The 144,179-nt window shown below is 43.7% G+C and overlaps 1 protein-coding gene across 1 annotated transcript; it reads right to left on the reverse strand.

The window, feature by feature from the left end:
* Positions 1–26,782: 26,782 nt before the first annotated feature.
* LOC115117271 (GDNF family receptor alpha-2-like) lies at positions 26,783–98,981 on the reverse strand. Its single transcript, XM_065018091.1, has 10 exons — positions 98,942–98,981; positions 95,961–96,260; positions 86,121–86,198; positions 63,902–64,095; positions 63,606–63,793; positions 33,795–33,904; positions 32,320–32,460; positions 31,903–32,087; positions 31,077–31,124; positions 26,783–30,253 (listed from the first exon to the last, which is right to left on the reverse strand). Exons 1-10 carry the CDS (start codon positions 98,979–98,981, stop codon positions 30,119–30,121), a joined length of 1,419 nt encoding a protein of 472 aa, XP_064874163.1. The 3' UTR covers positions 26,783–30,118.
* Between the last annotated feature and the right edge of the window lie 45,198 nt (positions 98,982–144,179).

Genomic DNA, 144,179 nt, shown 5'->3' on the forward strand with positions numbered 1-144,179 from the left:
CCCAAAACTTTTGGGAGTTAGAGCTACAGGATGCACATTTCTGTTTGAAAAGCTTGACTTTGCTTTCCTGACTGACTGCGTGTATTGGTTCCTGACTTCCCTGAAAAGTTGCATACCGCGGGGACTATTCGATGCTAGTGCAGTCCGCCACAGGATGTTTTTGTGCTGGTCGAGGGCAGTCAGGTCTGGAGTGAACCAAGGGCTATATCTGTTCTTAGTTCTGCATTTTTTGAAAGGGGCATGCTTATTTAAGATGGTGAGGAAGGCACTTTTAAAGAACAACCAGGCATCCTCGACTGATGGGATGAGGTCAATATCCTTCCAGGATTCCCGGGCCAGGTCGATTAGAAAGGTCTGCTCGCAGAAGTGTTTTAGGGAGCGTTTGACAGTGATGAGGGGTGGTCGTTTGACCGTGGACCCTTAGCGGATGCAATCAATGAGGCAGTGTTCGCTGAGATCCTGATTGAAGACAGCAGATATGTATTTGGAGGGCAAGTTGGTCAGGATAATATCTATGAGGTGTTTACGGATTTAGGGTTGTACCTGGTGGGGTCATTGATAATTTGTGCGAGATTGAGGGCATCTAGCTTAGATTGTAGGACTGCCGGGGTGTTAAACATATCCCAGTTTAGGTCACCTAACAGAACGAACTCTGATGGGGGGCAATCAATTCACATATGGTGTCCAGGGAACTGCTGGGAGCTGAAGGGGGTCTATAACAGGTGGCAACAGTGAGAGACTTATTTCTAGTGAGAGACTTATTTCTGGAGAGATTCATTGATAAAATTAGAATCTCGAACTGTTTGTGCATAGACCTGGAAAGTATGACAGAACTTTGCATTTACATTTACATTTAAGTCATTTAGCAGACGCTCTTATCCAGAGCGACTTACAAATTGGTGCATTCACCTTATGACATCCAGTGGAGCAGCCACTTTACAATAGTGCATCTAAATCTTTTAAGGGGGGGGGTGAGAAGGATTACTTTATCCTATCCTAGGTATCCCTTAACCTCTTAAGTCGACCCTCTACTTTTTTGAACATTCTGTTAAAAATCGCGCAACATTTCAGCGCCCTGCTACTCATGCCAGGAATATAGTATATGCATTTGCTTAGTCTGTGTGGATAGAAAACACTCAGACGTTTAAAAAACTGGTTAAATCACTGCTGTGGCTTTACCAGAACGGCATTTACATCGAAAAGCACAGGAAAAACTGATCACTGAAAATGGGAAAATATATCCATGCGCTACTTGAACCCATTGATAAACGTGAACCACAATTAATTGACTGAGGTTGCAGTACCTACAGCTTCCACACGGTGTCTAGAGTCTTGTCATTTCCCTTCGAGTTTTTTCTTGGTCAAACACATACAGGACACCGTATCTCCTCCGGTCTAGGACCGGATATTTTCGTTGAGTTTCTAGCCGGACATTTTTCCAGACGGACAGCTAATGATCTTTACATCGCCTCCTGATGAATTTTATCGCTTATTAACGTTTACTAATACCTAAAGTTGCATTACAAACGTATTTCGAAGTGTTTTGTGAAAGTTTATCGTCGACTTTTTGAATTTAAAAAAATGACGTTACGTTTTGAAACAATGTTTTTTTTCGTTTATCACACAGTCTACATATAACGATATCTAGGCTTTATATGGACCGATTTAATCGAAATAAAGACCCAAATAGTGTTTATGGGACATCTAGGAGTGCCAACAAAGAAGATGGTGAAAGGTATTCTATTTTATTGTGCGGTTTGTGTAACGCCGAAATGCTAATTATTTTGTTTACGTCCCCTGTGGGTCTTTTGGGGTGTTGCATGCTATCAGATAATAGCTTCTCATGCTTTCGCCGAAAAGCATTTTAAAAATCTGACTTGTTGCCTGGATTCACAACGAGTGTAGCTTTAATTCGATACCCTGCATGTGTATTTTAATGAACTTTTGAATTTTAACTAATACTATTAGCATTTAGCGTAGCGCATTTGCATTTCCAGAGCTCTAGTTGGGACGCAAGCGTCCCGAGTAGAAGCAACAGGTTAAAGAGGTGGGGTTTCAGGTGTCTCCGGAAGGTGGTGATTGACTCCGCTGTCCTGGCGTCGTGAGGGAGTTTGTTCCACCATTGGGGGGCCAGAGCAGCGAACAGTTTTGACTGGGCTGAGAGGGAACTGTACTTCCTCAGTGGTAGGGAGGCGAGCAGGCCAGAGGTGGATGAACGCAGTGCCCTTGTTTGGGTGTAGGGCCTGATCAGAGCCTGGAGGTACTGAGGTGCCGTTCCCCTCACAGCTCCGTAGGCAAGCACCATGGTCTTGTAGCGGATGCGAGCTTCAACTGGAAGCCAGTGGAGAGAGCGGAGGAGCGGGGTGACGTGAGAGAACTTGGGAAGGTTGAACACCAGACGGGCTGCGGCGTTCTGGATGAGTTGTAGGGGTTTAATGGCACAGGCAGGGAGCCCAGCCAACAGCGAGTTGCAGTAATCCAGACGGGAGATGACAAGTGCCTGGATTAGGACCTGCGCCGCTTCCTGTGTGAGGCAGGGTCGTACTCTGCGGATGTTGTAGAGCATGAACCTACAGGAACGGGCCACCGCCTTGATATTAGTTGAGAACGACAGGGTGTTGTCCAGGATCACGCCAAGGTTCTTAGCGCTCTGGGAGGAGGACACAATGGAGTTGTCAACCGTGATGGCGAGATCATGGAACGGGCAGTCCTTCCCCGGGAGGAAGAGCAGCTCCGTCTTGCCGAGGTTCAGCTTGAGGTGGTGATCCGTCATCCACACTGATATGTCTGCCAGACATGCAGAGATGCGATTCGCCACCTGGTCATCAGAAGGGGGAAAGGAGAAGATTAATTGTGTGTCGTCTGCATAGCAATGATAGGAGAGACCATGTGAGGTTATGACAGAGCCAAGTGACTTGGTGTATAGCGAGAATAGGAGAGGGCCTAGAACAGAGCCCTGGGGGACACCAGTGGTGAGAGCACGTGGTGAGGAGACGGATTCTCGCCACGCCACCTGGTAGGAGCGACCTGTCAGGTAGGACGCAATCCAAGCGTGGGCCGCGCCGGAGATGCCCAACTCGGAGAGGGTGGAGAGGAGGATCTGATGGTTCACAGTATCAATAGGTCTAGAAGGATGAGAGCAGAGGAGAGAGAGGTAGCTTTAGCAGTGCTGAGCGCCTCCGTGATACAGAGAAGAGCAGTCTCAGTTGAATGACTAGTCTTGAAACCTGACTGATTTGGATCAAGAAGGTCATTCTGAGAGAGATAGCGGGAGAGCTGGCCAAGGACGGCACGTTCAAGGGTTTTGGAGAGAAAAGAAAGAAGGGATACTGGTCTGTAGTTGTTGACATCGGAGGGATCGAGTGTAGGTTTTTTCAGAAGGGGTGCAACTCTCGCTCTCTTGAAGACGGAAGGGACGTAGCCAGCGGTCAGGGATGAGTTGATGAGCGAGGTGAGGTAAGGGAGAAGGTCTCCGGAAATGGTCTGGAGAAGAGAGGAGGGGATAGGGTCAAGCGGGCAGGTTGTTGGGCGGCCGGCCGTCACAAGACGCGAGATTTCATCTGGAGAGAGAGGGGAGAAAGAGGTCAGAGCACAGGGTAGGGCAGTGTGAGCAGAACCAGCGGTGTCGTTTGACTTAGCAAACGAGGATCGGATGTCGTCGACCTTCTTTTCAAAATGGTTGACGAAGTCATCTGCAGAGAGGGAGGGGGGGAGGGGGATTCAGGAGGGAGGAGAAGGTGGCAAAGAGCTTCCTAGGGTTAGAGGCAGATGCTTGGAATTTAGAGTGGTAGAGAGTGGCTTTAGCAGCAGCGACAGAAGAGGAAAATGTAGAGAGGAGGGAGTGAAAGGATGCCAGGTCCACAGGGAGGCGAGTTTTCCTCCATTTCCGCTCGGCTGCCCGGAGCCCTGTTCTGTGAGCTCGCAATGAGTCGTCGAGCCACGGAGCGGGAGGGGAGAACCGAGCCGGCCTGGAGGATAGGGGACATAGAGAGTCAAAGGATGCAGAAAGGGAGGAGAGGAGGGTTGAGGAGGCAGAATCAGGAGATAGGTTGGAGAAGGTTTGAGCAGAGGGAAGAGATGATAGGATGGAAGAGGAGAGAGTAGCGGGGGAGAGAGAGCGAAGGTTGGGACGGCGCGATACCATCCGAGTAGGGGCAGTGTGGGAAGTGTTGGATGAGAGCGAGAGGGAAAAGGATACAAGGTAGTGGTCGGAGACTTGGAGGGGAGTTGCAATGAGGTTAGTGGAAGAACAGCATCTAGTAAAGATGAGGTCGAGCGTATTGCCTGCCTTGTGAGTAGGGGGGGAAGGTGAGAGGGAGAGGTCAAAAGAGGAGAGGAGTGGAAAGAAGGAGGCAGAGAGGAAAGAGTCAAAGGTAGACGTGGGGAGGTTAAAGTCGCCCAGAACTGTGAAGGGTGAGCCGTCCTCAGGAAAGGAGCTTATCAAGGCATCAAGCTCATTGATGAACTCTCCGAGGGAACCTGGAGGGCGATAAATGATAAGGATGTTAAGCTTGAAAGGGCTGGTAACTGTGACAGCATGGAATTCAAAGGAGGCGATAGACAGATGGGTAAGGGGAGAAAGAGAGAATGACCACTTGGGAGAGATGAGGATCCCGGTGCCACCACCCCGCTGACCAGAAGCTCTCGGGGTGTGCGAGAACACGTGGGCGGACGAAGAGAGAGCAGTAGGAGTAGCAGTGTTATCTGTGGTGATCCATGTTTCCGTCAGTGCCAAGAAGTCGAGGGACTGGAGGGAGGCATAGGCTGAGATGAACTCTGCCTTGTTGGCCGCAGATCGGCAGTTCCAGAGGCTACCGGAGACCTGGAACTCCACGTGGGTCGTGCGCGCTGGGACCACCAGATTAGGGTGGCCGCGGCCACGCGGTGTGGAGCGTTTGTATGGTCTGTGCAGAGAGGAGAGAACAGGGATAGACAGACACATAGTTGACAGGCTACAGAAGAGGCTACGCTAATGCAAAGGAGATTGGAATGACAAGTGGACTACACGTCTCGAATGTTCAGAAAGTTGAGCTTACGTAGCAAGAATCTTATTGACTAAAATGATTAAAAATGATACAGTACTGCTGAAGTAGGCTAGCTGGCAGTGGCTGCGTTGTTGACTTTGTAGGCTAGCTGGCAGTGGCTGCGTTGTTGATTCGGGGGCTAGCTGGCTAGCTAGCAGTGTTGATTACGTTACGTTGCGTTAAAAGAATGACAATAGCTGGCTAGGTAACCTAGAAAATCGCTCTAGACTACACAATTATCTTTGATACAGAGACGGCTATGTAGCTAGCTATGTAGCTAGCTACGATCAAACAAATCAAACCGTTGTACTGTAATGAAATTAAATGAAAATGTGATACTACCTGTGGAGCGAGGCGGAATGCGACCGGGTTGTTGAGTTCTAATCGGTAGACGTTGGCTAGCTGTTGGCTGTTGGCTAGCTGTTGGCTAGCTAGCAGTGTCTCCTACGTTAAGGACGACAAATAGCTGGCTGCGTTGTTGATTCAGGGGCTAGCTGGCTAGCTAGCTAGCAGTGTTGATTACGTTACGTTGCGTTAAAAGAACGACAATAGCTGGCTAGGTAACCTAGAAAATCGCTCTAGACTACACAATTATCTGCACAATTATCTTTGATACAGAGACGGCTATGTAGCTAGCTATGTAGACGGTGGGCGTTAGCTAGCTGGCTAGCTGCTGGGCAGATACGTTAGGACGACGAAATACGATAATTACGCAATTATCTTTGATACAAAGACGGCTATGTAGCTAGCTAAGAAGAAATTGCTAAGATTAGACAAATCAAACCGTTGTACTATAATGAAATGTAATGAAATGTAATGAAAAGTTATACTACCTGCAGACCGAAGTGCGGATGCGACTGCTCGCTCCAACCCGGAAGTCAGACTTAGGCAATCTCTGCAGTAGATTGCAACTCCTCCCCCTTTGGCAGTTCTATCTTGATGGAAAATATTGCATTTGGGGATGGAAAACTCCACATTTTTGGTGGCCTCCCTAAGCCAGGATTCAGACATGGCAAGGACATCAGGGTTGGCGGAGTGTGCAAAAGCAGTGAGTAAAACAAACTTAGGGAGGGGGCTTCTGATGTTAACATGCATGAAACCAAGACTTTTCCGGTTACAGAAGTCAACAAATGAGAGTGCCTGGGGACACACAGGGCCTGGGTTAACCTCCACATCCCCCGGGGAACAGAGGAAGAGTAGGATGAGGGTATGGCTAAAAGCTATCAAAATTGGTCGTCTAGTGCGTTGGGGACAGAGAATAAAAGGAGCAGATTTCTGGGCGTGGTAGAATAGATTCAGTGCATCATTTACAGACAGGGGTATGGTGGGGTGCGGGTACAGTGGAGGTAAACCCAGGCATTGAGTGATGATAAGAGAGGTTGTATCTCTGAGGCATGTTGAGTGGGTTTAGGGGCTCTGCAGTAAATTAAAACAATGATAACTATCCTAAACAACAGTATACAAGGCATATTGACTTTTGAGAGTGGCATAATGTGAGGCATAAAGCAATCACAGGTGTTGATTGAGAGAGATAGCTAAGACAACAATGGGTAACAGCTAACCAGCAAAGATAACAACAACAGGTAAAATGGCGATGAATGAGTAGAGAGGGTCGGTTAACCATGTCCTGAGTTCGAGGCTTGGGCCGACAGATAAAAAATATATAAATAAAATAAACAAAATGGAATACTGTGATTAATGAACAGTCCAGCAGGCATCAGCTATGTAGCCAAGTGATCATAGGGTCCAGTGAACAGCAATAGATGAAACAGGGAAGCCGCGGGGTAGTCGTTACTACGCTAGCAAGCGGGAGACACAGCGTTTAAAGTTAGCAGGCCGGGACTAGTAAAAGCGTCTGCCCCGTCGTGGTATCCAATTGGCCAATGTGTCGGAGGAAACACTGTGCACCTGGCAAACTTGGTTGGCGCGCACTGCGCCCGGCCCGCCACAGGAGTTGCTGGTGCGCGATGAGACAAGGATATCCCCACCGGCCAAGCCCTCCCTAACCCGGACAATGCTAGGCCAATTTTGCGTCGCCCCACGGACCTCCCGGTCGCGGCCGGTTACGACAGAGCCTGGGCGCGATGCAGTGAAAGTTAACATTATGTTTTTGAATGACATCCCCAAGAGGTAAAATATATAGTGAAAACAATAGTGGTCCTAAAACGGAACCTTGAGGAACACCGAAATTTACAGTTGATTTGTCAGAGGACAAACCACTCACAGAGACAAACTGATATCTTTCCGACAGATAAGATCTAAACCAGGCCAGAACTTGTCCGTGTAGACCAATTTGGGGTTCCAATCTCTCCAAAAGAATGTGGTGATCGATGGTATCAAAAGCGGCTCTAAGGACAGATGCAGAGCCTCGGTCTGATGCCATTAAAAGGTAATTTACCACCTTCACAAGTGCAGTCTCAGTGCTATGATGGGGTCTAAAACCAGACTGAAGCATTCCGTATACATTGTTTGTCTTCAGGAAGGAAATGAGTTGCCAACAGCCTTTTCTAAAAATGTTGAGAGGAATGGAAGATAGTTTTAAACATATTTTCTGGGTCAAGGTTTGGCTTTTTCAAGAGAGGCTTTATTACTGCCACTTTTAGTGAGTTTGGTACACATCCGGTGGATAGAGAGCCATTTATTATGTTCAACATAGGAGGGCCAAGCACAAGAAGCAGCTCTTTCAGTAGTTATAGTTGGAATAGGGTCCAGTATGCAGCTTGAAGGTTTAGAGGCCATGATTATTTTCATCATTGTGTCAAGAGATATAGTACTAAAACACATGAGTGTCTCTCTTGATCCTAGGCCCTGGCAGACTCAGGACAACTAAGCTTTGAAGGAATATGCAAATTTAAAGAGGAGTCTTTAATTTGCTTTCTAATAATCATGATCTTTTCCTCAAAGAAGCTCATTAATTTATTACTGCTGAAGTGAAAGCCATCCTCACTTGGGGAATGCTGCTTTTTAGTTAGCTTTGCGACAGTATCAAAAATACATTTCGGATTGTTCTTATTTTCCTCAATTAAGTTGGGAAAATAGGATGATTGAGCAGCAGTGAGGGCTCTTCGGTACTGCACGGTACTGTCTTTTCAAGCTAGTCGGAAGACTTCCAGTTTGGTGTGGCGCCATTTCCGTTCCAATTTTCTGGAAGCTTGCTTCAGAACTCGGATATTTTCTGTATACCAGGGAGCTAGTTTCTTATGAGAAATGTTTTTAGTTTTTAGGGGTGTAGCTATAAAAAGTGATTGAGTAGGCTGCATACATTTCATGACTAGAAGCTCAAAAGACGAAAACATTTTTCTTTTTTGTACATTTAAATTTGTATTGGTAAATGTTAGCAACACCACCACCTTTGCGGGATGCACGGGGGGATATGGTCACTTGTGTAACCAGGAGGTGAGGCCTCATTTAACACAGTAAATTCATCAGGCTTAAGCCATGTTTCAGTCAGGCCAATCACATCAAGATTATGATCAGTGATTAGTTAATTGACTATAATTGCCTTTGAAGTAAGGGATCTAACATTAACTAGCCCTATTTTGAGATGTGAGGTATCACGATCTCTTTCAATAATGGCAGGAATGGAGGAGGTCTTTATCCTAGTGTGATTGCTACGGCGAACACTGCCATGTTTACTTTTGCCCAACCTAAGTCGAGGCACAGACACGGTCTAAATTGGGATAGCTGAACTGACTACACTGACTGTGCTAGTGGCAGACTCCACTAAGCTAGCTAACAGCCTGCTGCCTGGCCTGCACCCTATTTCATTGTGGAGCTTATTGTATATTAAGAAATGTTGTGACCAAACTAAACAAATATACAAAATATCGGTGGAGAACTCTGAATGACATAATGGGTAGGAAATCAAACATGTCTCCCTCTTTTGTTGAAACAGAAGGTCTATTTATTATGAAACCACGTGACATTGCTAATTACTTTAATAACTACTTTGCAGACCAGGTAGACACATTGAGAAATGCCATGAGTCCAACTGATGGCTCACTGTCATATACCCTTATAAAAGATTGCATCATGAAGGAGAGGCAATGCATGTTTAATTTTCACCAAGTAGAAAAATAAGAGGTTGAAACGAAGCTGTTGTCCCTGATGACAAAACACAGAGTACAGATAATCTTGATGGCAAATTGCTTAAAATTACAGCCAACCATATATCCACCCCAATTTGTCCTATTTGTAACAAATGCATGATGTGTGGGGTGTGCTCAGATATTTGAAAATAGTCAAAGGTCATTCCTCTACCTAAAGAGAAAAAAAATCTGCCTTTAGTGGTCCTAACAGCCGCTCTATAAGCTTGCTCCCTGTGTTGAGTAAATTAATAAAATTGTATTTGTGCAAATCAAGGATCATTTTTTATTTACCGGTCTGATAAGGGGTTACCAGCATGCATACAGAGAAGGTCATTCTAAATGTACGGCCTTAGCACAAATAGATGATTATCTAAAGGATATGGATGACAGGAAGTTTGTGGGTGCAGTGTTGTTAGACTTCAGTGCTTCTTTCGATGCAATTGATCATGATGTGCTATCCTGGATGGAAAGCTGCCTATCCAGGAGAAGGAAAATCGTTTCTAAGACAGTATACATCTAAGCTGTGGGATTCTGCAAGAAAGTTGCTCAGGCCCCATCCTCTGCTCAATTTTTACTAATGATTTTACCATCTGCAATTTAAAAAGCAAGTGTGGTTATGTATGCTGATGACCCTACAATGCATTGTGCTGCATAAGCACATAATGAGTTAACTGAACAATAAATCAAGAACTGTGTCTGAGTGGTTTGCTAAGAACAAATTGATGAACATTTCCAAGACCTAAAGTATTCTTAGCCAGGTGATTCAATCTTTGGTCCTGTCACAGCTAGATTACGATCCAGTCATATGGTCATTTAAAACAAAAATCCAACTAGCTCTTCACTGCTCTGCTATACAAATAGTAACTGAACGCACCATAACCTCTCATGGTTTTCTGTTGAAAGTAAACTCTCCAGTCTTTAGATTTTTCACAAATATGCAATCCTGTTCAAGAAAACCCATTTCTTTTCAAACCAATTAGTGTATACCGGCACTAGACATAATAACCAAACCAGGCAGGTGAGCTTGGGGCATCTGATAGTACAAATCACCTTAAATAACAGTTATATACAGAGACATCATTGAATGGAACTCCCTACCAACTCATATTTCCCAAGCGAGAAATAATTTCACATTCAAGAAAACATTAAAAGTACATCTACTAAGATTGATCAAATGACTTGACAGATTCTGTCACGACTTCTACCGAAGGTGGCTCCTCTCCCTGTTCGGGCGGCACTCGGCGGTCGGCGTCGCCGGGCTACTAGCCATCACCGATCCCTTTTTCCTTTTCTGTTTGTTTTGTCTTTGGTTCTTTTTCACACCTGGTTTCATTTGCGTTAATCTCTGTGTGTATAATTGTAACCTGCTGCCTGCCTAAGTTTGTGCGGGATGAGTTTTTTATTGTGATGTGCTCGGTTGGATTTACCGTTATTTGTTTTCATGGTTACGTAAAGTGTATGAGTGTCGGAACTTTGTTTGTTCCTCCGTGCGTTTGCACAGGTTCTCTGTTAACGAGGGCGTTGTCCTCTTCGGTTGTGCCATTCCTGTGTTGATGGACTTTCTTATTAAAACACTCTTCTCAGACATCCCTGCTGTCCTGCGCCTGACTCCTACACCTACCACCTAGACGCACCTTATCACAGATTCTGATCCCTGAAAATAGCTATTGACTGTTAAATGTTACCTTTCAGGTAATTTAAATATCTTTAATGTCTACTTGTTCATCTTTTTTAAATGTATGGAAATTGTAAGGTATTTTTGTCTGTAATGTAGTTTTCATTATGTGTCGGACCCAGGAAAACCAGCGATCCAAATAAAATGGAATAAAATCTAAAAATCTAAACACGCGAACACACGCACACACACGCGCACACACACACACACACACACACACACACACACACACACACACACACACACACACACACACACACACACACACACACACACACACACACACACACACACACACACACACATGGTTGCTACTGTGGCACAACATAGAACAGCATATTTCTGGCAATCACATTAAGATGTTCTGGATAGGGTGATAGTGAACTGTAACATGGGGGGATGGAGACTGCAGGTGGCATTGCAGGTCCTCTGCTTGTTCCTCTGGTTAGAACAATCAATACAACAACAATGTAGATTTAGATTCATAATCAATAGAATGAATGTTGTGTTGCCTGTGAAGCAGAAGGAAATCAACTCTAACACATTGAACAGGACAGAGAGGCCTTGAAGATCAATTGTGTATGTGGGGGTGGGGGCCTAGGTGTATGTGTATGTGAGGGCCTAGGTGTGTATGTGTATGTGGGGACCTAGGTGTGTATGTGTGCGTGTGCGTGTGTACGTGCACGCGCGTGTGTGTGGTTAGGGTATTAGCCCATGGAGACTCCAGGTCAGTGGGAACATTCCTTTCTCAGCCCTTTTTCTGCTGAACACACAAGCCTTTCCCTGGAATAGAGCTGCCTAACACACACAAACACACACACACACACACACACACACACACACACACACACACACACACACACACACACACACACACACACACACACACACACACACACACACACACACACACACACACAAACACACACACACACAGGTAAATGTGTTAATGATCAGGAACAGCTGAGCATATTGAACAGTTTAGTGCTGACCATCTGCCCATCAGCATCCTGGGAAATTAACTAAACAAACTCAGCTAATCAGATATTTCGAGAGAAAGAGAGCGAGATAGAGGGGGAGACGGGGAGAGACCAGTGAGAGAGGGAGAGAGAGATTATGCCCTTACTCTACTCTCTTTCTCTCTTTTCACTCTCTACTTTCTATCATTTCATTCTTTAAAAAAAGAAAGTGATGGATAGTGAGAGAGGTAAAGAAACGTCTGATTCCCCTCCACCTGTTCTCTCTATGTCCTCTCAGGCAGATCAGTTGTGATTGAGGAGAGAGTGGGAGTTTGTTTATCTGACTTTTTCAAAGTAAACAGTGGCAGTGAAAACTTTATGAGAGAATATTTACCAGAGCCACAGAAACCCATTGACATTCTGATCAGAAAAAGAACATTGCTGCTTATCACCGTTGCTCTCACTCTGTCTGTTCTTAATAAAAACCTGGAGATGCAAGAACCCATTTATTACGTTCTTTTACGTTCCATCACTCTTATCAGATCAGTGGAGGGCTGTTTGTTGTTTGATTTCTCTGTCTGTTCTGTTTTTAAATGTCAACACTCTCCTTTCTATTTTATTTATCTTGCTACTTTCTTAATTTTTTTTTTCTCTCTCTCTCTCTCTCTCTCTCTCTCTCTCTCTCTCTCTTTGTGCTTTCTCCCCCCTCTCTCTCTCTTCCTCTTCTCTCTCCCTCTTCAATCAGTGACGCTGTAGATAGCAGGCCAGAACTCTAATTACCCAATCAATGCTTATTCAGATCTTCATCTGAGTTTCAACCTTCATCTGACCCTCATACAACATCACACGTAGAACATTCAACCTAGAGCAGACCTCTAAAACAATCACACATTTGTTAACCAGAGATGTCATGCCGTGTGCGTGTGTGTGTGTGTGTGTGAGTGTGTGCTTGCGTCTGTGACCCCTCGTTAGTGCAGTCTGATTGAACTGATTAACACCATGTGAGTTTTCACACATTGCAAGCAGACACATCAGCATACAGCCAGTAGGCGCACCTCCTTCACAGACCTTGGAGCACTGCTTCATATGATTAAATATACCACACATTCATAGATTAAATCCACTCAAATTATAGCTAATCAACTAAACTAATACAGATACAGCTATGAAGGGAGTTATCCATTGTTCAAAGGGGGAAAATGTTTTTCAATTGAGGATGTGTGGAAATATGCAATTGTATTGCAGAGACATGTACAGCACATGAACACAGAGTCAGTCATACAGTACAGTACCACTCACTATTAACAATGTTACTCACTCTGTGTGAGTTGTAACAGAGGCATCAGTTAAGTGAGCCCCATCACATCACTGCAGAGCGAGATTGGTATCCTGCTGCGCTGGTGTCCTCTACAAAGCTGTGCCCTATAAAAAGTTGTGTCCTGCTGTATCTAAAGCTTCAGGTCTCCAATAAAGTGATGTAACATGATGATGGGTCTCCAGAAACCGAGGCGAGACAACAGGGTCAGAGACACGATAGTGCTGGCCCAAGGAAAGGAGGGGGAGGGTGAGGATAGAAGCGATAGAGGAGAGTGGAAGGAAAGAGGGACTAGGTAGTAGAGGTGTAGGAGCGACAAGTTCTCACAGTCTCACTTAATCTCACATCCATGTTTCTCAAACGTCAAATTTCAGAGTTCTCCAAACGTCAAACTTTGGTTTCTTCTCTGTATCATTCCAAGGTAAAGTTTAGGCATTAACCCTGAGTTCCTAAGGTTAGGCATTAACTCTGAATGGCTAAGGTAAGGGTTAAGGTTAAGGATAGGCTTAAACAAAAATCTCAAAAACAACTTTTTTTCGCTGGATTCGAACATTCAACCTTTGGAATCAACCTTGCTGTTGCCCCTAGTGGCCGGTTCGTACTTCATCTCCCGATGTCCTCAAGACATTGGGGCGGCAGGTAGCCTCGTGGTTAGAGCGTTGGACTAGTAACCGAAAGGTTGCAAGATTGAATCCCCGAGCTTACAAGGTAAAAATCTGTCGTTCTGCCCCTGAACAAGGCAGTTTACCCATTGTTCCTAGGCCGTCATTGAAAATAAGACTTTGTTCTTAACTGACGTGCCTAGTTTAAATAAAGGTAAAATCAAGGACGTGGATGTTGAATACTGACTTGTGTAACGGGTGACCTGCCTGGGTGGAGAGAAGACAGATATGGATGGACACGTGAATATATTTAGTATAGTTTTATCTAAAAATGATAACTTTCTAATGTTTTATTATTTCAATATTTTCTGAAATTCGCTGAGTGGAATGGTCCTCCCCTTCCTCCTCTGAGGAGCCTCCACTGATGGACACTACAGAAAAAGAGAGAGGAATAAGGATAGGGAGTAGAAAGAGAGGGGGATGACAGGTAAAGGGAGGACAGGCAGGAGCATGGGAGGATGGAGGGAGCAGAGGATAGGGAGAAGAGCAAAGGTAAGACAGAATGAGAGATCATGCAAGTCAAATCATATCAAATGTTGTGTCACATGCACCGAATGCAACAGGTGCAGACCTTACCATGAAATACTTACTTACAAGCCCTTCAACAACAATGCAGTTCAAGAAATAAGCACAATAAAATAACAATAACGAGGCTATATACAAGGGGTGCCGAGTTAATATGCGGGGGTACAGGTTAGTCGAGGTAATTTGTACATGTAGGTAGGGGTAAAGTGACAATGCATAGATAAGAAACAGCAGCGTAAAAACAAAGGGGGGGCAGGGGTCAATGTATATAGTCCAGTTGGCCATTTGATTAATCGTTCAGTAGTCTTATGACTTGGGGGTAGAAGCTTTTAAGGAGCCTTTGGGACCTAGACTCGATGCTGCAGTACCGCTTGCCGTGCGGTAGCAGAGAGAACAGTCAATGACTTGGGTGACTAGAGTCTTTGACAATTTTTTGGGCTACGGAGAGAGTGATCACACAGTCATCCGGAACAGCTGGTGCTCTCATGCATGGTTCAGCGTTGCTTGCCTTGAAGCAAGCGTAAAAAGGCATTTAGCTCATCTGATAGGCTCGCGTCACCGGGCAGCTTGCGGCCGGCTTTCCCTTTGTACATCATAGCAGCATAGTTGTTGTAGTAGTAGTGGTAGTAGTAGTAGTACTAGTAGTAGCAGTAGCAGTAGTAGCAGTAGTAGTAGTAGAAGCAGTAGTTGAAACAGCAGTAGTAGTAGTAGTAGCAACAGTAGCAGTAGTAGGAACAACAGCAGCAATTGTAGTAGTAGCGGTAGCAGTAGTTGTAGTAAAAGCTGAGGTAGTAGTAACAGCAGCAGCAGCAGTAGCCTTGAACAGCACAGAGAGAAACAGACTTTTATTCTAATGAGAGTCTCAGCTAACAATAACAGATGGAGACAACATAGCTGATATTTTTATGTTGGCCTGCTGTACAATAACACGACCGTCTGTATGTGTGTGTGTGTGTGTGTGTGTGTGTGTGTGTGTGTGTGTGTTCCGAGGCCGTGCTGTTCACTCGTGTTTCATGTGCCTGAAAACCTGTAATGATTAATGCTGATTACCTTAAAGCCAGCAATAACAACTCATTTACATAATATACCATTTACTACATGAGCTTAATAAATACATACGCACAATTATTTACACCCCCCCTACAGACACGCACACATGCATGATGCGCACACACACACACACACACACACACACACACACACACACACACACACACACACACACACACACACACACACACACACACACAAAACCTAAGACTGTAAAAGATGCCTTTATCTTCAGTGTGACTTGTGACTGTGTGTGCTTTTAGCGTCATACCCAAGAAGACTTGAGGCTGTAATCGTTGCCAAAGGTGCTTCAACAAAGTACTGAATAAAGTGTCTGAAAAAGTATGTAAATGTCATATTTCTAACAACCTGTTTTTGCTTTTTCATTATCGGGTATTGCGTATAAATTTATGGGGGGAAAAAAACAATGTAATCAATTTTAGAATTAGGCTGTAACGCAACAAAATGTAGAAAAAGTCAAAGGGTCTGAATACTTTCTGAATGTGCAGTATGTGGCTTTGTTAATCGCTTCCTTTTAGGTGTTTGTAGAATATAAATGCTCTTTTCAGAATGTTGATAATTAGTGTGCCTACAGTCAAGCATGGTGGTGGGAGTGTCATGGTCTTGGGCTGCATGAGTGCTTAGTGTGTATCGGCCTAATTCTGCTCTGCATGCATTATTTGGTGTTTTACGTTGTACACGGAGGATGTTTTTGCTGAATTCTGCATGCAGTCTCAATTTGGTGTTTGTCCCATTTTGTGAATTCTTGGTTGGTGAGAGGGATCCAGACCTCAAAACCATGAAGGGCACTGGGTTCTATAACTGATTCAAGTATTTTCTAACAGATCCTATTTGGGATGTCCAATTTTATGTTCCTGTTGATGGCGCAGAAGGCCCTTGTCTCTCAGATTGTTCACAGCTTAGTTTTTTATTTATTTAACCTTTATTTAACTAGGCAAGTCAGTTAAGAACTAATTATTTGTTACAAAGACGGCCTACCCCGGAAAACTCTCCCCTAATCCGGACGATTCTGTGCCAATTGTGTGCCGTCCTATGGGATACCCGATCACGGCCGGTTGTGATACAGCCCAGGATCGAACCAGGGTCTGTAGTGACGCCTCTAGCACTGAGATGCAATGCCATAGACCGCTGTGCCATTTGTTGATGGTCCCTGTGGTGCTGATGTTTAGGCTGAGGTAGGAATAGTTTTTTGTGTGCTCTAGGGCAACAGTGTCTAGGTGGAATTATTTTTGTCTTACTGAGATTTACTGTCAGGGCCCAGGTCTGACAGAATCTGTGTAGGAGATCTGGATGCTGCTGTAGGCCCTCCTTGGTTGGGGACAGAACCACCAGATCATCAGCAGTAGACATTTGACTTCAGATACTAATAGGGTGAGGACGGGTGCTGCAGACTGTTCTAGTGCCCTCGCCAATTCGCTGATATACAGTTGAAGTCGGAAGTTTACATAGCCAAATACATTTGAACTCAGTTTTTCTCAATTCCTGACATTTAATCCTAGTAAGAATTCCCTGTCTTAAGTCAGTTAGGATCAAAATTCTAGATCACCTGTACTCCACACACAGAGACATGTACAAAGCTCTCCCTCGCCCTCCATTTGGTAAATCCGAACACAACTCTATCCTCCTGATTCCTGCAAAAATTAAAGCAGGAAGCACAAGTGACTCGGTCTATAAAAAAGTGGTCAGATGAAGCAGATGCTAAACTACAGGACTGTTTTGCTATCACAGACTGGAACATGTTCTGGGATTCTTCCGATGGCATTGAGGAATACACCACATCAGTCACGGGCTTTATCAATAAGTGCATCGACACTGTCTTCCCCACAGTGACTGTACGTACAGTATATCACACAAGTGAGTACACCCCTCACATTTTTGTAAATATTTGAGTATATCTTTTCATGTGACAACACTGAAGAAATGACACTTTGCTACAATGTAAAGTAGTGAGTGTACAGCTTGTATAACAGTGTAAATTTGCTGTCCCCTCAAAATAACTCAACACACAGCCATTCATGTCTAAACCGCTGGCAAGTGAAAATGTCCAAATTGCCCCCAAATTGTCAATATTTTGTGTGGCCACCATCATGTTCCAGCACTGCCTTAACCCTCTTGGGCATGGAATTCACCATTGCTTCACAGGTTGCCACTGGAGTCCTCTTCCACTCCTCCATGACAACATCATGGAGCTGGTGGATGTTAGAGACCTTGCGCTCCTCCACCTTCCGTTTGAGGATTTCCCACAGATGCTCAATAGTGTTTAGGTCTGGAGACATGCTAGGCCAGTCCATCACCTTTACCCTCAGCTTCTTTAGCAAGGCAGTGGTCGTCTTGGAGGTGTGTTTGGGGTCGTTATCATGTTGGAACACTGCCCTGCGGCCCAGTCTCCGAAGGGAGGGGATCATGCTCTGCTTCAGTATGTCACAGTACATTTTGGCATTCATGGTTCCCTCAATGAACTGTAGCTCCCCAGTGCCGGCAGCACTCATGCAGCCCCAGACCATGACACTCCCACCACCATGCTTTTGGGACGACAGCCATGCAGACCAATTTGATGCAGTGTACGGCGTATGGTCTGAGCACTGACAGGCTGACCCCCCCCACCTAGTCCATGCTAGATAAAGCTCCGCCTTATCTCAGTTCACTGGTCACGATGGCAACACCCATCCGTAGCACGCGCTCCAGCAGGTGTATCTCACTGATCATCCCTAAAGCCAACACCTCATTTGGCCGCCTTTCGTTCCAGTACTCTGCTGCCTGTGACTGGAACGAACTGCAAAAATCGCTGAAGTTGGAGACTTTTATCTCCCTCACCAACTTCAAACATCAGCTATCCGAGCAGCTAACCGATCGCTGCAGCTGTACATAGTCTATTGGTAAATAGCCCACCCATTTTCACCTACCTTATTCCCATACTGTTTTTATACTGTTTTTTTTTTTTTTTTATTTACTTTTCTGCTCTTTTGCACACCAATATCTCTACCTGTACATGACCATCTGATCATTTATCACCCCAGTGTTAATCTGCAAAATTGTATTATTCGCCTACCTCCTCATGCCTTTTGCACACATTGTATATAGACTGCCCATTTTTTTTCTACTGTGTTATTGACTTGTTAATTGTTTACTCCATGTGTATCTCTGTGTTGTCTGTTCACACTGCTATGCTTTATCTTGGCCAGGTCGCAGTTGCAAATGAGAACTTGTTCTCAACTAGCCTACCTGGTTAAATAAAGGTGAAATAAAAAAAAATAAAAAAAAACCTCTGCAGCAATGCTGGCAGCACTCATACAGCTATTTCCCAAAGACAACCTCTGGATATGACACTGAGCACGTGCACTCAACTTCTTTGGTCGACCATGGCGAGGCCTGTTCTGAGTGGAACCTGTCCAGTTAAACAGCTGTATGGTCTTGGCCACCGTGCTGCAGCTCAGTTTCAGGGTCTTGGCAATCTTCTTATAGCCCAGGCCATCTTTATGTAGAGCAACAATTCTTTTTTCAGATCCTCAGAGAGTTCTTTGCCATGAGATGCCATGTTGAACTTCCAGTGACCAATCAGTATGAGGGAGTGTGAGAGCGATGACACCAAATTTAACACACCTGCTCCCCATTCACACCTGAGACCTTGTAACACTAACGAGTCACATGACACCGGGGAGGGAAAATGGCTAATTAGGCCCAATTTGGACATTTTCACTTAGGGGTGTACTCACTTTTGTTGCCAGCGGTTTAGACATTAATGGCTGTTATTTTGTTATTTTGAGGGGACAGCAAATTTACACTGTTATACAAGCTGTACACTCACTACTTTACATTGCAGCAAAGTGTCATTTCTTCAGTGTTGTCACATGAAAAGACACACTCAAATATTTACAAAAATGTGAGAGGTGTACTCAAGTTTGTGATATACTGTACATACCCCAACCAGAAGCCATGGATTACAGGCAACATTCGCACTGAGCTAAAGGGTAGAGCTGCCACTTTCAAAGTGCGGGACTCTAACCCGGAAGCTTATAAGAAATCCTGCTATGCCTTCCGACGAACCATCAAACAGGCAAAGCGTCAATACAGGGCTAAGATTGAATCACATTACACCGGCTCCAACGCTCGTCTTATGTGGCAGGGCTTGCAAACTATTACAGACTACAAAGGGAAGCACAGCCGCGAGCTGCTCAGTGACACAAGCCTACCAGACGAGCTAAATCACTTCTATGCTCGCTTGGAGGTAAGCAACACTGAGGCATGCATGAGAGCATCAGGTGTTCCGGACGACTGTGTGATCACGCTCTCCATAGCCGACGTGAGTAAGACCTTTAAACAGGTCAACAAACACAAGGCTGCGCGGCCAGACGGATTACCAGGACGTGTGCTCCGGGCATGTGCTGACCAGCTGGCAAGTGTCTTCACTGACATTTTCAACATGTGCCTGATTGAGTCTGTAACACCACCATGTTTCAAGTTGACCATCATTGTCCCTGTGCCCAAGAACACAAAGGCAACCTGCCTAAATGACTACAGACCCGTAGCACTCACGTTCGTAGCCATGAAGTTCTTTGAAAGGTGGATAATGGCTCACATCAACACCAATATCCCAGAAACCCTAGACCCACTCCAATTTGCATACCGCCCAAACTGATCCACAGATGATGCAATCTCTATTGCACTCCACACTGCCCTTTCCCACCTGGACAAAAGGAACTCCTATGTGAGAATGCTATTCATTGACTACAGCTCAGCGCTCAAAGCTCATCACTAAGCTAAGGATCCTGTGACTAAACACCTCCCTTTTTTTCAACTGGATCCTGGACATCCTAACGGGCCGCCCCCAGGTGGTGAGGGTAGGTAGCAACACATTTGCCATGCTGATCCTCAACACTGGAGCTCCCCGGGGGTGCGTCCCCTCCTGTACTCCCTGTTCACCCACGACTGCATGGCCAGGCACGACTCCAACACCATCGTTAAGTTTGCAGACGACACAGTGGTAGGCCTGATCACCGACAACAACAAGACAGCCTATAGGGAGGAGGTCAGAGACCTGGCCGGGTGGTGCCAGAATAACCACCTATCCCATAACGTAACCAAGACTAAGGAGATGATTGTGGACTACAGGAAAAGGAGCAAAAAAAGATTTGGCATGGGTCCTGAGATCCTCAAGCTGAGCTGCAACATCGAGAGCATCCTGACTGGTTGCATCAAATCCTGGTATGGCAATTGCTCGGCCTCTGACCGCAAGGCACTACAGAGGGTAGTGCGTACGGCGGTGTCAGAGGAAGGCCCTAAAAATGGTCAAAGACCCCAGCCACCCCGGGCATAGACTGTTCACTCTACTACCGCATATCAAGTGGTACAGGAGTGCCAAATTTTGGACATAAAGGCTTCTCAACTATTTTTACCACCAAGCCATAAGACAACTGAACAGGTAATCAAATGGCTACCCGGACTATTTGCATTGTGTGCCCCCCCAAACCCTCTTTTATGCTGCTGCTACTCTCTGTTTATCATATACAGTATGCATAGTCAATTTAACCATATCTATATGTACATACTACCTCAATCAGCCTGACTAACCGATATCTGCATATAGCCTCGCCACTTCTATAGCCTCGCTACTGTATGTAGCCTGTCTTTTTACTGACACTTTATTTCTTTACTTCCCTACTGTTCACCTAATACCTTTTTGCACTATTGGTTAGATCCTGTAAGTAAGCATTTCACTGTTGTATTCAGCGCACGTGACAACTAAACTTTGGTTTGATTTGATTTTATCACCACCAGTTAGGATCATCAATTAGGATTTTAAAATGTGAAATATCAGAATAATAGTAGAGTGAATGATTTATTTCAGCTATAATTTCTTTCATCACATTCCCAGTGGGTCAGAAGTTTACACACACTAAATTTGAATTTGATACCATTCATACCTTTAAATTGTTTAACTTGGGTCAAACGTGTCGGGTAGCCTTCCACAAGCTTCCCACAATAAGTTATGTGAATTTTGGCCCATTCCTCCCGACAGAGCTGGTGTAACTCAATCAGGTTTGTAGGCCTCCTTGCTCGCACATGCTTTTTCAGTTCTGCCCACAAATCTTTTATGGGATTGAGGTCAGGGCTTAGTGATGGCCTCTCCAATACCTTAGCTTTGTTGTTCTTAAGGCATTTTGCCACAACTTTGGAAGTATGCTTGGGGTCATTGTCAATTTGCAAGATCCATTTGCGACCAAGATTTAACTTCCCGACTGCTGTCTTGAGATGTTACTTCAATATATCTATATCATTTTATTTTCTAATGATGCCATCTATTTTGTGAAGTTCACCAGTCCCTCCTGCAGCAAAGCACCCCCACATGATGCTGCCATCCCCGTGCTTCACGGTTGGGATGGTGTTCTTCGGCTTGCAAGCCTACCTGGTTAAATAAAGGTGCAATAAAAAAAAGCGTCCCCCTTTTTCCTCCAAAAATAACGATGGCCAACAAGTTCTATTTTTGTTTCATCAGACCAGAGTACATTTCTCCAAATAGTACGATCTTTGTCCCATCTACAGTTACAAACCGTAGTCTGGTTTTTGTGGCGGTTTTGGAGCAGTGGCTTCTCCCTTGCTGAGTGGCCTTTCAGGTTATGTCAATATGGACTCGTTTTACTGCGGATATAGATACTTTTGTACCTGTTTCCTCCAGCATCTTCACAAGGTCCTTTGCTGTTGTTCTGGGATTGCTTTGCACTTTGCACTCTGTCTGTAAACAATTGTTGGAAAAATGACTTGTGTCATGCACAAAGTAGATGTCCTAACCAACTTGCCAAAACTATAGTTTGTTAATTAACAAGACATTTTTGGAGTGGTTGAAAAACAAGTTTTAATGACTCCAACCTAAGTTATGCAAACTTCCGAATTCAACTGGATTCAAGCTGCATCCCTGTCTCACCCTAATGTCATGTAGAAAGAAATGTGTGTTTTTTGCCTATTTTAACTGCACACTTGTTTGTGTTGATGGATTTTATAATGTTGTATGTTTTTCTGCCAACACCGCTTTCCTTCCATTTGTCTAGTATACCCTTATGCCAAATTCAGCCAAAAGATCTTTTGAAATCAACAAATCATGAGAAGATTTTGCCTTTGTTTTGGTTTATTTGTTTGTTAATTAGAGTTGGCAGGGTGAATATGTGGTTTGTCAAATGGTAAAAAGGCAATTTGACATTTGCTCAGTACATTGTTTTCGCTGAGGAAATGTGCGAGTCTGCTGTTAATTATAATGCAGAGGATTTTCCCAAGGTTGCTGTTGGTGCATATCCCATGGTAGTTATTGGGGTCAGATTTGTCTCCACTTCTGTGTTTAGGGATGATCAGTCTTTGGTTCCAAATATTGGGGAAGATGCCAGAGCTGAGGAGGGTGTTAAAGAGTTTAAGTATAGCCAATTGGAATTTGTGGTCAGTATATTTTATCATTTAATTTAGAATACCATCAACACCACAGTCTTTTTGGGGTTGGAGTGTTTGTATGTTGTCCTGTAGCTCATTCAATGTCAGTGATAAAGTAATATACAGTACTACTGCCAAGGGATGAGCTGTAGGTGTACATACCTCTCTCTCTCTCTCTCTCTCTCTCTATCAGGATCTCCATCTCTCACTTTGTGTTATCTCTCTTTCTCCTTCTCTGTCTTTCAGTCTTGCTCTCTGCACCAGCTAGGCCTGCCTATATGTATTTTTCCTGGTGTAAGAGTGTTATAGTCTACTGGTGACATGGTGTTATACTTTTTCTCTCTCACTCTCTCACTCTCTCCCCTTTCTTGGCTATGTTGCAATGTCTCCTGGTGCTAGGGTGTTATAGCCTTGCTCTCTCCCCCAACTCTCCCATATTTCTCCTCTCTCACCCACTATTCCCTCCTCTCTCTCTCTCTCTCTCTCTCTCTCTCTCTCTCTCTCTCTCTCTCTCCCCTCTCCTGCTATCGCTCTCCTGCTCTCTCTCCTCGCTCTCTCTCTCGCTCTCTCTCTCAAGTTGCAGTATCTCCTGGTGCTAGGGTGTTATAGTAAGAGAAGTCAACCTCACAGGGCCCGACAGAACAAGACACACTGATCTCAGCTGACACATTCATCAACACAGGACACGGGTGGTGTGTGTGCACACTGTGCTGATTGCTACTGTCATTCTTGGAGGCCTTTCTGCCACCAGCAGAGAGCTTTCACAGTCCTGTCAGCACAGACAGGGCTGTGTGTGCATGCCTGTTCCTGTACCTGTGTGTGTATGTGGTATGTCATGTGGTTATCTGCTTGTGATTCCTCCTGATGTTTACCATGATTGCTTTATCAGAGATAGAGACATGGAGGGAGAGAAACAAAATAGAAAGAGGGAGTGAGAGGGGAAGAGAGAGAAAGTGAGAGGAAGATTGAAAGAGAGAGAGGCAGAGACGGCTCTTCCTTTTCCTGCATTCCTTAAACCTTTATTGCAGTGGGTTAAATCAGGGCCACACAGAGTGATTCCTGGTAGTCTTAAACAAATCTACTTTGAAGCAAAAGTATACACCTCACAAACATGGTTATGGGCAAAAAAAATGAAAAGACCTGTCCCATGTCATATATACAGTTGAAATGTAAAAACTGTTGCCACAAAGTTGGAAGCATAGAATTATCTAGAATGTCATTGTATGCTGTAGCTTTAAGATTTCCCTTCACTGGAACTAAGGGGCATAGCCGAATCATGAAAAACATCCCCATACCATTATTCCTCTTCCACCAAACTTTACTGTTGGAATTTTGCATTGGGAAAGGTAGCATTCTCCTGGCGTCCGCCAAACCCAGATTCGTCTATCGGATTGCCAGATAGTGAAGTGTGATTCATCACTCCAGAGAATGCGTTTCCACTGCTCCAGATTCCAATGGCTTTGAGCTTTACACCATTCCAGCTGATGCTTGGCATTGTTCTTAGACTTGTGTGCGGCTGCTTGGCCATGGAAACTCATTTCATGAAGCTCCCGACAAACAGTTACTGTGCTGACGTGGCTTCCAGACGCAGTTTGGAACTCGGTAGTGAGTGTTGCAAACGAGGACAGACGATTTTCAAGCGCTACGCGCTTCAACACTCCCTTTCTGTGAGCTTGTATGGCCTACCACTTTGCGGGTGAGCCGTTGTTGCTCCTATAAGTTTCCACTTCACAATAACAGCACTTACAGTTGACTGCGGTAGGTCTTGCAGGGCAGAGATTTGACAAACTGACTTTTTGCAAAGATGGCCTCCTATGACGGTGCCAAGTTGAAAGTCACTGAGCACTTCAGTAAGGCAATTCTACTGCTAATGTTTGTTTATGGAGATTGCATGGCTGTGTGTGTCCGGAGGTATGATCACTGTCTCCCGACCCCTCCTGTCTCTTTATGCTGCAGTAGTTTGTGTCGAGGGGCTAGGGTCAGCCTGTTATATCTGGAGTATTTATCCTGTCTTATCCGGTGTCCTGTGTCAATTTAAGTATGCTCTCTATAATTCTCTCTTTCTCTCTTTCTTTCTTTCTTGATTTGAAATGACTCGCCTGGTTAAATAAAAAAATAAAAAATTGAGTTTGCATCCCAATATTACACTTTATATGCATCACAGAAAACTGAAATATAGCAAAACCATTTGACATAGAAACATTTTAACAGCAGTTAAAAAAATATATTTATTTCTTATAAAAAATATGAATAACATTCCACCGTTGAGACCAAAGAGGGAGCTTTTGGTCATTGACTGCATGAAAGGGCTACAAACCTCTCTATCAACTCTCCTCCCTTCCTCAGCCCCCCTCCTTCTTTCTTGGTTTGCAATTAGCCTTTTCCCAACGCACTTCACACTTGTTGCTATAGCAATATGCAGGAGGGCTGAATGCCCCTTTGTCTTTGCTGCTGCATATCCACACACACACATACACACACGCACGCACGCACGCACGCCACACACACACACACACACACACACACACACACACTGCAGATAAATCCTCATATTATGAGCTTATGTTTTAAACACAGTTACAGCAGGAGGAGAGAATTAAGACTGTGATTAACTCCTCTCACTGCCAGTGTGTCTGTCTGTCTGTCTGTCTGTCTGTCTGTCTGTCTGTCTGTCTGTCTGTCTGTCTGTCTGCCTGCCTGCCTGCCTGCCTGCCTGCCTGCCTGCCTGCCTGTCTGTCTGCCTGCCTGCCTGCCTGTCTGTCTGTCTGTCTGTGCTCGTACATTGTGAACGAAAAGTAGATTGAAGATATGACGTGACCAAACTTTCTCTGAAATGGAGAGCTAAGCAGAATGTACTTGGTGTCCCGGGTTTGAATCAGTCCTTGTGATTAGAGGAGAATAATGAAAATTAGCACCGACCTTGAGATTCAGGTTTCATAAAAGTTGATCAAATGAAACTGCTTTATTGTCACACACCAGATAGGTGCAGTGAAATGTGTTGTTTTACATAGTAGTACGGAGCCCCTGGAGCAAATTAGGGTTAAATACCTTGTTGGGCTCATCGACAGATTGGTCACCTTGGGCACTCAAACCAGCATCCTTTCAGTTACTGGCTCAATGCTCTAACCACTAGGCTACCTGAAACCTTAAAAGTGACATTATATATACAAAAGTATTTGGACACACCTTCAAATGAGTGGATTCGGCTATTTCAGCCACACCTGTTACTGACAGCGTATAAAATGTAGCACACAGCCATACAATCTCAATAGACAAACATCGGCATTAGAATGGCCTTACTGAAGAACTCAGTGACATTAAACGTGGCACCGTCATAGGATGCCACCTTTCCCACAATCAGTTTGTCAAATTTCTGCCCTGCTGGAGCTGCCCGAGTCAACTGTAAGTGCTGTTATTGTGAAGTGGAATAGTCTAGGAGCAACAACGGCTCAGCCGTGAAGTGGTAGGCCACACAAGCTCACAGAACGGGACCGCCGAGTGCTGAAGCGTGTAAGCGCATAAAAATCATCTGTCCTCGGTTGCAACACTCACTATGAGTTCTAAACTGCTTCTGGAAGCAACGTTAGCACAATAACTGTTAATTGGGAGCTTCATAAAATGGGTTTCCATGGCCGAGCAGCCGCACACAATCTTAAGATTACCATGTGCAATGCCAAGAGTCAGCTGGAGTGGTGTAAAGCTCACGGCCATTGGACTGCAGCAGTGGAAACGCGTTCTCTGGAGTAATGAATCACGCTTCACCATCTGGCAGTGAGACGGACAAATCTGGGTTTGGCGGATGCCAGTACAGCGCTACCTGCCCCAATGCAAAATGCCAACTGTAAAGTTTGGTGGAGGAGGAATAATGGTCTGGAGCTATTAACTCTACAGCATACAATGACATTGTCCACATACTTTGGTCATGTAGTGTACTTCATAGTAGTAGCTGATGTCTTTGTACTAGATGAAACCACTTGCTGAAACAAAGTAGGAAAAACATAGACACACATCAATACAGATCTCATGATGTTTGTATTAGTCAATTACACAGAAAACTCAGGTATTGTTACAGATGTTTTTATTCAGGTCTTTAGACACATATTTCATTTACGCTGCTGTAGCTCAGTAAAAGCGTACATAGAAACCTGCACCTTATAATCCTCCCCTCCTCTCCCTTCTCTTCTTGCTTTTCTCTCATTTTCTCTCTCCCCCTCTTCTTCTCTCACTCTCTCTATTTTTCTCTCTCTCACAGCAGGAAAAGAAAAGATGACAAGTACAGTAAGACCTGACAGAGATGAGTGTTGGCACCACCAGTATCCATGGCAACAGATGATTTACACACATTCCCTGGAGAACAAGTGTGTGTCACGCCTCTGTCCGTGTTCTGGATCTCCACTAGCCTCACACTCCAACATATAAAAATACTCCACAGAGTTTCAGAGGTATAATGCACACATTTATAATACACACACACACACACACACACACACACACACACACACACACACACACACAAATATATAATACAAATGTATACACTCAAACTGCTGCGCACAGCTGTGTAGTGAGATTTACTTTTTTAATCATATTTTTACATGACTCTATTTTCTTTTTACAGTTTTAACAACACAACTGAGATAGAAAACCACTTCAACTTACAATAGTGTCTGCAGAAGTCTGCAGTGTCCTTGACGTGTTTCTGTAAGTTTGTGTGTGTTTGTGTTTGCACGTGAGGGTGGAATATGTGTGTGTGTGCGCACGTGTGTGTATTAACCATCTGCCAGGCAGTGAGGACTAAAGAGGTTGAGGGAGAATGTCTGCAAGGTGTCTTTAAGGAGTTGTTTGTGTGTGTGTGTGTGTGTGTGTGTGTGTGTGTGTGTGTGTGTGTGTGTGTGTGTGTGTGTGTGTGTGTGTGTGTCTGTGTGTGTGTCTGTGTGTCTGTGTGTGTGTCTGTCTGTCTGTCTGTCTGTCTGAGATGTGAAGGTTACTGAGGTCAGAGACAGAGGAACAGTCCCTCCTATCTGGACTTTTTGCTCCAATCACATTAGAGTCTGTGCAGTCTAGTCCAATTCCAGTAGTGTCCATCTAATGAAAGTAGAGTCAGAGGCCCTAGCAGATTAGTCCTCTCCTCGATTGTTGCCCTGTCCAATTCTTCACACTTGAGGTGTAAAGTCAGAGTGCGAATTACCCCATGACATTCAGGGTGGGTCTCTATTGAAAAAAATATATGGGCCTAATAATGAAGATGTCATTTAAACGGTAGAAATGAATTACCTTTTAATGTGGCATGAACACAACCAGTCATGATATTTTCATCTGATTGCCAAACAAATCACTTCAAAAAGTAGGCTACCTGTGCATGTTGGTATACTCCAAAATAATTCCAGAATTCCAGCTGCATGTATACTCACGTCATTTCATGAATGGAAATAGACATTTGTTACAAAACACCAAACAGTGTGTCTAATGACATTCAGAGGTTGCCATTGATTAGGCATTAATTGATGCGTCTCACTGACAAATGGACATTTTTTGTAGCCTGAAAAGTCGGGACACCTGCAATGCGTCTGTATCTGTCCTAGGAAAACGGGATGGTTACCCTAACACACAGTGTCAACTTACTAGGCCACAATGTGTTTTACCATGAACTTCTAATAGGCCTACCAGTAGCCTATTGCCGGTCGCTGTGAAAACGCTCCCTATAGACTACTTTCAATGCATTTTTCAGAAAAAGGTGGGTAAACAGCGTTTGCTTGCGTTTACCCACTGCTAGGCCTACACCACTGCCGGTAGCCTACCCTCTCAGCCGAGGCAATTTTACACACATGAACACACACGCAGAACAGGTAGCCTACATTCAATATAATACATGAGTTGAATCCAAACATGTTTTTACACCCTAGTTCATGAGCTGTCCATAACTCATGAGTTAATGCTTGGAGTCTTCACAGATCAGTGACATAAAACAGTAACTTTAGTTCCTTACATGAATTACATTATTGACGGGGTTATTTGTCATAAATAAGTATTTAACAATTGAATTAGAACATTGAACTTAAACCTTGTACGAATCCTGGATCTTGGAGATTTCTGTAGATGTACTGTAAGTGTAAACTATGCCAACATGACATTTTATGATGTCCAAAATGATGTAGACCTTTGCCATAATCAGATGCTTCTAACCAAACAAGTTACCTTAAAGGCCTACTTTCATTAATGTATACTTGATGGATGGACTGGATGCACATTGGTGTCCAGCTATAGGCTAGTTGGTTAGTGATACTGTTGACCATCATCAGCTGATCTAGGAAAGAAAACAAATATTGATAGAAAATAATAAAGCTAAATAAACGGTCTGGTACTTCTGGCCACGGGTGGCACGGAGAACACCAGTACCCACACGCACCTGAAAAACAAAGCAATGAGCCTCTAAACAGCTGACCGACAAAAGCAAACAATGATAAACCAACAAATAAATCTAATGCATTGGAATAAAGGCTATTTTTTATCAAGGACTTCCTCAAATGAGGAAGTACAAAGGAAAATCTATGCGTAAAGGAGCTCAGCTGAGGCCAAAATTCAGCGGTACTAAGTGGACAGCGCCTCTACATAGAAATAAATGGTTTAAACCATGACAGAGAGATAGGGGTGTTTGTTTCATTTGTAAGCTTTTATTCTCATATTTACCACTGCATTTTAAACAAATAGGAGAATAGTTAAATTAGCATTATTTAGCGACCCCCCAAAGTTTGACTTTAGTTGAATTTAAGGGAGCTAACGTCTCATTCAGGTGAGCTGAGCCCCCGCCCCCTCCCCCGTAATTCGCACCCTGTTTACAGTTTATTTTAAAATGCATATGAGGATGAATTTCTGGAGGTGCAGTGTCCCATCAGATTTTTAGGAAGTGCGTCTTTTGGCAGCACACTTCGCCAACTCATTCTGCACTCTATCAGTTAGACATCAGAACTACCATCTCAGCCAAAGTGTCTATACACTCAGAAACACCAAGACAAAGGGTGGTAATGCAGACCTGAGAGTCCACAGTGTTCAGGGTGGGAGGATAGAACAGGGCATGTGTAGAATCATCCATCCAGTGTCTGTCTCCTTCTCTCTCTCCCTCTCTTTGTCTCTCTGTAGAATGAGTGCCAGTCTCTTCTCTGTCCTCTCTCTCTTCTCCTCCTCATCTCATCACTTCTCCTCTCCAATACCTTTCCTCCTTTCTTCGACTCTGCTTTAATCTTCGCTCAGCTTTTCTGTCGATGTTGTTGTTTTGACATGGTAGTGGAGGATGTGATGTCACAGAACTTCCTGCGGGTGGCGTTTGGGCTTCCTGTCTGACCCCGAGGACAGGGTTTCGAGGTCAGCAGTCAGGAGTGTACATGTGTACTACAGAGCCTGGAGCAAAAGCCCCAACATGGACATGCACACACTCACACACTCTCTCACAATCAGGGTTCCAGGGGCTGCTGCAGAGTGCTGGGCTCGACCCTCTTCTCCCTTAGAACCCTGTGCCAATAACGCCTGAGAGAGAGAGGGGGAGGGAGAGAGAGAGAGAGAGAAATAAAGTGAAAGAGGGGGAGAAAGAATTAAACATAAGATGTAAATGTGTTTTGAGGAGAGAGAGAGAAGATGAGAGAAAGAGGGGAAAGACAGGATTGAGTTATGAGTGAATAGATGGATGGATGAACAGAGTGATGAAGATAGTTGATGAACAGAGTAAATGGAGATGCAGAGAATAGTAAACTATATATGACAAATGGACAGAATGTGGAGGAATGTTACAAAGCAGGAGGAGTGATTTCAGCCAGGTTGCTCAAGATTCACTTTGAAATTGAACATCCATCCATTTCCAGAGGATGTTGGGAGATGCCTTTTAAATAAAATGCCACTAGGGGCAACGTTAAGCGCTAATACCATCAAGTAGGCTTGGGTTTTGCTAAAGCATTGTGAACAGGGATGATGGATGGGTATAAGCCACAAGCTCTGGCTCCTAGGGTTGTGTGTTCAATCGCAGTGTTAGACTTAATTGTTTTTGTTTTAACCCTATCCCAAACCTTAACCCTTAACGTAACCATTAAGGAATTAATGAAGAGGAGTCGCAGCAGGAGGAGCAACATAGTGTCTCAAAAACACCTACAACAGACACTGATGTCAAATTTGTTGCTTTCATACAACCTTCTATTCAGAGACAGACATGCAAACACACACACACACACGCACGCACGCACGCACGCACGCACGCACGCACGCACACACACACACACACACACACACACACTCACACTCACACACAAATTCACAGACACTAATGCACAGACACTAATGCACAGACACTCACACTCACCTCTTCACACTCAAAGTCATTGGAGGGAATGCACTTTTGTTCTCCATCCTGTAAAAAAAACATACACCATCAGTATTGACTTACACACAGCATGAGCAACAACAACACACTCACCAGACTCATGTAATGTATCCTATACTTTCTCTCTCTCACTCTCTCACTCTCTTGTGCACACGCCAGTATCTCCAGTTATCTCCCTCTCCCATCAGCCCCTCTCTGGGTCTCATTAGCATATCTACGCCCGTCACTTGGCTGGAAGAGCCAATCAGATCTTTATCTCTTCTCAGAACAAGAAGAGCTGTTTTCATGGCCAGGAAATGAAGAGAATAATAGAGAGAAGAAAACTGAGAGAGAAATAACTAGTTAACGTTATTAAACACACACACCCCCACCCCCTCACCCTGCCCTCTACGTGATCAGTCTGAATGTCAGGAGTTCTGTGCAGGAGGCAGCAGTCCTGGGATTAGACTCCCAGCTGCAGGGATCTGACAGTTTAAACATACACTACAGTATACACACGCACACGCAAAATCATGCACGAACGCACACATGTACACACGCATGTATGTATACATATACAAATAGCATGAATAATTCCATTCTATTTCACACTGTTACCTTTGTGTATTATTTCTGTGTGTGCATTCCCCCCTCCAGGCTCCATTCCAGTTAGACTTATATATAGAGCGGCAGGACCAGATATTTCAAATAATTAAATAATGAATAGATTATGCCCAATATCCGCTATGAAAGTAGATACACTACTTCACCTGAACCAATGTCACTACACACACACACACACACACACACACACACACACACACACCTTAAGGTTGGCACAGGTTGAGAAGACACAAGTGCTGTCCTGAGGCTTGATTTCATTGGCATGGAGCGAGGGGGCAGGCTTAGAGTTGAGTGGTGGCTGTATGGGAGGAAAGGGCGTGGCCAAAGACTCTATAACAGGAAGTACACTCCCCTCTGGACCATAGCCAAACGCCTGGATGGCATTCTCTACAAAAACAGGCAGGAGAAAAGGAGAGAAGATACAGGTTGTGACTTTAAGAGAGGCAAGATGGAGTGCAGGTATTGTAGCTAGGTCACTGTTATTTTAAAAAAAACACCTAGGGACCTCTCTCTCTCACACACACACACCAACGTACCAACATCACCACACACACACACACACACACACACACACACACACACACACACACACACACACACACACACACACTCCACTCACTGAGGCAGGTGTTGTGTGTGAAGTCTCTGAGGAAGGCGTCACACTCATTTTCCTGGTTGCCAGTCCCTCTGCAGGAGCACCAGGGAGAGATGGTGCTGTTACTGGGACTGCTGTCCATGTAGTTAGGAGTCACATCAGACCCTGGAGAGAGAGGGAGGGGGGATGATAGTAAGGACCAAGAGTATGTTTGAAGAACACTTCTGCTGGGATAGAAACCTCTCCATCAAATTGCTGTAATATGGAGAAAGTGTATGTAAAAAACATTCTGATGTTTTGGGTAAATCCATTTAAATTCAATCACTTTTTTGACAGCACCCCTTTTGATTTGAATAAAACGTTCCATACATATTAGCCCATTGTAGAAGTGCTCTGAATGTGACTTTCTGGACCTGAATGTCAAAACATTCAAGAGATAAAGTTGACCTATTTTCCATACCCCACCGTACCATGTGATATCCATGTCTCATCACTGAAAAAGATAACCGTTTGAGATTTATAGAATTTAAAAGTTTACAAACAGGGTTGTCAAACTATTAAAAAAGAAGAAGAATTAAAAAAAATATATATACGTCATTTTTTTTTACCTAAATGTCAATTATCTGAACACGCCTAAACTCAGATTTGTTCATATTCCCATATGTTGTAACTTATTTTACATCATCAACACACAAGGTTTTTGTGTTGTGCCCGACATCGGTCGGGCACAACATGCTCTTGAATACATGGTGGGTGTCATGTTTTGGCTGATAAAATGGGAAAAAATTATACATTTTGACTTTCAAAAAAGGTACCACAAAGACGGTTGGAGATTCACACATCAGAGAATGTTGACTTGAATGGGAATATCTGTTGTTTTTAAATTATACTGTCAAACTTCCATAGGAAACCTTTTGAAATCATAGAAATACAGATAATTGAACAGACATGACCATTTAAGTTGACATTCGACGGTGAGTGGACCGGCGGCCATCTTTGTGGTAGACGTTTCAATTTCAAGGGCGTACCAGCAGTGGTCTGAAGGAATCCATTTTATGAATTCTATTTCTATGATTGAAATGACACACACCTTGTATTCAAGAGCATGCTGTGTCTCAACCGATAGCGTCCACAACACAAAAACCTTTGATGATGCAAAATAGGTCAACTTTGAGTACATTCTCCAGAATGTTTTGGCATTCACGTCCAAAACGTCCCTTGAAATCAAACAGGATGTTTGAAAAAAAGTGATTGAATTCAAATGACTTTACCCTTTTATCATCACACAGGTGCAGTGAAATGTGTTGTTTTACAGGGTCAGCCATAGTACTACGGTGCACCTCGAGCAAATTTGTGTTATTTGCCTTTCTCAAGGGCACATCAACAGATTTTCGGCTAGGTGTGTGTGTGTGTGTGTGTGTGTGTGTGTGTGTGTGTGTGTGTGTGTGTGTGTGTGTGTGTGTGTGTGTGTGTGTGTGTGTGTGTGTGTGTGTACTCACCAATAAGGCCTACGTAGGCCATGAGGCAGCCATGGTAGTTATCATGGGGACAGCTGGTGATGGAGTGACCAGTCATCTGACAGTTCGTATGGAAATCAGCCAGTCTTGATCTACATGCACACACACAGGCACATTTTACATTTTCATTATAACATAATGTATGCAGTTCTGTCCTTGAGCTGTTCTTGAGCTGTCTATTGATGTTCTGTATTATGTAATTCTGTATTATATTTCATATTTTGTGTGGACCCCAGGAAGAGTAGCTGCTGCTTTTGCAACAACTAATAGGGATTCTTATAAAATACCAAATACATGGTCATTTTACCATTTTACTTGCAGTACGGTCTATGATCATACTGTAGGGTTATTTTATGGGATATATTATTTTCTAAGTGACTGTTGTATAGTTCTAAAATATTGTGAATCAGTTGTTCTGAATTGTAATGTTAATGAATGATCTACCTAGAAACTACTTTGCACTTTTCTGATTAGTTGTATGTTAGTTAATTGTTGGAATAAAATAGAAAATGGTTGAGTTGATGCATGGCTGTAACTGGGTTTTGAATAGACTAGATGGTATACCGTTGTATGGTATGGTTTTGAATAGACTAGATGGTATACCGTGTCAGAATTTAATTTTCGTAGCAGGTTAGGAGAACTTATGCAGCAGGTTAGGACAATTAACATAGCAAGTTAGGAGAATTAGGTTCGAGTTAGTTAAAGGGTTAGCTAAAATGCAACTAAAAAAAAATATAATTTTGACATAAACGCTATCCCATCTAAACATGACCTTGTAACTGTGGTCGGTTCATCCAAAGATTATGGATATACTGACAAGATTACATGTCCATGTGCTGTCATAACTCCCCTGTGACGATCTGAAGGATCAGGTTACAGTGGGTCCACTCTACAGCGTGCTCTCTCTTGTAGAGGGGGAGAGCGGGAAGTCGGCTGTTTTATGGCAGTCGTAAAATATACTGCCTCTATGCTCTGTAGTGTTCGAGATTGGAATGTAAACAGTGGAACACAGAGAGACCCTTGGACATCAAAAATGTGAATCATTAAACAATATTTAGATTTTGGACAATGTGGGAGTGGTACGTGGACACTTAAGGGATAGTCATGACGAGTTTGTTTCATTTGGTGATCTCATGAAGGACAAGAAACACTCATTACTGTGTCTTTGGTTGTGTATACTTCTTAATTATGGGTTTACATCTAAATATTGTGAAACATATGTGATTAAACATGAAACTATTTGTGAAAAGATGTAATGTGATGTTGACCTTCTAAATGAGAAAATATGGGTTTTCATATCAAGTTAACCAAATCAGTGGCCACGCCCATGTGAGCATAGACATTACGTTGCCGTCATGGACCACCCTTTTCTCCATAAAATCAACTCCTGAAAAAATTTACATTAGACCAGAAAATATGGCGCTGACGCTACATGATGAAATGGTTAATAACTACAACTCTATAGGCCCAGGAGACCAGACAGCGTGTAGTGTTGGCCACACGGCTGGAAATGGTTGAACTCTGAGACTATCGATCACTACAGAATAAGAGCAAATCCTAGACATAGAATTACTAGTCTGCCGCTGGAAACTACGTAAGTCTAGTACGAGAATACTGACAACCGCCGAAGCATCTATTCTATGCAACGACCATCTGTACGCCTGAAGTAACCATTATAACAGACACTATCCAGAGCCACTGAAAAAGCAACAACTACGAAAGACATAGTGACTTCTGGGGAAGTTAACCAGAGACTATCTGATGAACTGACTCTCCAGCAGACGGGACCGGCGATTCCAACAGAGAAGACAACAACGACATACAGGCGTAAATATATACATTGCAATTATTTTCGAACGAGCGGCCGTTCATGTGCAATGGATTAGCATTTCAATTAATATAATTATCAACTGTGTGTAGTGAATTCATTTTGTCTTTCCCACTTTTATCTGTCCCCACTCCTTTCCATTGTCTACCAAGCCGTCATAACGGTTTAGCCCACTAGGGACATATCAATGCATTGTGTTAGTAGCCAATAACGATATTGTTTGTTTGTGTATTTCTGTGATTTGTCTAGTTAGTTAGTAAATAAATAATTAAGCCAATTTGTATATCGCTGGGTCATTTTGGAGACTAGGGTACATGCAAATATCCAAGTGTTTGCGACATAATAAGTAATGAGAACTGATGAGGAAATATTGACACATTAAGAGAAGACTAATCGATAAGATATCTGAAGAGTCGATTCGGGAAATAGAGACTGTATAAACATTTTCCCTTGGTGCCTAGACTTCCTAGTTGATAAGTTTACATGACTAGTTTAATAATAATTACACACCGAGAATTGGTTTGAGAAAATAACAGTCTTCACATTTAACCTCTTACCTCTACCTGGGACGCTTGCGTCCCAACTAGAGCTCTGGAAATCCAAATGCGCTACGCTAAATGCTAATAGTATTAGTTAAAACTCAAAAGTTCATTAAAATACACATGCAGGGTATCAAATTAAAGCTACACTCGTTGTGAATCCAGGCAACAAGTCAGATTTTTAAAATGCTTTTCGGCGACAGCATGAGAAGCTATTATCTGATAGCATGCACCAATACACTACAACAGAAAAGCACAGCAGGGGACGTAAACAAAATAATTAGCATTTCGGCGTTACACAAACCGCACAATAAAATAGAAAACAGTCATTACCTTTCACCATCTTCTTTGTTGGCACTCCTAGATGTCCCATAAACACTATTGGGTCTTTATTTAGATTAAATCGGGCCATATAAAGCCAAGATATCGTTATATGTAGACTGTGTGATAAACGAAAAAAACAGCGATTTCACAACGTAACGTCATTTTTTAAATTCAAAAAGTAGACGATAAACTTTCACAAAACACTTCGAAATACGTTTGTAATGCTACTTTAGGTATTAGTAAACGTTAATAAGCGATAAAAATCATCCGTAGGCGATGTACATATCATTAGCTGTCGTCTTGGAAAAAATTTCAGGAGAGAGCTCTTCCGGAATGATCTGGGCGGAGACCGGAGGTACGTCGTGCCCCTCTTTCGGTTCAACCAAGAATCAAAGAGGATTAAATTCACAAGATACTCGACTACATGGGGATGCTGTGGGAGTTGAATGCTCGGTCTTATCTAATTCGGCTCACTGTTAACAATTGCTGGAAGTGGCGCAAGGATATTTATTTCCATTTTCTGTGATCAGGTTTTCCTGCGCTTTCCGATGTAACGCACGTTATGTAATAGCCACAGTCGTGATTTAACCAGTTTTAAAAACGTCCGAGGGTTTCCTATACACACATTCTAACCATATGAACGTACTATATTCCTGGCATGAGTAGCAGGGCGCTGAAATGTTGCGCGATTTTTAACAAAATGTTCAAAAAAGTAGAGGGTAGGAGCAACTAGAATTGGTTTGAGAAAATAACAGTCTTCACATTTAATGATAGTCACAGATACGACACTGCCATAACAAAGGGAGTAGTTGTCCACCAACGGCACAGCGAGCTGTCTAGCTCCCGCCTATCCTTTCTTTGGATTGGTGGATATATCAAATTATTGTAAACCTTTTTTGAATATTCAAAACTTTGCTTATAAGCCATTCGCACTCTCTCATTGACCTCCATACAAAAACTCCTTGCTTGGTGGGCGAAACTACATAAAAACACCACCTGCTGGAGGAGACAGATTTTCCTCTATGTTGGGCCTCTTCCTCTCTGGTTCATCATTAAATCAGCAAAACTGTAATCAGTATTCATTCAGTGTTTGTCTACAAAGTGAGTCATCCATCCACCATCTAAGGAACCCTTAAACTACAATACTATCTTTGCACATTTTAAAAACATGTCATGTTATTATCTTTTACGGTTCCATGTTAATCTGAGTCCTTCTCTCGTTTTGTACAGATGACTGTTGAAGAGTCTCAACCCCATGAAAAGTCAACTCTCTACTCCTACACCATCCATTCTCACTAGTCATGGGAAACTGAGGCTTTCTGAAGCCTTTTGGGCTTTCACCAAATTGTGCTGAAAAAAGGTTCATTACTCTGAGCTTTTAACACAATGCACATTAGTGACATCTTCTGGTCAGCAATGAAAAGCAGCGATGTTAATATATGTTTTTCCACAATATCCATCAAATGGCCATGGCACAGCAGTTAGTTATGAGTCTTAGTAGCCTCAAATCCGTTACCATTACAGGGTTGCACCTTCCATCATGCTTCCCTTTTTTTTGTTTTGAATTCCTTTTTTACTGTCAAAAGCTGAATCAGTGGCATTATATAGGATGCTTAAGACAGAAGCTTATACTTTTCTCAATAAAACTAACTGTTTAAACAACAATGTGCAGAAAGTGTGGCGTCACATGAAACAATTTTCAAAATATTGTAACGATTCAACCCCATTCCCTGTAGTCTGAGTGTTCTGATCCCCTGGACTCCAAATCTACCTGCTACCATTCAGGTGAAGCTACATGAAAAAATGTAAATGTGTAAGTACGGTGACCAGTAGAGGTCAGTGTTTGAAAGCAGCTTGGAATCGAAGATAGAACCGGAACGACATTGAAATCAGTGGGATCTTGCAGTTTGCAACACGATTTGAAAAACCACATGATCAAACAAAGCTTCGGACGTCATTGGTCATGTGATAATGTTTACTTTGCAACAAGCATTAGTACGTGGTAGTTCAGAAGTACTTTGAAAACTGCATTGGAGCACAGGTATCAATCGTCCCATCACTCATTCTCACAGTCCACTCCGCCATTTCCTGGTTGCAACATTTCTAATGGTTTCAGTTTATGTGACAAAACAAGCAGTCATTGTGTAGATACTCATTGTACCATCTAAACTGCTGTGAAATATTTTCAATAACAAAAAATATTGTATTTTCAGCTTTTTGAAGCTGGTGTTCAAAACCAAAAGTAAAAGACAAAAAAACTAAACCCAAGAACGGGAAACATTGAAATAGTGCACATAGAACAGATCTACTGCTTCTTACAACTTGTTTTCAATAAAATTGACAGATCTATAACTCACATTTCTATGTGAATTTGGTCAGGCCGCCAAAAGAGTTACATTTCTCAGCTTTAACAGCTTTTTGAGGAGGAGAGGAAATGAACCCTAGAACCCCAAAGAACTTCCGGGGTGTTTGTAAATAACTAGCTAGCTAGCTTATTCTAGTTGTTTTCTCTAAGCCAAAATTTGCATTTTGACCACATTATTCATGGGTGGGTTGGTCCTTGAGACCTGGGCAAATCTATTTTAGAAAATGTAAGTTTATAGATTTCCCAAAGAATCATCTCATCGGGCAGCATTGCCTGCATGGATAGTAACATTAGCAGCAGGAGGTGGTGGTGCAAAGATGTGCTACACATCATGGGTAAGTTGTTTATCATGTTAACCATGATAACATCAGCTAGCGAGCAACATATACTGTAAATAGGATAGACAGCCATCCAATATTAGTTTAATTTGCTACAAACAATGATGTTAGCTACCTAGCTAGGAGCTATTTAACAGGTTTCCAGTCCCAGAGAGAGAACTATGACAATTTAAAAACACAATTGCAACAAAATATAAAATGTTATTATATCACTTGAGAATAATGAAGCAAGTCCTGGTCTGATTTCTATGTTTCCTAACCTCAGATACAGAGACTTGTGAACGCTGCTAAACCCTGTCTGCGGATGAAGGTCCCAGGGAAAGTCCTGAAGAGACTGAAGGGTATATCTCCAATGGATTACATATGTAATTGCTTTACTGCTAGAATCGGTTGTAGGACTACAAAACAACTGTTAAAAGTAACAATGCATAGACCTAGAATATGCATGGCCAACCTTGCTGCTAGAGATCTAGCTACTGGGTGTGCAGTGTCGTGACTTGACTTTAACATAAATCTGAAGAGTGTTATTTATCTAATAAACTAACTGTGTTTAATTGTTACCTGATTCAATTATTCATGTAACAATTGACTCAATAGGATCTGGGGCACCATGAGAGTGGTTCTTTATGAATAAATAGTTACCATCTCCCTAATTAAACTCTAAAAGGTCTACCTATCACATCTATATACAGTCAACTTATGAATCATATCCTCGTATAATATCACCATTCTGAACATAACCTCCTTGCATCTCCTTGCATCTCCTTGCAGAAATTGGTTTAATTGTTTATTTACTATCTAATTAAATGGGAACACAGGATAAACACACACACTCTGCACTGGTTATTGACTGGAGACATAATACGCTGAAAACAGGTCCCTAACGGAATGACAACAACATCAAATCAAATGTTATTAAATTCCCAGGGTCCCAGGGTCCTTAGCTTTGTGATAAGCTTTGAGGGCACTATGGTGTTGAACGCTGAGCTGTCGTCAATGAATAGCATTCTCACATAGGTGTTCCTTTTGTGTAGGTGGGAAAGGGCAGTGTGGAGTGCAATGGAGATTGCATCATCTGTGGATCTGTTGGGGCGGTATGCAAATTGAGTGGGTCTAGGGTTTCTGGGATGATGGTGTTGATGTGAGCCATGACCAGCCTTTCAAAGCACTTCATGGCTACAGACGTGAGTACTACGGGCTGGTAGTCATTTAGGCAGGTTACCTTAGTATTCTTGGGCGCAGAACTATTGTGGTTTGCTTAAAACATGTTAGTATTACAGACTCGGACAGGGAGAGGTTGAAAATATCAGCGAAGACACTTGCCAGTTGGTCAGCGCATGCTCGCAGTACACATCCTGGTAATCCGTTTGGCCCTGTGGCCTTGTGAATGTTTACCCATTTAAAGGTCTTACTCACTTCGGCTGCGGAGAGAGTGATCACACAGTCTTCCGAAACAGCTGGTGCTCTCATGTGTGTTTTAGTGTTATTTTCCTCAAAGCAAGCATAGAAGTAGCTCATCTGGTAGGTTCATGTCATTGGGCAGCTCTCGGCTGTGCTTCACTTTGTAGTCTGTAATGGTTTGCAAGCCCTGCCACATCAGGCGAGCATCAGAGCCGGTGTAGTACGATTTGATCTTAGTCCTGTATTGACGCTTTGCCTGTTTGATGGTTCATCGGAGTGCATAGTGGGATTTCTTATAAGCTTCCCAGTTAGAGTACCGCTCCTTGAAAGCGGCAGCTCTAGCCTTTAGCTCAGTGCGGATGCTGCCTGTAATCCATCGCTTCTGGTTGGGGTATGTACGTACGGTCACTGTGGGGACGACGTCATCGATGCACTTATTTTCTTGTTTGCTTATGGTGGAATATAGCTCATTCAATGATGTCTTCGTGACAGCCTCTGACTGTGGTGTTATGTAAACGGCTACAAAGAATACAGATGAAAACTCTCTCGGTAGGTAGTGTGGTCTACAGCTTATGGATACTTATTAAAGAACAGATGAAGAGGGAAAGAGGGACAGAGACATTTAACATTGCCACATTCAGAAACTACTCTCACCTACAATAACCAAATATTTTGCACACAAACCACCACCCACTTTGAGCAAGAAGTCATGAATGTATTTACATGAAATGCCTGGGTTCACCTGGGATCTCTCGGTGAACGGGGCAGCCTTGGAAAGGGGGTTGGGCCTTTTCGCGGGACACTTGTAAGGCTCTGATTGTCCGAAATGGTTCCAACTACTCTTCTGCTGTTGTCCGGTATCCGGTGACTTGTCATGTAGTCCTGAACAGAACTACAGAGTTGATTTTCCTTCCATTCGCTCTTGAAGATACTTATTTGAAGATAGGCTAGCCAGACATATTGATGGTTCCCCAGTGGTGTGATGAGAGTAGCATAATACGATGGTTTGAGCACAGTAACGGGATGGTCATACTTAAATTCACTTCCGAATATACCTTCCTTAGGACAGCTAATCAGCCGTACCAGTGATTGTCCGGGAGAGGATTTTATCGCCTCCACCTCGTATTGAGATTCAAAGTTCAAACCATTTTAAACGTGTAGCTGCCACTTCACACTTTTTTCTGGTTCAATGTGTTAATTTGTTAAAACGTCATTTATACCTTTTGCTCGATAGGGGTGGTTCTGGCAAGCTGGCATGCTCCCTGACTTCACTCCGGGGCAGTGATTACACACTGTGCAAAGGAAAACAATTATCTCTCATAACTTCTCAAATCACATCCCTCTCTTAACAAAAACACTTTCATAATTTTTAAATGACTTGCACAACCCATAGTATGGAAGCTTCATCCATGTAGTGGGTATACTTTACAAGTTACAGTATTTCCTTTATAACACTTTTAAGGACAGCATAAATAACAAACAAAATCACAATAGTGTTCTATTGATCGAACGTTCTACGTTCAAAATATTGTTCTAGTATTTGCATTTGAACGTGTTAGAGTTTCAGAGGGAAAAGTTCTGTTGAGACATAGCACATTCCTCTGGTGAATTTTGAGAGCACAGACCTGGATCTTCTCCCTTGATTTACAACAGGGCGTGAGGGTCAATCCCCACTATCCTCCCCTCTCTACGGGTGAAATGGGGTCTGATTGAAGTTATTCATTTCAAATCTGATCTGACCTATTTGGTTTCTCGTGGTCAGTCATGACAGGAGGTTTCTGTTCCAGCCCAGCCCTGACATTTTGCTTATTATTTGTATTAGACACTATTCATTTAACTATTCATCTCATGTTTTGGAGATGGATGTCTAAACCTACTAACCATTTACATAGGCGTTCTTTGTATAATATTAAATAAAGTGTTGATTCTTTGAATTTAGTATCGTGTATTTTTTGGTCATTGAAAATTAATTTTTTGCCTGTTTTATTTGGTTGTCACTCTAATGATGTCTGATGGTATTGCACATATTTGCAGCAGAAGCTGATGTCCTTGATCATTGGTGTGGGTATAACAATCCCTATATGGCTGACCTAGGATGCAACCCCTGTCCACAACTGCACTTCATACCCACGAAGCAGAGTCCATTATTCTACAAAAAACATTATCTTGGTTGGGCTAGGATAACAATACTTTAGGTCTCAGGTCACGTGACATCACCACATGATGGCTACTAGGGCTTTGTCTCACTTTGTCTTTCTTTAATTACTCGCATCCTATCTCTTCACCTGTATTGTATCGCAACTGTATTGGAAGAGAAGGTACAGGGTCCCTCCACTCTGACCTTCTTCTCCAACCGGATTTGAGAAGAAGGTGATGAGAGAAGAGGTGATAATCGAGGAAGGATGAATTGATAAAAAGCCTGGCACTCACCTGTCAAATCAAATCATATCAAACTGAATTTGTCACATGCGCTAAATACCGTGAAATTCTTACTTACAAGCCGTTACCCAACAATGCAGTTCAAGAAAGAGTTCAGAAAATATTTACCAAATAAACTAAAGTAAAAAAGTTATAAAAAGTAACACAATAAAATAACAATAACGAGGCTATGTACAGGGTGTACCGATACCAAGTCAATGTGCGGGGGAACAGGTTAGTCGAGGTCATTTGTACATGTAGGTTGGGATAAAGTGACTATACATAGATAATACACAGTGAGTGACAGCAGTGTAAAAACAAATGGGGGGGTGTCAATGTAAATGGTGTGGGTGGCCATTTGATTAATTGTTCACCAGTCTTATGGCTTGGGGGTAGAAGCTGTTGAGGAGCCTTTTGGTCCTAGACTTGGCGCTCCGGTACCTCTTGCCGTGCGGTAGCAGAGAGAGCCGACTATGACTTGGGTGACTGGAGTCTTTGACAATTATTTGGACTTTCTTGGTGTGTTTGGACCTTGATAGTTCATTGGTGATGTGGACACCAAGGAATTTGAAACTCTCGACCCACTCCACTACAGCCACGTAGGGGCCTGTTTGGCCAACCTTTTCCTGTAGCCCACGATCCGCTCCTTTGTCTTGCTCACATTGAGGGAGAAGTTGTTGTCCTGGCACCACACTGCCAGGTCTCTGACCTCCTCCCTATAGGCTGTCTCATCGTTGTCGGTAATCAGGCCTACTACTTTTGTGTCATCAGAAAACTTAATGATGGTGTTGGAGTCATGTTTGGCCACACAGTCATGGGTGAACAGGGAGTGCAAAAGGGGACTAAGCACGCATCCCTGAGGGGCCCAGTGTTAAGGATCAGCGTGGCAGATGTGTTGTTGCCTACCCTTACCACCTGGGGGTGACCGGTCAGGAAGTCCAGGATCCAGTTGCAGAGGGAGGTGTTTAATCCCAGGGTCCTTAGTTTAGTGATGAGCTTTGTGGACACTATGGTGTTAAAGCTGAGCTGTAGTCAATGAACAGCATTCTCACGTAGATATTCCTTTTGTCCAGGTGGGAAAGAGCAGTGTGGCATGCGATTGAGATTGCATCATCTGTAGATCTGTTGGGGTGGTATGCGAATTGGAGTGGGTTTTGGGTATCCGGGATGACCAGCCTTTCAAAGCACTTTATGGCTACCAACATGAGTGCTACAGGGCTGTAATAATTTAGGCAGGTTACCTTCGCTTCCTTGGGCACAGGGACTATGGTCGTCTGCTTGAAACTAGCTCATGTGCTACTACACACACCCCTCTGCTACACTCAATGACGTACTCCTTCTCTTCATCATCCTCAGCACACTCACCCCTCTGCTACATTAACTGACCACCTCCTTTTCCTCATCAATCTCAGCAGCCAGCAGAGTGTACTGTGTGAACTGAGTCAATCTAGCGCACACAGAATTCATTTTGTGGGTATTTCATTCTGCTACATTGACTCTGATTTATACTGTCAGTGTAGTGGGAGGTGAAAGAGGTGTGACTAGTAGAGGTGAGTTCTAGTAGCAACTGTGATGTGATGTCATCCCCCTTATACTTGAATTAGTGTCTCCTTTCTATTATAAATGTACCTATACTTGAATACCGTAAGCATCTCAGCTGCAGGAGGATCCCCTCCGGAAATATTGTGCTGATTTGCTTCATTATGCTACACTCACTGTCCTCCTTCTCCAGTAGTTGACAAGCTAGCTACAAGTATCATTTGATTAGGGTTTGCACCCTGGCCCGATCAGCCATACAGAAACGGAACTCATACATTACATGGAGACTTTGCAGCCCACCCTTCACAATGGTCACTCTCCAGGGGATTTTTCTCTGGCCTCCACTATCCGTGCTCTACCCTTTTGGTTCCATTGCTTACAACTGATGTGAGATTATTTATGGCATGAATGCCCAATGCAGACATAATGTATGATGGGATTAGTATTGGCCTTGTCGGGATGTCCAATGCACTTGTACATATGGATTGTAATTTCTATACTAAAACAGGATTAGCAAATTGTTTACATTTTGTTGAGATGTTTTCTGCATTTGAAATAATACTATTAGAAATAGGAAAACCATTCACACATCTGAGAACATACGTGTGTGGGAATCATTTGCTAATAACGTGAAAGAAAATAAAAGGCTGATACTGGCAAGAGCAGTGTGTGGGTTTTCTTTTTGATTAGACAATTAACGAGGCTCACCATGTTGAAGGATACCAGATCTGACTTCTACAGCTACATCCCTTCATTAAAATGGATGAGTGCAAGCCTTACCCTTGTAATGAAGGTAGGCCTTAAAGTGGAACTGACAGCATTTGAACTACTTTGCAGATATGAAACAAACAGACAATCATAATATCAGTCAAAAATATCACATTTTCAGTTTATGCTACAAAACCAACTTTATAAGACGTTTAAAAAATAGTTTCTATTTGACTCAACATTCCATAACGTACACTAAGGCACTGTTGGTAGAATAGTTGGATGTAGTTCAATGCATGATTAATATAATTCACCAATAGTTCTTGGTAGTCCAAAAAATATTGCTATCAGATTATAAATCACAGTGGGCTTGATACATTGTTTGCTGCCTCCGTTCGGGATGCACTGTTTCAGTTTCATGACTCAATATTTTGGACAAAAACAGATGACTGTAACTAAGGCTGGGAATCTCAATACAATCAAACTAACAAGATCAATGATCACAAGTCAGTCATAGCATGGCTAATAGGCTAGCATATCTATTTATGTAGCAAGCTAAAAATACGGAGCCGGACGTTAGCTAGCCAGCTGCTAGATAACATGTAAACAGCCTAGCTAACCAGCTCTGTTAGGGTGAGTAAAATGGTCAGAGTGAGTTCAGTTCTCTTATTTTTGTCTGGAAGTAGCTAGCTAGCCAGTTAGCTTGGGTGCTTGATTGCATGCAAGCTGCAGAAGGACGAGTAGGCTACAATTTTATTAGTGCAATTTTGACGGCCAACTAGCTGAAAAAGTTAGACAGGGTTTATCTAATGTTCCTAGGTTAGATTTGACCTCATCTTACTCTTGCTAGCATTAGTTGTTGATCTTGTTGTTGTTGATGTGCATAACTGAGGAAGAGCCTACATTTTCATGGTTGTTTGATCAATAGGACTGTAGTAAAGTTCCCAAATGTAAGAAGATTGACATTCTGTATCCAGTTCAAAATGAATGATGGAAGGCCTGTGTAACAAAGAGCTCGTTTGCATAAAGGCCTACTGTAGCTCTGGTTGGCTATGGTGCACCGATCTGCATAGACTCCGGTCCTGGACGAGACAGATGGTTTTTTGTTGTTAGGTTTTATTTACTGCAGTGTCTATTAATTGTCCAAACACATAGCCACGTTCCCACTCTATATTGCTATCGACTTTTCATAAATGCCTCAGTATACATAATTCCCAAACATTCTAAGAATGTATGAAACCGTGAAAATGACTATATATATACAGTAAGTGCTCACTTGTCAGATAAAAAAAAAAAGTGTTTTATTAAGATTTCATTTTGCTAAATTATGTAATTTCCATTTTAAGGATGACTTGCACAGGAGAGAGACATTATTAGCAAATATCATGAGGGTGTGCAGAAAGGAATATTTTAAGGTTAATTTAATTTAATTTCAAAATACATGTTGCTTGAAACAAAGTTGCAATTTGTTTGCTTCATGTTATGTATCATCCTGTTGTAATTATATGCAGTTCAACATTATCACCACAAGGTGTCAGTGCTAGAATTGGTATTATAGTCTAGCTTTACTGTAAACAAACCACTTCCACGGTCTCGTATGTGGTATCGATAATACATGCCTAGCACAAACAAGCTGTTCATTAAAACTACAATATGTTTCTTAGTTGAAAGTTAAAGGGCAATACACCTGGATAAAATATATTTGCGTTTTGAGGAAACAGATGAAGAGCAAGGGGAGACAGATCATCTCATCTTGAAAAGCAGAGTCAGAACTAAACATTTCGGATTACTCCATGCAAAATAATTGCGCACATTTAGCTCGCTATCATCAGAGTTTAACAGCAAGTAGCTGCATGCTTTTCATGATCAGTAAACATCAATTGGTCATGTAATTTCCAATCTTCTGTGGGCTCTGCCTGTCAAGCAGCAGAATGGCGCATTTGCCGATATACTGTTAGCTAATAATGTTAACTACCATTAGAAAATGTCAAATCAAATCAACCTTGTTTAGTTGGTTAAACATGTTGGTAAGTAGACTTAATGTACTTGTTCCTCCAACAACGTAGGCCTACCTAGCAAAGTTAGCAAACATGATCACCTTTTCAACATTGTTTTTAAGAGTGTTTAATCATGATTGCTGCTGACAGACATGATAGGTTACATTGATTGATGGACCACGTCAATTTAACTAGCTAGCTAATAACAGATCACGTCAATATGGCTAGTTAACAAGCAAATCTTCATCTTCAGTGGATAAAGTAGATGGATAGCAATATCCAAATATTGTTTGATTTGCATGCCATCTTTAGAGGTGATGACAGTAAAGTTAGTCGGACTGACAACTTTACAAGGACAATGTCTAGCTCTTTCCAAAAGCCTTAACTCTGATGAAGCAAGCTAAATGACACATATAATCTAGTAAATTGCCAATTTAGGCTCTTTTAAACCTATATGCCTCCTTTGAGGCAGAGAGAGGGTGAGAGAGAGAGAGAGAGAGAGAGAGAGAGTATACTCTCTCTCTCTCTATTCTCTCTCTCTCTCACTCTCTCTGCCTCAAAGGAGGCATATAGGTTTAAAAGAGCCTAAATTGGCAATTTACATCATGATTTTCTCCACATAATTTAAAAAGAAATGTAAAAAGCATGTCAAACATCCTTCCTCCAAATGAAGCCTGTTTGTGAGAATGTGAGAATTACCAGAACAATCGAAGATACCAAAAACATTTCGGGCTACCCTGGCGTGGAACCGCTATCTCTCTATGTATCCTATCACACTCTTTTGCTCTCTTTCATTGTCCTGTTGAGTGTAATTGCAGTGAAAGTGTGTTTGCGTGCATGTTTATGTCTCCTGTAGGGAGTAATTGCGTGTGTGTTTGTGTGTGTGTGTGGTATGTCATGTGGTTATCAGCAGTACCAGAGTAGTGTGTGAGCACAAGCCTCCTAAGGAAAATGTGTGACAAGAATATTATTACAGTGTGTGTTTGTGTGTGTGTGCGCGTACATACAATTGTATTCGGAAAGTATTCAGACCCTTTTACATCTGCATCGAGCTAAAGGCTAGAGCTGCCTCTTTCAAGGAGCGGGAGACTTATCCAGATGCTTATAAGAAATCCCGCTATGCCCTCAGACGAACCATCAAACAACCAAAGCGTCAATACAGGATTAAGATTGAATCCTACTACACCGGCTCTGACGCTTGTCAGATGTGGCAGGGCTTGAAAACTATTACGGACAACAAAGGGAAACCCAGGTACCACGTCCATCTGTACAAACAATAGTACGCAAGTATAAACACCATGGGACCACGCAACCGTCATACCACTCAGAAAGGAGGCGCGTTCTGTCTCCGAGAGAAGAACGTACTTTGGTGCGAAAAGTGCAAAGCAATCCCAGAACAACAGCAAAGGACCATGTGAATATGCTGGAGGAAACAGGTACAAAAGTATCTATATCCACAGTAAAACGAGTCGTATATCGACATAACCTGAAAGGCTGCTCAGCAAGGAAGAAGCCACTGCTCCAAAACCGCCATAAAAAAGCCAGACTACAGTTTGCACTGCACATGTGGACAAAGATCATACTTTATGGAGAAATGTCCTCTGGTCTGATGAAACAAAAATAGAACTGTTTGGCCATAATGATGCTTGCAAGCCAAAGAACACCATCCCAACCGTGAAGCACGGGGGTGGCAGCATCATGTTGTGGTGTGGAGGGACTGGTGCATTTCACAAAATAGATGGTATCACGAGTAAGATTAAATTATATGTATATATTGAAGCAATATCTCAAGACATCAGTCAGGAAGTTAAAGCTTGGTCGCAAATGGGTCTTCCGAATTGACAATGACCCCAAGCATACTTCCAAAGTTGTGGCAACATGGCTTAAGAACAACAAAATCAAGGTATTGGAGTGGCCATCACAAAGCCCTGACCTCAATCCTATAGCACATTTTTGGTCAGAACTGAAAAAGTGTGTGGGAGCAAGGAGGCCTACAAACCTGATTCAGTTACACCAACTCTGTCAGGAGGAATGGGCCAAAATTCACCCAACTTATTGTGGGAAGCTTGTGGAAGGCTACCCGAAACATTTGACCCAAGTTAAACAATTTAAAGGCAATGCTACCAAATACTAATTGAGTGTACGCAAACTTCCGACTTCAACTGTATGTGAGAATGCTGTTCATTGACTACAGCTCAGCGTTTAACACCATAGTGCCCACGAAGCTCATCCCTAAGCTAAGGACCCCGGGACTAAACACCTCCCTCTGCAACTGGATCCTGGACTTCCTGACGGCTTCCCCCAGGTGGTGAAAGTAGGCAACAACACATCTGCCACGCTGATCCTTAACACTGGGGCCCCTCAGGGGTGTGTGCTTAGTCCCCTCCTGTATTCCCTGTTCACCCATGACTGCGTGGTCAAACATGACTCCAACACCATCATTAAGTTTGCTGACGACACAACAGTGGTAGGCCTGATCACCGACAACGATGAGACAGCCTATAGGGAAGAGGTCAAAGAACTGGCAGTGTGATGCCAGGACAACAACATCTCCCTCAATGTTAGCAAGACAAAGGAGCTGATCGTGGACTACAAGAAAAGGCAGGCCGATGTCACGACTTCCAGCGAAGGTGGCTCCTCTTCCTGTTCAGGCGGCGCTCGGCGCTCGTCGTCACCGGTCTACTAGCTGCCACCGCTTCCCTTTTCTTTTTCTGTTGGTTATGTCTGTATTGGTTTCACCTGTTTCTTGTTTGGGGATTGTTTCAGGGCTATTTAAGCCTTCTATGCCCGTTTGCTTTTGTGCAGGTTTGTTCTCTGTTCTGTTTGTGGATGGTTGTGTTTTGTTATTTTTCAGACTGTTTGGTGTCCTGTTTGGGTCGGTCATTATTTCGCTTGTTGTTTTTGGCGTGACCATACTTATCGGAATAAATGCAGTTTTTCCCTAAACCTCTGCTCTTTGCGCCTGACTCCGCTCCCACCACTCCTAGCTACGTGACAGCCGAACAGGCCCCCATTAACATCGACGGGGTTGTAGTGGAGCGGGTCGAGAGTTTCAAGTTCCTTGGTGTCCACATCACCAACAAACTATCGTAGTCCAAACATACCAAGTCAGTTGTGAAGTGGGCACGACAAAACCTTTTCTCCCTCAGGACACTGAAAAGATTTGGCATTTGTTCCCAGATCCGCAAAATGTTATACAGCTGCACCATCGATATAATCCTGACCGGTTGCATCACTGCCTGGTATGGCAACTGCTAAGCATCTGACCTTAAGATGCTACAGAGGGTGGTGCGAACGGCACAGTACATCACTGGGGCCAAGCTTCCAGTTATCCAGGATCTGCATAATAGGAGGAAAGCCCATCAAATTGGATCTGCATAATAGGAGGAAAGCCCATCAAATTGTCGGAGACTCCAGTCACCCAATTTATAGACTTTTTTCTCTGCTACCGCATGGCAAGTGGTACCAGAGTGCCAAGTCTAGGACCAAAAGGCTCTTCAACAGCTTCTACCCCCAAGACATAAGACTGCTGAACAAGTCATAAAATCGCCACCGGACAATTTATGTTGACTGACCACCCCCTCCCTTGTGTATATGCTGCTACTCGCTGTTTGTTTGTTACCAATGCATAGTCACTTCACCCCCCCCTACATGTACAGATTACCTCAACAAGCCTGTATCCCCGCACACTGACTCGGTACCGGTGCCCCCTGTATATATCCTCATTATTCATATTCTTATTGTGTCACTTTTTATTATTACTTTTTATTTTAGTCTACTTGGTACATTTTTTCTTCTTCTTGAACTGCACTGTTGGTTAAGGGCTTGTAAGTAAGCATTTTGCGGTAAAGTCTACACTTGTTGTATTCGCCGCATGTGAAAAATAAAGTTTTTCCACATTTTGTTACGTTACAGCTTTATTCTAAAATGGATGAAATTATTTGTTTTCTTCTCATCTCACCCCATAACGACAAAGCAAAAACACGTTTTTTTTTTGCAAAGGTATAAAAAAATTAAAACTGAAATATTATATTTACATGAGTATTCGCACCCTTTATCAGTACTTTGTTGAAGCACCTTTAGCAGCAATTACAGCCTCTAGTCTTCTTGGGTATGACGCTACAAGCTTGGCTCAAGCATCTCTGCAGCACTCCAACAATCAGGCCATTATGGAAGATTGACCAGACGGAAGCCACTCCTCAGTAAAAGACACATGAAAGCCCTCTTGGAATTGGCCAAAAGGCACCTAAGACTCTCAGACCATGAGGAACAAGATTCTAAAGTGTAATGAAACCAAGATTGAACTCTTTCGCCTGAATCAGGTGTCACGTCTGGAGAAAACCTGGGACCATCCCTACGGTGAAGCATGGTGTAGGCAGCATCATACTGTGGGTTGTTTTTCAGCGGCAGGGACTGGGAGACTAGTCAGGATTGTGGCAAAGTTGAAAAGAGAAATCCTTGATAAAACCCTGCTCCAGAACACTCAGGACCTCAGACTGGGGTGAAGGTTGACCTTCTAACAGGACAATGACCCTAAGCACACAGCCAAGTCAACGCAGGAGTGGCTTCAGGACAAGTCTATAAATGTCCTTGAGGACCCAGCCAGAGCCCGGACTTGAACCCATCGAACATCTCTGGAGAGACGCTCCCCGTCCAACCTGACAGAAATTGAGAGGATCTACAGAGAAGATTGGGAGAAAATCCCCAAATCAAATCAAATTGTATTTGTCACACGCCGAATACAGCAGGTGTAGACCTTACAGTTGAAATGCTTCCTTAACCAACAATGCAGTTTTAAGAAAAATAGATAATTAAAAAAAATCTAAATAAAGAGCAGCAGTAAAAAGGTGCGCCGAGCTTGTAGTGTCAAACTCAAGAATACTGCAATTGCTGCCAAAGGTTCTTCAACAAAGTACTGAGTAAAGGGTCTGAATACCTGTTTTTGTTTTTTCATTGATAAAGGAGAAAAAAAAATAGTCAATCCATTTTAGAATAAGGCATTAACATAACAAAATATGGAAAAAGTCAAGGGGTCTGAATACTTTATACTAGCTTTATAGTAACTGTATACTAGCTGTTTAGTTGGTGTTTTAATGTGCAATAACCATATAACAATGATATAATGAATTGGCAACTTGTTCTAATTCTGAGAAATAAGGTAGGCCACTTGATTTCAACATGTGAACAAAGTGGACAGGCTAGCATGCTGTTCAAACAGTTGGAGACGAACAGAATGTTGTGTTCATAACAATTCAACTTTTCTACCTTGTTAGCTGAATTCAACGCTTGTGAAATTATACCTTGATCCAAGTTGGCTAAACCTGAAATATAAATATAAGCTGGCTACTCACTAGCATGTGGGCTTGTACTAGAGAGATTGTTTATGAGACGGGTGATCATTTTTTTTCATGCCTGCTACATTATCAGTGAATGTGCATTATGCATGGTCCTGGTTAAATTTGTTAACAAAAGGGCATTTTTATAGAAGACCTGAAAGCTAGATCAGTCATTATTGCCAAAAAGCAGGTAGAACTATTTGGATCAAATAATGAATAGTGGGTCTCATGGTTGTGGAAGGCTTATATATTCAGATATAATTACACAAGCTCTGACTTCATTACATTATAGTTGACTGTTGATGCTAAATGCTGTGGATTTGACCTTTAATTGTACAACAAATCTTATTTAGAGAAAGCATTGAAAGCATTGAAAGCATTGAAAAAAATCAAGATATGTATTGTGAATCGCTCATAAGTAAAAAAAAAATTTTTTTTTTAAATGTAGATATGAGCTTCAGGCCATATCGGCCAGCCCTAGTCTGAATGCTGTGCTGTTGACATTCTCATAGAGGTAAGTCACTCCATGGGAGTGTGTGTGCGCATGCCTGTGTGTTTTTGGGTGTGTACATGGGTATCGGTTTATGTGTGTGAGGATGGATGAGAATTGCTTTACAGGAACCTTTAAAATGGGCACATACACACACTGACCTCTGTGCAATTGGTTTGGAGGAGCTGTGATGGTGCATGTGGTGTCTGATTTATAGTCCACAATCAAAGGGTGGAGTGTGTGTGTAAGTACGTGTGTGTGTGTGTGTGTGTGTGTGTGTGTGTGTGTGTGTGTGTGTGTTGTGTGTGTGTGTGTGTGTGTGTGTGTGTGTGTGAGTTCATATTATAAAAGAGAACTGTGTTGAAATACAAGACAGACAGGAAAGGTTTGGTGGTTCCGGTTCTGGTGGCATGCATTGAAACACATGGATTTCTCGTGGCTTTGCAAAACAACTATGAATTAACTGACTTGTTTTCAAATAAATGTCAACATATAACATCACATTAAGGTGTGGGCCGTTCACTGTATTACAAGGAACAAAAGTAAGTCTCTTTGCTCCAGCAGCTGGCATATTCTGTCCGTTCACATTTCAACTGTAGGAAGATGGCAGCTCTCTACACCCGACAACAGAAAGAGTTGGCCGCTACCATCCGAAACATTGTTCGTGAGGAAATTACCTCTGCTCTCGACTTGCAATTAAAACCGATAAATAAATGTCTTGCACAGTTCACTTCTAAAGCGGATACCTACTCAACTAATGTGAACATTTTGGAGACAGCAGCCAATGTGACAGAAGGGTGACTCCATGACCTGGAGACACCGCAAACTAAGCTAGAAGGGGAAATATCTTTTAAAAAATTAAACAAAATCACTCAAAAATCATTCCCTTAAATTCAATGTGCGGGTCACAGGACTTGAAACTGGTGTGGAAGTATGGAACCCAACTTCCTTCATGAGCAATCTTTTCTATGAACTGTTTTGGCAGGAAAAACTTGATCCCTGCTGATAAAAATCCGCACCGCACAGGTCCTCTCCGGAACGGATCTTGGTACAGAATTGTAGGAATCCACAGTTTTGACGTCAAACTGCAATTTATTCTCCTTGTAGCGTAATCTAATCAAATCAAATCAGGGGCTTTGACCTATGCGGAGAAGAGGATCAGCATCTACCCAGACCTGAGTGCCGAACTGCTGAACCAGAGGGTGACCTACAATGAGGTGAGATCCCACTTACGCAAGCTAAACCTGAGATGTGGCTTCATCCACCTGGCAAAACAAATCTTGACCTTCAAGAATACAGCACACAAGTTGTACACTGCCTAGGAGGCTCAAGACTTATTCGAGAAGCACATCAAGCCGAACACACAAGGTGTCACAGCCTGATCTGTTTCACCTGTAGTTGTGATTGTCTCCACCCCCCTCCAGGTGTAGCCCATCTTCCCCATTATTCCCTGTGTATTTATACCTGTGTTCTCTGTTTGTCTGTTGCCAGTTTGTCTTGTTTGTTCGAGTCAACCAGGGTTTTGTGTCTCAGCTCCTGCTTTTTCCAGTCTCTCTTTTCTCACCCTCCTGGTTTTGACCACTCTGCCTGCCCCTGACCCTGAGCCTGCCTGCCAACCTGTACCTTTTCTCCCCTCTGGATTACTAACCTCTGGTTTACCCTGACCCTGAGCCTGCCTGCCATCCGGTAGCATTGCCCCACCTCTGGTTTACTGACCCCTGCCTGCCTTGACCTGTCTATCACCTGCCCCTGTTGAAATAGTAAACTATTGTTTCTTCAACATGGTCTGCATCTGGGTCTTACCTTCATACCTGATACAAGGGGATGTCCCGACAGATTTAGGCTAACCTCAGTTTGACTGGCATAATAGTCAGGTATGCTATCATACAGCCTAGCCTATGGCTGTGATGCTGCCCTCTGCATAAGACAAGACTCAGTAGGGGTCTCAAGTTACTATTGAATGTTATAATAGTAGAAAACACAAGGTGCAAGTTCAAAATTTGTTTGTACATCAGCAGTTTTTCTCTTGTGTTGTCAGTCACTGACAGTCACTACATTAGTCATGTCAGCTAACAATTTTTAGATTGGTAAATTAGTTTAGTAAGTTATCTAGACTTGTAGTAATCAGTGTTTTCCATTAGCGTCGGCTTATTTTCAGCGGGCTACATTTTGCACTTCATATTAACTATGCTACAGTGCCTTGCGAAAGTATTCGGCCCCCTTGAACCTTGCGACCTTTTGCCACATTTCAGGCTTCAAACATAAAGATATAAAACTGTATTTTTTTGTGAAGAATCAACAACAAGTGGGACACAATCATGAAGTGGAACGACATTTATTGGATATTTCAAACTTTTTTAACAAATCAGAAACTGAAAAATTGGGCGTGCAAAATTATTATTATTGATTACGCACCAATTTCGACGGAGGACACCAGGCGGACACCTGGTAAATGTAGTCTCTTATGGTCTTATGGTCAATCTTCCAATGATATGCCTACAAATACGTCACAATGCTGCAGACACCTTGGGGAAACGACAGAAAGTGTAGGCTCGTTCCTGGCGCATTCACAGCCATATAAGGAGACATTGGAACACAGCGCCTCAAAAATCTGGCTCACTTCCTGTTTGAAGTTTCATCTTGGTTTCGCCTGTAGCATTAGTTCTGTGGCACTCACAGACAATATCTTTGCAGTTTTGGAAACGTCAGAGTGTTTTCTTTCCAAAGCTGTCAATTATATGCATAGTCGAGCATCTTTTCGTGACAAAATATCTTGTTTAAAACGGGAACGTTTTTCATCCAAAAATGAAATACTGCCCCCAGAGGTTCAAGAGGTTAAAACACTGTCTCAAGTACTGCTGTGTCTGCCTCATCTTCTGGGTTCTGCCGACTATTAGTGGCTCAGTTTGCTAATTGACTGTTTCTCACACTGGAGACCGTTCGTAACCGGGTCCTGTCAATGACATAGAAACACAGCAGAGAGGAAGAGGAGAGAATCTGTCGAAATATGCCCAATGCGTTTCTATGGGTGTATATTGGACCTAAGCTTGTGCCTCTGCCTTCCTGCCTTTGGGTGGGCGGCCCCCCAAACAAGTCTCGCTGAGGGCCCCCAAAAGGCTAGAGCCGGCCCTGATTATTATTATTATTATGATTGCTGAACATTGTACTTCGTTATTATTACTGTATTTGTATTTATTATGGATCCCCATTAGCTGCTGGCAAGGCCTCAGCTACTCCTCCTGGAGTCCAGCAAATTTAGGCAGTTTAAACAATTTGAAAACAATACATTCACAGATTTCACAACACACTGTGTGTCCTCGGGCTCCTACTCCACCAATACCACATATCTACAGTACAGAATCCATGTTTAAGTGTGTGTATAGTGTGTATGTTATCGTGTGTGTGAGTGTGCATGTGTCTGTGCCTATGTTTGTGTTGGTTCACAGTCCCTGCTTTTCCATAAGGTGTATTTTTATCTTTTTTTCTCATCTAATTTTACTGCTTACATCAGTTACTTGATGTGGAATAGAGTTCCATGTAGTCCTGGCTCCATGTAGTACTGTGTGCCTCCCATAGTCTCTTCTGGACTTGGGGACTGTGAAGAGACCTCTTCAAATCAAATCAAACGTTATTTGCCACATGCGCCGAATACAACAAGTGTAGACTTTACCGTGAAATGCTTTACAAGCCCTTGTGGCATGTCTTGTGTGGTATGCATGGGTGTCCGAGCTCTGCGCCAGTAGTCCGAACAGAGAGCTCGGTGCACTCAACATGTCAACACCTCTCATAAATACAAGTAGTGATGAAGTCAATCTCTCCTCCACTTTGAGCCAGGTGAGATTGACATGCATATTATTAATATTAGCTCTCTGTGTACATCTAAGAGCCAGCCGTGCTGCCCTGTTCTGAGCCAATTGCATTTTTTTGTGATTTTCAGAGGTCCCTTTTGTGGCACCTGACCACACGACTGAAAATTAGTCCAGGTGCGACAAATCTAGGGCCTGTAGGACCTGCCATGTTGATAGTGCTGTTAAGAAGGTAGAGCAGCGCTTTATTATAGACATACTTCTCCCCATCTTAGCTATTGTTGTATCAATATGTTTTGACCATGACAGTTTACAATCCAAGGTTACTCCAAGCAGTTTAAACACCTCAACTTGCTCAATTTCCACATTATTTATTATAAGATTTAGCTGAGGTTTAGGGTTTAGTGAATGATTTGTCCAAAATACAATGCTTTTAGTTTTGGAAATATTTAGGACTAACTTATTCCTTGCCACCCACTCTGAAACTAACTGCAACTCTTTGTTAAGGACTGCCTGGTGCAGACCTTGGAAAGATGGAGAACCCTTTAAGGACTGCCTGGTGCAGGCCTTGGAAAGATGGAGAACCCTTTAAGGACTGCCTGGTGCAGGCATTGGAAAGATGGAGAACTCTTTAAGGACTGCCTGGTGCAGGCCTTGGAAAGATGGAGAAGCCTTTAAGGACTGCCTGGTGCAGGCATTGGAAAGATGGAGAACTCTTTAAGGACTGCCTGGTGCAGGCCTTGGAAAGATGGAGAAGCCTTTAAGGACTGCCTGGTGCAGGCCTTGGAAAGATGGAGAAGCCCCCCTCGATCCAGAGCAGTGACGGGTTGCCGATGTCCACTTCGACATCATAGTAGTAGGCACTGCGGCAGCATACACAGGCACCCCCAGCCTGATTCGAAATGATTAATACAGCCGTTCACAAAGGTTAAATTGGGAGAGATTTGAATACATCATTAACTTCGCTTTTATTAAAAATAGTGAAGGATGCCACCCAGTGTTCTCACTATCGCCCCCTATCTTGATAAATACCGATATTCAACTATTTTACAAAATGTTGTCATCCCGTTTCTAGAATTACGTACCCTAATAGTTCCACACGGACAAAGGCGGGCTTGTTAAAAAGTGTTTATCCTCGGATAACCTCGTTCGACTATTACAAAGTGTACGGTATCTTAGATGCTTCATCAGAAAGAACAGGTCCTTGGACTGTATTAGCTCTCGATGCAGGAAAAGCTTTTGATCGACTAGAATGGTCATATCTCTGGTCTGTGTTGGAACATATTTGGCGTGGCAGGGTAGCCTAGTGGTTAGAACATTGGACTAGTAATTGTAAAGGTTGCAAGATCGAATCCCCAAGCTGACAAGGTAAAAATCAGTCGTTCTTCCCCTGAACTAGGGCGTCATTGAAAATAAGAATTTGTTCTTAACTGACTTGCCAAGGTAAAATAAAAAGAAATATGGGAATTGGTTCCAATTTCATTCATATGATTAAAATACCATATTCTAATCCCTCAGTCATAGTTATAGCCGGCAATATATGTTTTGCGCCGTTCAGAATCACAGGGAAGCAGCAGACAAGGCAATACAATTTCGTCTTTGCTATTCTTATTATCCATGAAACCCCTGACCCAGGCAATTCATCAATCGAAGGAAATAACACACATTTTCTTTATCACTTCCTGTCATTAAACACAGACCAAATTTTACTATACTGTATCTGGACAATGTATCTCAATCGCTCCCAAACGCATTGAAGATCATAGATTAATTCATCTTAATTTCTGCCTCAATGCCTCTCAAGACCCCATTGGAGTACTCCATCTCTACCCTGCTGTTTCCCATTTTAAATATTTAGGAGTAGATGTATTTCCTTCCTTAGATAAAACCATTGACAGAAACTTTAATAACAGAATGCTGAAAACAATTAAATTGGACCTCAGTAGATGGAATAATATCCCAGTTGCTTTAATTAGCAGAATATCTATTGTCAAAATGAAAAACTCCCACGGATGAATTTCTGTATAATGCTTCCCATGGCTCCCCCTTCTGGCAATTGGGATACAATTCATAGTGTGGTATCAACATTTGTGTGGTGAGGTAAACGATCCTGGATAATATTAACACATTTACAAAGAGGGAAAGAGATAGGAGGACTATCCGTACCAAACGATAAAATGTATTTCCAGGATTTCCAGGTACTAGCATTTCACCCCATCCTAAATTGGTTTAGACATAATTATTGAGCCCCTTGGCTGAGTATAGAGAGAAATATAGTGTCTCCTCTTGCCCTCGATGAGGTGGTCTTCACTGATATATCTCTTAAAATGTTTTAACTATGCTTCGGTCCTATTATTGCTCACACAATTTCCATTTTGCACAACATAAAAAAAAAAAAATGTAACTGGGAATCAAAATGGCATGCCCGTAACCCAATATTTTACAATAATGCCTTGTAATCCGGAGGGTAGCCTTTTGCATCCCCCCAATGGTCCAAATGTGGAATCCATACCCTTACCGATATCATGGACACTAATGGTATGAGAACATTCCACATTTTTTCCCTATGGAGTCCCTTGGGAAACCCAACTACCAAACCATCCTATGATGGGTTTTATAAATAAATGATCTGTGCTCCCAATCTCTATAATATATAAACAGCTTTGGGAAGGCTCATATTCATAGCCATTAAAAAAGTATGGTCCACAGATCTAATTGAATCTGAACAATTAGCTATTAAAAAAAGTATGGTCTGCAGATCTAATTGAATCTTAACAACCCTTTAACTGGAATAGAATATGGAAAAATATGACCTTGGTATCCCGTAATCCAAACCATTAATTTATACCTTTTATGTTTGTTCACAGGCTGTATTTAACACCAAGGAAACGTATTATGGTGAAATTGTCCCCAACTCCCAACTGTTCACTGTGTCCCCTAAATCAGGTAAATGATGTGGCAGTGCCCTGAAATTGAATGCTTCTGTGGCAAAGTTACAAAATACATTTTGAAGTGCATGAATATTTAAATATTCAATGCTTTTCTTCTATTACAGTATGTTACTTAACAATGATAGCCCTTTGAATCTCTCAATCAATCAGATAAGATTACTGCTCACAGACAGCACTGCACACTCTCTCCCATTTAATTAGTGGATAGAGTTACTATTAGAAGTTATAACATTAGCATTATCAACCACAATAATGAAAAGCGCTAATCAAGGATCATTTGAGGCCTGGACGAATATACTTGACTCAGCTAAAGCCCCACACATACAAACCAATTATGATAAAAGATTGTGGGGGCTGTTATGTTAGACTTCAGTGCGGCTTTAGACATTATTGATCAAAGTCTGCTGCTGGAAAAATGTATGTGTTATGGCTTTCACTCCCTGCTATATTGTGGATAAAGAGTTATCTGTCTAACAGAATGCAGAAGATGTTCTTTAATTGAAGCCTATCCAACACAATAGAATCAGGAATTCCCCAGGGCAGCTGTCTATGCCCCTTACTTTTTCAATCTTTACTAATGAAATGCATAATGCATAAATGCATTGAATAAAGCCAGTGTTGCTATTTATGCGGATGACTCAACACTATACATCAAATCAAACATTATTGTCACGTGCCAAGTGTAGACTTTACCGTGAAATGCTTACTTACAAGCCCTTAACCAACAGTGCATTTCAAGAAGAAGAAAATATTTACCAAGTAGGCTAAAATAAAAAGTAATGATAAAAATGTAAAATTAAATGTGTGAGCTACTACATCGAATTAAATGACTGCAACACTTAACAAAGAGCTGCACTTAGTTTCGGAATTGGTAGCAAGGAAAAACAACTAAAAGCATTGAATTTGGGACAAATCATTCACTAAACCCTAAACCTCAACTATATCTTGTCATGAATAATGTGAAAATTTAGCAAGTTGAGATGACTAAACTGCTTGGACTAACCAAGGATGTTATGGTATCAACTGTCATGGTCAACTGTCATGTTCAAAACATATTGATACAACAGTAGCTAAGACGGGGAGAAGTATGTCCATAATAAAACACTGCTCTACCTTCTTAACAGCACTATCAACAAGGCAGGTCCTACAGGCCCTAGTTTTGTAGCACCTGGACTACTATTCAGTCGTGTGGTCAGGTGCCACAAAGAGGGAATTAGGAAAATTGCAATTGGCTCAGAACAGGGCAGCATGGCTGGCCTTTAGATGCACACAGAGAGGTAACATTAATAACATGCACTTCATCATCACTAATTGTATTTGTGAGAGGTATTGACATGTTGAATGCACTGAGCTGTCTGTTTGAAGTACTGGCACATAGCTCGGACACCAATGCATACCCCACAAGACATACCACCAGAGGTTTCTTCACAGTCCACAAGTCTTGAACAGACCATGGGAGGCACACAGTACTACATAGAGCCATGACTATATGGAACTCTATTCCACATCAAGTAACGCATGCAAGCAATAAGATTTGATAAAAAAACGGATAAAAATAAACCATATGGAACAGCGGGGACTGTGAAGCAACACAAACATAGGCACAGACACATGCATACAAACACACAATAATATATGCACTATACACACACGTACAGTACACATGGATTTTATGTTGTAGATATGTAGTAGTAGAGTGAGAGGACACACTTAATGTGTTGTCAAATCTGGTATGAATGTATTGTTATTTTTTTTTAAATTGTATAACTGCCTTCATTTTGCTGGACTCCATGGAAAGTAGCTGCTGCCTTGGCAGGATATTATGGGGATCCATAATAAATACAAACTATGTGCCTTCAGAAAGTATTCACACCCCTTGACTTGTTCTACATTTTGTTGTGTTACAGCCTGAATTTAAAATTGATCAAATTAAGATTTTTTTTTGTCACTGGCCAACACACAATACCAGATAATGTCAAAGTGGCTGTGATTGGAGACAACTGAGGATGACAACATTGTAATTACTCCACAATTGTAGGTTAATTGACAGAGTGAAAAGAAGGAAGCCTGTAAAGAATATCTGACACATCTCCCTTGCAAAACAGCAGTAAAATAATACTGCAAAAATGTGGCAAGCAATTACATTTTTGTCCTGAATACAAAGTGTTTTGTTTGGGGCAAATCCAATACAACACATTACTGAGTACCACTCCATATTTTCAAGCATAATGGTGGCTGCATTATGTTATGGGTATTTTTTCAGGAGTTTTTCAGGATGAAAATAAATGGAATGAAGGTAAGCACAGGCAAAATCCTAGTGGACAACATGGTTCAGTCTGCTTTCCACCAGACACTGGGAGATTAATTCACCTTTCAGGGGGACAATAACCTCAGATACAAGGCCAAATCTACACTGGAGTTGCTTATCAAGTAGACAGTGAATGTTTGCTGATGGGTTGGGATTATCGTTGTATGCTTTGTTTTTTGTACCTGTAACACTGAATAAAAAGTTGGGCACATAAAGAAATACAAGTTGGACTTACAGTGTGACAGTTAGCTGCTACATGCTGTTTTCTGGTGTCCAAGCTAATAACCTTGGCTGGCTAAAGGGGTGTGCATGCATATCTAATGAGGACTCTCTCCCCCCCTCTCTCTACACTCTCTCTCCACTCTCCTTCTATCCTATTTTTTTTCACCCTCCCAAGCTCTCGTTCCTCTCGCTCTTTTCCCCTCTCTCTCTCTGACCCTGACTTGTCAGTCACAGTAAAGTAGACTCACAGTAATCCCATGGGAGACACCTTATTATAATATCTACATTAGCAGAGGCAGAAAAAAATGCACATACACACACACACACACACACACACACACACACACACACAATACACCATGTAATTATAATAACATATAAACACATAACTGACAATGCTGACCTTGAAAACATAATGTAGTCAGAAATAGCCTAAACTCCCATTTAAACAACTTGTACCTATATTTACATGAGGAGAGGAGTGTAGAAGAGAGGAAGGGAGAGGAGATAGGAGTGTGTAGGTGGGTTGTTGTCTAGTGTGTAGTTGTGCGTGGGTATGTTTGTGTCTGTTTGTGGTTATAATTAGATTGTTTTGTCTAAACGTTCTCTTTAATTAGTCGTCCCTCATTGGGACTGCTCATTTACATATTTACCATATTTGCATAGCTAATGAGTTCCTGGCTGCCTGTTGCAATTAGCATCCAACTCAGAGGTTGCCCCAAGTTACACCCGTTACCATTATCTAACTATCCTCTTAATCTCTCTGCCGCTCTCTCTTTCTTTCTCTCTGTTTCTCTGCTCTCTCTCTTTTTTTACACCTCTCTCTCTTTTCTTTCTCTGTCCATCTTTGGCCACTCTCTTTCGCGCTCTCATTAAAAAAAAAATCACCCTTAAAGTCTGTCAGTACACACACACACACACACACACACACACACACACACACACACACACACACACACAAAACCACCCAAACAAAACCACCCAAACAGATCCACACACCACTGGGGTCTTTTCAACATTATGCATGAGGCAGCCAAAAGATTGGGATCCCAGTGCTCGGGTGTGTATGTGTTTGTTTGTGTGTTCATGCATAAATGAGTGTGCACACTTGAGTGTGTTTGGAATTATGTTCTTGCATGCGTGTGCAAATCCATGTGTACACTTGAGTGTACGTTTTGTCGAGGTGTATGTGTTTTTGTGTGTGTCTGTCTGGGTTTGTTTACCTGCAGAGTGCATCGGAGCGGCAGGCGCGTCGTAGCTCTAGACAGGAGGGTCTGTGTTTCTCCTGGTGGGAGCAGGCAGGTACAATGGTCTGTCTACGTCTCTCAGCACAGGCCTGGTCCGAACACGAGCAGAACAACAGGGGGTAACTCAGCTCCCACTGCACACGCTCAAAGAACTGACGCAGTGCCTGGGAACACAAAATAATATCATTATTATCATTCATCATGTGATGGGGATCTGGTCAGAATTAGTGTATTACTAGGGAATAGGATGTCATTTGTGCAGGTCCAACCACCTTGTGACATCGTTTACGGCTGCAAGGCTCCTGGTTGGCCAGTGAGGGCTGAGAGAGCTTGTTGCAGATAGCGATGTAATTGGAGCGTTGTCTCTTGCAGGTTTCATTGAGGTTGCAAGCCTTGGCTGCATCAAGACATGGGTTACAGGGTTTCCCTGGCTCCGAACATGGGTTGGCCTTGGACAGAGAAGAGTCTGGGAGATGGGTTGGATAGAGAAAGAGAGGCAGAGAGAGAGAGAAAATGATGAGCACAAAAAGTTAACAGACACAGACACACTGTGTAACCCCAGTGTTTGTCTTGTTACACATCACTAGCATCTAATGTGACTGTAGCTAAATATAAACTCACTATATTATCTGTTTAATGAAGCTACAACAGAAACACGCACGCACACACACACACACACACACGCACGCACGCACGCACACACACACACACACACACACACGCGCACGCACGCACGCACGCACGCGCACACATACGCACGCACGCACGCACGCACGCACACATATGCACGCACGCACGCACGCACGCACGCACGCACGCACGCACGCACACGCACGCACGCACGCACACATGCACGCACGCACGCACACACACACACCACACACACACACACACACAGTTTAAGTGCATTGGGAGGAGAAATGTAAATGTTGTAAAGATCAAGACCTAATTCTCATCATCGGTGACAGAGTTTGTTGTAGAGGGAACGCATATTATATTACCATTTTTATTTCATACTTCACATCCTATATTAGACTTCTAATCACAAGCGGCCGTTGGCACCTTAATTGGGGAGGACGGGCTCATAGTAATGGCTGGAATAGAATAAAAAAAAAACAGAATAAAAAAATAAGCACAACCTGCACTTGCACTTGACCCCCCCACCTCCTTCTAACTCTGACTCTACTCATACAGTAGCTATGTTACTGAGGAAAAATGTACTTACTAAGCCTGTGATATTTGGTTGTCCCACCTAGCTATCTTAAGATGAATGCACTAATTTTAACTCGATCTAGATAAGAGCATCTGCTAAATGACTAAAATGTCAAATGTAAATGTATCAAACACATGGGTATCCATGTGATACCATTCTATTCACGCCATTTCAGACATTAATATGAGCTGTTCAACCCTCAGCAACCTCCTACGCTTCTAATAGCAACAAGATCTCAAAGCTTCCCTTTGGAATTCGACATATTATGAATGAATGTCAAGTACAGTTTTTAATTTTTTTTTACATACTATCTACCTGTAGTGAAGCCGCTCAACATTTACATTACATTCAGTCATCCACCAGACACTCCCATCCAGATCGATCCACAGGAGTAACCAGGGTCAAGCGCCCCGCACAAGGGCACATGGACAGATCCCCCACCCAGTCGAATCAGGGACCCGAACCGGCGACCTCTTGACCACCGGCCCAAGCTCCCAACTGCCAGGCCACCAACCATCCAAGATCCCCCCCACAGTTTCCCTCAAGAGCTGCCCCTCAACCATCCAAGACACCCCAATAGCTCCCCCTGAAAAAACTCTCCCCTCCCCTCCACCCCCAAACCCTCCCATCTCCACCCCCTACACACAAAACCACCACCCACCCAATGAGCCAACAACCAACAAAACGAACAAAAGAGAAAGAAGTAAAAAACAAAAGAAAACAAGAGCAGAAAACAACAATGCAAAAACAAACGACATCAAGAACAACAAATATCTAAACAGCAAGGTCCAACTGGCACTATTTACATGTATTTATGTCTGTGTGTGTCTGTGTGTATGCATGCGTACGCGCATACAAGCACTTGCGTGGCACCAGCCTCAGGCAAACAGGCATTGGATGTAACAATGTTCATTTTAAGTGTCGGTTAAACTTATTTTTTGTTTACTTTGACCATCAATCTTCACTCCCACTTGTCTCCAGTTCCACATTCCAACCCCCAGTTTCCCTCAGCCCATCCCACCTCTCTCTGTTGGCCACCCTCTTTGGATTTCTACGTGCCATTTAAATATCTTTCAACTATGCTTTGATGTTTAACATACAATTTTTTATCTATCTGATCTAATCCACAGATTGCAAGTTGAAGATAAATACCTTTACTAAGAGTATTAGTATATTAGTAATTGACTGACCAGGTCTTTCTAATCTCCCAATAATGCTATTTCTAGCGTGAATTTCAGATGAATGCTATGCTTTTTCAGCCATTCCTAAACTGAGACCAGAAACAAGCTCCCTGACGGCAATACCAGAACAAACGGTTTGTTGATTCTGTATCATCGCAACAAAATCTGCAGAAGATGAATGCCACAAATAGTCAACATTTTGTTGGTGGCATCATTTTTGCTGAAAAGCATGAAGTCTTGAATCTTGAACTCTTAACACCTTGTGCCATGGAATCAGTACATCAAAAATAGCTATTTTTCAAACTGTACAGCACAGCTGTTAACATCCTGGTCCCCAAATGAAACGGGGTTATTGTCCTATTTATTCTATTTTTGTTCCTCTGCCAGTTTTGATCCTTTATATTGGGCAGACCAGTTCCCTACGTCCATTTTTGGGGTAGTGCTATAATCAATTTGTTGTAATCTTGGATTGAGAAGACCTTCCCATACATTTCCGATAGCTCCATGAAAGACATACTGTAACTCTATCACTGTAACTCATCCAATTTACAATATTATTTAAAAACAAAATACCCTTCTCAAACATCTTTTCCGTAAATGCAGGAATTTTATCAACCAGCACATTATTAGTTCAACCATAATATTTATTTGGTCTTTTCTGTGGGATGAAATTGTAACCAGCTCTGCACTGCTTGTTTGAAAAAGAGAGATTCTTTAAACAAGGTTTAATTTAAATTTAATTTCTGCACAAAGGCAAAAAGTCATTTTTTAAACAAAGGTTGAGCTTTTCTTATTAATATTCTTGAAAACCATGTAAAATCCAATCTTACTTTATTAAAGGCCTTTTCCAAATCTGGTCGTCCATGTAAAAAACCTGTCTGACCAGGATGAACAATACCTGATAAAACCTTTTTAATTGTGAGTGCTATGCATTCTGCTAGTATTTGTTTATCACAACATTGAAGTGTAAGGGGCCTCCAGTTTTTTACATAGACTGAGTCTTTATATTTGCTATCTGGGTCTTGTTTGAATCAAATCAGATCATCCTGCTGAGTACCTGACAGAATAACATTTCTATACTGTGTGATGTCTAAATAGTTAATAACCCAGCCAATTTGCATGGTTCGGTGTCTATGTGGGTAACATGAAGTGAGTGTAGCCTTCATATTCAAGATGATAATTGTAATCCATATAGAATCAACGTCAAAGGTGCATTAAACATCATATTCATAGAAAAACACATCCCAGCATTTCCATAGTAATTGACGTATCACATGATTATGAAAGAGACCTTGCATTACTATAGAGACGGCTTCACTACAGTACAAATGTATCTCGTACAAGATGTTATTCCCCAATGTCCCTGCTCTGATATCTTCCCATTGTTTGTTGTAAACATAAATAGACATGTAGACAGACAAACAAGAACCATGTTGAATTATAGAAAGTTCTAGACAATAGAGAGAGGGAGAGAAGATAAAAAAGAGAGAAGGAGAGAAGAGAGAGAAAGAGAGGAGAGAAGAGAGCGAGATCAAGTGTGTGTGTGTGTCTGTGTGTGTAAGTGAGCGTGTAATTGAGTGCGTGTGTGCGCATATCAACTTCATACTGTTCAGATATTTTACCGTCCCCATAATTTCTTCCGTAATCTGGTGTCCCCGTAGAATTTAGTATAGCCATGGTGTTATGGAGCTGTCTCGGGAATAGCTGTCCATCTATACAAAGTTTGTCCACAATGAGAAAGGCAATCTTACCCCTCTCCCTCTGTTGCCTCTGTGCAGGACACAGTCTCCTGCGATGTCTATTTATTTCCCAAGGAAATTGGTAATTGAGACCGAATTTTGTGGTTACAGGGTTAATACTTCGGGATCGGTGTCCCGTCCACAGGACAGTTGAGCTAACATAAGCTAATGCGATTAGCAAGAGGTTGTAAGTAACAAGAACATTTCCCGGGACATATCTGATATTGGCAGAAAGCTTAAATTCTTATTAATCTAACTGCACTGTCCAATTTACAGTAGCTATTACAGTGAGAGAATACCATGCTATTGTTTGAGGAGCGTGCACAATTTTGAACATAAAAGTTTTTAATAAACAAATTAGGCACATTTGGGCCGTGTTTGATACAATGGTTCATTGGATCAGTTTTAAACGTTGTACATACACCTCTGCCATCTAGTGGCCAAAATCTCAATTGTGGCTGGAATAATACATCATGGACTTTGTCTTGCATTTCAAAGATGATGGTACAAAAAAAAAAATAACTGTTGTTTTTGTATGATCTTTTACCAGATCTATTGTGTTATTCTCCAACTTCCCTTTCACATTTCTAAAAACTTCAAAGTGTTTCCTTTCAAAAGGTACCAAGAATATGCATGTTCTTGCTTCAGGACCTGAGCTACAGGCAGTTAGATTTGGGTATGTCATTTTAGGCAAAAATTTAAAAAAGGGGAGGATCCTTTTAATCCCACTTGGTTACAGGGTTAAAACAGAAGGAATTAATTCTGAGTGGTTAAGATTAAGTCTATGGTTTGAGAAGGCTAAAAACAAAATAATAAAAAATGACGCGCTATTACCATCAAGTATCACCAAGTATTCTCACGGCTTGCATTGTGAACTGAGGGGCCTCAGTAGTCAAAGCAGCATGCGCAAGCTCTGAGCATCACAAATTTGTGCTCAGTGCTGGGCAATCATTTATCTTTTTTTTGTGAGCGCCGAAGAAGTCATATATGTTGACGTTCTCAGAAACTTTTCAAATGTCCAAAATCAAAGTCTATTTCTAGTGATCAGGCTGTTAAGCAGAGCAGAGGGGCGTTCAAACATCGGAAATAGTTGGCTGACGTTAGCTAACATATTCCATTTGTTTTGTGTTACCGCGTCCGTTTGCTAATGTTAGAAGGCCGTGTGCAGCGATCGGGTCTAAACTGCCTCTAAACGTAGGAATAGTTAAGTCATTTTCAGTTTGAATATTATCGCTAAAAAACTAACAGTAATCCTTACAAAAAGTAGCTGTTTGATGTTTCACCGTAACATTTTGGAATGTTCATTCAAATCGTTCAACTAAAATTGTTACATTGGCAACATGTAGCCTTGTTGAACTCACCTCAGGAATGGCATTGGATATGTGTCTCCAATAGTAATGTGAATGCACATGACATATTAGCTTCCATAGTAGACTAAGTACAACTAACACATGTGTTCTGTCCTTCAAGCCTTATAGAGCATGATTGTTCCCCTAGGGCAATTCTGACACACACACACACACACCCCTCCTCCTCCTCGTAGTGTATTGATTGTGTGAAATGAGCTGAGCTCAGGGTGATTGTAGTAGACAAGCCTTAATGACTGGAGAATAAAGACTTCATTACAGCTTCACCTTCCAGCTGCACAGCACTACTGATGTGTGCACATATTCATTGCAGATGTGTGTGTGTGTGTGTGTGTGTGTGTGTGTGTGTGTGTGTGTGTGTGTGTGTGTGTGTGTGTGTGTGTGTGTGTGTGTGTGTATGTGTATGTGTATGTGTGTGTGTGTGTGTGTGTGTGTGTGTGTGTGTGTGTGTGTGCGTAATCATTTACATGTAATTGATTACAAAAAACTGTAACAATAATCCGTTACGTTACCAGCAAGAATATTGGAATGAAATTACTGATACTTTTGAAAAACTAGATGATTCCTTCTCGGATTACTTTTAAATTCAGAAAGAATGTTCGCGAAACAATTCTTTGACACTTTTATGCTTTATCAATGACATTCAAATCAGCATTGGAAAAAGGCTCAAGTTTGTTCCGGCTGAACGAATCTGACTACAAGTCAGAGACCACTATAACGACACAAACAAATGCATTTTGATGGATCGTGTGAAAAGAGCAGGAATAGGCCTTTTGTAGGCTATGTTGTCTTCCAAATGGTGCGACGGCTGTCCGCATTCAAAGATTACACATCCATCTTGAATTAATGCTTGAAGGTGAGGAAGACAGCAGCGATGTAGCCTACTGGTGATACATAGCGCAATTATGTGAATCACACTGCTGCTCTCTCATTTAGCTATTTGAACCTTATGGATGGTGATTGCTGTGGATGGCTTTTCACAAATGTATATACAATATATGTGTATTTTAACACAATAACGTTCAATTGAAGAAGTTTAAGCTGCCTATCAATTATTGTTTTTGCGACCAGTAAAGAAATGCACTCTTCCAACAGCGTAGTGGGGATCCCAGCCTACGGAATTAAAATTTGAGGGAGTTCCTCCCTTTCAAACTCCTCCGTGGTATTGTTCTCCACATACGGTCAAAAACAAGTTTAATGTATCCCTTTCCTGCAGCCAAATGATCTAGTGGCATCATGGGTGGATTTTTCATAATTTCATAATTAATAAATGTTAATTAAGAAAACCTGCCGAAAATCCGGTGTTTCTATGTCAAACAGTTTGGCTATATTTCAGTCTGTGATGCATATAAAGTGTAATATTGGAATGCAAACAAAAAACGAGTTTGCATTCCATTTCAACTCTACAGTACATCTGACATGGTACTGTTGTCTTTTTTAAGCCCATAACCATGTATGTGAGGTGTGTCCTTTGTTTCATTGTAGATTTGTTTAAGACTACCAAGAAAGACTCTGTATGACCATAAGAAAGCTAAGGTAAATTAGCAAAACGACTACCGCCCCGTAGCACTCATTTTAGTCATCATGAAGTGCTTTGAGAGACTAGTCAAGGACCATTTCACCTCCACCCTACCTGACACCCTAGACCCACTCCAATTTGCTTACCGCCCAAATAGGTCCACAGACGACGCAATCGCAACCACACTACACACTGCCCTAACCCATCTGGACAAGAGGAATAGCTATGTGAGAATGCGGTTCTTCGACTACAGATCAGCATTTAACACCATAGTACCCTCCAAACTCGTCATCAAGCTCGAGACCCTGGGTCTCAACCCCGCCCTGTGCAACTGGGTACTGGACTTCCTCACGGGCTGCCCCCAGGTGGTGAGGGTAGGTAACAACATCTCCACCCCGCTTATCCTCAACACTGGGGCCCCACAAGGGTGCGTTCTGAGCCCTCTCCTGTACTCTCTGTTCACCCACGACTGCGTGGCCATGCACACCTCCAACTCAATCATCAAGTTTGCGGACGACACTACAGTGGTAGGCTTGATTACCAACAACGACGAGACGGCCTACAGGGAGGAGGTGAGGGCCCTTGGAGCGTGGTGTCAGGAAAATAACCTCACACTCAACGTCAACAAAACAAAGGAGATGATTGTGGACTTCAGGAAACAGCAGAGGAGGGCACCCCCCCTATCCACATCGACGGGACAGCAGTGGAGAGGGGAGTAAGTCTTCCTCGGCGTACACATCACGGACAAACTGAATTGGTCCACCCACACAGACAGCGTCGTGAAGAAGGAGCAGCAGCGCCTCTTCAACCTCAGGAGGCTGAAGAAATTCGGCTTGACACCAAAAGCACTCACAAACTTCTACAGATGAACAATCAAGAGCATCCTGTCGGGCTGTATCACCGCCTGGTACGGCAACTGCTCCGCCCACAACTGTAAGGCTCTCCAGAGGGTAGTGAGGTCTGCACAACGCATCACCGGGGGCAAACTACCTGCCCTCCAGGACACCTACACCACCCGATGTCACAGGAAGGCCATAAAGATCATCAAGGACAACAACCACCCGAGCCACTGCCTGTTCACCTCGCTATCATCCAGAAGGCGAGGTCAGTACAGGTGCGTCAAAGCAGGAACCGAGAGACTGAAAAGCAGCTCTATCTCAAGGCCATCAGACTGTTAAACAGCCACCACTAACATTGAGTGGCTGCTGCCAACACACTGACTCAACTCCAGCCACTTTAATAATGGAAATTGATGGAAATTGGTGTAAAAATGTATCACTAGCCACATTAAACAATGCTACTTAATATAATGTTTACATACCCTACATTACTCATCTCGTATGTATATGTATATACTGTACTCTATATCATCTACTGCATCTTTATGTAATACATGTATCACTAGCCACTTTAAACTATGCCACATTGTTTACATACCCTACATTACTCATCTCATATGTATATACTGTACTCAATACCATCTACTGCATCTTGCCTATGCCGTTCTGTACCATCACTCATTCATATATCTTTATGTACATATTCTTTATCCCCTTACACTTGTGTGTATTTTTATTTATTATTTATTTATTTCACCTTTATTTAACCAGGTAGGCTAGTTGAGAACAAGTTCTCATTTGCAACTGCAAATTGTGGTAATTGTGGAATTGTTAGGTTAGATTACTCGTTGGTTATTACTGTATTGTCGGAACAAGAAGCACAAGCATTTCGCTACACTCGCATTAACATCTGCTAACCATGTGTATGTGACAAATAACATTTGATTTGATTTGATTTGATTTAGCAAAAAAAGGTTAAGACCACAAGTGAGGTTTTTATTGCTCAATCTAATTTGTGCTGAATAAAGCAATTATCGAGATATTAAAGTGTCACCAACAAAACACGTAAACAATAGACCTCTTGCATTCATTTTCCACACACAAATAGCACTTTTCATTGGTACTAAAAGAAATGCCACTCAATGAGGGCAGCATTTATTTGTAATCTCGAAGCAATGAACCCAATCAGTCCTCCATGACAACAAAGTCATACATAACAGAGTAGGTTAATAAATCCTTCATTTTTGGGTTACTTTCAGGTAAAATAATTTGACAAATCTATATTTTAAGTCCTATTCTTGAAGATCAAGGGGTATAAAATAATTGTAATGACTGGAAATCTGACACACTTTGGTTTTTTAATGTATTGAACTAGAAAGCAATGGGTTAGAAGATGACTACATAACCCATATTGTAAAATATAACATCCATTTATGGCCAGCTATGTAAACTCTAACATTGATTTATCCTGCAATTGGTAATATTCATCTTTGTCTTCTTCTAACGTCTCTTAAGGGGAAAGTAATACAAAAGTACCTGAAAGTAATCAGATTACATTAGTGAGTTTGAACAGGTAACTAGTAACTGTAAAGGAATACATTTAGAAAGCAACCTACCCAACCCTGTTGATTGTAATCTAACCTGTGTCTTCTTGTTAAAAGGCCCTGTTTAATCTCATCTCAATCCTCCTCCTCTCCTCGCCTCTCAATAAAATATCACGGTTTGACCAATTTGACATCAGATTCTGATGTTTGTTTCGCATTTTTCCAAAAGTCTAAATTCTAAGTGCTCCTCCTTGTCAGGCTGTGGGTAACTGGTGCATGGAACCAGGGGCAGGAGAGCAGAGATGAGTGTACAAGGTAGTTTATTCCACAAACTGCACCAGTATAAAACAAATACTAAAGGTGCGTGAAAATACCGGTCACTCGTAAATAACGGGCGTAATAACGAACCCGGGAAACAATACCTGCCATCAAGATACAACCTGAACATAATAAACAAACACGCACACCAACATGTGGGAAACAGAGGGTTAAATAATGAACATGTAATTGGGGAATAGAAACCAGGTGTGTAGAAAACAAAGTGAAAAGTGGATCGGCGATGGCTAGAAAGCCGGTGACGTCGACCACCAAACTCCTCCCGAACAAGGAGAAGGAAGTCGTGACACTCTTGCTGCAGCTGCACCCTGGGTTGTACCGCTGTTGTTGTCGATGCCTCGCACGCAGCTGGTTACGTTTATGCATTAATTCAGAATGTTTAAGTTTAGAGTCAAAGGCCCAATGTAGCTGTTTTTATCTCAATATCAAATCATTTATGGTTAAGAATTAAGTACCTAAACTGTGATGGTTTTCATTTCAAATGGTCAAAAAGAAACAAAAATAGCTTTTTAGAAAATAGCAATTTCTCAAGCAAAAGGACGGTCTCGGAGTAGTCTGAGTGGGGAGGGGGAAACTGAAAACTAGCTGTTATTGGCAGAGAGGTTTGGAGCACTGTTTCTTATTGGTATATTAACTAGGCAGACGTAAACTCCATTCCGCCAAAACAGGCTGGCACAGCTCTCACACTAAAAGGGCATCAGATGCTCTATTGGGATGAGGTCTGGGGACTGGCAGGCCACTTAAGTAAACTGTACTCGCTGTCATGTTCCAGGCAATTTTGGTGATCGTGTGCCCACTGGAGTCGCTTCTTCTTCTTTTTAGCTGATAGGAGTGGAATCTGGTGTGGTTGTCTGCTGCAATAGCTCATCCATGACAAGGATCTACAAGTTGTGCTTTCCAAGATGCTGTTCTACACACCACTGTTGTACTGCGCCATTATTTGTTTGTGGCTAATATTTTGGCTTGCACGATTCTTGCCATTCTCCTTCGACCTCTTTCATCAACGAGCTGTTTTCGCCCACAGGATATTGTTTTGTTTGTCACACCATTCTCGGTAAAACCTAGACACCGTCGTGCATGAAAAGCCCATGAGGGTGACCGTTTCTGAGATACTGTAACCAATAAGTGGAGCAAAAGCGTGCCTGGCATCAACGATCATACTACACTCAGAGTCACTTAGGTCAGTAGTTTTGCCCCTTCTAACGTTCAATCGAACAGTAACTGAATGCCTTGATGCCTGTCTGCCTGCTTTATATAGCAAGCCACAGACACTTGACTCACTTTCTGTAGGATCCATTTTTGTGAATGGGGTGGTGAACCTAATAAATTGGCCAGTGAGTATATATAAAACACAGGAAATCTAGTTTTTGACTGCACTGTGCCTTTGGGAAAGGGTTAAAACACAAACAACTCCACAGTTAAGTTTAGGCATTCATTTCGAATAGTTAAGTTAAGGGTTAAGGTTTGGAATAAGGTTAGAAGAAAAAAATGGGTGCCTATCACTGGGATTCAACGTGCAAACCCCAGAAGTGGAGCTCGTGGCTTACGTCCATCCACCACCCCCATCCACAACGTCCTAGCAAAACCCCAGCCTACTTAATTGTAATAGCTCTCATCGTCGCCCATAGTGGCCGGTTTTGGGTACCTGGACGGATGTTGGATTTACAAGTGGATCTTGAGCAACCTGGCTGCTCCTCCCCTCCTCTCTCCTCTACTCTCCTCTCCTCTCCATCCCTATCCTCTCCTCTCCTATGATCTCCGCACCTCCCTCCCCTCTCCTCTCTTTCCTGTAATAAACTAAGTGAGGGATCCCAAGAGAGGAAGAGAGAGAGAAAGAGAGAGGGAGGGAGGGAGGGAGGGAGGGAGGGAGGGAGGTATCTGGAGTGAGTGCATGGGCCAATTAGAGTGTTGCCCTAGGTCGGCTGTTATCTCTCTCTCACACAGCCTTTACAGCATCTACACACAAAGCCTTGCCCCCAGGCACACACAGACACAAACACACATATACACACACATGAACTTAGATGCATACACACAAATGCACCAACACTCACACACACACACACACACACGTGCACCAGGCGCATACACACATACACACGTACACATACACACTCACACAAACACGTATGCACTCATACACTATCCGTATATACACACTTACACACATAGACGGTTTCTTACACATATGTTTTATTTAAGTGCTGTAGTCAGGCATCCTCTCAACTTACCCCCTCCCACACACACACACACACACACACACACACACACACACACACACACACACACACATCGTATCGAGGCATGATCTAACAAGGTTAGAGAGAGGGGGGGGAGTGAGGGAAGAGGAGACGGGGAGAGGGGGGGAACTAGAGAAGTGAGGAGAGGAAAAAGAGAGGAGAAGGGATTTGACAAGGAGGGGGAAAAGAAGAGAGATCAATAGAGTTGCCTGAAAGCAGGGTAGACACAGCTGGCTAGCCTGACCACAGCCACATACACACACACGCATCCATAGAGTTAGAGAAATGGACAGAATATGAAAGAGAACGATATGGAGAATTACAGATGTATAGATGAAGCTGGACAGAACAGAGCAGAGACATACTATACAGACAGACCTACAGTATACTGTACTTTTAAGTTCCCCATCAAGAAACCAAGAAACAATTGGTTTCTTTGGAACCAACAAATAGTCACTGACAACAACCAAAACAAAACAGCTGGGATTCTAGGAGGGGTTCTGAAAGACACTCATGGGGTTGTCCACTGAAAGTTGACTAGCAACAACAACTAGTACCAAAAAGACACCCACCATGAGACCCACTAAATTTGCCCAAGAAGAGGCAAACAAAATAAAAACCCACAACAAACTTTAAGACAGGAAGCAAACCAGAAAGTGGAGCAAAACGAAAACACGGAAGATCAGAAAGGTTTGTTTTTTAGAAATCAAATAGGGAGAGCCAACTAAAGGTGTTAACAATCCAGACAACTGGAGCACTGGGCCAGCTGCTCTTAAATATCACCTGGTGAAACACCTTCCGACTAACGAGATGACAAACCAGCACAGTTGTAACGCATACTGACTAACGAGGTGACACCAATCAGTGTGCCAAACGTGCTAACATGCTAACGTCCGATGGGAAAACCAATTCTTGTAATGGTACAGACAGACCTACAGTATACTGTACAGACAGACCTATGATGTGTCAGATGAAAGAAGAACCTTGTTAGAACCAGACTGATAAAACACAGCTGAACATGGAATGTATTCAAACCCCATCAGATATTAGATAATAATGATCGATGTATAGAGTCCCTTGTACTCAGAAGGTACAATGCGCACGTAGCACAACAGGCATGCACAAACCCACACAAGCATGCAATTACACATGCAAGCACACACGCACACACACACACACACACACACACACACACACACACACACACACACACACACACACACACACACACACACACACACACACACACACACACACACAAAAGCACATACAGGAGGGTAAACTACAGGAGATGGAAGGCCGAGCAAGCCCCCAATCACATCGACCGGGCTGTAGTGGAGCAGGTTGAGAACTTCAGGTTCCTCTGTGTCCACATCACTAAGGATCTATCATGGTCCACACATACCAACAGTTGTAAAAAGGGCACTTCAGTCTCTCTTCCCTCTCAGGAGGCTGAAAAGATTTGGCATGGGCATCAGATCCTCAAAAAGTTCTACAGCGGCACCACTGAAGGCCTCTTGACTGGCTGCATCACCGCTTTGTATGGCAACTGCTTGGCATGCGACCGCAAGGCGCTACAGAGGGTAGCATACAGCCCAGTACATCACTAGGGCCGACCTCCCTGCCATCTAGGACATCTATACCAGGCGGTGTCAGAGGAAGCCCCTAACAATTGTCAAAGTCTCCAGCCACCTAAGTCACCTAAGTCATCCGTGCATGTTGAAGATATTGGAAGAACTGTCCACATTTACTTTTCGTCAGCCAACAAGATGAGTAGGCCTAACAAACAGCAAAAGCACTAGCCTTTGTCAATCTACTATCCCCCATAGAAGGTTGACCTATTCTACTCTATGTGAGAAATAAATGTTCCAAACATAGTCTGGGACAGTTTTGGAATGTGATAGATCCTAAATTAATACAACCATTAGCATACTTCTTTTTTTTAACGCAATGTGGCTGATGCAACAGATCAGAATGTTTAGCTTAAAATGTTGATTAGGCTATTTCTTCACATTATAAGCGTTGCAATGCGCACATGCTAGTAGGCTATAAGCGAGAATGTTCCATTAGCTGAAAACACCATTATCAAAAGTGACCGCAAATGCAATTATGATTTTATTATCAAGGTGTATTTTTGTGGTGCAAATTACCATCCCCAAACTTGAAACTCACCCGCTGCTTATGTATTCCAGTTAGACTCTACACCCCTTGTAAAGTGGATTAATGTGCTTAATTCTAAGAAGTTATTTGGCCACTTTAGTTTGCGATACAAACCTTATTAAAACATATAGGCCTAAGGGCTAAGCTACATGAGATGTGCGACTATGATTAGAAAAAGTCGCAAAAAAAGGCATTGTTTCTTATGCTGGGCATCATTCATACGTGATAATATATAATTCACAAGTGATAGGCTAATATTGTCACCCATCAGACGGTTCTTGATTTAATCTTGTCTTTACATATACTAAATAATATATGTGTGAAATTAGTTTTTATTTAGAATAGACAATTATCATGCACATGTATCAAAATTGGGGCAGCGGGAAAAAATCTATGCCCTTAAATGGTGGACACTTTTCTCCATGGTTTATTTTCATGCCAGCCAGGTAGGCTATACTCCTGTTTTAAATATAATCAATGTGCTTAATATTAGGAAAGTTGAAAAATAAATATAAACCAGTAGAAAGCGGATCCTCCTCTTTTTAGTAGAGGCCATCATTCTGTTTTCTTGCGCAATTGCATATCCTATTGAAATGTTGCGCAACATGAGCTGATGGGCTCTCATGAAGTGTTTGATTGGATTTACAAGTACATTTGCATTGATGTCAGAGTGATTAAAGGGACAATAGAGTGCTGAGTACCAGGCAGTTAGCAAGTTTGGTAGGCTACTAATGACCATAAGCAGCATTACCGTGACTAAACAGTCATGTGGAATTTGACTGCCGTCATGACTCGTGACCTGTGCTGCGGTAATACAGTCACCACAACAGCCCTACTCATCACACATGCTGCTGCTACAGTTTATTACTTATCCTGTTGCCTATTCACTTTATTCCTAGTTATAGGTACAGTACATACACTATATATACTGTATATATAAAAGTATGTGGACACCCATTCAAATGAGTGGATTCGGCTATTTCAGCCACACCCGTTGCTGAAAGGTATATCAAATTGAGCACACAGACATGCAATCTCAATAGACAAACATTGGCAGTAGAATGGCCTTCCTGAAGAGCTCAATGACTTTCAACCTGGCACCATACTGGGATGCTACTTTTCCAACAAGTCATTTTGTGACATTTCTGGTCCACTAGAGCTTCTCCGGTCAACTGTAAGTGCTGTTATTATGATGTGGAAATGTCTAGGAGCAACAAAGCCGCAAAGTGGTAGGACACACAAGCTCACAGACACTCACGACCGAGTTCCAAACTGCCTCTGGAAGTAACATAACACAATAACTGTTCGCCGGGAGCTTCATGAAATGGGTTTCTATGGCCGAGCAGCCACACACAAGCCTAAGATCACCATGCTCAATGCATAGCGTCGGCTGAAGTGGTGTATAGCTTGCAACCGTGGAAACGCATTCTCTGGAGTGATGAATCACGCTTCACTATCTGGCAGTCCGAAGGATGAATCTGGGTTTGGTGGATGCCAGTACAGCGCTACCTGCCCCAATGCATAGTGCCAACTGTAAAGTTTGGTGGAGGAGGAATAATGGTCTGGGACTGTTTTTCATGGTTCAAGCTAGGCCCCTTAGTTCCAGTGAAGGGAAATCTTAACGCTACAGCATACAATGACTTTCTAGACTATTCTTTACTTTCTAGGCCCTTTCCTGGTTCAGCATGACAATGACCCTGTGCACAAAGGTATAGCCAAGGTATCATTGCTCATTGTGTATTTCTTATTACGTGTTATTACTTTTCTATTATTTCTCTACTTTCTTTCTCTCTGCATTGTTGGGAAGGGCCCGTAAGTAAGCATTTCACTGTTAGTCTACACCTGTTGTTTACAAAGCATGTGATGAATAAAATGTGATGATTCGATTTGAAACTGTGATGTATGACTAAGCTGGTAATTGCAGCGTATCTGCCAGAACAGCTAAAGGTAACTATATCCCCTCTTCCTTCCTCCTTTTCTCATTCTCTCTCATCCTCCTCTCTGTTCCTCTCCACCCCCTCTTTGTCTCCTCTGCTTTCCTTCTCTCTCCCCTTTTCTACTTTCATCCTCTCCTCTCTACTGTTCCTCTGTTTGGCTCTCTTTGCCTTCTTATCTTCTCTCTTCTTCTGATATGAGAGGTTATAACTGTTCATGATGTCTGTTATGTCACTATTATGACAGGGAGTTGTACCTTGATAACAAAGGGTTGTCTTACAGATCAATCTAACTCTCTGTCCAACAGCAAAAACAGTTAAAGCATCCCACAGTTGAACTCACTCTATCTGTAACAAAGCAGCTGTCTTCTGAGAAATACAGCATGCACACACACACACACACACACACACACACACACACACACACACACACACACACACACACACACACACACACACACACACACACACACACACACACACACACACACACCCTATTTCTCTTTCTCTCCCTCACACACACACACACACACACACACCCTATTTCTCTTTCTCTCCCTCTATTTTACACACACCATTTGAGTCAGAGGTGTCTATATTGATGTGTCTCAGTGTTTTGGAAAAATAAGTGTGTTTGTTGGTGATTGTTTCTCCGTTGTCTGCTAAAATGTCCTTTGTCACACACACACACACACACACACACACACACACACACACACACACACACACACACACACACACACACACACACACACACACACACACACACACACACACACACACACACACACACACTCTCTCTCTGTCACGCTCTGCCTTTCCCTCCAATCGATTGGTAACAGTCTTGTCTAAGACATACTTTAATGTTCTACTCCTTTTTCTTCCTCTTTCTTCTGCACATGCTATTTAACACTTCTCTATATCATCCTCTTATCTCACCCTCCCTCTCTCCCTCCCTCCCCATCTGTCTCTCTCTTGCTCTGCATTCTTCTCCCTCTCGTTGCCTCATCCCTCTCTTTTTATCTGTCTATCCCTCTCCTATTCTCCCATCTCTCTTTGTCTTTTCCTACCTCCCTTAATCTCTCTGTCTCTGTCTGTCTGTCCATCCATCTTTCTGTCTCTATTTCTCTCTCTCTCCCTCACCCTCTCTCACTCTCTCTCCCCCTCTCTCTCTCTCTCTCGCTCTCCCTCCCTCTCTATCTCTCTCTCGATCTCTATCTCTCCCTCAGGTCTTAGATATCTACATGGTGAATGGAAAGTGGATAGAGTACTATCTAGGGATGAGTGGGCAACTTCACATGACATTGTTACAAATCTAATCGGACTGATAGGATCATTTTACCTCTGTCTATAAGGTCATCACCTCACTCTAGGCAACACACGCACACACATGCACATACTCGCTGGCACGTCCACAAATACAAACACACACACACACACTGTGCTGCTGAAGCCTACTGACATTTACAGGCTTAGGACTCCGTGTCAAATACAGAAACAGAGAGAGAAAGTTCAAATGAAGTATGATCAATCATCAGACAGAGTGTTTATCTTTGATGAACCAAGTGAGTATACACGAGTCATAAAATATAAACACACTCTGTGTCACATGTGGAAATGGAATCGTGGAGTCTTTGGTCTTCGTGTGTGTGTGAATGTCATTTATTCTGCAGTGAAGCTGTCTCCTAGAGAAGCTGCAGATTACCTCTCAATGCTTTAAATAATGAGAATTGTGAACTGGCGCACACTTAAATTGGAAAGAAAATAGCTTTTCGTGACAGGATGGAGGATAGCTTCAGTTACAGATACACACACACACACACTCGCACACACACATGCTTCAGTTACAGACAGAAAGACACACACACACATTCAGAAGATAGCTTCTGTTTGTTCATCTCAATCAACATAGGAGCAGCGGCTGAGCTTTCTATATTTGTGTTCTGAGCAGTCCCTCCGTGTCAGAATCACACTCACACAGACCAATAGACCTGGGCACAAATATTCATCAGGGTATTTCAATTACTTACATAGACATTTTGGAAGTAAGTATTTGGGAGAAAATAAAAGGTATGCTATTTAGAAGAAATCATTTGAAAATACTAAAATACACAACAATATATATTTTTTTTAATCCCCATGTATTATTACCAAGGTTATTATAGTTTTGTGATTTAATATGTGTTTTTATTTCTATTTGTTTTTAGATTTTTATTTGAAATTCAGTTTAGTTTCAGTTCGATTTCAGACTTGATTTACAAATGTTTTATTCGTTTTAGCGGGGAGGGTACACCAAATACATTTAAACTCAGTTTTTCACAATTCCTGACATTTAATCCTATAAAAAATGTCCTGTCTTAGGTCAGTTAGGATCACCACTTTATTTTAAGAATGTGAAATGTCAGAATAATAGTAGAGAGAACAATTTATTTCAGCTTTTATTTATTTCATCACATTCCTAATGGGTCAGAAGTTTACATAAACTCAATTAGTATTTGGTAGCATTGCCTTTAAAATTTTTAACTTGGGTGAAACATTTTGGGTAGTCTTCCACAAGCTTCCCACAATAAGTTGGGTGAATTTTGGCCCATTCCTCCTGACAGAGCTGGTGTAACTGAGTCAGGTTTTTAGGCCTCCTTGCTCGCACATGCTTTTTCAGTTCTGCCCACAAATTTTCTATAGGATTGAGGTCAGGGCTTTGTGATGGCCACTCCAATACCTTGACTTTGTTGTCCTTAAGCCATTTTGCCACAACTTTGGAAGTATGCTTGGGGTCATTGTCCGTTTGGAAGACCCATTGGTGACCAAGCTTTAACTTCCTGACTGATGTCTTGAGCTGTTGCTTCAATATATCCACATAATTTTCCTCCCTCATGATGCCATCTATTTTGTGAAGTGCACCAGTCCCTCCTGCAGCAACGCACCCCAACAACATGATGCTGCCACCCCCGTGCTTCACGGTTGGGATGATGTTCTTCGGCTTGCAAGCTTCCCCCTTTTTCCTCCAAAAATAACGATGGTCATTATGGCCAAACAGCTCTATATTTGTTTCATCAGACCAGAGGACATTTCTCCAAAAAGTACAATCTTTGTCCCCATGCGCAGTTGCAAACCTTAGTCTGGCTTTTTTACGGCGGTTCTGGAGCAGTGGCTTCTTCCTTGCTGAGCAGCCTTTTAGGTTATGCTGATATAGGACTCGTTTTACTGTGGATATAGATACTTTTGTACCTGTTTCCTCCAGCATCTTCACAAGGTCCTATGCTGTTGTTCTGGGATTGATTTGCACTTTTCGCACCAAAGTACGTTCATCTCTAGGAGACAGAACGCGTCTCCTTCCTGAGCGATATGGCGGCTGCGTGGTCCCATGGTGTTTATACTTGCGTACTATTGTTTGTACAGATGAACGTGGTACCTTCAGGCGTTTGTAAATTGCTCCCAAGAATGAACCAGACTTGTGAAGGTCTCCAATTGTTTTCCGGAGGTCTTGGCTGATTTATTTTGATTTTTCCATGATGTCAAGCGAAGAGGCACTGAGTCTGAAGGTGTCTGAAGGTGGACCTTGAAATACATCCACAGGTACACCTCCAATTGACTCAAATGATGTCAATTAGCCTATCAGAAGTTTGTAAAGCTATGACATCACTTTCTGGAATTTTCCGAGCTGTTTAAAGGCATAGTCAAGTTAATGTATGTAAACTTCTGACCAACTGGAATTATGGATAGACATAAAATCTCTGTATCTCTGTCATGATGGAATCTGTGAGACCATTGGCAGCACCATTGAGGCCAGCTCAATATTGAAATAGTCCATTTTCTTCTCAAGTAAAATTCATTGGCTGATCCCTCTTGATGACCCGGCTGTCACGACTCCAATTGGGTCATTAAGTCATGTCATCTGGGTCATCAGGAGGGATCAGCCAATGAAGTTGGATGTTGACTAAATCAAAAAGGTGAAAGTGCTTAACGGCATTGCCCATGCTAACACAGGCTTTTGGCCACTAGAGGACTCCATACAACTCTACGGCCAGGTCAAAGGTTTGGTTAGGTTAAAATTCTAAATAAATCCTAATGTGACTTGGATTTAAAGGATATGCGCCTAGACTGGTGCAATAAATATGGTGGAAGGAAACTATTTTTTTAACTTTAGCATTAGATGTTAGAAGAATCAAGTACCTTTACCTTAATCTGACAGAATGAGAGGGGAAACAACAACAAATGAAGTCATGGCACATTTGATGTGTTATGTTTATGTAATATTAAACATGTATCACTGACTAACCCCCGTCAAATAGCGTTAATAACAACAGCTACAACAACAGCAAAACATAAGCAATACAACACTTCACAAATCAATCAGTTCAAAGTCAGTGTGTGTGTGTGTGTGTGTGTGTGTGTGTGTGTGTGTGTGTGTGTGTGTGTGTGTGTGTGTGTGTGTGTGTGTGTGTGTGTTTCTGTTCAAGAAAACTATGTATTCCAGAGAGGTGGTTGTTTCGGTTTCTCAAGCCTGATGACAGTTGTCCACAGACTGAAAATATTCTCTCTACAAACGCTTGGGATGCAAGGGGCAGAAACCAGATCCAATGGCACATAGCACAGCTTTAGATAAAAAGCCATTCTTACCTGCCAGAACTGGAGACCGTGACTCTGTAAACATGACCCCCTTTTACCTCTTTGAGGTATTTCCATAGCTCACAAGGTGCACTTAATGCCCGGCCAGGTTAACTCTCCAGCTGGACAGTGATCTCAGACACAATCTTCGATGTGAGGAAGCAATATTTCTGAAGCACTGTGGTCGAGATGCTTGCCGAATTCATTGTGCTGGCATCTTCCTGGGGTCCTGCTACTCCATGGCTGTACTCTCTGATTTGCTGAAGTACAAAAGACTCTGCTTCCCTCTTCAGTGGCTCCATCTCTGTTGAGCGAAGTGCCAGAGACACAACTGAGTCCATCAGGCAAGCTGCTGCAGGGGTTGGATCGAAGTTGGCTGCCAGAGGATTCAGTATGTATGCGAAGTGCTGTCGCAGGACCTGCACCAACTGTTTTGCAACAGTAGTTGACTGCAAGTCTGCCTCAAGGTTGAGAAGGCACGGCACCACATCAGAGAGTGACTGGCTGTCAGTTTGAAGTTAGTCTGTGTGAATTTTGCCAATGGCTTCAGAAACTTCACAAGCTGCTCTAGATTGACCCAGTCACTGGTCAGTATGTTGGTCGTCGTGGATTTTCTAAAGGCTCCAGAAACTTCACAAGCTGTTCTAGATTGGCCCAGTCACTGGTCAGTATGTTGGTCGTCGTGGATTTTCTAAAGGCTCCAGAAACTTCACAAGCTGCTCTAGATTGGCCCAGTCACTGGTCAGTATGTTGTTCGTCGTGGATTTTCTAAAGGCTCCAGAAACTTCACAAGCTGCTCTAGATTGGCCCAGTCACTGGTCAGTATGTACACAAGCTGCTCTAGATTGGCCCAGTCACTGGTGGATTTTCGGGATTTAAAGGCTCCAGAAACTACACAAGCTGCTCTAGATTGGCCCAGTCACTGGTCAGTATGTTGGTCGTCGTGGATTTTCTAACGGCTCCAGAAACTTCACAAGCTGCTCTAGATTGGCCCAGTCACTGGTCAGTATGTTGGTCGTCGTGGATTTTCTAAAGGCTCCAGAAACTTCACAAGCTGTTCTAGATTGGCCCAGTCACTGGTCAGTATGTTGGTCGTCGTGGATTTTCTAAAGGCTCCAGAAACTTCACAAGCTGCTCTAGATTGGCCCAGTCACTGGTCAGTATGTTGGTCGTCGTGGATTTTCTAAAGGCTCCAGAAACTTCACAAGCTGCTCTAGATTGGCCCAGTCACTGGTCAGTATGTTGGTCGTCGTGGATTTTCTAAAGGCTCCAGAAACTTCACAAGCTGCTCTAGATTGGCCCAGTCACTGGTCAGTATGTTGGTCGTCGTGGATTTTCTAAAGGCTCCAGAAACTTCACAAGCTGCGCTAGATTGGCCCAGCCACGCTCTCTGCTCACCCTCATATTTCTTCCCTGTTAGCTAGTGATAGCTAGTGATAGTGATGCACAAGTTGGGCCTATTTGAAACACCGGCATCTACTGGCAGCATTTACCCACAAGATTCAGATGCTTGAAAACCCCATTAGAAAAAAACTGCTTGAAAACCCCATTTGATTTTTGCTCAAAGTTTAGAAGAAAAAAATGAAAACTTCTTTTTTATTTTAGTTCGTTTTGCAGTCAAAGATAATAGTTCCAGGATAGTTTTAGTTTTTCTAATGTTTCAGTTTACTAAATGATCTGTCCAATTTGAGTTATTATTTTATTTTCAGTTTTCATTTACTATAATAATCTTGATTTGAACCCAGGTCTGCACACCAACCCTGTTACCTTATTAGACATGGACTACACATACATATCCAGTGGTAGGCTACCTGAGATGATGGAGGCGTGTCTAAACTCTTCTGAGAATTCGTGGAGCTCATAGGGTGACATCTCATAGAAGTCCTCTCCTGGAATACAAAAAAACATAGAGAGAGTGAGTGTGTGTAAAGTGTGTGTGTGTGTTAGAGAAAGTGAAAAAGAGAGCGACAGAGAGAAAGAAAGAGATATAAACAGGTATCAAGGCCTGTTTAGCATTGAGATTGAACCCAAGATAGCAGCCATCAAACAGTTAGAATATAACTTTAAAAAAAGCTAAGACATAAACCATTTCTTTTTCAATTCCAGGAACAATGTAGCCTAACTTTTAACAGTTGACTACACATTATCAAGCATTTACAGTAGACCTGACAAGACACATTCTATTCTGCTGGTGACTCGCCGATCGTGTGTGTGTGTGTGTGTGTGTGTGTGTGTGTGTGTGTGTGTGTGTGTGTGTGTGTGTGTGTGTGTGTGTGTGTGTGTGTGTGTGTGTAAAGGGGTATGGTACCTTAGGGGTTTAATAAAGCGGGTGACAAGGCTCCATGTTTATGTATGAGGCTCTGAAACAAGGTTTCTGTCTGTAAGACTGATTTCACCTGCAGCCATACATACTGTTACTGACTTAACCTCTCCTCTCCTCTCCTCTCCTCTCCTCTCCTCTCCTCTCCTCTCCTCTCCTCTCCTCTCCTCTCCTCTCCTCTCCTCTCCTCTCCTCTCCTCTCCTCTCCTCTCCTCTCCTCTCTTTTCTATTGCATCAAACCCATATCCTCTCCTATCCTGTATTCTCTATCATCCCCCTCACCTGTTTCCTCCTCCTATAACAACCCCCCTGCCCACCTGAGAGGTATGTGTGGTCAGCATTATTTCAAACCTCCATCCTCACCTTGCCAGTCCCTGTACAGCTCAGCCCACCAATCCCATCACTCAGCATATAGCTTATCCACCAATCTATGGCCTCCTCATTGCTACTCTACATTCCAGAACACTTGCACTAACACACACACACACACTTGACGAGTCTTTATTGTGGGGGCATTCAGATTACAGGTGGGTAATTTATGTAAAGTCGCTGTTTCGCTTCCAACACACCACCTTAGATTACGTGAGTGTTTCTATCTCTCTCTCTCTCTCTCTCTCTCTCCCTGTGTGCCGCGGAGAGAGCTGCTGTTACTAGCTGACCACCTGCCTGGGTAACAGAACGCTCAGTCAGAACTCCAGTCACGATGTATGGAGGTGGGGAAGGTAAACATCAAAGCTCACAACACTAATTTGGGTGTTAATGGTAACAATATTAGCATGTACATAACAGTTGTAACACAGGAGGTATTTGTGTGCTCTTGTGCTTTACATTCCTGGTCTACACATTTACATGTCTCCATGTTCTTTCAACTTCAGTTCTGGCCTATATTAGCTCAGTGTTAGTTCAATTCTAGTTCAAAATAGCTCAATGTTACTTCAAGGTTAAAATACTTGTGTGTGTGTGTGCGTGTGTTTGCGTGTCTGTGCGTGTGTGTGTGTGCATGCGTGCATAGAGTGTGTGTACGTAGAGTGTGAGTGAGTAGAGTGTGAGTGCTGGTGTATAGGTGTGATTGCATGCGTGTTGTGGAGTAAGCTGAATTTGAGGCGTGAGGAACTGCTGTAGCTGCACTCCTCTCTCTAGGCCTCCTCTCATCTTTCACTCCCTCTCATCCCCTTTTTAATTATTACTGACAATACAGAACACATACTCACCCACTCTTAATATACAGTGGGGCAAAAAAGTATTTAGTCAGCCACCAATTGTGCAAGTTCTCCCATTTAAAAAGATGAGAGAGGCCTGTAACTTTCATCATAGGTACACTTCAACTATGAAAATCACATTGTAGGATTTTTAATGAATTTATTTGCAAATTATGGTGGAAAATAAGTATTTGGACAATAACAAAAGTTTATCTCAATACTTTGTTATATACCATTTGTTGGCAATGACAGAGGTCAAACGTTTTCTGTAAGTCTTCACAAGGTTTTCACACACTGTTGCTGGTATTTTGGCCCATTCCTCCATGCAGATCTCCTCTAGAGCAGTGATGTTCTGGGGCTGTTGCTGGGCAACACGGACTTTCAACTCCCTCCGAAGATTTTCTATGGGGTTGAGATCTGGAGACTGGCTAGGCCACTCCAGGACCTTGAAATGCTTCTTACGAAGCCACTCCTTCGTTACCCGGGCGGTGTGTTTGGGATCATTGTCATGCTGAAAGACCCAGCCACGTTTCATCTTCAATGCCCTTGCTGATGGAAGGAGGTTTTCACTCAAAATCTCACCATACATGGCCCCATTCATTCTTTCCTTTACACAGATCAGTCGTCCTGGTCCCTTTGCAGAAAAACAGCCCCAAAGCATGATGTTTCCACCCCCATGCTTCACAGTAAGTATGGTGTTCTTTGGATGCAACTCGGCATTCTTCGTCCTTCAAACACGACGAGTTGAGTTTTTACCAAAAAAGTCATATTTTGGTTTCATCTGACCATATGACATTCTCCCAATCTTCTTCTGGATCATCCAAATGCTCTCTAGCAAACTTCAGACGGGCCTGGACATGTACTTGCTTAAGCTGGAGGACACGTCTGGCACTGCAGGATTTGAGTCCCTGGCGGCATAGTGTGTTACTGATGGTAGGCTTTGTTACTTTGGTCCCAGCTCTCTGCAGGTCATTCACTAGGTCCCCCCATGTGGTTTTGGGATTTTTGCGCACCGTTCTTGTGATCATTTTGACCCCACTGTGTGAGATCTTGCGTGGAGCCCCAGACCGAGGGAGATTATCAGTGGTCTTGTATGTCTTCCATTTCCTAATAATTGCTCCCACAGTTGATTTCTTCAAACCAAGCTGCTTACCTATTGCATATTCAGTCTTCCCAGCCTGGTGCAGGTCTACAATTTTGTTTCTGGTGTCCTTTGACAGCTCTTTGGTCTTGGCCATAGTGGAGTTTGGAGTGTGACTGTTTGAGGTTGTGGACAGGTGTCTTTTATACTGATAACAAGTTCAAACAGGTGCCATTAATACAGGTAACGAGTGGAGGACAGAGGAGCCTCTTAAAGAAGAAGTCTTGCTTGTTTGTAGGTGACCAACGACTTATTTTTCACCATAATTCCACCAAATAAATTCATAAAAAATCCTACAATGTGATTTTCTGGATTTCTTTTCTCATTTTGTCTGTCATAGTTGAAGTGTACCTATGATGAAAATTACAGGTGTCTCTCATCTTTTTAAGTGGGAGAATGTGCACAATTGGTGGCTGACTAAATACTAATACCTCTCTCTCCATTTCTCCTCTCTCTTTCTTTTGTATCTGTCTTCTTCTCCTAATCAGTCAAGCTCTTTCTCACTCTCTCTTAATTCAATTCAAGGTGCATTATTGCCATGAAATACATTCTGCAAATGTTGTCTCCATCTCCCCCTCTCCCTTCCTCTCTGCTTTCCTTTATCTCTCTCCTCTTTCTGTAGTGATGTGGGAGTCTGAGTGTATCTGAGTCTGCTGCTTTGTGAGCTGAAATAAAGAGCAGCATGTAGTTAAACAAACAGGGGTCAGAGTGGTTAATACAGCTATTACTGTCAAGGAGAGAGAGAGAGAGAGAGAGAGAGAGAGAGAGAGAGAGAGAGAGAGAGGGAGAGGGAGAGAGAGTAGAAAAAGTTAGAGAGAGAAAGAGAGAGAGAGAGACAGAGAGAGATAGAGAAAGAGTAAGAGAGAGTAGAAAGAGAGAGAGAGAGAGTAAGAGTGAGTAGAAAAGAGAGAGAGAGAGAGAGAGAGGGAGAGAGTAGAGAGAGAGACAGAGAGAGAGAGAGTAAGAGAGAGTAGAAAAGAGAGAGAGTAAGAGAGAGTAGAAAAAGAGAGAGAGAGAGAGAGAGAGTAGCAAGAGAGAGAGAGAGAGAGAGAGAGAGAGAGAGAGAGAGGGGGAGAGGGAGTAGAAAAGAGAGAGAAAAGAGAGAGAGAGAGAGACAGAGAGAGAGAGAGAGAGAGAGAGAGAGAGAGAGAGAGAGAGAGTAGAAAGAGAGAGAGGGAGAGAGAGAGAGAGAGGGAGAGAACGAGAAAGAGTAAGAGAGAGTAGAAAGAGAGAGAGAGAGAGAGTAAGAGAGAGTAGAAAGAGAGAGAGAGAGAGAGTAAGTGAGAGTGTGAAGGATGGAGGAAGTGAATAAGAGAGAGAGAGAGAGAGAGAAAGAAGAGAGAGAGTACAGAGTACAGTAGGGTAATGAGTGAAGGGTAATGAGTGAAGCTAGCAGAATAAGAGAATGGTTACTTTTAATTACCTACTTTGTGTGCCTGTGTGTGTAATGAGCGAGCTGTGTGTGTATGTGTGTGTAATGAGCGAGCTGTGCGTGTATGTGTGTGTAATGAGCGAGCTGTGTGTGTGTGTGTGTGTGTGTGTGTGTGTGTGTGTGTGTGTGAGTTCTTAGTGGGTCTTTCTCCTCTAGCTCAGCTGCATACTGAGTAGTTTCTCAACTCTCTCCTGAGGGACCGCCACACAGTGCACAGTTTTGTTCTAGTCCAATACACACACACACACACACACACACACACACACACACACACACACACACACACACACACACACACACACACACACACACACGTTCTCACCGTCTTTTTCTGATTATTCTGTCTTTGGATTGTTTTAATAATTTCTCTGATGAATCGCTGTTCCTTTTTGCTCTATTGTGTGTGTGTATTTTCTGACAGAACAAAAAGTGAGTATACAGAGAACAACAGTGCCATTCCTCAGTGGCACAGCACTAATCTGCCTCAGAATGACTCATTAGCGGCTGCATGCTAAATACTTCCCTGATTAGTTTGAATGGCAAATGAGTTATTTATTTGCCCAAATGCTACATACCCCAGTGATTAGCTTGTAGGCTAAATACCTGAGTCAATACTAAATGAGTAATCGATTAGCCTGCCCAGGATGCTAAAAGCCTGAATTATCCTTGTTGATGTGTTTGCCTGCACGCTAAGTACCTGAGTCAATACTAGAAACCTGAGATTAGCTTGATCGCTATATACCTGAGTAGGAATCATTAGAGTGAATGGGGAAAAGCTGATTTATTAGCTTGGATGCTAAGTGTTGGCAGTACCAAGCTGCTCTTTGTTCCCCAATTTGTCGCAGAGAATAATACCTAATGAATCATGCTCTCTCTCTCTCTGTGTGTGTGTGTGTGTGTGTGTGTGTGTGTGTGTGTGTGTGTGTGTGTGTGTGTGTGTGTGTGTGTGTGTGTGTGTGTGTGTGTGTGTGTGTGTGTGTGTGTGTGTGTGTGTGTGTGTGTGTGTGTGTGTGTGTGAGAGAGAGAGAGAGAGATCGGGCTCAGTCCAGTCAGTCTAATTAGCACTTAACACAAAGAGCCGTCCAATGATGGACAAGAGCTGTGAACGACAGCCAATCAGAGCTAACCCTAATGTGTGGGACTGGCTGCTTCTAATTCCTGAAAAAACTGTGTGTGCTTACATTATGTGTCAAACTAAATGATCAGATTAGATGCAACAAATAAAAGTTCTCATCTGTGTGGTGACACACCTGCAACCAAGATGGTCCTAAACAATCATAACAATTTATTCATTACAAGACAGGATGGCCCACTGATTAGGAGCAGTTACTCAGGCCATTAGAAACAGTAGTAACACTGTGAATATATGGCTGCTATTTAAACACATCTGTTATGTTTTTATTTGAAATGTAGAACACCTGGAATGAGTAGGTGTGTCCAAACCTTTGACTGGTGCTGTATATATATAAACGTTTTGACACACTGTCACGGGTGTCGTTGGAAGTAGACCAAAGTGCAGCGTTGTGAGCATACATTTTATTTTATAATGTCGCCAACAAAACAACAAACGAAAGAAACAACCGTGAAGTTTACGGGGCTAAGTGCCACAAACAAAGTCAACTATCCACACTGAAAGGAGGGGAAAAGGGCTACCTAAGTATGATTCCCGATCAGAGACAACGGTAGACAGCTGTCCCTGATTGAGAACCATACCCGGCCAAAACATAGAAATAAAGAAACCTAGAAAACAAAAAATAGAATGCCCACCCCACATCACACCATGACCTAACCAAAATAGAGAAACAAAACGGCTCTCTAAGGTCAGGGTGTGACACACACGTACTCATTCAAGGGTTTTTCTTATTTTTTTTGCATTGTAGAATAATAGTGAAGACATCAAAACTCTGAAATAACACATGGAATCATGTAGTAACCAAAGAAGTGTTTATATTATATACTTGAGATTCTTCAAAGTAGCCACGCTTTGTCTTGATGACAGCTTTGCACACTCGTGGCATTCTCTCAACCAGCTTCATGAGGTAGTCACCTGGAATGCATGTCAATTAACAGGTGTTGCTTGTTAAAAGTTAATTTGTGGAATTTCTTTCCTTCATAATGCGTTTGAGTCAATCAGTTGTGTTGTGACAAGGTAGGGGTGGTATACAGAAGATAGCCCTATTTTGTAAAATAGTCCATATTATGGCAAGAACAGCTCAAATAAGCAAAGAGAAATGACAGTCCATCATTCCTTTAAGACATGAAGGTCAGTCAATATGGAAATATTCAAGAACTTTGAAAGTTTCATCAAGTGCAGGTGCTAAAACCATCAAGCGCTATGAACTGGCTCTCATCAGGACCACCACAGGAAAGAAAGACCCAGTGACCTCTGCTGCAGAGGACAAGTTCATTAGAGTTACCAGCCTCAAAAATTGCAGCACAACTAAATGCTTCACAGAGTTCAAGTAACAGACACATCACAACATCAACATCAAAAAGGAGACTGCATGAATCAGGCCTTCATGGTCGAATTACTCCAACTGCTTTTAAATTCTAGTAAAACTAAGTGCATGCTCTTCAACCGATTGCTGCCGCACCCTCCCGCCCGACTAGCATCACTACTCTGGACGTTTCTGATCTAGAACATGTGGACAACTACAAATATCTAGGTGTCTGGTTAGACTGTAAACACCTTCCAGACTCACGTTAAGCTTCTCCAATCCAAAATTAAATCTAGAATCTGCTGCCTATTTCGCAACAAAGCCTCCTTCACTCATGCCACCAAACATACCCTCGGAAAACTGACTATCCTACCAATCCTTGATTTCGGCGATGAAATTTACAAAATTGCCCCCAACACTCTACTAAGCCAATTGGGTGCAGTCTATCACAGTGCCATCCGTTTTATCACCAAAGCCCCATATACTACCCACGACTGCAACCTGTATGCTCTCGTTGGCTGGCCCTCACTACATGTCCGTTGCCAAACCCACTGGCTCCAGGTCATTAACAAGTCTTTGCTAGGTAATGCCCCACCTTATCTCAGCTTACTGGTCACCATAGCAGCACCCACCCATAGCACGCGCTCCAGCAGGTATATTGCACTGGTCATCCCCAAAGCCAACACTTACTTTGGCCGCCTTTCCTTCCAGTTCTCTGCTGCCAATGACTGGAACGAATTGCAAAAATCTCTGAAGATGGAGTCTTATATCTCCCTCTCTAACTTTAAGCATCAGCTGTCAGAGCAGCTTACCGATCACTGTACCTGTACACAGCCAATCTGTAAATAGCACACCCGACTACCTCATCCCTATATTATTACTTACCCTCTTGCTCTTTTGCAACCCAGTATCTCTACATGCATATCATCATCTGCACATCTATCACTCCAGTATAAATGCTAAATTGAAATTATTTTCACCCCTATGGCCTATTTATTGCCTACCTCCCTACTCCTCTACATTTGCACACACTGTACATAGATTTTTCTATTTTTATTTTCTTTTGTGTTATTGACTGTACATTTGTTTATGCGTAAATCTGTGTTGTTGATTTTGTCGCACTGCTTTGCTTTATCTTGGACAGGTTGCAGTTGTAAATGAGAACTTGTTCTTAACTGGCCACCTGGTTAAATAAAGGTGGAAAAAAACAGACACATCACAATAACATCAAAAAGGAGACTGCATTAATCAGGCCTTCATTGTCGAATTGCTGCAAAGAAACCACTACTAAAGAACATCAATAATAAGAAGAGACTTGCTTGGAGATTAGACTGGTGAAAATATGTCCTTTGGTCTGATGAGTCCAAATTTGAGATGTTTGGTTCCAACCACCGTGTCTTTGTGATTCGGAGTAGGTGAACGGATTATCTCTGCTTGTGTGGTTTCCACCGTGAAGAACGGAGGAGTAGGGGCTGCTTTGCTGGTGATACTGTCTGTGATTTCTTTCGAATTCAAGGAACACTTACCCAGCATGGCTACCACAGCATTCTGCAGCGATACCCCATCCCTTCTGGTTTGTGCTTAGTGGGACTATAATTTGTTTTTAAAAAGGACAATGACCCACCTCCAGGCTGTGTAAGGACAATTTGACCAAGAAGTAGAGTGATGGAGTGCTGCATCAGATGACCTGGCCTCCACAATCACCCAACCTCAATCCAATTTAGATGTTTTGGGATGAGTTGGACGGCAGAGTGAAGGACAAACAGCCAACAAGGTCTCATCATATGTGGGAACTCCTTCAAGACTGTTGGAAAAGCATTCCAGGTGAAGCTGGTTGAGAGAATGCCAAGCGTATGCAAAGCTGTCATCAAGGCAAAGGGTAGCTACTTTGAAGAATCTCAAATATAAATTATATTTTGATTTGTTTAACACTTTTTTGGTTACTACATGATTCCATGTGTGTAATTTCATAGTTTTGATGTCTTCACTATTATTTTACAATGTCTCTTTCCTCTCTACCTTCTTCTCCTCTCCATTCCTCTCCTTTCCTCTCCTCCCCTCTCATTAACTCTCCTCTCCTCCCCTCTCTTCTCTTCTCCTCTCCTCACTTTAAGACCCTGTTCCCCATAGTAAGTGTTGTTTAGTGAGCCAGTCTATTTCTGACTAGACTACAGAGTATCATACACACCCAGTACTGCGCTGCTGTCCTTTCAGCTTTATTTCTGCACACACACACACAGGATGCTTATATAAACAGAGCATTTTAGTTTTCAAAGATTTATTCATGGGCCAAACAGGGAGCCACATTGATGACTGTATTATACCTGATAACAGTCACACCCACAACTAGAATATCTCTCTCTCTCTCTCTCTCTCTCTCTCTCTGTGCCCTTGAGCTCTGTGTGTCCCCACTCACGCTGAGGATGAGCGTGTGTGTGTATTCCCTTGCATGTGTGTATGCGTGTTTGTGTAAGTGTTGCAGGCATTGTTGGCAGCAGACATCCAGAGAGGAAGGGAGAACAAAGAGAGAAGCTCCTTAATGAGGCCTACTGCCGCAAAAACTAAACTAGGCCAGCTTTCCCAGCCCAGCGAGGAGAGTGTGTGTGTGTGTGTGCGTGTGCGTGTGTGTGTGTGTGTGTGTGTGTGTGTGTGTGTGTGTGTGTGTGTGTGTGTGTGTGACCCAAAGTGCCACAGAGCTGCAGTGAGGACACACACACACAAACAGAAAAGGAGCATTGAATTCTGAGCCAGCAGAGGCACTGGAGGTCATATCCAATCACATCAACCCAACTAACAGGATGTATCAGTAATACTATATTATAATTCATGAGGAATGTGAAGAATGAAAACCAACCAATATGTTTTGGTTTATCCTCAACAGTAAGATCATTGAACAATGTTCCATTCCACTGACATGCAGGTACTGGTATGAAACTGTTATGAAGGTTCTTTTGTCAATTTGTTTTGTATTTAAAATGCCACTTTAAAACGTGTACTTGACACAGTAACAAAATGTCCTCATGGGGACAATAAAGTCAGTAAAGTAAAGTACACACATGAAACTGCCTTTGTAGGTATGCCCTAGTGTGTGCTACTGTGCCATGTAGCCCACGTAACTCACCGCTCTCTGTCAGGCCCTGGTGTATACTCCAGTAGTTCTGCAGACACTGTAATTCCTTCTTCATGGCTCTCTTACAGCGACAATCGTAGAGCGACGAGTCCTGTAGGACCTCTATGGCCCCCTGGCACTCTCTGCCAGCCAGCATGGTCTGGCGATCCCGCGCCCCGCCTGACAGGCACTGGCGCATGATCCTGTAGCTGGAGCTGCACTGGCTGTCCCCGTTACACAGCTCTAACGCCCGCACGCAGTCCAGCGGCTCCCTCCATCCATGCCCCCACACACACACCACACACACACACCCTGCAGCGGAGAGAGAAGAGGAATAATGATTAGTCATAATGTTAACAATAGTTAACCCTGACCCTAACAACCCACACACACAGCGTCTGGCGGCGAAATGTCATCATTATATTCATTTTAACGATTAACTTTAACCACCACATCCTACACCCACACACACACAGAGACACAGTACACACCATCTGGGGGAAATAAGGTAATATTGATATACGTTAAACTCCCACACAGCACACACTCCATCTGGGAGATTATTAAATATAATCTATATACTACATTATATATAATCTACTTGAAATATATTTTCTAGCTACATTAGAACAATGTTTTTTTCTAATTACTCTGTTTGTTCATGCTGGTGTAAAAGTAAAAAAATATTACATTTTCCCTCAAGGTCAAAGCTAGAAAAGAACAGCCAAAGGTTTGTGTGTGTGTGTGTGTGTGTGTGTGTGTGTGTGTGTGTGTGTGTGTGTGTGTGTGTGTGTGTGTGTGTGTGTGTGTGTGTGTGTGTGTGGTAGCAGTATAGCAGAGAGATCATTCCAGATTCAAGTAGAAATTTGACGTTTTTGCAGGTCCCCAGGAGGTCGGAAGACGCTGTCAGCCTTGTGCATAAATACATGATGTCGGGAGATTAAGTCAGTTTACTAGTCAAACGTTTATCCAAGGACATCAAACACAGTGATATCTTGTTGAGTACAGAGCTGGCTGCAGGCTGTTTACAGGGGAGTTCTGTGTTTATGTCATCATCACTAAAATCACCACTGTGTCAAATACTGTCTGGGACAGTAACCTCTCCTCCATCCTCTTCTCCTCTCCCTTTATCTCCTCTTGTCCATCCTCATCTCCTCCATCCTCCTCTCCTCTCCCTTTATTTCCTCTTGTCCATCCTCATCTCTTCCATCCTCCATCCTCCTCTCCTCTCCCTTTATCTCCTCTTGTCCACCCTCATCTCCCCCATCCTCCTCTCCTCTCCCTTTATCTCCTCCATCCTCCACCCTCATCTCCCCCATCTTCCATCCTCCTCTCCTCTCCCTTGATCTCCTCTTGTCCACCCTCATCTCCTCCATCCTCCATCCTCCTCTTCTCCTCTCCCTTGATCTCCTCTTGTCCACCCTCATCTCCTCCATCCTCCTCTCCTCTCCCTTTATCTCCTCTTGTCCACCCTCATCTCCTCCATCCTCCTCTCCTCTCCCTTTATCTCCTCTTGTCCATCCTCATCTCCTCCATCCTCCATCCTCCTCTCCTCTCCCTTTATCTCCTCTTGTCCACCCTCATCTCCTCCATCCTCCTCTCCTCTCCCTTTATCTCCTCTTGTCCATCCTCATCTCCTCCATCCTCCTCTCCTCTCCCTTGATCTCCTCTTGTCCACCCTCATCTCCTCCATCCTCCTCTCCTCTCCCTTTATCTCCTCTTGTCCACCCTTATCTCCTCCATCCTCCCTCCTCCTCTCTTCATCCTTTATCTCCTCTTGTCCACCCTCATCTCCTCCATCCTCCATCCTCCTCTCCTCTCCCTTTATCTCCTCTTGTCCACCCTCATCTCCTCCCTCCTCCTCTCCTCATCCTTTATCTCCTCTTGTCCACCCTCATCTCCTCCATCCTCCATCCTCCTCTCCTCTCCCTTTATCTCCTCTTGTCCACCCTCATCTCCTCCATCCTCCTCTCCTCTCCCTTGATCTCCTCTTGTCCACCCTCATCTCCTCCATCCTCCTCTCCTCTCCCTTGATCTCCTCTTGTCCATACTCATCTCCTCCATCCTTCTCTCCTCTACCCTACTTTCTCCTCTTCTATCCATCCCCTCCTGTCCTCCCCATCCCCTCCTTTCCACTCCTCTCACTCTCTCCTAGCACTATCCTCTCCTCCTCTTCTCATCTCTCTCTCCCTCTCTCTCTCTCTCTCCCACTCTCTCTCTCTCTTTCACCTCTTCCAGTCTCTTTCTCCTCTCACTCTTCCTCCTCTCCCTCTCTCCTCTTCTCTCTTACCCCATTTTAAATCACCTAAAACATAAAGCTATGGCAACAACTGGTGAAAATGCCTATCATGTAAATATAGGAAAACGTCATAAACTTCTGGATTTGTTAGTAATGTGTTCCAGATTAATCTATAAAACATTCATAGGATCACATGGTGCAACGACTGGACAGACGAACAGGCAGCACGCTGAGGGCTGAAAAGTGACAGACCATAGTCTCTCGCCACTACCGTGAACAGATTTCAGCACCAAGGATAGCTCTGCCGCGCGAGCCGAGTCCTCAGGCACAGCGGCAACCAGATTCATACATGCAGGAGCACACATACACCCACACACGCACACACTTGAGCAAGCAGCTGAGGTGGAGGGAACATGCCCCATGCTCTGTCCCTTTGACCGTCAGATCCTACCAGAAGGGAGAGCGTGTACGTCATCACACTCCAAAGAACTATTGTGCTACGCAAAACCCTAAATCACTTTCAGATGCTACGTGAGGTCTAATAATTGTAAATTATTAGGTTATACGTTCTTAAAACCTTAACCAGCAGCAGCAAGGCACCAGGTGGAGGCATGACTGCTTACAGTTATGTCCCTAACTGAATCTGTGGTCATGGAGTGGATGCCCTCTTACCTGTGTGTGTGTGTGTGTGTGTGTGTGTGTGTGTGTGTGTGTGTGTGTGTGTGTGTGTGTGTGTGTGTGTGTGTGTACTCACCCAGCAGAACCAGCACGCTGAGAAGGTTCAGCAGAATCATGGCAGGTTCCAGAGCAGTAATCCTGAAGTCACGAGTCGAATGCGAGCTGTCCGGTTCAGCCGTTAACGGCTAAATAAATAGGTAAATCGGTAAAACAGAGACACATCTCCAACACTGCTCCTCTCCGGTTAATAATCCAAAAACCAGAGCCGCGCCACACGAACCCAGAAACACACACACGAACTCAGGTCTTCATCTGAAACCACACACACATATAGTAGGTTACACAGGCACGCACATACGCACTCACACACACACTCTGACGGGGTGTTTTCATGTGAAATGGACTGATAACGTTAACATCCTCTCTGGAAGGAGCAAGAGTTGGAAAGAAAGTTCTCCGCTAATAACAGCTGTCCATGCGAAACAGGACCCGCTGCGGAGCCAATAACCTGCTCGCTGGCTGTCCCGGTATCCGTTAAACGGTTCGAGGGTGCCCTGTTCCGGGCCAGGAGAGGGATGGTCTCTCTGACATCGACTGGCTGATCCGTTAAAAACGCTGTCTTCTTGACCACGAGCCAACGCAATCAAACTTCCCAGTGTTAGTGTGTGATAGAGGAAGGTGCGCGCGCGTGTGTGAGCTAGAAAAAGAAAGAAAAGAGAGATGGAGCAACCGGGGCAGAGAGGACGTCAGACAGCAAGTAGTATGCTATTTCTAACTAGGTGGTTCTTCCGGACTCGTGGAGGCAGCTGATGGCTGTTTAATACAGATGTCCTTAAATCAATTAAACTTCCGAGACCGGGAGTGTGTATGTGATGGTGGTACACCCTCCAACCCGGGGAGACAGTTACCCGGTAATAGATATAGCGGAGAGTTCTAATTCACTCCCAGAGCCTAGACCCTGTCCGCCCGCCTTTCAGTTACAGCGGGAGAAAAGCAGCTCGTGTTCTATCATGGGAAAACTACTTCTTTCTTTCGCTCTCGCTCTCGCTCTCTCTCTCTCCTTCTCTTTCTCTTTCTCTCTAACTGATGTTGCATTTCGGCCCTCGGGGCTGTGCAAGTCACCGCGAACGATATGAGAGTAACCGTGTTTTACACAACACACACTCACCCAAACACTCTCAGGCCTATATACACACACACACAAACAGACATACACACACTGGTTTATATAGAGAACCGAGACAGTGCAAGACCTGGGGTGTAGGGCACTCATCAAAGCGAGTGAGGCTAATACACACAAACAAACAAACACACACACATAATACAAAAATCCCCACAAAATTCCGCTGGTTTAAGTTAGAGATATCTGGGGGGGACTTAGTAGAACACCGCCTCCCCTTATGAGTTAAATCATTACCAATATTACTCTCTCTCTTCTCATTACTCTCTTTCCTCACTAACATCATATCACTCTATTTCTCTTTGTTATTATCTGTCCCTCTCCTCTCTCTTTCTCTTTCTCATTATCTCTCCCTCTCCTCTGTCTTTCTCTTTCTCATTATCTCTCCATCTCTGTCTTTCTCTTTCTCATTATTTCTCCCTCTACTCTCTCATTCTCTTTCTCATTATCTCTCCCTCTCCTCTCTCTTTCTATTTCTCATTATCTCTCCCTCTCCTCTCTCTTTCTATTTCTCATTATCTCTCCCTCTCCTCTCTCTTTCTCATTATTTCTCCCTCTACTCTCTCATTCTCTTTCTCATTATCTCTCCCTCTACTCTCTCATTCTCTTTCTCATTATCTCTCCCTCTCCTCTCTCATTCTCTTTCTCATTATCTCTCCCTCTCCTCTCTCTTTCTATTTCTCATTATCTCTCCCTCTCCTCTCTCTTTCTCATTATTTCTCCCTCTACTCTCTCATTCTCTTTCTCATTATCTCTCCCTCTCATCTCTCTTTCTCTTTCTCATTATCTCTCCATCTCTGTCTTTCTCTTTCTCATTATTTCTCCCTCTCCTCTCGTTCTCTTTCTCATTATCTCTCCCTCTCCTCTCTCTTTCTCATTATTTCTCCCTCTACTCTCTCATTCTCTTTCTCATCTCTCTCCCTCTACTCTCTCATTCTCTTTCTCATCTCTCTCCCTCTCATCTCTCTTTCTCTTTCTCATTATCTCTCCCTCTCCTCTCTCTTTCTCATTATTTCTCCCTCTACTCTCGCATTCTCTTTCTCATCTCTCTCCCTCTACTCTCTCATTCTCTTTCTCATTATCTCTCCCTCTCCTCTGTCTTTCTCTTTCTCATTATCTCTCCCTCTCCTCTCTCTTTCTATTTCTCATTATCTCTCCCTCTCCTCTCTCGTTCTCTTTCTCATTATCTCTCCATCTCTGTCTTTCTCTTTCTCATTATTTCTCCCTCTCCTCTCGTTCTCTTTCTCATTATCTCTCCCTCTCCTCTCTCTTTCTCATTATTTCTCCCTCTACTCTCTCATTCTCTTTCTCATCTCTCTCCCTCTACTCTCTCATTCTCTTTCTCATCTCTCTCCCTCTCATCTCTCTTTCTCTTTCTCATTATCTCTCCCTCTCCTCTCTCTTTCTCATTATTTCTCCCTCTACTCTCTCATTCTCTTTCTCATCTCTCTCCCTCTACTCTCTCATTCTCTTTCTCATCTCTCTCCCTCTCATCTCTCTTTCTCTTTCTCATTATCTCTCCCTCTCCTCTGTCTTTCTCTTTCTCATTATTTCTCCCTCTCCTCTCTCGTTCTCTTTCTCATTATCTCTCCCTCTCATCTCTCTTTCTCATTATTTCTCCCTCTCCTCTCTCGTTCTCTTTCTCATTATCTCTCCCTCTCATCTCTCTTTCTTATTATCTCTCCCTCTCCTCTGTCTTTATCTTTCTCATGATCTCTTCCTCTCCTCTGTCAATCTCTTTCTCCCCTCTTTATTTCTCCCCTCAACCCTCATCCCTCTCCTCCTCTCCCCCCCACCACTCTCTCCCTCCTCCCTTCCCAGTGGAAGACAGTGGGGTCAGTCCCAATGAGCCGGACCTTTAATTTAATTACCCAAGCGGGCAGAAAGACAATTAAGTCTAATGAATAATTAAGGCTGATTAATGAGCTGAAGTTAAAGGATACATCAGTGATAATGATGGAGTGATGTTAAATGGGCATGTTAGATGCCCTGGGGCTGTTTGAGCTTAAGGGTACAAGGGCAGGAGATGGTACCTAGGATCTGAAACTATCTTACTGATTAATCACACACAATGTATCTGCCGATCCAGGATTTGAACAAGCAACCTTCTGGAGGAGATGAGAGGAGATTGTTTTACACATTGGGTAATACAACTATCTCTCTCTCTATGCCAGTACCATTATAAGAGCAGAAAGATAGTTGTTTCCTTCTCAGTGTGTTCTAATCTTCAAGGTATTTTCTCTCTGTTCAGCAGAGGATGCTACAGATAGGATCTTAATTTGAGACAGTGTCACGCCCTGGCCTTAGTATTTTGTGTTTTCTTTATTATTTTGGTCAGGCCAGGGTGTGACATGGGTATTTATGTGGTGTGTTTTGTCTAGGTTTTTATTTGTTGTAGGTTATGGGATTGTGGTTTAGTGAAGTAGTCTAGGTAAGTCTATGGTTGCCTAGAGTGGTTCTCAATCAGAGGCCGGTGTTTATCGTTGTCACTGATTGGGAACCATATTTAGGCAGCCATATTATTTGAGTGTTTTGTGGGTGGTTGTTCCTGTCTCTGTGTTTGTTGCACCAGATAGGGCTGTTTCGGTTTTTCACGTTTCTTGTTTTGTATATTGTTCACGTTATCATCTTCATTAAAGATGTTTATAAATAGCCACGCTGCGTTTTGGTCCGCCTCTCCTTCGATGGAAGAAAACCATAAGAGAATCACCCAACACAACAGGACCAAGCGGCGTGGTGACAGGCAGCGGCAGCAGGAGCAGCGAAATCAAGATTTCTGGACTTGGGAGGAAATCTTGAAAGGAAAAGGACCCTGGGCACAGCCAGGAGAATATCGCCTCCCCAAAGAAGAGCTGGAGGCGGCTGAAGCGGAGAGGCGCTGGTATGAAACAGCACGGCGGCAGCACGGCGGCGTGGATGGAAGCCAGAGAGTCAGCCCCAAACATTTCTTGGGGGGGCACACAGGGAGTATGGCGAAGCCAGGTAGGAGACCTGCACCAACTTCCTATGCTTACCGGGGGGCTGGAGAGACCGGGCAGGCACCGTGTTATGCTGTGGAGCGCACGGTGTCTCCAGTGCGGGTGCATAGCCCGGTGCGGTACATACCAGCTCCTCGTATCGGCCGGGCTAGAGTGGGCATGGAGCCAAGTGCCATGAAGCCGACTCTACGCATCTGGTCTCCAGTGCGTCTCCTTGGGCTGGCTTACATGGTACCAGCCTTGCGCACGGTGTCCCCGGTTCGCCTGCATAGCCCAGTGCGGGCTATTCCACCTCGCCGCACTGGCAGGGCGACCGGGAGCATTCAACCAGGTAAGGTTGGGCAGGCTCGGTGTTCAAGAGCTCCAGTGCGCCTGCACGGTCCAGTCTATCCAGTACCACCTCCACGCACCAGCCCTCCGATGGCAGCTCCCCGCACCAGGCTTCCTGTGCATATCCTCGGCCCAGTACCACCAGTTTCAGCACCACGCATCAGGCCTACAGTGCGCCTCGCCTGTCCAGCGCTGCCAGAGTCTCCCGCCTGTCATGAGCCTGCCAGAGTCTCCCGCCTGTCATGAGCCTGCCAGAGTCTCCCGCCTGTCATGAGCCTGCCAGAGTCTCCCGCCTGCCAGAGTCTCCCGCCTGTCATGAGCCGCCAGAGTCTCCCGCCTGTCATGAGCCGCCAGAGTCTCCCGCCTGTCATGAGCCGCCAGAGTCTCCCGCCTGTCAGCATGGAGCAGCCAGAGCCGCCAGTCAGCCAGGATCCGCCAGTCAGCCAGGATCCGCCAGAGCCGTCAATCTGCCTGAGCTTCCTCTCAGTTCTGAGCTACCCCTCAGTCCCGAGCTACCCCTCAATCCCGAGCTACCCCTCAGTCCCGAGCTGTCCCTCAGTCAGCAGCTGCCCCTCAGTCCAGTGGGGCCCTTTGTTAGGGTTACTAGGCCAAGGTCGGCGGTGAGGGGCGCCAATCTAAGGACGCGGAGTAAGAGGACTATGTTGGAGTGGGGTCCACGTCCCGCGCCAGAGCCGCCACCGTGGTCAGACACCCACCCAGACCCTCCCCTATGGGTTTAGGTGTGCGGCCGGGAGTCCGCACCTTTGGGGGTACTGTCACGCCCTGGCCTTAGTATTTTGTGTTTTCTTTATTATTTTGGTCAGGCCAGGGTGTGACATGGGTATTTATGTGTTTTGGTGTGTTTTGTCTAGGTTTTTTTGTTGTAGGTAATGGGATTGTGGTTTAGTGAAGTAGTCTAGGTAAGTCTATGGTTGCCTAGAGTGGTTCTCAATCAGAGGCAGGTGTTTATCGTTGTCTCTGATTGGGAACCATATTTAGGCAGCCATATTCTTTGAGTGTTTTGTGGGTGATTGTTCCTGTCTCTGTGTTTGTTGCACCAGATAGGGCTGTTTCGGTTTTTCACGTTTCTTGTTTTGTATATTGTTCACGTTATCATCTTTATTAAAGATGTTTATAAATAACCACGCTGCGTTTTGGTCCACCTCTCCTTCGATGGAAGAAAACCGTAACAGACAGTTTGCTACAGCAGGAAAATAATATTTTAGCAACAAGACTTATTATTAGAATTATTATGTGGATTATAATTAATGGACATTTTTGTAGGGGTTGATCAATTTGGGAAAATCAAGTCTGAAATTTCTAAGTGAAATTGTAAATTTCAAAAGCCTTTTTAAACCTCAAATACACTACAAGTTTAAAATGTCCAGCATTGCAGGAAAGTTCTCCAGCAACAGGGTGGTCAAATTAAGATACTACATCTGTATAGGACTATCAATACATCCAGTGCCTATACTGACTGCTATAGAACTTAGATCAACACAGCATGTGTATCAGTGCATTCTGAAAGTATTCAGACCCCTTGACTTTTTCCACATTTTGATACACTACATTCTTATTCTAAAATGGATTAAATTGTTTTTTTCCTCTCATCAATCTACACATAATACCCCATAATGACAAAGCAAAAACAGAGTTTTACATTTTTCTGCAATGTATAAAATAAACTGAAATATCACATTTACATAAGTATTCAGACCCTTTACTCAGTACTTTGTTAAAGCATTTTTGGCAGCGATTACAGCCCTGAGTCTTCTTGGGTATGACGCTACAAGTTTGGCACACCTGTATTTGGGGAGTTTCTCCCATTCTTCTCTGCAGATCCTCTCTAGCTCTGTCAGGTTGGATGGGGAGCGTTGCTGCACAGCTATTTTCAGGTCTCTCCAGGGATGTTAGATATGGTTCAAGTTCGGGCTGTGGCTGGGCTACTCATGGATATTCAGAAATTTCTCCCAAAGTAACTCAGGCATTGTCTTGGCTGTGTTCATAGGGTCATTGTCCTGTTGGAATGTGAACCTTCTCCCTTGTCTGAGGTCCTGAGCGCTCTGGAGCAGGTTTTCATCAAGTATCTCTCTGTACTTTTCTCTGTTCATCTTTCCCTCTATCCTGACTAGTCTTCCAGTCCCTGCCGTTGAAAAACATCCCCACAGCATGATGCTGCCACCACCATGATTCACTGTAGGCATAGTGCCAGGTTTCCTCCAGACGTGATATTCAATCTTGGTATCATTAGACCAGAGAATCTTGTTTGTCATGGTCTGAGAGTCCTTTAGGTGCCTTTTGGTAAACTCTGGCCACTGTACCATAAATGCCTGATTGGTGGAGGGCTGCAGAGATGGTTGTCCTTCTGGAAGGTTCTCCCATCTCCACAGAGGAACTCTGGAGCTTTGTCAGAGTGACCTCCAGGTTCTTGGTCACCTCACTGGCCAAGGCCCTTCTCCCCCGATTTCTCAGTTTGTCTATTTAGTGAGGCTACCAGAGAGCCTTTTTCATTGTTTCGTCTACAACACATTTTGATTATGTAATAATTGTTGCATATTAATTTATGGCTCTCCTCTCTCCCTACAATTTGAGGTTTGTACTGCACCCAATCCTATAGCTGTAATCAAATCAGTAATCTGTTCGCTAGCTCAGGAATTGTTTTTGCCTGTGCTACTGAAGGATATATCGGTCTGCTAATACAGGACTTGTAAAGACCCAGCGCTATACAGACGGCTATATCAATCGGCTAATGCAGGACTATCAAAGGCCCAGTGCACGACTTTGTGAAAAAAGAAAATGGTCCAAAAAAGAAATACTTGCCGGCCCTAGAGACGGCTATAGACAGGACGAGTAAAGGCCCAGTGCACTACTTTTATGAAAACATGTCATGTTCAATTATTATTATTAAACAATGTATTAAAACTTTTCAAGGGGTGCTGCACCCCTACTTCCCGTGGCTATTTGTAGGTAGGCTACTCTGATTTTCCAGGCGCTTTCTGATCACTGATCATATGCTCCCGCCTTTGCTGATGACCAGTCATTGGTCAATAGTCAAGGTGCACAACTTTTAACTTCTGAAGCACATTTGGAGTAAAGCCATAGGCCTATGTTAGTCACCAGATCAAATAAGCAATGGTATAAATATAAAATACAAATGGTAGGCTATAGGCCTGTGTAGCCTATTAAAATATGTAATATATATTTCCCATTCAGTTTCACACTTGCAACCCACAAAACCTTCTCACTGCTCTTGCTCACCCGACTCTTGTTGATTGACGGTTTACTAGTCCACTCAGAGGGCCGGGTGTGCGTTTCACTAGCCAATCGATTTTTTATGCGAGTGTGATACCGTCTCTGGCTGCATTGAGAGTAATCAACACAGACTCTGTGCAACAAAATGAGTGACAAAATGTTACAAAACCTGGCCAGATCATTTGAAGTCATCAGTCTCAAGTCAAAGTTGAGTCCCAAGTCTTGAGGCTCCAAGTCCAAGTCAACTCTTAAGTCATCAAATCTGTGTGTGTGTACATGCATGTCTTTCTGAGAGTCTGTGTGTGTGTGTGTGTGTGTGTGTGTGTGTGTGTGTGTGTGTGTGTGTGTGTGTGTGTGTGTGTGTGTGTGTGTGTGTGTGTGTGTGTGCGCATGCGTGTCTTTGTGAAAGTGTGTGTTTGTGTGTGTGTTCCACAGATATTGTCCTACAGTTGTTTTTGCCAGCAGTGTGTTTGGCAGAAAGCCTGAACAGATACACACCCCCTTAAATCTGAGAAACAGCCCACTGCTGCTACTAACTGCGTGTATTTGTCTGTGTGTTCATGCGTGCTTCTTTGCGTGTGAGTGAATGTTTCTGCGTCTGTGCGTGCGTGCGTGCATGGATGAGTGCATTTGTCAGTGTTTCTCAGTATTTACATAAAATGTTGCCGATGGGCTGACTGACAAGGTTATCTTCTCAGAATGGCAGCAGACAACATCACCATTTTTGCTCCCTCCCTCACACACACACACATCTATTCTCTCCTGTGCTGACCAAAAATGTTTTGTTGACAGTGACTAAAGTTACACTTTATTCAGAGTAGGCGACAACACAAACACACTCTCATGTGGAAGTTTTTTTATTCATAACATCAAATAACACTTACCAACTACTGTATATGTGACAAAAATGACTGCGTAAAGGCTAATTAAAGGACCTAGAATGAAGTGACCAATAATTTGCTTATGCCAATGGTATTGTGTCTATATATTGTTTTTGGGTCACACTTTATTTGGATAGTCCAGATTGTCTGTCTGTAGATGCTCTTTAGAATAAGGGTAAGGGTTAAGGTTAGGGTTAGAACTAGGGTTAGGTTTAGTGGATAGTTAGTTGAAATGTTACTGAAAGTCTGTAGATATTCAGTACTGCATCAACAGATGGACTATCCAAATAAAGTGTTACCTGTTTTTGTGTTGTTTTTATTAGTGAGTGTAAGTATGCTTATGGTTAGTGTGTATATTTCATAAGCATTTGTTTAGTATGCTATTATACAGTATCATTAACATGTGTGCGGTATAGCATGTGTCCTTTCCCACAAGATCTCATTGTTTCCCTTCAAAATTTGGCATGTTATGGATGGTCTACTTTTTATGCATTAATTCCCTATATTTACAGGGTTAATTCCATGTGGTTACAGGGTTAATTCCCTATATTTACAGGGTTAATTCCATATAGTTACAGGGTTAATTCCTTGTGGTTACAGGGTTAATTCCATGTGGTTACAGGGTTAATTCCATATAGTTACAGGGTTAATTCCATATGATTACAGGGTTAATTCCATGTGGTTACAGGGTTAATTCCCTATGTTTACAGGGTTAATTCCATGTGGTTACAGGGTTAATTCCCTATGTTTACAGGGTTAATTCCATGTGGTTACAGGGTTAATTCCCTGTGTTTACAGGGTTAATTCCATGTGGTTACAGGGTTAATTCCCTATGTTTACAGGGTTAATTCCATGTGGTTACAGGGTTAATTCCCTATGTTTACAGGGTTAATTCCATGTGGTTACAGGGTTAATTCCCTATGTTTACAGGGTTAATTCCATGTGGTTACAGGGTTAATTCCATGTGGTTACAGGGTTAATTCCCTATGTTTACAGGGTTAATTCCATGTGGTTACAGGGTTAATTCCCTATGTTTACAGGGTTAATTCCATGTGGTTACAGGGTTAATTCCATGTGGTTACAGGGTTAATTCCATGTGGTTACAGGGTTAATTCCCTATATTTACAGGGTTAATTCCATATGGTTACAGGGTTAATTCCATATGGTTACAGGGTTAATTCCATGTGGTTACAGGGTTAATTCCATATGGTTACAGGGTTAATTCCATATGGTTACAGGGTTAATTCCCTATGTTTACAGGGTTAATTCCATGTGGTTACAGGGTTAATTCCATGTGGTTACAGGGTTAATTCCATGTGGTTACAGGGTTAATTCCCTATGTTTACAGGGTTAATTCCATGTGGTTACAGGGTTAATTCCCTATGTTTACAGGGTTAATTCCATGTGGTTACAGGGTTAATTCCCTATGTTTACAGGGTTAATTCCCTATGTTTACAGGGTTAATTCCCTATGTTTACAGGGTTAATTCCCTATGTTTACAGGGTTAATTCCATGTGGTTACAGGGTTAATTCCATGTGGTTACAGGGTTAATTCCATGTGGTTACAGGGTTAATTCCATGTGGTTACAGGGTTAATTCCCTATATTTACAGGGTTAATTCCATATGGTTACAGGGTTAATTCCATATGGTTACAGGGTTAATTCCATGTGGTTACAGGGTTAATTCCATATGGTTACAGGGTTAATTCCATATGGTTACAGGGTTAATTCCCTATGTTTACAGGGTTAATTCCCTATGTTTACATGGTTAATTCCCTATGTTTACAGGGTTAATTCCCTATGTTTACAGGGTTAATTCCCTATGTTTACAGGGTTAATTCCATATGTTTACAGGGTTAATTCCATATGGTTACAGGGTTAATTCCCTATATTTACAGGGTTAATTCCATGTGGTTGCAGGGTTAATTCCATATGTTTACAGGGTCAATTCCCTATGTTTACAGGGTTAATTCCCTATGTTTACAGGGTTAATTCCCTATTTTTACAGGGTTAATTCCCTATGTTTACAGGGTTAATTCCCTATGTTTAAAGGGTTAATTCCCTATTTTTACAGGGTTAATTCCATGTGTTTACAGGGTTAATTCCCTATGTTTACAGGGTTAATTCCCTATGTTTACAGGGTTAATTCCATGTGTTTACAGGGTTAATTCCCTGTGTTTACAGTCTTAATTCCCTGTGTTTACAGGGTTAATTCCCTATGTTTACAGGGTTAATTCCATGTGTTTACAGGGTTAATTCACTATTTTTACAGGGTTAATTCCCTATGTTTACAGGGTTAATTCCCTATGTTTAAAGGGTTAATTCCCTATTTTTACAGGGTTAATTCCATGTGTTTACAGGGTTAATTCCCTATGTTTACAGGGTTAATTCCCTATGTTTACAGGGTTAATTCCATGTGTTTACAGGGTTAATTCCCTGTGTTTACAGTCTTAATTCCCTGTGTTTATAGGGTTAATTCCCTATGTTTACAGGGTTAATTCCATGTGTTTACAGGGTTAATTCCATGTGATTACAGGCTTAATTCTCTATGTTTACAGGGTTAATTCCCTATGTTTACAGGGTTAATTCCCTATGTTTACAGGGTTAATTCCATGTGTTTACAGGGTTAATTACAGGGTTAATTCCTGTGTTTACAGGGTTAATTCCTATGTTTACAGGGTTAAGTTTACAGGGTTAATTCCCTATGTTTACAGGGTTAATTCCATGTGTTTACAGGGTTAATTCCCTATGTTTACAGGGTTAATTCCATGTGTTTACAGGGTTAATTCCATGTGTTTACAGGGTTAATTCCCTGTGTTTACAGGGTTAATTCCCTATGTTTACAGGGTTAATTCCATGTGTTTACAGGGTTAATTCCATGTGTTTACAGGGTTAATTCCCTATGTTTACAGGGTTAATTCCCTATGTTTACAGGGTTAATTACCTGTGTTTACAGGGTTAATTCCCTATGTTTACAGGGTTAATTCCCTATGTTTACAGGGTTAATTCCATGTGTTTACAGGGTTAATTCCCTGTGTTTACAGTCTTAATTCCCTGTGTTTACAGGGTTAATTCCCTATGTTTACAGGGTTAAGTTTACAGGGTTAATTCCCTATGTTTACAGGGTTAATTCCATGTGTTTACAGGGTTAATTCCCTATGTTTACAGGGTTAATTCCATGTGTTTACAGGGTTAATTCCATGTGTTTACAGGGTTAATTCCCTGTGTTTACAGGGTTAATTCCCTATGTTTACAGGGTTAATTCCATGTGTTTACAGGGTTAATTCCATGTGTTTACAGGGTTAATTCCCTATGTTTACAGGGTTAATTCCCTATGTTTACAGGGTTAATTACCTGTGTTTACAGGGTTAATTCCCTATGTTTACAGGGTTAATTCCCTATGTTTACAGGGTTAATTCCATGTGTTTACAGGGTTAATTCCCTGTGTTTACAGGGTTAATTCCCTATGTTTACAGGGTTAATTCCCTATGTTTAAAGGGTTAATTCCCTATTTTTACAGGGTTAATTCCATGTGTTTACAGGGTTAATTCCCTATGTTTACAGGGTTAATTCCCTATGTTTACAGGGTTAATTCCATGTGTTTACAGGGTTAATTCCCTGTGTTTACAGTCTTAATTCCCTGTGTTTACAGGGTTAATTCCCTATGTTTACAGGGTTAATTCCATGTGTTTACAGGGTTAATTCCATGTGATTACAGGCTTAATTCTCTATGTTTACAGGGTTAATTCCCTATGTTTACAGGGTTAATTCCCTATGTTTACAGGGTTAATTCCATGTGTTTACAGGGTTAATTCCCTGTGTTTACAGGGTTAATTCCCTATGTTTACAGGGTTAAGTTTACAGGGTTAATTCCCTATGTTTACAGGGTTAATTCCATGTGTTTACAGGGTTAATTCCCTATGTTTACAGGGTTAATTCCATGTGTTTACAGGGTTAATTCCATGTGTTTACAGGGTTAATTCCCTGTGTTTACAGGGTTAATTCCCTATGTTTACAGGGTTAATTCCATGTGTTTACAGGGTTAATTCCATGTGTTTACAGGGTTAATTCCCTATGTTTACAGGGTTAATTCCCTGTGTTTACAGGGTTAATTCCCTATGTTTACAGGGTTAATTACCTGTGTTTACAGGGTTAATTCCCTATGTTTACAGGGTTAATTCCCTATGTTTACAGGGTTAATTCCATGTGTTTACAGGGTTAATTCCCTGTGTTTACAGGGTTAATTCCCTATGTTTACAGGGTTAATTCCATGTGTTTACAGGGTTAATTCCCTATGTTTACAGGGTTAATTCCCTATGTTTACAGGGTTAATTCCATGTGTTTACAGGGTTAATTCCCTGTTAAAACAGAAACAACACAAAGGTTAAAGCTTAGTCATTCATTCCAAGTGGCTCAGATTAGGGCTATGGTTAAGGGAAGGCTTAATAAGTATTGAGGCTTGAAAGAGCATTGTGAACTGCAGTGGTGCAGTGGTCTAAGCAGAGCAGTCTGGCGCCAAGCATCACCAGATCACGCCCAATGCAGGATACAATTTGGCGATACATTCTTACTGTGCATGACCTGTTTATCAGTTATGACAGATATGACACAGTTCTCTAACCACAGAATCTGATGTCATTATCAGCTGTCTCTCTCCCCCCCTGTCCCTATCTCTCTCACTCTGGCCTTATATGACATTAGGGAAATTGCTCACATTAATGTAATAATGTTATTAAATAATGGAGACAGACATCTGCTGGCGGAATATGTAATCATATCATATCTAATCCTATCTCGTCATCGCTGATGACTATCTCTCTGGGCAAATCTCTGCAACAGTAAATTATAAACCAATCCCTTTGTAGAGCAAAATGTTTGACATGAAACACGTGACTAAAAACTTTTTAAATGTTTCAGTTTTTTAAGATCAAATGCAAGGCAATGCAAATCGTTAGACTGAGGCATACAACACACCTGCTGTCAGTCTAATCTCTCTCTGGGTCTCTATACATGAACAATATATCTGGGGATGAATAATGTATGATGATTGGCTTCGCAACCATCATCATATCCAATCAGAATGGCCCAGGAGTAATGATGACATTTTACCTCTGGGGTTGGGGTCACTGGAGGTAATCTACGGTCGCGCCCTTTAAATGGCACCCCCAGGGGTTACCGTGGAACTCAGTCCAATGAGTGAGAATGTATTAGTTTATCAGGATCTCACCAGGGGTGGAAGGTTGCTTATCTTATGATGATCTAACTGTACACGCACACACACACACACACACACACACACACACACACACACACACACACACACACACACACACACACACACACACACACACACACACACACACACACACACACACACACACAAGCGTATGAAGACCCAAACACACTTATGAGGGTATTACAGACCTACACACTCTCTCCCTGGCCGCTCTTAGGCCTTATTTCTCCTACTGCACTGATCCAATGCAGTATTCGATGTTCGTCCACTAGGGGCAACTTCGAGCGCCATTACCATCAAGCAGAGGCTTGCGACTTGCTAGGGCGTTGTGGGTGCCTAAACATAACCGTTGAGTTGTTTCTGTTTTAACCCTATCCAAACCGTAACCCTTAAAGGTTAAGGGTTAAGGTTTGGGATAGGGTTTACCAATCAGAATGAATGCCTAAAGTTCAACATTTAAACTTAACGTTTATCTGGACAAATGTTGAATATTGTATTCAGATTGTGTCAGAGGGTGAGATTTTGTTGCTCTCACATCACTATAATCACACTTATGGTAGTCCGTCGTAGCCGATGATGACCTCTGAGTTAACAGTGAATTCTTTGGTGGCTGTAGAGTCCCATCCGAGATCTACAAACTTTATAGTGCCTTCAGAAAGTATTCTCAGTACTAGACTTTTTCCAAACTTTGTTGTGTTACAGCCTGAATTTAAAATGGTTTCATTTTAGATTTTGTGTCACTGATCTACACACAATACCTCATAATGTCAACGTGGAATAATCTAATTATCTGTAAGATCCCTCAGTGAATTTCAAGCACAGATTCAATGACAAAGACCAGGGAGGTTTTCCAATGCCTTGCAGAGAAGGGCACCTATTGCTAGATTTTTAAAAAGCAGACATTGATATCCCTTTGAGCATGGGTGAAGTTATTAATTACACTTTGGATAGTCACTACAAAGATACAGGGGTCCTTCCTAACTCAATTGCACAGTGGGGAAGGAAACCACTCAGGGATTTCACCAATGGGGATTTTAAACCAGTTACAGAGTTAAATGGCTATGATAGGAGAAAACTGAGGATGCATCAACAATATTGTAGTTTTGTAATTGTATTTGTATTTATTATGGATCCCATTAGCTGCTGCCAAGGCAGCATCTACTCTTCCTGGGGTCTGGCAGAATTAAGGCAGTTAAACATTTTAAAAACATTACAATATGTTCATTACAGAATTCACAACACACTAAGTGTGTGCCCTCAGGCCCATACTCCACTACCACATATCTACAACACAAAATGCATGTGTATGTGTGTGTATAGGGCATGTGTTATCATGTGTGTGTATGTGTGTGTATAGTGCATGTGTTATCATGTGTGTGTATGCATGTGTTATCATGTGTGTGTATGTGTGTGTGTATTGTGCATGTGTTATCATGTGTGTGTATGCATGTGTTATCATGTGTGTGTATGCATGTGTCTGTGCCTATGTTTGTGTTTGTGTTACTTCACAGTCCCCGCTGTTCCACAAAATGTATTTTTACCTGCTTTTTAAATCTGATTCTATTGCTTGCATCAGTTACCTGATGTGAAATAGAGTGTCATGTAGTCATGGCTCTGTGTAGTACCTCCCATAGTCTGTTCTGGATTTGGAGATTGTGAAGAGACTTCTGGTGGCATGTCTTGTGGGGGTATGTATGGGTGTCTGAGCTGTGTGCTAGTATTTTGAACAGACAGCTCGGTACTTTCAGCTTGTCAACATCTCTTACGAAAATAAGTAATGAAGATGTCAATCTCTCTTCCACTTTCAGCCATGAGAGATTGATATGCGTGTCATTAATGTTAGCTCTCTGTGTACTTTTAAGGGCCAGCCCTGCTGCCCTGTTCTGAGACAACTGCAATTTTCCCAAGTCCCTCTTTGTGGCACCTGACCACATTACTGAACAGTAGTCCAGTTGTGAAAAAACCAGGGCCTGTAGGACCTGCCTTATTGATAGTGTTGTTAAGAATGCTCCCCATCTTAGCTACTGTTATATCAATATGTTTTGACCATGACAGTTTTACAATCCAGGGTTACTCCAAGCAGTTTAGTCACTTCAACTTGCTTCTACCTGGATCATGTTTGAGAGGCTTCCATTAAAGAAGACCCTCTGTGTTCTGTTAGATAAGTACGTTTTTATCCACATTATAGCAGAGGGTGTAAAGCCATAACAAATCAGTTTTTCAGCAGCAGACTATGATTGATAATGTCAAAAGCTGCAACAATAAAAAAGCTGTAGTTTCTCCACATCACTAACCTAAATGACAGTGTGAAAAGAGGGTAGCCTGTAAAAATACAAAAATATTTCAAAACATACATCCTGTTTGCAATAAGGATGTTTGAGGAAAATCCATCACTGAGTACTACTCTTCATATTTTCAAGCATGGTGGTGGCTGCAACATGTTATGTGTATGCTTGTCATCAGCAAGGACAAGGGATTTTTTTTAAATAAAAATAAAAGGAATAGAGCTAAGCACAGTGTAACGTTCGTCGTCCTCCTCGTCTGAGGAGGAGTTGGAAATATCGGACCAATGCGCAGCGTGGTACGTGTTCATGATGTTTATTTGCCTGAACACTGAAATACAAAATGACAACGTGTATAAACGAAACAAACGAAACAGTCCCGTGTGGAACAAACACTGACACGGAAAAATAATCACCCACAAAACACAGGTGGGAAAAGGCGACCTAAGTATGATTCTCAATCAGAGACAACGAACGACACTTGCCTCTGATTGAGAACCATACCAGGCCAAACACAACCACAACATAGAAAAAGGAACATAGACTACCCACCCCAACTCACTCCCTGACCAAACTAAAACAAAGACATAACAAAAAAACTAAGGTCAGAACGTGACACACAGGCAAGGTCCTAGAAGAAAACCTTGTTCTGTCTGTTTTCCTACAGACACTGGGAGACAAATCTACTTCTTCAGCAATGCACTAAATCAGGGTCACTCAGAGTGATTCTTGGTACAGTAGTCTTAAACCAATCTACTTTGAAACAAAAGTATACACCTCACACACATGGTTATAGGCTTAGAAATAATAAAACCCCTCTACCATGTCAGATATAGAGTTAAAATGTATTACATTTTCAGTTTGCATCCCAATATTACACTTTATATAAATCACAAAAGACTGAAGTATAATGAAACTGTTTTACATGGAAATCTTTATTAATTATGAAATTATGAAAAATATTATTAACATTCCACCCATGAGGCCAAAGAGGACCTGTTTGGTAATTGACTGCAGGAAAAAGCTGCTCACTAGAGTTACTTACCAAGAAGACATTGGATGTTCCTGAGTGGCCTAGTTTTGACATAAATCGTCTTGAAAATGTATGACAAGTCTTTGAAATGGCTGTCTAGCAATGACCAACAAGCAACTTGACAGAGCTTGTACAATACAGGTTTGCAAGTCTCTTAGAGACTAACACAGAATTTACAGCTGTAATCCCTGCCAATGGTGATTCTAACATGTATTGACTCCGGGGATTGAATACTTATCTAATCAAAATATGTTAGTGTTTTATTTTCACTTTGTTTTTAGCATTTTTCTTCTGCTTTCACATTACAGTATTTTGTGTAGATCGTTGACAAAAAAATGACAATTAAATCCATTTTAATCCCACTTTATAATACAACATAATGTGGAAAAAGTCAAATGGTTTGAATACTTTCTGAAGGCACGATTTTCAAGCCTTGAGACAATCGAGACATGGATTGTGTGCCAGGCGCCCCGGTTTGTGTCGAGAACTGCAACGCGGCTGTGTTTTTCACGCTCAACAGTTTCCCGTGTGTATCAAGAATGATCCCCTACCCAAAGGACATCCAGACAACTTGACATAACTGTGGGAAGCATTGGAGTCAACATGGGCCAGCATCCCTGTAGAATGCTTTCGACACCTTGTAGAGGTGCAACTCAATATTAGTAAGGTGTTCTTAATGTTTGATATACTCAGTGTATGTCTGTGTTGGTGAAGGCAGGCATGGTTGTATGTCTCCTGACCTGTTTTTGCTGTATCTTTGTGCTCATTCCTTTCCTCCTCAACTCTGTACACTGCTCTAGCTGCTGTGCCCTCCAGGTCTGTGGGTTAATTGTTGCACTTCTTCAGCAATGTTTTCAGCTGGTCCTTGTAGCGCTTCATCTGCCCCCCTGTAGACCGCAAACCAAGGTGTAGCTGGCCATACAGGATCTTCTGCTACAGGCGCTCCTGAGACAATCTGATGACATGCCTGAGCAAGTGGTGCAGTTGGTGTTGGGTGACGGTGGCCTCCATACTCTTGCAGTTGGTTTTTAGCAATTTCTGTATGGAGCACACAGTAAAGTGTACTGTAAAGAATTCTGGTGATGCAGATGGCTTGACTTTGGAGTGGAGATGGAGATGTTTTGGAAGAACCTGCGTCTGAGTTTTTTGGAGGCATCTGAGGCTTGATTGATCCTGTTTTGAATTTCGGTGTCGATGCTGCAGTTCTCTGAGAGGATGGTGCCCAGGTATTTGAATGACAGGACTATTGCCAGTGGTTTGTGTTTAATGGTAAGAACAGGTATGGTGGGTGGAGGGCTAGATAGGAGGAAGATGTAGAATAGTATTTGTATTTGTCATGGTGTCACGACTTCTGCCAAAGTCGGTTCCACTCCTTGTTCTGGCAGTGTTCGGGGGTCGACGTCACCGGTCTTCTAGCCATTGCCAATCCATTTTTCATTTTCCATTTGTTTTGTCTTGTTTTCCCACACACCTGGTTTTCATTCCCTCATTACGTGTTGCGTATTTAACCCTCTGTTCCCCCCATGTCTTTGTGTGGTATTGTTTGTTGTAAGTGCTTGGGCACATGTTGACTGGTGCACGTCGGGTTTTGTACCCAAGTTGTTATTTTCTTGATGTCGTTGGTTTTGGAATTAAACTGCTCCTGCTATTACCTAGTTCTGCTCTCCTACGTCTGACTTCCCTGCCACCAGTTACACACCCCTTACAGAATATTACACCCGAATATGGAGTCAGCAGGAGCAGGTGCCCCTGGTATGGACATCGAGGAGCGCATCCAGGAACACACAGCGATGCTCCACCATCTTGGGGGCCGCCATGGACCGCGTCGTCTAAGCTATGAACCGCTAGGAGAGACGGAGAGTTCCTCCAGCACCTCCACCAGCCCAACAGGGGCCTCCACTACTCACTCCCCCTGCACTCGGTTCCAGTGGGATTCGCCTCACCCTCCCCGGGGAGTACAATGGAACAGCTGCCAGCTGCCAGGGTTTCCTGTTGCAGTAGGAGTTATACCTGGCAAACATCCAGTCGGCTCCTTTGGGCTGTGAGAGGGTGTCCGCCCTCGTCTAATGCCTTGGAGTGCCTTGGAGTGGGCCAAAGCCGTGTGGGTGGAAAGAGATGCGGTGCTGGACCACTTTGAGGAGTTCACCTGTCGTTTCTGGGCAGTCTTCAACCACCCGGGTGAACGTCTTTTCCACCTGCGTCAGGGGACGAGGAGTGCACAGGAGTTCGCCTTGTACTTTTGGACCCTGGCCTCTGGAGCGGGATGGAACGACAGGGCCCTGATCGACCACTATCGCTGCATTCCCCCCGAATATGAATATGCCGATTTGGCTCTCGCCTCCAAAAAGAAGGCGACTCAATTACCACCCCATCGACGGGGAGTAGACGGTAGACGCTGCACTTCCCAGGAGTCATGTGTACCCTCTGTCACAGGTGGAGACGGTGGCTATGGAAACATAATTCTCCGAAATTCTGCGTCAGGTGTACATTCAGTCCTCCACTTCCCCCGCCTCCTCGAGTAAATTTTTGTGAAGAAGAAGGAGGGAGGTCTGTGCCCATGTATTGACTTAATGAGATAACTGTGAGGTACAGTAACCCGCTACCTCTTATTGCCACGGTGATTGAGTCAATACACGGGGCGCGCTTGTTCACCAAACTTGATCTCAGGAGTGCTTTCAACCTGGTGCGTATCCGGGAGGGAGACGAGTGGAAGACGGCGTTCAGTACGACCTCAGGGCATTATGAGTACTTTGTCATGCCGTACGGGTTGATGAATGCTCCATCAGTCTTCCAAGCCTTTGTAGATGAGATTTTCAGGGACCTGCATGGGCAGGGTGTAGTGGTGTATATTGATGACTTTCTGATATACTCCACTACACGTGCCGAGCATGTGTCCCTGGTGTGCAAGGTGCTTGGTCTACTGTTGGAGCATGACCTGTATGCCATGGCTGAGAAATGTATGTTCTTCCAACAGTCCGTCTCCTTCCTAGGGTACTGCATTTCCACCTCAGGGGTGGAGATGGAGAGTGACCGCATCTCAGCCGTGCGTAATTGGCCGACTCCCACCACGGTAAAGGAGGTGAAGCGGTTTCTAGGGTTTGCCCATTACTACTGGGGGTTTATCCGGGGTTTTGGTCAGGTAGCGGTTCCCATTACCTCCCTGCTGAAGGGGGGACCGTTACGTTTGCAGTGGTCGGCTGAGGCAGACAGGGCCTTTGGTCACCTGAGGGCTCGAAACTATGACGTGGGGGACCGGGGACCGGGAGCTGTTGGCTGTCGTCAAGGCTTTGAAGGCGTGGAGACATTGGCTTGAGGGGGCTAAACACCCTTTTCTCATCTGGACTGACCACCTATATCTGGAGTACATCCGGGAGGCGAGGAGACTGAACCCTCGCCAGGCAAGGTGGGCCATATTTTACACCCTTTTACCCTGACATTGAGCTCCCCTTCAGTGTCCCGCTGGGAGTCTGTACGTTCCGTCTGCTGTCCGTGACCGGCTGATAAATTGGGCCCACACGTCACCCTCCACTGGTCATCCAGGCATCGGTCGGACGGTCTGATGGGGAAGTACTGGTGGCCCACTTTGGCTAAGGACGTGAGGGTTTATGTTTCCTCCTGCTTGGTGTGCGCCCAGTGTAAGGCTCCTAGGCACCTGCCCAGAGGTAAACTACACCCCTTACCCGTTCCACAGTGGCCATGGTCACACCTGTTGATTGATTTCCTGACCAATCTCCCCCCATCACAGGGAAACACCACGATCCTGGTTGTTGTGGATCGTTTCTCTAAGTCCTGCAATCTCCTCCCTCTGCCCGGTCTCCCTACGGCCCTACAGACTGCCGAAGCCTTGTTTACACACGTCTTCCGGCACTACGGGATGCCTGAGGACATAGTGTCTGATCGGGGTCCCCAGTTCACTTCGACGGTCTGGTGGGCATCTTGGGGTCTCGATCAGCCTTACCTCAGGTTTTCACCCCGAGCATAACGGGCAGAGTAAGAGAGAGTAAACCAGGATGTGGGTAGGTTTCTGAGGTCTTATTGCCAGGACCGGCCAGAGGAGTGGGCAGCGTTCATGCCCTGGGTAGAGATGGCCCAGCACTCACTACGCCACTCCTCCACTAACCTCTCCCCCTTCCAGTGCGTGCTGGGGTATCAGCCGGTTCTGACAACTTGGCATCAGAGTCAGACCGAGGCTCCTGGACAACTGGTTCCGGTGCGCGGAGGAAACATGGGACACCACCCATGTTCACCTTAAGCGCGCCGTGCTATGCCAGAAAGCCGGCGCAGCCCGTCACCGCAGTGAGGCCCGGGTGTTCGCACCGGGGGACCAGGTCTGGCTCTCGACCCAAAACCTGCCCCTCCGCTTGCCCTGCCGGAAGCTGGGTCCGTGGTTTATGGGGCCATTCAAAGTCATGAGGAGACTTACAGGTTACAGCCTCCCCCCGATTACTGTATTAACCCCTCGTTTCAAGTGTCTCTTTTCATTTTCCATTTGTTTTGTCTTGTTTTCCCACACACCTGGTTTTCATTCCCTCATTACGTGTTGCGTATTTAACCCTCTGTTCCCCCCATGTCTTTGTGTGGTATTGTTTGTTTGTAAGTGCTTGGGCACATGTTGACTGGTGCGCGTTGGGTTTTGTACCCAAGTTGTTATTTTCTTGATGCCGTTGGTTTTGGAATTAAACTGCTCCTGCTATTACCTAGTTCTGCTCTTCTACGTCTGACTTCCCTGCCACCAGTTACACACCCCTTACACATGGATCCCCATTAGCTGCTGCTTTGGCAGCAGCTACTCTTCCTGGGGTCCGGCAAAATTAAGGCAGTTTATACAATTTAAAAAATATTACAATACAGTCACAGATTTCACAACACACTGTGTGCCCTTAGACCCCTACTCCACCACTACCACATACAGTGGCAAACAAGTATTTAGTCAGCCACCAATTGTGCAAGTTCTCCCACTTAAAAAGATGAGAGAGGCCTGTAATTTTCATCATAGGTACACTTCAACTATGACAGACAAAATGAGAAAAAACAATCCATTTGGTGGCTGACTAAATACATTTTTGCCCCACTGTATCTACAGTACTAAATCAATGTGAATGTATAGATAGTGTGTATGTTATTGTGTGTGTGTGTATGTATGTGTATGTATGTGTGTGTGTGTGTGTGTGTGTGTGTGTGTGTGTGTGTGTGTGTGTGTGTGTGTGTGTGTGTGTGTGTGTGTGTGTGTGTGTGTATGCATGTGTCTGTGCCAATATTTGTGTTGCTTCACAGTCCATAAGGTGTTTTATTTATCTGTTTTTTAAATCTAATTTTACTGTTTGCGTCAGTTACTCGATGTGGAATAGTGTTCCATGTGGTCATGGCTCTATGTACAGTAGTACTGTTTGCCTCCCATAGTCTGTTCTGGACTTGGAGACCTCTTGTGGCTTGTCTTGTGTGGTATGCATGGGTGTCCGAGCTATGTGCCAGTAGATTAGATAGACAGTTGGTGCATTCAACATGTCAATACATCTCATAATTATAAGTAGTGATGAAGTCAATCTCTCCTCCACTTTCAGCCAGGAGAGATTGACATGCATATTATTAATATTAGCTCTAGACTTCTATAGACTTCTCCCCATCTTAGCTACTACTGCATCAATATGTTTTGCCCATGACAGTTTACAATCTAGGGTTACTCCAAGCAGTTTAGTCTTCCCAACTTGCCCAATTTCCACATGATTTATTACAAGATTTAGTTGAGATTTAGGGTTTAGTGGGTGTTTTGTTCCAAATACAATGCTTATATTTTTTGAAATATTCAGGGCTAATTTATTCCTTGCCACCCACTCTGAAACTAACTGCAGCTCTTTGTTGAGTGATGCAGTCATTTCAGTCGCTGTAGTGTTGAGTCATCCGCATACGTAGACACTCTGGCTTTACTCAAAGTCAGTGGCATGTCATTAGCAAAGAATGTAAAAGGCAAGGGGCCTAAACAGCTATCCTGGGGAATTCCTGATTCTAACAGGATTATATTTGAGAGGCTTCCATTAAAGAACACCCTATGTGTTCTGTTAGACAAGTAACTCTTGATCCACATTGTAGCAGGGGGTGTAAAGCCATAAAACATATGTTTTTTTCAGCAACAGACTATGATCAATAATGTCAAAAGCTGCACTGAAGTCTAACAAGACAGCCCCCACAATAACGGTTTCATCAATTTCTCATCAGTCATTTGTGTAAGTGCTGTGCTTGTTGAGTGTCCTTCCCTATAAGCATGCTGAACTTCTGTTGTTAATTTGTTTATTGTGAAATAGCATTGTATCTGGTCAAACACCATTTTTTCCAGAAGTTTAGTAAGGGTTGGAAACAGGCTGATTGGTCTGTAAAATGAACCAGTAAAGTGGGCTTTACTATTCTTGGGTAGCGGAATGACTTTAGATTCCTAGAGGGCACATGCTCTCTAGTAGCCTTAAATTGAAGATGTGGCAAATAGGAGTGACAATATCGTCTGCTATTATCCTCAGTATTTTTCCATCCAGATTGTCAGATCCCGATGGCTTGTCATTGTTGATAGACAACAATAATTCTTTCACCTCTTCCACACTGACTTTACGGAATTCAAAGTACAATTCTTGTCTTTCATAATTTGGTCCAATATACTTGGATGTGTAGTGTCAGTGTTTGTTGCTGGCATGTCATCCCTAAGTACACTTATCTTGCCAATGAAAAGTCATTAAAGTAATTTGCAATATCAGCGGGCTTTGTGGTGAATGAGCCATCTGATTCAGTGAATGAAGGAGCCGAGTTGGCTTTTTTTTTCACAAAAATTCATTTAAGGTGCCCCAAAGCTTTTTACTATCATTCTTTATATAATTTATCTTTGTTTCAATCAATTAATCAATCAAATGTATTTATAAAGCCCTTCTTAAATCAGCTGATGTCACAAAGTGCTGTACAGAAACCCAGCCTAAAACCCCAAACAGCAAGCAATGCAAGTGTAGAAGCACGGTGGCTTGGAAAAACTCCCTAGAAAGGCCAAAACCTAGGAAGAAACCTAAAGAGGAACCAGGCTATGAGGGGTGGCCAGTCCTCTTCTGGCTGTGTCGTGTGGAAAGTATAAGAGAACATGGCCAAGATGCCAAGCAGGGTCAAATAATAATAATCACAGTGGTTGTCGAGGGTGCAACAGGTCAGCACCTCAGGAGTAAATGTCAGTTGACTTTTCATAGCCGACCATTCAGAGTAGCTCTACCGCTCCTGCTGTCTCTAGAGAGTTGAAAACAGCAGGTCTGGAACAGGTAGCTGTCACGAGTGGCGCTCGGCGGTCGTCGTCACTGGCCTATTAGCTGCCACTGATTGTCTTTCCTCCCCCTCCTTGTATGTTTATTGGTAGCACCTGTTTATGTATGATTAGTTTGTCTTTATTAGACAGCCGGTGTGGTGCGTTGGTGCTATTAAAGATGCACAGCATTGCACTCTCTGTCTCCTGCGTTTGACTCCACACCCACGACACCCGGAGCATTACAGAATCCCACACCTATCAAATTGAATGGAGTCAGCAGGAGCAGCAGCCAACCCTCTCCCATCGATGGAGGAACGGGTTCTCCACCACACCACCGTTCTCCATCGGATCGGATCCGCGATGGATCAAGTGATGGAGAGAATGGACCGATGGGAGAGGAGTGGTCTCCTCTCTCCACCTTCGGCACCCCCGGCTCCGGACTCCCCATCTCCCGACTCCAGCACCCTCCGTCTGACGCTACCGAGGGCTTATGATGGAGCGGCGGCGGGTTGCCAGGGGTTTCTGCTTCAGCTGGAGCTATACCTGGCCACCGTCAGACCCACTCCCTCAGGAGCGGAGAGGGTGAGTGTCCTCATCTCCTGCCTCACGGGACGTGCTCTGGAGTGGGCGAACGCAGTCTGGAATGGCCCAGACTCAGCGCGGGAGCACTACCCAGAGTTTTCCCTCCGCTTCCGTGCCGTGTTTGATCACCCTCTAGACGGCCGAGCGGTGGGAGAACGACTTTTTCATCTCAGGCAGGAGAGGAGGAGCGCCCAGGATTACGCGCTGGAGTTCCGGACCTTGGCAGCCGGATTTGGGTGGAACGACAGGGCCCTTATGGACTACTACAGGTGTAGTCTCCGAGAGGACGTCCGCCAGGAGTTAGCGTGTCGGGACACCACTCTGTCACTGGATCAGCTGATTGACATGTCCATTCGACTGGACAATCTGCTGGCTGCCCGCGGGCGTTCAGAGAGGGTCCTGTGCGTTCCACCACCCAGCCCCTCCGCTCCCATTCCGATGGAGTTGGGAGGGGCTGCGCCGAGGGGTACCGGAGGAGGAGGCCTTCCCTGCACCAACTGTGGTCGGAGAGGACACACGTCTGATCGGTGCTGGGGGGGTCCGTCTGGGAGTAGAGATGGCAGGCGGAACGCTCCTCGATCATCCCAGGTGAGTCTGCATCAAACTCACCCAGAACCCCCTGTTGGCCACATGTTTGTCTTAACCTTTTTTCTTCACTTTTTTCCCTCTTCCCAGCATAGGGCGCTAGTCGATTCAGGCGCAGCTGGGAACTTTATGGATCGCGGACTCGCCCTTAAGTTAGGGGTTCCGCTGGTGCCGATAGATTCTCCTTTCCCCGTGCACTCCCTAGATAGCCGGCCATTAGGGTCAGGGATGGTCAGGGAGACCACGGTCCCACTGGACATGGTGACGCAGGGGAATCATAGGGAGCGTATCAGTTTTTTTATTATTGATTCGCATGCGTTTCCAGTGGTGCTGGGGACTCCCTGGCTGGCCCGGCACAATCCTAAAATTTCGTGGAAACAGGGGGTTCTCCAGGGGTGGTCAGAGGAGTGTTCTGGAAGGTGTTTGGGAGTTTCCATCGGTGCCACGTCGGTGGAGAGTCCAGACCCGGGTTCCACGGTGTGCATTCCCCCCGAGTATGCCGATTTGGCAATCGCTTTCAGTAAAGTGAAAGCGACTAAATTACCACCTTATCGACCGGGAAGGGATTGTACGATAGATCTCCAGGTAGACGCTGCGCTTCCCAAGAGTCACGTGTACCCGCTGTCCCAGGAGGAGACGTTGGCAATGGAGACATATGTCATGGAGTCGCTGGGACAGGGGTACATTCGGCCCTCCATTTCACCCGTTTCCTCGAGTTTCTTTTTTGTGAGGAAAAAGGAGGGAGGTTTGCGTCCGTGTATTGATTATAGAGGTCTAAACGCCATCACAGTGGGGTATAGTTACCCTCTACCCCTCATCGCTACGGCGGTGGAATCATTCCACGGAGCGCAGTTCTTCACAAAACTGGATCTCAGGAGCGCGTATAGTCTGGTGCGTATTCGGAAGGGAGACGAGTGGAAAACCGCATTTAGTACCACATCAGGCCACTATGAGTACCTCGTCATGCCGTATGGGTTAAAAAATGCTCCAGCCGTTTTTCAATCCTTTGTAGAAGAGATTCTCAGGGACCTGTGCGGGCAGGGAGTGGTTGTTTATATCGATGACATTCTGATCTACTCAGCCACTCACGCCGCGCATGTGTCTCTGGTGCGCAAGGTGCTTGGTAGACTGCTGGAGCATGACCTATACGCCAAGGCTGAGAAATGCGTGTTCTCTAAACGAGCCGTCTCTTTTCTGGGATATCGCATTTCCACCTCGGGGGTAGTGATGGAGGGCGACCGCATTAGGGCCATGCGTAATTGGTCGACTCCGACCACGGTAAAGGAGGTGCAGCGGTTTTTGGGTTTTGCCAACTACTCCCGGGGGTTTATCCGGGGTTTTGGCCAGATAGCGGCTCCCATTACCTCACTGCTGAAGGGGGGCCCGGTGCGGTTGCAGTGGTCAGCAGAGGCGAACGGAGCATTCAACAAGTTGAAGGCGCTGTTCACTGATGCGCCCGTGTTGGCGCATCCGGACCCCTCTCTAGCATTCATAGTGGAGGTGGACGCGTCCGAGGCTCGGGTGGGTGCCGTGCTATCGCAGCGCTCGGGGTACGCCACCAAAACTCCGCCCCTGCGCTTTCTTCTCAAGGAAGCTCAGCCCAGCGTAGCGTAACTATGATGTGGGGGACCGGGAGTTGCTAGCGGTGGTTAGAGCTCTGAAGGTGTGGAGACACTGGCTTGAGGGGGCTAAGCACCCTTTTCTCATCTGGACCGACCACCAGAACCTGGAGTATATTTGGGCAGCTAGGAGACTTAACCCACGTCAGGCAAGGTGGGCCATATTCTTCACCCGGTTCCGGTTTACTTTGTCTTATAGACCGGGCTCCCAGAACGTAAAGGCTGACGCACTGTCCCGCCTTTACGACACGGAGGATGGGTCCACCGAACCTGCTCCCAACCTTCCCGCCTCAAAGCTGGTAGCACCAGTGGTATGGGAGGTGGACCCGGACATCGAGCGGGCGTTACGGGCTGAACCCGCGCCTCCTCAGTGTCCAGCGGGGCGAAGGTACGTGCCGCTTGGTGTTCGGGACAAGCTGATTCGGTGGGCTCATGTCCTACCCTCCTCGGGTCACCCTGGGGTGACGAGGACAGTGGGGAGCCTTCAGGGGAGGTATTGGTGGCCTACTTTGGCTAAGGACGTTAAGTGTTATGTCTTCTCCTGTTCAGTGTGCGCTCAGAGTAAGGCTCCTAGGCACCTTCCTAGAGGGAAGTTACAACCCCTCCCCGTTCCACAACGGCCATGGTCACATCTGTCCATAGATTTCCTGACCGATCTTCCGCCGTCTCAGGGGAACACCACGGTTCTAGTGATTGTGGATCGGTTCTCTAAGTCCTGCCGTCTCCTCCCGTTGCCCGGTATCCCTACAGCCCTACAGACTGCGGAGGCGTTATTCACCCATGTCTTTCGGCACTACGGGGTGCCGGAGGACATCGTTTCTGATCGGGGCCCCCAATTCACGTCTCGGGTATGGAGAGCGTTCATGGAACGTTTGGGGGTCTCTGTCAGCCTGACCTCCGGTTATCACCCCGAGAGTAATGGGCAGGTGGAGAGAGTGAACCAGGAGGTGGGAAGGTTTCTGCGGTCGTATTGCCAGGATCGGCCAGGGGAGTGGGCACGCTACATTCCCTGGGCTGAAATGGCTCAGAACTCACTACGCCACTCCTCTACTAACGTGTCCCCTTTTCAGTGTGTGTTGGGGTACCAGCCGGTCCTGGCACCATGGCATCCGAGCCAGACCGAGGCTCCTGCGGTGGAGGAATGGGTACAGCGCTCCAAGGAGACCTGGAGGGCCGTCCAGGAATCTCTACAACAAGCGAGTGGACGGCAGAAGAGGAGTGCTGACCGCCACCGCAGTGAGGCCCCCGTGTTTGTACCGGGGGACAGGGTCTGGCTCTCGATCCGAAACCTACCTCTCCGCTTGCCCTGCCGGAAGCTTGGTCCGCAGTGTGTAGGGCCCTTTAAAGTCCTGAGGAGAATAAACGAGGTGTGTTATCGATTACAACTCCATTCCTATTATCATATTAACCCCTCGTTTCATGTGTCTCTCCTCAGGCCGGTGGTAGCTGGTCCCCTGCAGGACAGTGAGGTGCTGGAGGTCCCTCCCCCCCCTCTGGACATCGAGGGGTCCCCGGCGTACACGATCCGGGCCATTCTGGACTCAAGACGCCGGGTGAGGGGCCTGCAGTACCTCGTGGACTAGGAGGGGTACGGCCCGGAGGAGAGGTGCTGGGTACCGGTGGGGGACATCTTGGATCCATCCATGTTGAGGGATTTCCATCGCCTCCATCCGGATCGCCCTGCACCTCGTCCTCCGGGGCGACCTCGAGGCCGGTGTCGGCGCGCTGCGGGAGCCGTCGTCACCGGCCTATTAGCTGCCACTGATTGTGTCCCTCCCCCCTCCTTGTATGTTTATTGGTAGCACCTGTTTATGTATGATTAGTTTGTCTTTATTAGACAGCCGGCCCGCCTGGTTGTTGTGCGGGATTATTTCAGTGTAACCTTCGGCTCTGTTGTAGAGGTACGTGTTAGTGCCTGGTCGTGACTTTTCCGTTGTACATTTTCATTCCCTGTGTTTGCGGCCGTTACTATTACATTTACATTACATTTACATTTAAGTCATTTAGCAGACGCTCTTATCCAGAGCGACTTACAAATTGGTGCATTCACCTTATGACCTCCAGTGGAACAGTAGTGCATCTAAATCTTTTCAGGGGAGGGGTGAGAGGGATTACTTTATCCTATCCAGTGTGGGGTCAGGTGTCTCCTGATTGAAGGGAGTTTGTTCCACCATTGGGGGCCAGAGCAGCGAACAGTTTTGACTGGGCTGAGCGGGAAGTACTTCCTCAGTGGTAGGGAGGCGAGCAGGCCAGAGGTGGATGAACGCAGTGCCCTTGTTTGGGTGTAGGCCTGATCAGAGCCTGAGGTACTGAGGTGCCGTTCCCTCACAGCTCCGTAGGCAAGCACCATGGTCTTGTAGCGGATGCGAGCTTACTGGAAGCCAGTGGAGGGAGCGGAGGAGCGGGGTGACGTGAGAGAACTTGGGAAGGTTGAACACCAGACGGGCTGCGGCGTTCTGGATGAGTTGTAGGGTTTAATGGCACAGGCAGGAGCCCAGCCAACCGAGTTGCAGTAATCCAGACGGGAGATGACAAGTGCCACCTGCGCCGCTTCCTGTGTGAGGCAGGGTGTCGGATGTTGTAGAGCATGAACCTCAGGCCACCGCCTTGATGTTAGTGAGAAGACAGGGTGTTGGATCACCAAGGTTCTTAGCGCTCTGGGAGGAGGACACAATGGAGTGTCAACCGTGATGGCGAGATCATGGAACGGGCAATCCTTCCCCGGGAGGAAGAGCCCCGTCTGAGGTTCAGCTTGAGGTGGGATCCGTCATCCACGGATATGTCTGCCAGACATGCAGAGATGCGGTCGCCACCTGGTCATCAGAAGGGGAAAGGAGAAGATTAATTGTGTGTTCTGCATAGCAATGATAGGAGAGACCATGTGAGGTTATGACAGAGCCAAGTGACTTGGTGTATAGCGAGAATAGGAGAGGGTAGAACAGAGCCCTGGGGACACCAGTGGTGAGAGCACGTGGTGGAGACGGTGCCACCTGGAGTACCTGTCAGGTGGGGACGGAGATGCCCAACTCGGAGAGGGTGGATCCACAGTATCGAAGGCAGCCGATAGGTCTGAAGGACTTTAGCAGTGCGGAGCGCCTCCGTGATACAGAGAAGAGCAGTCTCAGTTGAATGACAGTCTTGAAACCTGACTGGATCAAGAAGGTCCCTGAGAGAGATGCACCGGCACGTTCAAGAGTTTTGGAGAGAAAAGAAAGAAGGGATACTGGTCTGTAGTTGTTGACCGGAGGGATCGAGTGTAGGTTTTTTCAGAAGGGGTGCAACTCTCGCTCTCTTGAAGACGGAAGGGACGTAGCCAGCGGTCAGGGATGAGTTGATGAGCGAGGTGAGGTAAGGAGAGGAGGTCTCCGGAAATGGTCTGGAGAAGAGCGGAGGGGATAGGGTCAAGCGGGCAGGTTGTAGGGCGGCCGGCTCACAAGACGCGAGATTTCATCTGGAGAGAGAGGGGAGAAAGAGGTCAGAGCACAGGGTAGGGCAGTGTGAGCAGAACCACTTGACTTAGCAAACGAGGATCGGATGGTCGACCTTCTTTTTCAAAATGGGCAGTCATCTGCAGAGAGGGAGGAGGGGGGAGGGGGAGGAGGATTCAGGAGGGAGGAGAAGGTTGCAAAAGAGCTTCCCTAGGGTTAGAGGCAGATGCTTGGAATTAGTAGAAAGTGGCCACAGAGAGAGAAGAGGAAAATGTAGAGAGGAGGGATGAAAGGATGTCAGGTCCCCGAGTTTTCCTCCATTTCCGCTTGCTGCCCGGAGCTGTTTGAGCTCGCAATGAGTCGTCGAGCCACGGAGCACCGAGCCGGCCTGGAGGATAGGGGATAGAGAGTCAAAGGATGCAGAAAGGGAGGAGAGGAGGGTTGAGGAGGCAGAATCAGGAGATAGGTTGGAGAAGGTTTGAGCAGAGGAAGAGATGATAGGATGGAAGAGGAGAGAGCAGACGGCGCGATACCATCCGAGTAGGGGCTGGATGAGAGCGAGAGGGGAAAAGGATGTAGTGGTCGGAGACTTGGAGGGAGTTGCAACGAGGTTAGTGGAGGAACAGCATCTAGTAAAGATGAGGTCGAGCTCTGTTGTGCCTTGTGAGTAGGGGGGAAGGTGAGAGGGTGAGGTCAAAAGAGGAGAGGAGTGGAAAGAAGGAGGCAGAGAGGAATGAGTCAAAGGTAGGCGGGGGAGGTTAAAGTCGCCCAGAACTGTGAGAGGTGAGCCGTCCTCAGGAAAGGAGCTTATCAAGGCATCAAGCTCATTGATGAACTCTCCGAGGGAACCTGGAGGGCGATAAATGATAAGGACTTGAAAGGGCTTAACTGTGACAGCATGGAATTCAAAGGAGGCGATAGACAGATGGGTAAGGGGAGAAAGAGAGAATGACCACTTGGGAGAGATGAGGATCCCGGTGCCACCACCCCGCTGACCAGAAGCTCTCGGGGTGTGCGAGAACACGTGGGCAGACGACGTGGGCTTCACTATTGTGAGCACCCTGTGGTGTGTTGGTGCTATTAAAGACGCACAGCATTGCACTCTCTGTCTCCTGCGTTTGACTCCACACCCACGACACCCGGAGCATTACAGTAGCATGTCCGGTGAACATGTAAGGGTTCCATAGCCGCAGGCAGAACAGTTGAAACTGGAGCAGCAGCACGGCCAGGTGGACTGGGGACAGCAAGGAGTCATCAGGCCAGGTAGTCTTGAGGCATGTTCCTAGGGCTCAGGTCCTCCGAGAGAGAGAAAGAAAGAAAGAGATAAAGAGAGAAGGAGAGAAATAGAGAGAGAATTAGAAAGAGCATACTTAAATTCACACAGGACACCGGATAAGACAGGAGAAATATTCCAGATATAACAGACTGACCCTAGCCCCCCGACAAATAAACTACTGCAGCATAAATACTGGAGGCTGTGAACAGGAGGGGTCGGGAGACACTGTGGCCCTGTCCGACGATACCCCGGACAGGGCCAAACTGGCAGGACATAACCGCACCCACACCACTAGAGGGATATCTTCAACCACCAACTTACCTTACTGAGACAAGACCGAGTATAGCCCACAAAGATCTCAGCCACGGCACAACCCAAGGGGCGCCAACCCGGACAGGAAGATCACGTCAGTGACTCAAGGGACTCAAGGGATGCATCCCTCCTAGGGACAGGATAGAAGAGCACCAGTAAGCCAGTGACTCAGCCCCTGTAATAGGGTTAGAGGCAGAGAATCCCAGTGGAGAGAGGGGAACCAGCCAGGCAGAGACAGCAAGGGCAGTTTGTTGCTCCAGTGCCTTTCCATTCACTTTCACACTCCTGGTCCAGTCTACACTCAATCATAGGACCTACTGAAGAGATGAGTCTTCAATAAAGATTTAATTGTTGAGACCAAGTCTGCGTCTCTCTCATGGATAGGCAGAACATTCCATAAAAATGGAGCTCTATAGGAGAAAGCCCTGCCTCCAGCTGTTTGCTTAGTAATTCTTGGGACAGTAAGGCCTGCTTCTTGTGACCGTAGCGTACGTGTAGGTATGTACGGCAGGACCAAATCGGAAAGATAGGTAGGAGCAAGCCCATGTAATGCTTTGTAGGTTAGCATTAAAATCTTGAAACCTTTCATAGTGTAGTTACTTTTTCTTTAGTTTAGTCACATGATTTCTTACATTTGCAGTACATTTGCCAATCATTTGGACTGCCAGACTTAATTGCCATACCTTTTGCCTAATCCCTCTCAATCATACAATTTTTAAATTCCTCATCAGTCCAAAGGGATTTAACCGTTTTCTACAGTCATGCTTATTAGTAACTGGAATAAGTAGTTTCATAAATGAGTCTAGTGCAGCGTCTGGTTGCTCCTCATTACACACCACAGACCAGCAAGTATTCTTTACATCATCAACATATGAATCACCACAAAATTTCTTGTATGACCTCTTATATACTATATTAGGCCCAGCCTTTGGAACTTTGTTTTTCCTAGATATAGCTACTATACTGTGATCACTACATCCTATGGATTTGGATACTGCTTTAAAGCAAATATCTGCAGCATTAGTAAAGATGTGATCAATACATGTTGATGATAATTCCTGTGCTTTTTGTAACTACCCTGGTAGGTTGACTGACAACCTGATTTAGGTGGCAGGCACTGGTTACAGTTTGAAGTTTTTTCCTGAGTGGGCAGCTTGATGATAGCCAGTCAATATTTAAATCACCCAGAAAATAGACTTCTCGGTTGATATCACATACATTATCAAGCATTTCACATATATTATCCAGATACTGACTGTTAGCACTTGGTGGTCTATAGCAGCTTACCACAATAATGGGCTTTAGGTGAGGCAGATGAACCTGTAGCCATATTATTTCAACAGTATTTAACATTAGATCATCTCTAAGCTTTACAGGAATGTGGTACTGAATATAGACACCGCCTCCGTTGGCATTTCTGTCTTTTCGGTAGATGTTATAACCATGTATTGCTACCACTGTATCATCAAAGGTATTATCTAAGTGAGTTTCAGAATATGACTGTCATCTGTTACAAGCAAGTTATTGACTTCGAGGACTTTGTTTCTTAGGCTACATATGTTAATATGGGCTATTTTTAGCACTTTTCTGGGTTGCTTGATTGTTTTTAGTGCTTTACTGGGAAGCTTATCAGAGGTAGACTTACTCATGTTATTTACATTGGAGCTGAGTGCAGGGTGAGCTGCATAAAGTGGTCCCCCTACTATTGCACACCACTTCAGTGCTAACAGCGTAACTGGTTTATGGGCTCAAGATGACTACTTACAGTAGTTGTATGATAAACCGATGTACACTACCGTTCAATAGATTGGGGTCACTTAGAAATGTCCTTGTTTTTGAAAGAAAAGCACAAAAAAATGTCCATTAAAATAACATCAAATTGATCAGAAATAGAGTGTAGACATTGGCAATGTTGTAAATGACTATTAGCTGGGAATGGCTGATTTATAATGGAATATCTACACAGGCATACAGAGGCCCATTATCAGAAACCATCACTCCTGTGTTCCAATGGCACGTTGTGTTAGCGAATCCAAGTTTATAATTTTAAAAGACTAATTGATCATTAGAAAACCCTTTTGCAATTATGTTAGCACAGCTGAAAACTGTTGTTCTGATTAAAGAAGCAATAAAACTGGCATTCTTTAGACTAGGTGAGTATCTGGAGCATCAGCATTTGTGGGTTCGATTACAGGCTCAAAATAGTCCGAAGCAAAGAACTTTCTTCTGAAGCTCGTCAGTCTATTCTTGTTCTGAGAAATGAAGGATATTCCATGTGTGAAATTGCCAAGAAACTGAAGATCTCATACAACACTAAGTACTACTCCCTTCACAGAACAACGCAAACTGGCGCTAACCAGAGTAGAAAGAGGAGTGGGAGGCCCCGGTGCACAAATGAGCAAGAGGACAAGTACATTAGAGTGTCTAGTTTGAGAAACAGACGCCTCACAAGTCCGCAATTGGCTGCTTCATTAAATAGTAGCCGCAAAACCCCAGTTTCAACATCAACAGTGAAGAAGCAACTCTGGGATGCTGGCCTTCTAGGCAGAGTTGCAAAGAAAAAGCCATGTCTCTGACTGGCCAATAAAAATAAAAGATTAAGATAGGCAAAAGAACACAGACACTGGACAGAGGAAGATTTTTTAAAGTGTTATGGACAGACAAAAATAAGTTTGAGGTGTTCGGATCACAAAGGAGAAGTTTCGTGAGATGTAGAAAAAAATGAAAATATCCTGGAGGAGTACTTGACACTATCTGTCAAGCTTGGTGGAGGCAATGTGATGGTCTGGGGGTGCTTTGGGTTGGTAAAGTGGGAGATTTGTACAGGGTAAAAAGGGATTGTGAAGAAGGAAGGCTATCACTCCATTTTGCAACGCCATGCCATACCCTATGGACAGCACTTAATTGGAGCCAATTTCCTCCTACAACAGAACAATGACCCAAAGCACAGCTCTAAACTATGCAATAACGATTTAGGGAAGAAGCAGTCAGCTGGTATTCTGTCTATAATGGAGTGGCCAGCACAGTCACTGGATCTCAACCCTGTTGAGCTGTTGTGAGAACAGCTTGACCGTATGGTAAGTAAGAAGTGCCCATCAAAGCCAATCCAACTTGTGGGAGGTGCTTCAGGAAGCATGGGGTGAAATCTCTTCAGATTACCTCAACAAATTGACAACTAGAATGCCAAAGATCTGCAAGTCTGTAATTGCTGCAAATGGAAGATTCTTTGACAAAAGCAAAGTTTGAAGGACACAATTCTTATTTAAATTAAAAATCATTATTTAAAACCTTGTCAACGTCTTGACTATATTTCCTATTCATTTTGCAACTCATTTCATGTATGTTTTCATGGAAAACAAGGAAATGTTTAAGTAACCCCAAACTTTTGAACAGTAGTGTATTCGGTGCAATTAGGGGTACATACATTTAATTACTTACATTGTGTTTGACAATGCCCCTAAGATCATGTACATTTGTTGCAGCATTATGATGACTCATTGTCACAATGGTAGGGATTAACTGAGCTGGTCTTGGATCATTTACCAGTCATTGCTTCAATGCAGCCTTTAAATGCGAGTCCAAAACCAAAAAGATTTGGATGGACTCCGTCATTCCTGTAGAGTATCTTCTGTTTCCAGAAGGTGTCAAAGTTATCAATAAAAGTGACTCCAGCAGAGCTATAGTAGTATTTTAGCCAGATGTGTAATGCCAGCAGTCTGCTGGATCTAGCACACCAATGATGGTACTGGACCTGAAATTATTAGACATTTTTGGAGTCTTTTAATGCTAAAATCAGTTCTTTAAAATCCATCAATGTTCCGAGCTAGCCCTCCTGATGTCGTTTAAACCCACATGGACTACGACAGAGTCAGCTCCCGGCATCTGGGGTAGAACAGTCTGAAGCAGCCTTGTGATGTCCTGTACTCGTGCTCCTGGGTAGAACAGTCTGAAGCAGCCTTGTGATGTCCTGTACTCATGCTCCTGGGTAGAACAGTCTGAAGCAGGCTTGTGATGTCCTGTACTCATGCTCCTGGGTAGAACAGTCTGAAGCAGCCGTGTGATGTCCTGTACTCGTGCTCCTGGGTAGAACAGTCTGAAGCAGCCTTGTGATGTCCTGTACTCGTGCTCCTGGGTAGAACAGTCTGAAGCAGCCTTGTTATGTCCTGTACTCGTGCTCCTGGGTAGAACAGTCTGAAGCAGCCTTGTTATGTCCTGTACTCGTGCTCCTGGGTAGAACAGTCTGAAGCAGCCTTGTTATGTCCTGTACTCGTGCTCCTGGGTAGAACAGTCTGAAGCAGCCTTGTTATGTCCTGTACTCCTGCTCCTGGGTAGAACAGTCTGAGGCAGCCTTGTTATGTCCTGTACTCGTGCTCCTGGGTAGAACAGTCTGAAAAAGCCTTGTTATGTCCTGTACTCATGCTCCTGGGTAGAACAGTCTGAAGCAGCCTTGTTATGTCCTGTACTCGTGCTCCTGGGTAGCACCGGGTTTTTGTCTCGGGGACCAAGACGTCTCTCACCATAGAGCTTCCAGATCCGATTTTGATTGGAAAGCCACCAAGGACAAAGGCACCGGAACCTCTGGATCCAGGGCGGCAAAGCTGTTTCTGGTCTGTGTCAGTTCTGGGCTCAACATCCATGGAGACCTCCGTTGCCACCTCCATGGCTGGTTGGTTGGGTTGGGAACAGCTCCTTTCTCCATGGAAGGGGTAGACCCCTTCGGGGATGGAACCCTGCCTAGAACTGGTCAGTTGGCTGTGGAGAGCCAACACGGCGGTGAAACTTACAATAGACCAGAGCGGCATCAGGCTACCGGGGTATAATTTTTTTGTTTGTTGCTGGATTTGGGTTCCCCAGTAGCTTATGTAGTTTTCTACTTGCTTGCTAAGAGTAGCTACTTCACTCCTTTAGTCCTCTGCAAGAAAGCAGTTGCTGCATTGAAAGTCAGCGCGGTCCACATTATCCCAGGAACAAAGCAAAGTCAACACAGCTCCTGCAACGCTGGAAACGCTCAATAGCGGCCTCCATTTGAGCCCGTCAAGCCAGCTAGGCTAGCTGGGCTTTCGCATCTCTCCCCCTACATGGAATCTGGCAGGATTCGCTCACAGCAATAGCCCAACAGAGCCGCAGGATTCAAAATAAAATAAAAGTATATAAAAACACTGTCAGCTTTTAAACCAAGGTCTTTAGTTCAGGATTCGGCCTTCAACAGCCTTCAAAAACAACAAACATACGTCACACGCTGATGACATAGGGATTGACACTGTTCCTTGGATAGTACAGGTGCCAGCACGCACCCCTGCCTCACACCAGTGCATACTATGAAGGGCACGACTCCTGCCTTGCTATGGCCATCCAAGCCATCATCCCATCATGGAACTTGCAAAGGATGTTAACAAATTTGAGTGGGCAGACAAATTTGAGAAGAATGGCCCATAGTAGTTCCCTGCTCACAGTTTCTAAGGCCTTGGAGAGGTCGACAAAGGCCATGAATGGATCTTGGTGTTGTTCAAGGCACTACTCCTGGAGTTTCCGTGCCGTGAGTATCAATAGATACAATACTGTGGGAGGGTGGTGTCTAGATAGTTTTAGGGAGGTATAGTGTGTTGGTACATTTGTGGGTGTCTCTGTGTGTGCAAGTGTGTGTGTGTGCATGCGTGTGCATGTGCGTGTGTGTGTGTGCATGCGTGTGAGTGTGTGTGTGTGTACTTAGGTTACACAGACAGATTTGTAGAGTTAGGTAACAGATATATCCTAGTTGTTATTGGGGACATTGTAAGCGCAGACATGAAGAAACATAGATTTAATTTAATTTAATTTGAACATTCAGGGGGAACTAAGATAATATTAATGAGCTTTTTCTCTTCACATTTAGAACTCAGTTCTTCTCCTGCAGCACTTCTGCTTTTTCCCTTTTTTCTCCCTCTATTTTTGTCATTCTCTCTGTCCCTTTTTATCTCACCCCTTACCCCATACTCCCTCTCTTCCAAATCAAATCAAATACAATATTATTTGTCACGTGTGCCAAATGCAACACCTTACAGTGAAATGCTTACTTACAAGCCCTTAACCAACAGTGAGTTAAGAACATATTCAGTAAATAAAATCAAGTAAAAAGTAACACTGTAAAATTACGTTACAATAACGAGGCCACTGTATTTACAGGTACCGAGTAAATGTGCGGGGTACAAGTTAGTCGAGGACATTTGTACATGTAGGTAGGGGTAGAGTGACTATGCATAGATAATAAACTGTGAGTAGCAGCAGTGAAGAAAACAAATGTCTGGGTGCATATTTGAAGCTGTTAAGGAGCCTTTTGGACCTAGACTTGGCGCTCCGGTACCACTTGCCGTGCGGTAGTAGAGAGAATAGTCCGTGACTTGGGTGACCCCCCCCCATCTCTCCATATTTCCCCTTCCCTTCTCCATCTCCCCCTCTCTTGCTGTATCTATCTCCTCCTCCCCATCCCCTTCTCTGGGTCTGGGGGATTAAGGGGACAGTCAGTTCTGTAGATAGATAGCCTGACGACTCACATTGAGTTCTTTCACTGCTCTGTCGTTCCCTACATACTTCAGTCTGAGAGTGCCATTATTGAACTAGTTTGTGGTGTTGAGGGACACCAGGGGTGTTGTAAATTACTAAGTCATCAGTAATTGGATTGTCTCTAACCAATCAGAGGATCAAAGCCAATGAATCATTTTCTAACCGAATTTACCCACGTGTGTTTTGGTTCTTACCCAACCGATCGGTTTCTGGACCAATCAGATGGCAATGAATGTGTTCGCATCCGGTGAAGGGTTGGCGAGGTAGAAACTAACGTCTGTGGGCGTGGCGTAGTGTTTGGCCAGAGCATGGACTCTCGGTAGCCAGGCAAGTAGATAGCAGGGGGTTTAGAATATTTAAAGCGTTCCAGTGAAATCAGCCCCACGTCTAGCTACTGCTGACCTGCTGATAGTTAGTGTCGCCTATATATGTGTGCATGTGTGTGTGTGCGTACGTGTTTGTGTGTCTGTGTGTGCCTGTGTGTGTGTGTGTTGGTGTGTATGTGTGTGTGGGGGGAGGGGGTTAACCTGTTGGAGACTCATTACCCAAATTCAAATGTGAGATGTGTTTATCCCAAAAGTACCAGATCTTACACAGAACCTTCCATCCTGTCTCCCCTCCACGTCTCTCCCCTCTTTTCTCCCTGTATTTTTCACTTCTTTCCGGTGTTTCTGGCGGTATCACCAGTTAAGTATAGCTCATTAGTGACTTTCTGATTAAGTTGATTCAGGTCTGATTCACTTTATAGCACTGAATGAGTTCTCACAAATACACACATGCTTGTATGCACACACTAAGACACACACAAACACACTCTCCTCAGACTGGATGAGGACATAGACATGTGATACAGCACTAGGTTCAGGGGCATGTCTACTACTTTCATTGTTCATGCTGGTTTTCTGTGTGTGTGTGTGTGTTTTTTCTCTCTCTGCATTTCTCTCTCATACAAACACACAGAGTCCTACTCCATTTCAGGAATAGATTGCTGCCACCAGCGATCAGTTGTCACACACTCTGTTTGGACTAGCTCAACACCAGTGCAGTACCCTAGGTCGTGGGCACACACACACATACATATGCACGCACACAGCACTGGCCCTCCCGTTTCAGAGAGCTAATCAGGTGCTGCACACAAACAACATTTGCAGATCAGAGAGTCTTCTGTAAACACTGTTCCACCCAACACACTGTATTTTTGTGTGCACACCAGGGGAGAATGACTGCCCCCTCTCATTGAAGCAACGTAAGTTCAAGGCCGACTGCTGTACTGCAGGCATTGTTAGAAGAAAACAGTATCCCCCATTATAGTGAAATGAAAAGTGGCAATCTTTGTGATCAATTTGTGTAAATATGTACTCATTCAAGGGTTTTTCTTTATTTTCACTATTTTCTACATTGCAGAATAATAGTGAAGACATCAAAACTATGAAATAACACATATGGTATCATGTAGTAACCAAACAAGTGTTAAACAAATCAAAATATATTTTAGATTCTCAGTAGCCACCCTTTATCTTGGCGACAGCTTTGCACACTCTTGGCATTCTCTCAACCAGATTCAACCAGGTAGTCACCTGGAATGTATTTCAACTAACAGGTGTGTCTTGTTCAAATTGAATTGTGGAATTTCTTTCCTTCTTCATGCGTTTGAGCCAATTAGTTTTGTTGTGACAAGGTAGGAGTGGTATACAGAAGATTGCCCTATTTGGTAAAAGACCAAGTCAATATTATGGCAAAAACAGCAAAGAGAAATGACAGTCCATCATTACGTTAAGACATGAAGGTCAGTCAATGTGGAAAATTTCAAGAACTTTGAAGGTTTCTTTAAGTGCAGTCACAAAAACTAGCAAGCGCTATGATGAAATTGGCTCTCATGAGGACTGCCACATGAAAGGAAGACCCAGAGTTACCTCTGCTGCAGAGGATAAGTAACAGACATATCTCAACATCAACTGTTCAGAGGAGTGCGTGAATCAGGCCTTCATGGTCGAATTGCTGCAAAGAAACCACTACTAAAGCACACCAATAATAAGAAGATACTTTCTTGGGCCAAGAAACACGACCAAAGGACATTAGAACGGTGGAAATCTGAACTTTGGTTTGATAAATCAACATTTGAGATTTTGGTTTTTGGTCCCAATGGATGATCTCTGCATGTGTAGTTCCCACTGTGAAGCATGGAGGAGGAGGTGATGGTGTGGGGGTGCTTTTGTGGGGGTGCTTTTCTGCCGCGATATGCCATCCCATCTGGTTTGCGCTTAGTGGGACTATAATTGATTGAGTGCTGCATCAGATGACCTGGCCTCCACAATCACCCGACCTTAACCCAATTGAGATGATTTGGGACTAGTTGGGACGCAGAGTGAAGGAAAAACAGCCAACAAGTGCTCAGCATATGTGGGAACTCCTTCAAGACTGTTGGAAAAAGCATTCCAGGTGAAGCTGGTTGAGAAAATGCCAAGAGTGTGCAAAGCTGTCATCAAGGCAAAGGGTGGCTACTTTAAAGAATCTAAAATCAAAAATGCATTTTGATTTGTTTAACACTTTTTTGGTTGCTACATGATTCCATATGTGTTATTTCATAGTGTTGATGTCTTCAGTATTATTTTACAACATAGAAAATAGTTCAAAAAAAGAAAAGCCTTGAATGAGTAGGTGTGTCCAAATTGTTGACTGGTACTCTATGTATGTATATATATATACATACATACATACATACATACATACATACATACATACATACATACATACATACATACATACATACATACATACATACATACATACATACATACAAACAGTATATGCTGTACATATACTAATACACCAGATGTATTGTATGTCCTTGAGCCAATTATTTTTAAGTCGTACACAGAAGAAGGATCATTTAGTTGCTAATGGAAGCCTGCAGTACCCTGGTCAGACTTCAACTTCAATTATAGGCGATTTTATACCCTACAGAGACAGAAGATTCAGAGTGTCACAAAAGGGCGTCTAGTTGTAGTGCACATCGACATCCGGCGTACTCCCGTGCCACATGAAAATTGGAATGTGCTGTATCATTAAGTGCACCGCAATGGGGGCAGTGTTGTGTAGACATTGTGTAGACAAATATAATTGTTCAGACAATGAACCAAACAGCAATGTAGCCCCTCAAAAGGTGTTTTGTTTAAAAATAATTACTAGTGATTCCAGGCTATTGGTAAAAACAGCTTTGAGATATGTGATTTGTGTCTGTGAACCAAAACAGGATGACATTCTATTTTTATCTGATATGGGAGTGAATACATTCACATCAAAATGGGATACAGTTGTAGGTTACACTGGCAAGTATAAGAGTATTTTTCAGGGCAAATTAGTTAATTATAAATCTGAATATTTCACATGGTGATGTGGGAAGCTAATCAACTTCTTTCTTCTCAAGCTAATCAACTTCAAAATCACTTCAATTTCAAGATTGCTGTCTTGGTATAGCTTAGCATTAAATAAGCAGTCTATTTTGCGTTGATAACCAACTATAATCACAGCGACTGTTCAAACAATAAATCAAACAACATTGTAGCCTTATTAGAATCCCACAAAAAGGTATTTTACTTAGAAGTGAAAAAGTTAATTTAGGCTATTTTGAAACTTAAAACAGATAGCCTTGTGTTTTTTTTCCGTAACTAAAAATGATCACATTCTATTTTTAAATGATTACATTTTTAAAATTTAACCTTTATTTCAGCAGGGAGTCATGCTGAGACCACGGTCTCTTTTGCAGATGAGCCCTGTATGAACACATCAATAAAAATCTAATTACACCGTACATAAACTATATATACAAAGTATGTCGACACCCCTACAAATTAGTTCAGTCACTTTCAATGTGGCACCATCATAGGATGCCACCGTTCCAACATAAATTTGTCAGTTCATCAGATTTCTGCCCTGCTAGAGCTGCCCTGAAGTGCTGTTATTGTGAAATGGAACAACAACGGCTCAGCGGCGAAGTGGTAGACCACAGAGAACGGGAGCGCCAAGTGATGAAGCACGTAGCACGTAAAAATAGTCTGTCCTCCAGTAGCAACACTCACTACCGCGTTCCAAACTGCCTCTGGAAGCATCGTCAGTGCAAGAACTGTTTGTCAGGAGCTTCATAAAATTGGTTTGTTTCCATGGCTGAGCAGCCGCACATAAGCCTAAGTTCGCCATGCGTAATGCCAAGCATCGGCTGGAGTGATGTAAAGCTTGCCGCCATTGAACTGTGGATCAGTGGAAACGCGTTCCCTAGAGTGATGAACCACGCATCACCATATGGCAGTCTGATGGATGAATCTGGGTTTGGCGGATGCCAGGGGAACGTTACCTGCCCAAATGCATAGTGCCAACTGTAAAGTTTGGTGGAGGAGGAATAATTGTCTGGGGCTGTTTTTTATAGTTCCAGTGAAGGGACATCTTACATCTACAGCATACAATGACATTCTAAACTATTCTTCGCTTCCAACTTTGTGGCAACAGTTTGAGGAAGGCCCTTTTCTGTTTCAGCATGACAATGCCCCTGTGCACAAGGTGAGGTTCATACAGAAATGGTTTGTTGAGAACGGAGTGGAAGACCTTGACTGGCCTGCACAGAGAGCTGTTCTCTTCCCCATCGAACACTTTTGGGATGAATTGGAACGCAGACTGCGAGCCAGGCCTAACCACCCAACATCAGTGCCCGACTTCACTAATACTCTTGTGGCTGAATGGAAGCAAGTCCCCGCAGCAATGTTCCAACATCTAGTGGAAAGCCTTCCCAGAAAATTGGAGGCTGTTATAGCAGCAAAGGGGCGAACCAACCCCATATTTATGCATATGATTTTGGAATGAGATGTTCGATGAGCAGGTGTCCACATACTTCTGCTACTTCTGGCTTCTGGAAGGAAATGCTGTCAGAATTCTCAACCGCTGTCGCTCATTCAGCCTACAGAAACTTTCAACCAGTTCTCGCCATGAAGCAACGAGTCGGAGTCAGAGGCCGAGCCTTCTCTGGTCTCTCCTCCACCCATTATGGGGTCTTCTGTTGGATCTGATAATTAACCTTGATGGTTGTACAGTCATCTCAAATAAAAATGTGAAGAACCTCGGTGTTACTCTGGACCCTGATCTCTCTTTTGAAGAACAAATCAAAACTATTTCAAGGACAGCTTTTTTCCATCTTTGTAACAATGCAAAAATCTGAAACTTTATGTCCTAAAATGAGGCAAAAAAGCTCATCCATGCTTTTGTCACTTCTAGATTAGACAACTGCAATGCTCTACTTTCTGGTTACCTAGTAAATTAACTTCAGTTAGTGCTAAACACGGCTGCTAGAATCCTGACTAGAACCAAAAAATGTGATCATATTAATCCAGTGCTCATCTCTCTACACTGGCTTCCTGTTAATGCTAGGGCTGATTTCAAGGTTTTACTGCTAACCTACAAAGCATTCCATGGGCTTGCTCCTACCTATCTCTCCGATTTGGTCCTGCTGTACATACCTACACGTACGCTATGGTCACAAGACACAGGCCTCCTTATTGTCCCTAGAATTTAAAAGCAAACAGCTGGAGGCAGGGCTTTCTCCTACAGAATTATGGAATGGTCTGCCTATCCATGTGGGAGACGCAGACTCGATCTCAACCTTTAAGTCTTTATTGAAGACTAATTTATTCAGTAGGACCTATGATTGAGTGTAGTCTGTCCCAGGGGTGTGAAGGTGAACGGAAAGGCACTGTAGCGACGAACTGCCCTTGCTGTCTCTGCCTGGCCGGTTCCCCTCTCTCCACTGGGATTCTCTGCCTCTAACCCTATTATGGGGCTGAGTCACTGGCTTACTGGTGCTCTTCCATCCTGTCCCTAGGAGGGATGCATCCCTTGAGTCCCTTGAGTCACTGACGTGATCTTCCTGTCCGGGTTGGCGCCACCCTCGGATTCGTGCCGTGGGGGAAATCTTCGTGGGCTATACTCAGCCTTGTCTCATGGTAGTAAGTTGGTGGTTTGAATATATCCCTCTACTGGTGTGGGGGCTGCACTTTGGAAAAGTGGGTGGGGTTATATCCTGTCTGGTTGGCCCTGTCCGGGGGTATCGTCGGACGGGGACACTGTGTCTCCAAACCCCTCCTGTCTCAGCCTCCAGTATTTATGCTACAATAGTTGATGTATTGTGGGGCTTGGGTCGGTCTGTTATATCTGGAGCATTTCTCCTGTCTTATCCGGTGTCCTGTGTGAACTTAAGTATGCACCCTCTAATTCTCTCTCTCTCCCTCCCCTCCCAGAGGACCTGAGCCCTGGGACTAACTGGTTATGCCTCAGGACTACCTGGCCTGATGACTCCTTGCTGTCCCCAGTTCACCTGGTCTTGCTGCTGCTCCAGTTTAAACTGTTCTCCCTGTGGCAATGGAGCCCTGAACTGTTCATTCTGCTGTTTACAACTCTCTCTCTCTCTTTCTCTACCGCACCTGCTGTCTCTAACTCTGAATGCTCAGCCATGAAAAGCCAACTGACATTTACTCCTGAGGTGCTGACCT

Source organism: Oncorhynchus nerka, linkage group LG4 (genome assembly GCF_034236695.1).
Source record: "Oncorhynchus nerka isolate Pitt River linkage group LG4, Oner_Uvic_2.0, whole genome shotgun sequence".
Classification (NCBI taxonomy): Eukaryota; Metazoa; Chordata; class Actinopteri; order Salmoniformes; family Salmonidae; genus Oncorhynchus; species Oncorhynchus nerka.

Coding starts and splice junctions, on each gene's coding strand:
- LOC115117271 (XM_065018091.1), bottom strand. CDS start 98,981: ATGATTCTGCTGAACCTTCTCAGCGTGCTGGTTCTGCTGG. Junction 32,461..33,794: donor GGCCTACGTAGGCCTTATTG/GTGAGTACACAC, acceptor CTCTCTCTCCAG/GGTCTGATGTGACTCCTAAC. Junction 31,125..31,902: donor CAACCTGTGCCAACCTTAAG/GTGTGTGTGTGT, acceptor TTTTTTTTACAG/GATGGAGAACAAAAGTGCAT.